General features: G+C 40.1%; 1 protein-coding gene, 1 long non-coding RNA gene and 2 other non-coding genes across 7 annotated transcripts; 1 reads left to right on the forward strand and 3 right to left on the reverse strand.

Moving 5' to 3' along the window:
• Positions 1-52,736: 52,736 nt before the first annotated feature.
• LOC122551607 (nuclear receptor subfamily 4 group A member 2) lies at positions 52,737-70,723 on the reverse strand. Of its 4 annotated transcripts, XM_043693785.2 has the most exons (11): positions 70,556-70,723; positions 69,393-69,444; positions 67,108-67,207; positions 66,563-66,634; positions 57,858-57,980; positions 56,519-57,378; positions 55,687-55,816; positions 55,392-55,555; positions 54,707-54,909; positions 54,420-54,598; positions 52,737-54,283 (listed from the first exon to the last, which is right to left on the reverse strand). In XM_043693785.2, exons 6-11 carry the CDS (start codon positions 57,374-57,376, stop codon positions 54,027-54,029), a joined length of 1,791 nt encoding a protein of 596 aa, XP_043549720.1. In that variant the 5' UTR covers positions 57,377-57,378; positions 57,858-57,980; positions 66,563-66,634; positions 67,108-67,207; positions 69,393-69,444; positions 70,556-70,723; the 3' UTR covers positions 52,737-54,026. The 4 variants fall into 4 exon arrangements, with proteins under 4 accessions (XP_043549720.1, XP_087845194.1, XP_043549719.1 ...); XM_087989068.1 differs by having other exon boundaries at positions 56,519-57,360; positions 66,563-67,207; positions 70,556-70,716; XM_043693784.2 differs by lacking the exons at positions 66,563-66,634; positions 67,108-67,207; positions 69,393-69,444; positions 70,556-70,723 and adding an exon at positions 59,625-59,836.
• Positions 60,006-78,445, forward strand: LOC148149627 (uncharacterized). Its single transcript, XR_015757690.1, has 3 exons — positions 60,006-60,227; positions 74,268-74,483; positions 77,291-78,445. It is a non-coding gene; the product is annotated as an uncharacterized LOC148149627 (long non-coding RNA).
• Positions 78,446-90,265: 11,820 nt separating this feature from the next.
• trnaa-cgc (transfer RNA alanine (anticodon CGC)) lies at positions 90,266-90,337 on the reverse strand. Its single transcript has one exon. It is a non-coding gene; the product is annotated as a tRNA-Ala (tRNA).
• A 324-nt stretch (positions 90,338-90,661) lies between these two features.
• trnag-gcc (transfer RNA glycine (anticodon GCC)) lies at positions 90,662-90,732 on the reverse strand. Its single transcript has one exon. It is a non-coding gene; the product is annotated as a tRNA-Gly (tRNA).
• Positions 90,733-144,179: the final 53,447 nt, after the last annotated feature.

The raw sequence follows: 144,179 nt of genomic DNA on the forward strand, positions 1-144,179 counted from the left end.
GGAGATTCAGTACTTACATTACAAGGGAATTGAATGTTTTTTTTAATGAATCATTTGTAAGAGAATGAGAACAGGAGATTGGAATATTGGATAGCGTTATAAAGGACAAGAACTGGCATGCTGGGTTAAATGGTTTCATCTGTGTTGTCTAATTTTATGATTCCCACTCGCTAACTCCACATTGCTGGTGCCAGGCTCAGGTCAGCTTATACATAAATTAATTTAAACTTCCCTCAGGTTTAAATACAGTCATAGAGTTATATAACATGGAAACAGACTTTTTGATCCAACTCTTCCATGCCAACCAGATGTCCTAAATTAATCTAGTCCCATTTGCCGTCACTTGGCCTAAATCCCTTTAAACCCTGTCTATTCATATAATCAGAGCTGAAAATGTGTTGCTGGAAAAACGCAGCAGGTCAGGCAGCATCCAAGGAGCAGGAGAATCGATGTTTCGGGCATGAGCCCTTCTTCAGGAATCAGGGAAGGGCTCAGGCCCGAAACATCGATTCTCCTGCTCCTTAGATGCTGCCTGACCTGCTGCGCTTTTCCAGCAACACATTTTCAGCTCTGATCTCCAGCATCTGCAGTCCTCACTTTCCCCTCTATTCATATAATCATCCAGGTGCCTTTAAGTGTTGTAATTGTATTAGTCTCTACCACTTCTTCTGGTAGCCCATTCCATACACGCACCACCCTCTGCCTGAAATGTTGCCCCTTAGGTTCCTTTTAAATTTTTCCCCTTCACCCTAAACCTATGTCCCCTAGTTCTGAACTCCCCCACCCCAGGGAAAAGGCCTTATCTATTTCCCTTATCCATGCCCCAAATGATTTTATAAACCTCTATAAGATCACCACCCCCAACCTCCAACACTCCAGGGAAAACAGTCCCAGGCTATTCAGCCTCTACCTTAAGCTCAAACCCTCCAATCCTGGCAACATCCATGGTCCAAATAGTCCAAGCCAAATCGTAGTGAGCCAGCAAGTCTGTCATCAACCCTGTGGTTCCACACTTAGCTGTCTGCCCAAGGTTCTGTTCCAAGGCATGAATGTACATTGCTTAGTGTGTTCTTCAAACTGTGACTGTGTTGAGACATGACTTCCTTTACCACAATGAGTACATTGTTGGTGGAATGTTAGACAGTTATGTCTTCACTGATATGGAGTTTTGAAATGACAGCTGTGACAAGATATGTAGCATTAGATTATTTGGGATTTTACATTGTTCTTTTTACATGTGGCATTTTGTTCAGAAAGAGTTCTGTCTCCTCTGGTCTGTTTTTTTTTTGTGGTTTAAGTAACCAGCACTGTAGAATATTCTGCATTAAATGGAACTTTTATACTAAAATACCTCTTGAACAGGCTTCTAAACTATATCCACTGCTACTTGTACTGTTCATTCTCAAGTTAGATCCTCTTTTTATTGAAGAAGTTCAGTGACTGATTTATCTATGAAACAAAAGAAAATTCAATCACAAATGATCCCTTGTTGTAACTTTCCATAATTGCACAGATCAGATAGTAGATGCAGATTATTAATGAAACTCTCTCGAGACTCTTCTGGAGAATGATATCTGTTTTTGAAGTGTGATCTCACTAGTGTCTTATTTGTTTTTGAAGTGATATATTGATCAAACGTTGTTATGAGCTCTCAAATATTCTTTGATCCTCATCAAACTGTCTTCTGTGTAACACATGATCTGACATTCTTCCCATGTACTTGAGAAGGGTGCTAACTTGTTCTGCATTTGATTTAGTGTCCAATGCTAAAGCTGTTTGAAATCTCCAGAACCATGCTTTCCACATCTACCAGTTTGGAGGATCTGACACCTTCAATTTCTCTGGCGGATAGATTGGTACCATTGAATGTTCTCAAATTTTTCGATTGTTGATAGGCAAATTAATTTGTTGACTATTTTCTTGATCTGGAAGTTGATTGTTCGGATTTTGATGTCTACGTACTTCAGTGGTTTTACTGTCTTGTTACATCCTTTGTTGGATAGGATAAATAGACAAAGTCTCTTCTCTGGGCTGGGGTATTTCAGAACTAGAGGGCATAGGTACAGGGTGAGAGGGGAAAGATATAAAAGAAACCTAAGGGGCAAACTTTTTCATGCAGAGGATGGTACGTGTTTGGAATAAGCTGCCAGAGGAAGTAGTGGAGGCTAGTACAATTGCAACATTTAAAAGGCATCTGGATGGTTACATGAATAGGAAGGGTTTAGAAGGATATGGGCCAGATGCTGGCAGGTGGGACTAGATTGCATTGGGATATTTGGTTGGTATGGACGAGTTGAACCGAAGCATCTGTTCTATGCTGTACATCTCTATGACAATGACTCTATGTTGTTGAATCTATGTTGTTGTAAAGATTGCTATTGTAGTTGTTTCTGCTTCTTTAAATACTGTTTTCAATATAAAGTTCAGTTCTCTTTACCAATACAGCACCTTCGTAGAGATGAATTAAGATATTCTCTTTTGATGATGAAGATTTCCAAAAATCTGTGAGTGGAGCTTTCTTAAAATGGCTTTACTTAATAAGATTTAATTATTTTTGGACTATGACAAAGATGTCTGCAGTGATAATGATTGGCAGATTTTTTTCTGCACATTTGAGGTACTTTCATGCTGGTCTCAATGCCACATGATCAGATTTTCTTAATACAGTAGTGTGACTTTAATGAAGAAAATTGATAAAACTGCTCAGTTGTTGAATTAAACACTGAGCTTGTCATTCAAATTACTGATCCCCAGGGAGGGATGGTGTGGCAGTGTTGTCAGTGGACAAGTAATGCAGAGACCAAAGTAATGCTCTGGAGACCTGAATTCAAATTCAAAAAAATCTAGAATTAAAAGCCTAATGATAAGCATGAAACCATTGTCAACTGTCATGCTACTGCCACTTGCAGACCTCAGGTATGGTAGAGTGAATGAACAGGACAATCATTCACAACTTGATTAACTCCTTTTGGTTAATGACACAAAATGTAAAGAGATTGACATGGAATAATGTGACTGGTAATAAGGAGGTAGGACCTGCAAGTGAAAGAGTTAAAACATTTGTATGAAAGCTATACAGGTCAGTTTGGTATCATACAGATCATTCACAACCGCAAAGAAGGGGCAGGAATGGAACAGGTTGACATATCCGGTGTAGGAGATAAGGTCATGGTAAACTTGGTATGCTGGAGAAGCTAGGATTTGCACCACAATGTATAGATCTTCTGAAATTATTACAATTAGTGAAAAATGCATCGATATAGACACAAAAGTAAATGATTGTTAGAAGCACTGATTGCAATTGAAGCAAGACAATAACTTATATTTTCAAGAATAATTAGTCACATGAGTAATTGAACTTTCCTAACCATGGCAGTGGCATGTGTTAGGAGGATACTTACTGCTTCTTCAGTATCTCCAGAGAAGCTGTCAAGAACTGAATGGTTAATGTACTATTGAACTGCTCACTGCCTGGACCAAGGGCAACTTAATCTCACAAAGCATTACCTGTAATGGTTTCTTTAGTCTTGCTCAAGTGGAAAGAGAAGGCACGGGCAGTGACATTGTTGTGTTAGGTTTTAAGTTTACAAGCCATTCTGTGATATCCATTGGTCCTCCTCAGGAAAAGTGACAACTATAGCATTGATATATAATTGTGTGACACTTGTCTGCATTGCCATCATGTTGATCTCCAATTGGACACAAACATTTCATCATCAACCCTGAAGATGGGCTGCATGCCAAAGTGATAAGGTCAACAACACTAGGAACGTTAGCAGGAGATAAGAGGTTATGACCACAGTGCAATAAACATAATATAATGATAGCAACAACAATGGTATTGATGACCCTCCAAGTGCAGCAAGGGGTAGAGAATTTGTGGCACAAATAATTGACTCATCTTGTCCAACATTAAGCCCCAAACTCGACAATGAACTTGCACTGATGACTAATAATAAAGTCTTGCTTCATAATGTACGCAATACTACGAGTAGTGTTAAACATTTCTGACATCCTCTGCCCCAGTACTACTCAACTCATACTCAAGCACTGTATATGACTTTAATGGATCAGTTAATGATAGAAGCAGCTCAGTTCAACAGAGGAGCATGGCCAGTGGCCTGAGGGAAGAACCAGTAGAAGTAGAACTTGATAAATGATGCTGCGACAATGTTCAGTACAGGAAACTCAGTGGTTAATTCCATTGACCAAGTGACTGGGCACCAAAAGAATTGAAAACTAAGTTTGCAGCTTAAGTAAAGTTAGAAGAGGAGTAAGGGATGCAAGACCCTTCATTAAACACAGCCCAAAACTTGACATGAACTGAGCTTGACCATGTGATGGAGGGCCATGCAAGCACTCTTAACAAATTCATTGGGATTGTTAAAAACATTTTGAACAATGCAAATAGGTTTGATGTTTGCAATCCTGATGGGTCATGGATACATGAACAAACAGGAGAAATTGAGACAAACTCATGAGGGCATGGTTCCTTTATGATAACAAATACACATTTTTAAAAATCTTTATCAACACAATAATGGGGTTCAGAGGTTTAATATGTACGTATAGAACTTATGCCTAATGTATAGTGGATAATATGTTGATGTTGTCTTGTTGATAAACACGACAACACCTAGTGGGGTATTATATCAGGTACAGAATGTAAGAGAATCAGAATGTAAAATATCACAATATACTGCCATTCACAGTAGAGGTAGAGAAAAGCATAGTTAATATTAGACTATTAGACAGCAGGTCAGGCAGCATCTGAGAAGCAAGAGAATCAACGTTTCAGGCATAAGCCCTTCATCAGGAAGGGCTCCTGCTCCTCAGATGCTGCCTGACCTGCTGTGTTTTTCCTGCAACCCACTCTTGAATCTGATCTCCAGCATCTACAGTCCTCGCCTTCTCTTAGTCTTAGTCTTAGACTAGCTGGAGTTTAGAAGCCATCTCAGTAGTATATGCTCATCCAATAGATATAATAGGTAGGATCTGGACTTTACGCTGCAGACAATTGATGTCCACATTGCATATGTGGGAAATGAAAGCTATTGTATTCAAACACACCAGCAGAAATTTCAGTACAGGAACAATTGATCATGCTACATTTACAGCCATTAAGTTTGATTATACCCGGGTATCAGCAAGAAGGGAGAGCTTAGAATGGATTAAAATATATAAAGGAGGCACATTTAATGTTCATGCTGTGGGAAGTATAAAAGTCAACCTGATGCAGTAGCGGAACTCATTGTCCTATGAGATCCCCATAATGCCTGAGTACCTCAGCCTAATTTGGGATAAGGCCCTGCCAGTACAGAATATTTTCTATGCTCCAGCAACCCACCCAACACTTAGATGATGACATTGAGCGCATTATTGAGTGCATCACTCTACTGATGGGAAGAACTGTGGAATTGGGTATTGTAAATATAGATATTCTTGTCGATTTAAATCGTCTCCCATGCCCTGGTTATTGCTCAAATGTTAGAGATTTGGGATTTTTAACATGCCTAATCTATCACACCAGGAGGTCATTCAGGAGATGGTGATGGTGATTTAGGAATTCACAAAACAAGTGTTAGACCAGGGGCCTAGACTGAAAGGCCAACTATTATAGAAGGTCTGACCCAATACTTTTACATCCCGAAGCTGGATACCTTGCCAGTGGTGAAAGATAAAGGAAAACAGCAATATCACCTTGGACTTAGGCCAAAGGAGGGGCTGTAAGAGTTGCCTAGACATTAAATAGGGATATCTATATTCACAGTAAAGCTGAAGAAGCAAAATTCTCTATACGAAGCTTGTACTCTAAAATGGTGAAAATCAAGAGAATCCTCAAGAAAGGCCTTAGGAACCATAAAGGATTAAATTGTTCAGAAAGAGAAGGATCAGATATAGATAAACAGCTAAAGGTTAAACAATGTCAGAGATGAAGCCAGGCTCGAGCAAGTTAAAGAGGCCTTGCTCAAGTAAGTAAAAATAAAATGTGAAACTGGAAACACCTGCTTTTCATGCGATTATGTACAGACAGGATTGGAATTTGAATATTGTACTGTATACGTGACTAGGTGTGTAAAGTATTTGGGCCACATGTATTCAGCAGAGTTCTGATCTAAGTAGTCTGGGACAGACTCTCCCTGCACTTAGTTAAATAAATGATTGTAAATCTGAACTCATGATTTCCATAGTCAATCATCAGAAACAACCACACCATAAGGAATGTGGTTTAAAAACAGCATTTCTCCAGAAGTGGAGAAAATGTTTCTTTCAGAGGGTGGAGAATCTTTCGAACACATTTCCCCAGAGAACGTTTGAGTGTTTTTAAGGCAAATGTAGATGGATTGTTGAATGACAAGTCGTCAAATGTTATCAAGGTGGGCAGGAACATGGAATTGTGGCCATAATAGCTCTGCCATGATTTCACTGAATGGTGGAAAGCCTCAAGGGTCCAAATGACCTCCTTCATCTTATAATTCTATCATACCAATGGATGATAACATCAAAGCACATGAACTTTTAAATTGAACTTTTAAACATAATGTGTTTTTTAACGAAGATCTACAAGCCAAGAATGGCTGATATGTAAATCCTGAGAATGGAATTCACTGACTGCTGAAGGTCTTTTTCAAAACCTATGGTGTGTCACTTTTGTCAGGGAAACTTTAAATAGTAAACCTTCAAAGGGAGAGATGCAATTTACCAAAAACTGGATGTTTTCTCTGGTGACTGCAGCGATAACAAGGAGCTGATGACTGATTTTCTATTTAAAACATCTCCTGTGGATTATATCGCAAACTGCAAGCATGTTTGTGTTTTACCCTTATAGAAATACATGAAAAAGAGAAAATTCCAATTGTAATCCTTGTCTATGCGTTAGTCTGATGTTCTAATTTGGAACAGTGGGCTGTTTGTATATGTATAGATATAATGGCTTACTGCCATTATACATATCTGCACTGCAGATAAAAGAAGATTTTCTCTCTGTAAGCTGGAAGCAGGCAAGCCAGTGACATCATCCTCAAAATGGCTAAATTGCAAAGCCCAGGATCACGAAATGAACTGCTTCACTACCATCCAACTTAACAGCCAAACTGTTCTGCCATCTGATTCAAGTATCTTCCTAACAGTTATTTTCTGACTTATTTCACATCTCTAATCTATGTGACTCTGTGTCGTGTTTTATTTCTTTTCTCACATTTAGTTGCTAATAAACTTACCCTTTCTTTAACTCATGCAAGTCTGGTGAATTGGATTCCATTTACACAAAAATACATTTGGATTTGGAAAGGTATCCTTAAATGAAGACATCTTTTTGTAAGTTATCATTTTTGTAACCAACCTAGTGAGGGGTTAATTAATAAGGGGAGACAATACATCTCTCCTCACACAGAAGCATAACCATTTAAGAGTTTCCCATCCAGCATCAGAATGATGTAGGGTTGCTCTCCAGGGATGATCATAGCAATTTGTATGTGTCAGGACTTAGGTCTGATCCATTGCTTTTGAGAACACCTAGATCTGTCCATTCCTGATGAAGGGCTATTGCCTGAAACATCCGTGCTCTTGCTGCTTGGATGCTGCCTGACCAGTTGTGCTTTTCCAGCACCACACTTTTCAACTCTAGCCCTATCTATTGCATACTGTAGTGATTGTTACAATGTCAGCCAGCTGTACATTATGGTATACGAGTTCCCTGATTAGGGTTGCTAATCTGGTCCAATCAGAAAGCCCTATCTGACAGATAAAAAGAGGAGTGTCCTCACTGTGTCTCACACCTGCACACACACACACCATGGGTGCTGGGGATAAAATAAGCACTACTGCACTTAGGCGGTAGTGTGGGGGTTAAATTTAAAAGAAAAAAAAAGAAGGGTACTGTTATGTTAGGGCCCGGGTGTCCTTGGAGAAGGAGCACACAGTGTCCACCAACTCCCTGAGTTGTTCAGGGAGAGGTGGGCGCTGCAGGGAGTGGAGGGCAAAAAAAAAAGAGGAGTTTCAGAAATTCTGGCACTCCGAGAGCTTAGACTGAAGAGGTAATCCTGATGAAGGGCTTTTGCCCGAAATGTCGAATTTCCTGCTCCCCGGATGCTGCCTGACCTGCTGTGCTTTTCCAGCACCACTTTAACCTTGACTGAAGAGGCAATACGAGAGTGAAGGATTCTTCAAGTTTAAATAAAGTGTGATTTGGTGATGGAATATCAGTCTCTATGGTGTAATTTCAGTTATTAGGGGCTTAACGTTCCCTGAGCACCAGATACTAAACATTACAAGAATTGATCAGCATAGTTAAGAAATATAACAACCGCAAGCCTTCTCTAATTCTGAGATGCTCTCAGCTTTACTCAGCAATTTGAGAACCAGCAGAATGCATATCAAGTTATTTGACGGGGATAAGATGACTGGAAGAAGCATGTGACTTTGGTTTAACCCTTAATGAGATGCTCAAAGACAGTTTGGTATGTGAGGCCAATTATGTAATCATACAAAAATGCCTACAATGTGAATCCCATTTGGACTTCAAATAGGTAGTACAACTGGCTTTATCATTGGAAAGTGCGGCAAGTGGAGCATATGAGCTTCAGGGTACTCCAATGGAAATGGACACCATCACCGGTCCGACTGAGTTGGGGAACACCACTTGCATGCAGGCAATTGTATAGCCTCATTCAGGACATATCCTGATCAGAAGGACCATAGCAAAACCCTAAAATAAAGCCAAGTCTCAGCCAAAAGTTTAAAATTTTATTCAGGCTCCAGGGTGGCAAGCCATTGTAGCTGCTGCTAGTATGTGAACTCGAGACTTAAATTGAGTAAGATAACTTATAGGCCAGTATCCAGGAGAGTTCATACCCTGAAAAATTCACTTACATCTGGTTTGGAACAGTTAAATTGCTTAACAACATCCAAATCAGAACCATTCAAAATAAACATTTGGTTAAATGGTGATCTAATGGTGGTCAACACCGGCACAGCCATTCCAGTGATCACAGAACCAGTTTTAACAAAATTTGCTCTCGACTCCAGCCCTTAAGTTTGCACAAGGCCTCAGCTAGACTGAAAGCCTATACTGGGAACCGTTACAGATGAAGCGTAAAACTTTGGTTCTGGTTTCTTATGAGAAGCAGCTGGTGCAGTTATTGTAGTAAAAAGCTCGAGCCCAAGCTTGATGGGATGAAATTGGTTGCAAGAGATTCATCTAGATTGGCTCAATATCTTTCAATTAGAAAATGGCTGCCTGAGTGAATTCCTAATTAAATACCTGGAAGTCTTCCAGGAAGGTCCAGGCACTCTCAAAAGAGCCAAGGCCACTTTGCATGTTGATTCCACGATTCTGCAAGGCCCGCTCAGTGCCATTTGCCTGATAGGCAAAAGTAGAGGCAGATATCAGAAAGCTGGAAAGCGAAGGAATTATCAAGCCAGGACAGTTTGCAGAATGGTCAGCATCAATCATACCAATTGTGAAGTCCAATGGGTTGGTTCTCTTTTGTGGGGATTTTAAATGCTAAACCACTTTTCTCAGTTGGATAAATACCTAATCCCTCGTATAAAGGATTTATATGCAAAGCTGCAGGGGGGCTGTCCTTCACAAGGCAAGTCATGAGCCTTGCGTACTTGCAATTGCATTTAGATGAGAATTCTTAGAAGTATGCTACAATTAATACCCATAAGGGCTTATATCAATATACAAGGCCGCTATGTGGGGTATTGTCAGCCTGTTTAATTTTTCAGCGGATGATAGAGAACATTTTGCAAAGTTTACTTCAGGTCAACATTTATCTAGATGACCTTCTAATAACAGGGAAAACTAATAAGGAAGACTTAGAGAACTTGAGCATAGTCCTAAGGTGTTTTTCCAAGGTGGACAGATGCCTAAGATGGGAAAAATGTGTGTTCCAGGCCCCCAAACATGACCTACCTGAGCTCCACAGGTGATAAGACACAGGTTACACCCGTTGAAAGATAAAGTGAGGGTGATCAAAGGAGCCCTGGCTCCCACATCTGTCCAGAAGCTTAGGTCATTTCTTGAGTCGGTAAATGATTTAGGAAAGTTCATATATAACCTGGCCTCCGTCCTGGCACCTTCGCATCAATTCCTAAACAAAGGGTCAGTGTTGGAAATGTGGACAAGCCCTAGCTTTCAATGAAGTAAAGAAATAGCTGTCATCCTCTCAGGTTTTGACACACTATGATCCCAAGAAAGAGCTAGTATTGGGATGTGATGCATCCCCGCACAGCACGAGTGTGGTATTAGCTCATAGGTGGCCCAATATAGGAGAATGCCCAACAGTATATGCATCCTAGACTTCGGCTAATGCAAAGCACACATACACCCAGATAGAGAAGAAAGGATTGACGGTCATATTTGGAATCAGGAAGATCCACCAATTTATTGGATCAAACTTTGTGGTAATAGAGGACTACAAACTGTACTTGATCCCATGAAAGAGGACAAGGCAGTGCCATCCTTAGCTTTGAACCATATTAGGGGTGGGCTATAATGCTAAGTGCTTATAATTATGAGTTTGAATACTGTCTGAGAGGCCAAGTAGCAAATGCAGGTGTATTGAGTCACTCAATACACCTGCATTTGCTACTTGGCCTCTCAGACAGTATTCAAACTCATAATTATAAGCACTTAGCATTATAAAACAGATACACCACTGGTGCTATCCTTAATGGAAGAGTCTATATCACTATGAAATTTTCTCCACATACTCCCAGTCACAGCTAATAATATCAGAATTTGGATGCAGAAAGATCCTGCCCTGTCAAAACTGAAACAATTGTGGTGATGGAGGAAACCAAATAGCTGTCACAATGAGAGCTGAAACGTTTTTGGACCCGGAGAGACCATCTCACAGTAGAGGATGGCATATTGTTATGGGGAGCAAGAGTGATTGTCCTGAGCAAAGGTCAGCATCAAATACTGCCTGAACTCCACCAGAGCCATCCAGGGATCTCCAAAGTGAAGATGTTGATGAAAGGATATGTCTGGTGGCCCAAGCTTGGATGCAGATATGGCCACATTGGTGGGGCAGTGCCCAAAGTGCCAACAAGGACAAAAATTACTAGTGGCAGATCCCTCACATCCCTGGGAATGGCCAGGTAATCCTTAGGCTCATTAACACGTCAATTGTGCAGGTCCTTTTATGCGTTCAATGTTCTTAGTCATTGTAGATACTCACTCAAAGTGGTTGGACATATATTTGTCAAACACTGGGACAACGATAGAAAAACTGTACACACCATTTTCAACACACCGTTTCTCAGAAGTGTTGGTCACAGATAATGGGCCATTGTTTACCAGCAAGGAATATGGTTATTCTTAAAGTCGAATGAGGGTTGACTTATAAGGACAGCTTCATATCATCCATCATATGATGGCCTGATGGGAAGAGTAGTCCAAACTTTGAAGGCTGGCTTGAAGAATCAGCCTACAGCATTGCTAGATGCCAGGTTGTCACATTTGTGTTTGATTATAAGACCACCTGTCATGCAACTACAGGGACAACTCCAGCAGAGATGCTAATGGATAGAAGACTCTGTACCAGGTTAGGTGTCATCCTCCCCGACCTGGCGGGGAGGGTGGAATGACATCAGGAATGCCAATACTGAACAAAAGACTCCGCCAAACAGAGAATGAAGTTTGGTGTAAGAATCATAAAACTGGCCTCACGTGGGTAAGAGGCATGGTCAATGCAAGGTCAGGACCCATGACATATGACATTTGGGTAGATGCAATGGTCCTGAAGAAACACAAGGACCGTATGAAAGCCATAGATTCGCAAACAGTGCAGGAGCAAAATGTATCCTGCCCCTTGGAACAAGGCAGTGGATTCACCCTATCTGTCAAACATTGATGAGTCCTCTGAATCAGAGCTGGACAAGACAGATGTAGTTGCCTTTACTGCCAGAAGAGGAGAGTGACATTCTATCACAGCATTCCCAGCGCAAAAGGCAAGCTCCCATATATTACATGCCACCCATATCGGATGCCAAGTCAGAGGAACCTAATTTGGTGCAAAAATGTCCCAGGCAGCTCTCCAAGGAAGAGCACTGGCCTATGTCCTCAGGTTCAGAGGGAGAGTAATATATTGATTGTAGTAAGGTCAGCCAGATGGACCTCAGAGAATGAGTTCCCTGATCAGGGCTGTTCACCTGGTCCAATCAGGGAGCACTGTCTGACAGATAAGAAGAGGAGTAAAGAAAGAAAAAGAAAGAAAAAAGAAGAGGAGTGTCTCTTTCACTGTGTCTCACATCTGCACACACACAACATGGGTGCGGGGGAATAAATAAGCACTACCACAGTTAGGCGGTAGCGTGGGGGTTAAAAAATAGAATTAAAAAGAAAAAAAACAGGAATGTCAGAGGTTCTGAAAGAAAATAAAGAAAAAACAAGAGGTCAAAGTGGCACTCTGAGAACTGACTTTGAAGAGGCAGTAGTAGAGTCAAGAATTTTTCATGGGGATCCCAGTCTCTTTGCTGTAATTTAATGTTCTGGATTAGTGGTGCTGGAAAAGCACAGCAGTTCAGGCAGCATCCAAAGAGCAATAAAATCGATGTTTCGGGCAAAAGCCCTTCATCAGGAATACTGATGTATTCTTAATGAAGGGCTTTTGCCCGAAAAGTCGATTTTACTGCTCCTCGGATGCTGCCTGAACTGCTGTGCTTTTCTAGCACCACTAATCCAGAATCTGGTTTCCAGCATCTGCAGTCATTGTTTTTACCCGGTGTAATTTAATATTCTGCTTACATTGTTTGGCATGCAAGTAGTCTTGTGTTGCAGGTTCACTAGGATGACACTTTACTTTCAGGCATGCCTTGTGCTATTTCTTGCATTCCTCCTGTACTCTTTATTGAATCAAAGTTAATACCCTAGCTTGATAATAAAGTAAAATGGGGAATATACCAGAAAGCTGAATGTCCTCACTCTGTGGGGTAATGGCCTTCTGGTGGGAATTTGGATGTGTGACCTCTTCTCACAAAAACCAGTGTGAGTTCATTAGATTAACAATCCAACTCTCAGGTCTCTGGTAATATAGATATCAGGGAGATTTCAAGATCAGAAGGTTACCTACTAGTTTGAAAATCTAATTAATGAAGTATTGATCTTATTAACAACAGAAAAGACCACTGGTTCACATTGCTTATGCCATTATTCAGGAGGCAGATGTGAAAATGTTCAGAATGTCTTATGTCATCTATAAGGAGGTGTTGCAAAAGCAGATAAAATGGTTGCAAAGGGACAATGGCTGCCTTCAGCAGAAGGGACATCTCCAAGTACCTTGCATTTTATGTAAACATCTGCTTCCTGACAGATGAAGTCCAGAAGCTCATCATCAGCTCCTCAAGCTGTCAGAAGCCAGCTAGACCTCAGTCACCAGCAGTTGGTTGTGTGACTGTGATGTGCTCACACCAATGTTTGGATCCCTTACAGACAAGATGCATATACCTACTGAGATGCGTGTTGCTGTATTAGTGTTAGGTGCTCTGCAAAGATCTGATGATGCAAATTCTGAGGTTCTCCCTTCCTCTTCAGAACTTAATGATTGGCAGAAGCCTCAGAAGTTCCCTTTGTGGAACAACTACACCTCCAAAGTCAAACTCATATCGATCAAATCTTCTCCATGCTACCATCTCAAAATGCAGTCCCCGCCACCACCCACCTCCCACCCCGCAAACCACACAAATCTTCCTTTAAGTACTATGAAGGAAAGAGCTATGTTCTATTTAAATCTTATCACCCCATGACCAGCCACCAACATCACCATGGACAATGGAGCAACTCCATAGTTTTGGCAGATCATGAGTGTTACTTGCATCACTTATGGAACTGCAATCAGATTCTGCCCTGTGCTACTGACCACTTTTCCAGCCTCCACCCAGACCTCTTTGACCGAGCAGGGAATTTTCATCTTCCCTTTAGCAGGCATCAGGATCTTCCACCGATCACACATAACCTGGAGGAGAACTTGCAAAGAATTGTCAATGAACTTTAGGCCCATATTTGGTTTGGGCCTTTCCATGAGCTCTTCCTCCATTAATTCTGGCAGAGTTAAAGCTGGAGATGGTGTTGAATGAGTTTCCTCTTCAGAGTAGCACCAAGCAGAGTTTGAGGTAATTTTTGAGTTTTGTTTGCAATACTTGTTATTAGAAGAAGAACTGTGGGAATTAGTGGGCTTGAAATGGATATTAGCAATTAGCAGAGATGGAGTAGATGAAGGTGAGAACAGAGTGAAAATTAAAAGCAAAGTTGATAATTTTTTCCAGTTCCAGATGAGAAAAAGGAAACACTACCAATGATGTGATCAATGTACCAGAGAAAAAGTTGTGGGGAGGGATCTGAGTAGGATTGGAACAAGGAATGTCCCACATACCCGACAAAGAGACTGGCATAATAGGGGCTCATGTCAATACCGACAATCACACTTCAAACTGACAAAATGAGAAGAGTTAACGGCAAAACTGTTCAACGTGAGGACAAGCTCATCCAGGTGGACGGAGTGGTGTTGAATAGGGATAGTTCAAGCCTTCTTTCCAAGAAGAAGCAGAGAGCCCTGAGACCAACTTATGGGGGATAGATGTGTCCATAGTGAAGAGGAGGCAATTTGTGCCAACAGACAGGAAATTCTGAAACTTAGGTAAAGCATCAGAAGCATCATGGATGTAAATGGGACCGGACAAGGGGAGAGATAATTGATAAATTATAGGAGGACATAATTTTCATAGGGTAGGACCAGGCTGAAACAATGAGTCTGGGTTTGGGAGACAGTGAGGTGGGCAGCTGTTGGGGATTTGTAGTGGTTGGGGTGGAGATCCCCAGATAAGCTGAGGTTAGTGATGGTCACAGAAACAATTGTTTGATGTTCAGTGGTGAGGTTATGGTCCAGATAGAGATAGGAGCAGGTCTCTGAGAGATGGCACTTAACTTCCACAATATATACATCAGGGCGCCAGATAAACCCCTGTTGGCAGCCTTGACTAAAAAAAATCAGGATTGGATCTGAGATCACAGAGTGCAGTCAGTTCAGAGGGAGATAGGTTTGAATGTATGAGGGGAGCAGACAAATTAAGGTTACAGTTTGCAGTGAACAGATTGAGTGCAGGTAAAAGACCAGAGGAAGGGATCCACATGTTGGGAGAATGTTGGAGGTGGGTAAAGAGGTTTGTGGATTGGGAGAGGACTCCTGTCTAAACAAATGAGCGCACAGGCAAAGGCGATGGAAGAAAAGGTCAATGGAATGCTGTGCCCGAAATTCATTGTGGTGGGGCATAAGGGGTTAAGTATATGTCCTTTGCAGACCATTCAGCATCAGAGAGTGGAGGCTCAGAGGGGATAGTAACTACTTGATAAGAGGTGGAGTTTGAGGAAGGGATGGTAAGGGGACTGGAGAAAGCTTCCAGGGTGGCATGGGTGTCTTTGGGTTGTTGCAATTTGTATTCCTTAATAATGAAAAAGAAGGGAAGAAGTCTCTTGTTAAAATATCAGACAAGTCAAAGAAGGAAATAGAACTGGGCGTGAGATAGCATGAGGCGGTGCTGATGGAAAATTAAGCAAGGGGTGTGTGTGCATGACAACGCATAGTGCTGAGTATAGATCTCAGGATACTTCCTTCGCCTTCAATGGTTCTGCAACTTGCACTGAGAAAGTAAATTGAAATTAAAATTACAATAAGTGCAAACTGACTGCAGAAACTAGAAAGGATTGACAAACAGCTTTGTGGAACTCAAGAATCTTCTCAAAATATAGAAAATATATTTCTTAATAATTTACATCTAATATAATTTGATGAATTGTTCTGGATATTTGAAAACCAACTGGAATATAGAAATTAGTAACAGTGATTGGATTAAATCTGTATTTTGATAAATATTAACTTCATGGATGGAACGAGAAAACTGCAATTCACAAATACAACAACCTCATGCCAAGCTGAAAGTAACTTTTGGCTCCAGAATGAACTGTAATTATTGTTTGGCTCCAAGATATCTTCCTCTTGTAGAAAGTTTGCTCTCTTATTATTTTATTGGAATCAACAATATCATTTCTCACGATCCTGTAAACTACTAGCAATGTGAATGCTAATGCATTCAGCACAGCAAATCCTGCTTCCAACAAAGAATTGAGACATGACGCTGGCCTGACTTCGAAATCTGAAAGAGGGATCATCTCCAGGATGTGGATTTGTTGATTTGTGGATAATTTCACAATCCTCTCAACTTCAGGTGCTAATACAAATTTCAAATGGAACCAAAATTGGCTTCACGGCATTGGTTTGACTACCTTTGAGAAGTCACAAATGCTTTCCAAATCTGCATTGAATTATTCATTACCTTTTATGTTTGCTGTAATCGATTTTCAAAGACCATCATATTTCTCGTATTAAAAGTACACAATGTCCAGCAATAATCTAAATGTGTAGTCATATTCAAATAATTTGAATTTGATTGTACTAATGCCATTACCATTTTAAAACATTTGGTGGAATTTTATGCCATCTCTCATGACATATTGGCAATGGAGAGGGCATTTAATCAAGCAGAAGGGTGACACATAAGCACACCACCACTTTCCTGCTATTAGTAAAATTAGGTGCAGAGCAGGAAGGTTTGTCCCTGCTCAAGGAGGATGACAAGCAAAAATATGCAGTCTTCTGATGGTCTCCTGGGAAGGGGCATTCATTGGAGGATCCAGCATCAGAGAGGGGGCAGGCTCACTGAAGACCATTGTCTTACCAATTACCATACCTCCCTCGTCCACAACTCCCACCCTGTCAAACCTCTCCTACTTCACTGCGTTAGATTTCATTTTCTCTTCAATTGTAGATATCAATTAGAAAAGGAAAACTGCTTTCTTTCTAATTATTGATGACCAACAATTTTTAGTGAGGTGAGGAATCAGGGTTAATTGCTTCCTGGCTTACATTGTCAAGATGATTCTGTTCCGCTGTATTTACAGGCAATGGATAGGATGAGACCAAGCTGTGCAAATTACTTAAGTAGGATTGCTGCACCTCTCATGACTTATGTATTACTGAGAGCAGAGTGAGAAGTCTCAAAATATTGCAATGCTTAAAGTCGACAGCTCTAATCTGAAGGCACTTAGGGCAATTGTGCAAACTGTAAGCTTTAAGGTCTGTCAATATGATTCTCAAAGTCCATTCAGTTCAGCTCTAACTTTTTTTAAAGAATCCCTACATGGTGAAAACAAGCCATTCGGCCAAACAAGTCCACACTGACCCTCCAAAGAATAACGCACCAATGTCCCTGCCCTATATTTACCCCGACTAATGCATCTAACCTATACATCCCTGAGCACTATGGGAATTTAGCATGGCCAATTCACCAAACCTCCATATCTTTGGACTGGGGGAAGGAAACCAAAGCACACGGGGAGAATGTGCAAACTCCACACAGACAGCTGCCCGAGGCTGGGATTGAACCCGGATTCCTAGCACTGTGAGGCAGCAATGCTAACCAATGAGTCACCATGTGCACTTAGGTTTCTTATTAACTGATTTTTTTTTTGTCTGCTTCAAACTCAGAGCCCTAACAAACTTGAAGTGCATGCAAATTGATACATTTGAACTTTATTTGTGTTTTTTTGGGTCTTCACAGGGTACGGCTGATAAAGACAAAAGTTTTAGTAGCCCCTGAAGACAAAGATTGACAGCTTAAAGTGAGTGGGGCATAGTGCTGCATGAGATAAGAATTGTTCAATATAGAAGAGCAATGTACCCTAGCTGGCCAGAAGGCAGTATTCTCAAAAGTACCTTTGCAGCTTTGGAAAAAACATAAAGAAAACACAGCTTGCATTTTTATGGCACCTTCCTTGAATCATAGTAGTATATGTTATCATCAGTTAAAATGTAAATGTTATTAAAATCTCAAACATAACCCAACGCATCCTGCAAACTGGCCATTTCTGAATTTAATGGAGGTTAGGAAGGGATGAATGACAGACAAACTCCTCCAAGGAGTTAGGTTCACCACTTAAATATTATAACACTGTGAGCCTCACAGTTAACCAAGCAGCGTGGTGGCTCAGAGATTAGTACTGCTACCTCACAGCGCCAGAGACCTGAGTTCAATTCAGTCTCAGGCAACTGTCTGTGTGGAGTTTGCACATTCTCTCTGTGTCAGGTTTCCTTCCCACAGTCCAAAGATTATGCAGGTTAGGTGAATTGGCTATGCTAAATTGCCCATAGCGTTTGGGAATGTGTAGGTTAGGTGTATGAGTCAGGGGAAATGTAAAGTGGGGAAGGGAATTGGTCTGAATGGGATATTTTTTGGAGTGTTAGCGTGGACTTGCTGGGCCGAATAGACTTTTTCCACACTGTAGGGATTCTATGATCTATGAGCCTGCTTTTCCAGTTTTAAGCAGCCAGCCACTAATTGTCCCTATTAGCAGCTATTCATTCTCCCAGACTGGCCTTTAACCACTCCTTTGTCGGTCCAACTGTTTTTTTCTCTGTTCACCTATTGTTTACTCTCTCTCTTCTCCCCATAACCCCCATCTTCTGTATAAAAATCCACCCTTTTCCGAGCCACCATCAGTTCTGAAGAAAGGTCACTGGATCCAAAACTCTAACTCTGATTGTTATTCACAGAGGCTGCCAGACTTGCTCAGACTTTCCAGTGATTTCAGTTGTTGTTTCAGATTTTCAACATTCACAGTTCTTTCAGTTTTTTTGTCTAGTTTATTCTTTTGTTTGGCTTTTGGTTCAGTGTTTAGTTTTGATGCAATACTGTATCTTAAGAATAACTTTCTGCATTCATTCCAATCTTATGTTCTGTTAGGACTGTCTGTCCATTTCTCCTTAAAATTATTATTGTGAAAGCATTTTAAATTTGTTGACTTTCAATATTGTTTTAAATCTGAAGTTCTATAAATTTTATTTTGTATTTAGGAATAGAGTTTTTTGTTAAATTATTGTAAAACTTGCTGATTTTACTGTTCTTTTCTAGTTCTGTATTACTGTTGAATTGTGTCAAATTCTTTCAATAAAATATTGAATTGTAAAAACTGATTACTCCATCCTGATTTATTGTTTCCAACGCTGGAATTTTTTCTCTTGTAAACTGCTTGTTTTCTTTTTAAAAAGTTTAAAATTTTAAAGTTCTGTTCTATAAAAATATTCTTCTCATAAAGCTTTTAATAGCTTTCAAATGTTTCAAAAGTTATAAATTCAGTTAAATACTTTGTTCTGAAGAATTAGTATAATCGTCCCGGTTTCAAATTTCAAAATATAGGATTCCTACCTTGTTCTTTTTCTTGGGAAGTTTCCTACCATTTTCCCTTCATGTTGAGATAATTCATGTCCCTCAACCCTGACAAATTGGCATATTTCCTTGCTTTCTGAAATCAACATATTATCATTTTTAAGTAAAATTTCTCTTACCTTTGAAATGCCATTTGGTCTAAATGCTTCTCTGTAGTGGTCTGACAGTGTTTAAATTTGTTTCTGATATTTTTGATTTCAAAATCAAGCTATTGCCCTGTTTTGACCTCCAGGTCTGACTGCCTTTCCACCTCAGAAAGCAAATGCTCACTGTTGCAGCTTTTATGAGCCTGTATTGACTGACTCCTCTTGAAACACTCCAGCTACTGACTGACTAACTGCTCCTTTCTTAAATGTGTAGGGACTTAAAATAGTAGCTCGGACTTTTAGGGGATTTTCTAAATTCTTCAAGATTCTATTTCCTGTTTTTTTTCCAAGACACTGCAAAACAATGTCCACTGCTGGTTACCAACTATTTGTGGCAGGAGTAGAGTGCTCCTACCAAACTTTCTTCCTTTACAAGTTTAGGGGCTTTATAGTGATCTGCAGTGAAGGTTAAGTTTCAGCAGAATAACCTCTGGTCTTAGTTGACAAGACACAATTTATTGTTTCTCACTAAATATATCTGTGTTACATTAAGTCTAAGAAATCTTAACTATAATTAACAAAAGGCCAGTCTCCAGGAAGAGACTGGACCAGGCTCCAACTTCTGTCTGCTTTAACCCACCATCAACTGGCCTAACTACTGATGCTCCACCCAATGGCTCCCATCCACATAGCCCAGTTGATACACTCACTGTGCCTTTCGGAAGGGAGTTCAAGGATTTTGATCCAGTGACGTTGAAGGAATGGTGTTGATAGTTGCCAATCGAGAGTGTAGTGCTGGAAAAGCACAGCAAGCCAGGCAGCATCCAAGGAGAAAGGGAAACCAATGTTTCAGGCAAGAGCCTTCATCAGGATGATCATTCCTAATCCGTTTGATATGTGGCTTGAAGGGGTATTTGCAAGTGATGATCTTCTCATGCTTCTACTGCTCTTGGCCTACTAAGTGGTAGAGACTTTGAAGGTGCTGTTGAAGACTGCTTGCACCTTGGCAAGTTCCCTGAAAGAATGGTGGAAATAGATTCAGTTACAACTTAGGAAAGAGAAGTGCATAAATATTTTCAGGGAAAAACTTGACAAGGTCACAGGGAAATTGGGGTGAGACACAAATTGAAGAGTTCCACCAAAGAGCCAGAACAAGCACGATCGACTGAAGGGTCTCCTTCTGTTTTATTTCATTTGATGATTTCAGAGCCCTAATATTGGGGGCTGAGTTTCTTAATTAGGTGGTGGAATTTTGATCGGGAAACCTTTAAGTCCTGATCTCCTTCAATGCCACTGGATCAAAATCCTCAAACTCCCTTCTGAAAGGCACAATGAGTATATCAAGTGGACTACATGGATTGGAGCAAATTAAGAAGGTGACTCACCACTACCTTTTCAAGGGAATTGGAGCTGGACAACTGATCTCAGCGTTCCCAGTGATACTAACATCCCACAAAAGAGTGAAAGTATTTCTGATAACAACAACATGTTGAGCAAACATTTCCTAATGTCACCTTTGGTTCTCATGAGGTGTGCGACTTCTGCTACTGGTGCTTCTGTCACTGGAAACCATTATTCCATGTTTATTTTATCAAAACCACTTATTATTTTGACCGCCTTCATCAAAATTTCCACTGCCAATAAAACTAGTATCAGGAGACATGGCCTCAAAATAGGGGGGACAAATTCAGGACTGAGTTGAGGAGGAATTTCTTCACCCAAAGGGTTAGGAATCTGTCGAAAGCCCTGCCCAATGAAACAGTTGAGGCAACCTCATTAAATGTTTTTAGGGCAAAAGTAGATAGGTGAGTGGGGGGTAGGGTAGGTGGAGCTGAGTCCACAAAAAGATCAACTATGATCCTTTTGAATGGCAGAGTAGGCTCGAAGGGTCTGATGGCCTATTCCTGCTCTTCATTCTTATGTTATTTTATTCTTACCAAATTGATTCCTGTGATGGGAGGACTGAGGTATGAAGAGAGGTTGAGTCAGATAGGATTATATTCACTGGAGTATAGGAAAATGAAGGGGGAATCTCATAGAAACCTACAAAATTCCAACAGGTCTAGACAGGATAGATGCAGGAAGGATGTTTCTGATAATGGGGATGTTTAGAACCAAGGATCATAGATTAAGGATGAAACTTTATTGCTGGAACAGCACAGCAGGTCAGGCAGCATCCAGGGAACAGGAGATTCGACGTTTCGGGCACAGGCCCTTCTTCCTGAAGAAGGGCCTGTGCCCGAAACGTCGAATCTCCTGTTCCCTGGATGCTGCCTGACCTGCTGTGCTGTTCCAGCAATAAAGTTTCAACTTTGATCTCCAGCATCTGCAGACCTCACTTTCTCCTCATAGATTAAGGGTACAAGGAAAATCTTATAGGACTCAGATGAGGAGAAATGTCTTCGCCTGTGGAATTCATTACCATGGAAAGTGGTTGAGGCCAAAACATTGTGTTTTCAAAAAAGGTGGCAGATCTCTTGTGGCTAAAGAGATCAAAGGATAGGAGAGAAAGACAGGATTAAGCTCAATGATCGACCAACCTCATAATGAATGGCAAGCTGGCATGAAGGATCAGATGGCCTACTACTGGTCCTATCTTCAATATTTCTATATTTCTGTGTGTGTTGCTGCAGTTACATGAATGAAAACGGAGGAGATTATGGCTTCCACAATAAGGTAAGCCCGGTTTACTGTGGTAGGGAGAGTGAAATACAAAAGGAGGGGTGATATCTTGGGGGAGGCTGTCCATGATGTGCAGCCTAGAATGAGATGCCCCACCCTGCCATCCTTCCCACCTTTCTTCATGGAGGTCGTGATAAATGGACTGCCCAATCAAACCTAACCTGCCGATGACCATCATATTTTGGTGTGAGCCTCTGTTCAGGAACAGGCTGATTTCAACACCTATGCTCTTGGCAAATTGTCAGATTCAGTTTAGGGATGAGGGGTAAGGTATTGTGCTAGACCCCTATCTATTTTACTATCACATGCCAGAGTGTTATCACATAACAGAGTGTTACAAGAGGACATAAATTTAAGGTGAATGGTGGAAGGTATAGGGGGGATGTCAGGGGTAGGTTCTTTACTCAGACAGTGGTGGGGGCATGGAATGCGCTGCCTATGGGAGTGGCAGAGTCAGAATCATTGGTGACCTTTAAGCGGCAATTGGATAGGTACATGGATGGGTGCTTAAGCTCGGACAAATGTTCGGCACAACATCGTGGGCCGAAGGGCCTGTTCTGTGCTGTATTGTTCTATGTTCTATATTCTATGCCCCAACCCCCACAACCAAAAACACACCCATATTGTACTGTGTCCAGTCTTAAACACCATAATGCAATTGAGTCGAGGCAATGTTTTATAAATATTCCATGTGATTTCCTTCTTTTGATTATTCATACCTCTATTTTGAAGCTACCAGATTCCACATACTGAATTTAGTCACCTTTTCAAAATGTTGTGCCATCTTCAAAGATTTGTTTATATATACTTTGAATCTTAATCCTTGCACCCTCTTTAAACTGGTATCATTTAGTTTATACAAATGTATGAAATACAAACAGAAGTAGACTATTCGATCACTTGAGCCTGCTTTGCCATTCAATAAGATCATGTTGATCTGTTTTTGTTTCAAATTTCACCTTCCTATTTATTGTCAATAGCCCTTAATTCCTTTGCCTAACAAAAATCTATCCAATTCAATCTTAAAATTATTCAATAGTCCCAACTCCAATACCTTCTGAAAGAGTTCCAAAGTCTCACAATCCTCTGTGAGAAAAAAATTCTCCTAACCTCTGCCTTGACAAGGCAACCCTTAATCTGAAAACAGTGCTCCCTAGTTCTGGACTAGCCCACAGGTGGAAACATCCTTTCCACATCCACCTTGTCAAGACCATTCAAGATCTTATACATTTCAATTAAGCCTCACTTCATTCACAGAATCATAGAGTCATAGCGATGTACAGCACGGAAACAGACCCTTTGGTCCAACTCGTCCATGCCAACCAGATATCCTAACCCAATCCAGTCCCACCTGCCAACATCCAGCCCATATCGCTCCAAACCCTTCCTAGCCTCCACCACTTCCTCTGGTAGCATATTCCATACATGTACCACCCTCTACATGAAAAAGTTCCCCTTAGGTTTCTTTTATATCTTTCCCCTCTCACCCTAAACCTATGCAATTAGTTCTGGACTCTGCCACCCCGGGGAAAAGACTTTGTCTATTTATCCTATCCATGCCCTTCATGATTTTATAAACCTCTGTAAGGTCATCCCTCAGCCTCTGACTTTCCAGGGAAAACAGCCCCAGCCTATTCAACCTCTCCCTATAGCTCAAATTGTTCAACCCTGGCAACATCCTTGTAAATCTTTTCTGAACCATTTCAAGTTTCACATCTTTCTGATAGGAAGGAGACCAGAATTGCATGCAATATTTTAAGTGACCTAACCAAGTCCTGTACAGCCGCAACATGACCTCCCAACTCCTGTGCTCAATACTCCCCTAAACTGTCATAGAAACAAACCCTGCATTGTCCAATGTCATAAGATGGTGGTGCCTCCTAATTATTCGAAACAAGTCATTTTCTAAGTCCTCCTGAAGTCTATTAATACCCTTCTCATTATTTACTACATTGTTAAATGTTGTGCCATTTGAGAACATTTTTATTTTTGCCCTGTATAATCAGGTCCAGATCATTAACATGTATCAAAAAGTGCAATAATCCTCATAATCATCCCTTAGGAAAACCACTCCGCATTTCCAGTCTTGAAAAACAATCTTTCACCACTGCTATATAGTTTCTGTTTCTTAGCCAATTTAGTATCCAAACTGTCCTATCAATCCCACAGGATTGGGACAGTGCTGCAAATAAGTCTACTTTGTCAGCCTTACTTTGAAATCTCAACTGCACTACCCTCATCAATCCTTCATTAAGGAACTCAAAGAAGTAAATAGAACACAATTTCCTCTAATGAGTCCAGGTTGACATCTATTTATGAGTCCATATTTTTCCAAATTTCATTTAACTTTATCCAAAACTACAGTTGTTCAAACATCACCTCAACTCAACACTAACCTAATTGGTATTTGCCAAACTTATCCTCCATTTTCTTCAACAAGGCCATTATATTTACAAGTCTCACGACCATCTGACAATCTTACCGAAGAAAGATGGAATAATTTTGAAGAGACCCCAAAATTTAAACCATTACTCCCCTTCCAATCTAAAATGCATTCTACTGGACCTGGTCTACTCTGAGGATTGCTGGTCTTTTACATACTCTTCTTTCTCTGGATTTATCACATCAAATATTGCAACATCTCTTCCTTTCCTGATAGGTTGTCAACATTTTCTTTTCTCATCAAGCAATGCCTTGAGTTTAAAATTCTAATCATCATTTTCAAATTTATACATAACCTCATTCCTTCCTTTCTCTGTAAATTCCTCCAGCTCTGAAGCCCTCTTGGATATCTGAGAGACACTTCATCAAATTCTGACCTTTTGTGTTTCCAAATTTTAATCGCAATGTTAAAAATGTCTTCAGTTTCCTAGGTCCTAAGGTCTGGAATTCCTTCCATTCACCACTCTATTTATTCATGTTTCCCTATTTCAGATATTTCATAGAAGATGCCTATTTGGCCACATTTATTTGGCTACATCTAACCTAAAACATCTTCATGTGGCTCAGTGGCCTGTGAAGAGCCTTGAAATATTATTGCTTCAGAAATACCATGTAAGTAGATATTGTTGGTGATAAACCAAGACTTCATGTCACAAATGGTGGAATCTTATAGAAGCCTGAGCAATTTGGACTATCTAATCTTGTTTTGGGGCCACTGCTGTTTATCATTTTATAAATGACCTGGATGAGGATGTAGAAGGATGGGTTAGTAAATTTGCGGATGGCACCAAAGTCAGTGGAGTTGTGGATAGTGTAGAAGGATGTTGCAGATTACAGAGGGACATAGTTAAGCTGCAGTGCTGGGCTGAGAGGTGGCAAATGGAGCTTAATATGGAAAACTGTGAGGCGATTCACTTTAGAAGGAATAACAGAAACACAGGGTACTGGGCTAACGGTAAGATTCTTGGTAGTGTGGATGAGCAAAGAGATCTCGGTGTTCATGTACATAGATCCTGAAAGTTGCCAACCAGGTTGTTAGGGGTTGTTAAGAAGACGTACTTCTGTGCATTGTACCTCATCAGCCATATAGTAACCCACTGTACTAAGTTGTCTACGTCCTTTTGCAGTTCTACACTGTCATTCGCACAGTTACACTGCTTCCATGTTTCACATCATCTGCAAACTTTGAAACTTACCCCTGCACACCAAGATCTATATCAATGCTACATCAGGAAAAGCATAGATCTCAATATTGACCCCTGGACAACTCCACTACAAACCCTTCTCCAGCCTGAAAAATATAATTTTCTCTTACTCAATTCTTTTATCCACATTGCTATTGTTCCTTTTATTCCATGAGCTTTAGCTGTTCTCATAAATATGTTGTGTGGTACAATATTGAATGCCTTTTGAATGTCCATGTCCACCACATTGACAGCAGTACCCTTGCTGACCCTTTCCATTATCTCTTTAACTTCTCCAACATAATAGTCAAACAGGATTCCCCCTTTAGAAATCCATGTTAGCTGTTCTTAAAAAAGTTATATATTTTTCCATGTGATTACTAATAAGCTCCCAAACACTTGTTTCAAGAAGCTTCCTCAGAATTAAAGTTAAACTGACTGGTCAGCAAGTGCTAGGCTGATCCTTGTAACCTTTTTTGCACAATGTCTGCAATATAATGTCCGCAAGTCTCCAATCCTCTGGCACCTCCTCTGAGTCTAGGCAAAATTGAAAGATAATGGTTAGTACCTCTACAATTTCTATTCTCTCTTCTTTCAAGGTCCTAAGCTGCATTGCATCTAGTCTCAGTGCCTTGTCAATTTTAAGTTTTGAAGGCTTATCAAAAACCTTTTGCTATAACAATGTTAAACCCTAAAACCACAAGGCGTGAGCAGAAATAGACCATTTTGCCCATTGAAATTGCTCCACCATTCAATGAAACCATGGCTGATCTGATAATCCATAACTCTACTTTCCTGCTTTTTCCCTATAGCCCTTAATTTATTTTCTAATTAAGAATCTGTCCATCTCAGACTTGAATATAATTAATGACAGCCTCTACAGGGCATCCGTGCTAAATGGTTCTACAGATTCATTACCCTCGAAGAGATGACAATCCTTCTCAACTTTGTCGTAAGCAATGACCTCTTAATTTTCACTTTCCTTTTAAAGTCAGCATAGTCTGGTTCCAAGCAGCTGAATAGTGTGTCTCTCCTATTCCCAGATAAGTGGTGTAGGCCTCAAGACTCATTCACAATTTAAAGCCTCCTGTTCCGAGCTCCTCCCTTGCAGTTCATGCCTTTCTGCCTCCAGATGTGGGGTGTGGGCTTTGAGACTCTCCCATGATTTGCAACCTTCCCCTTCAAGCTGCTCCCTCATAAGTCCAATACTTCTCTGGTTCCTGGTTATAGGCAGTGGTAAATGTTCTCGACAGGTTTACATCCACTTATACAAGGTATCTTTTCACAAATGTTCAGCCCCAGTTGTGAAATTGTTTACAGTATAACTCTTCTTAATTTCTCAATACAGATGCAGATGTTTGTGCTTTTCTGACAGACTGGTGATTCTATTGAAGTAAATAAGCACCACAAAATCTTCATGGCAATCATATTTAAGTATCAAGACAAGCATCTCAAAATAATACATAATTAGTATGATGTCATTACCATGTAGCAAGCCCAGAAGTTATTGCCAATGGAGGGTGTGACAAAGAAGTCCATCAGTTCACCTCGACTGACTGTGCTGTACCACAGTGAATACAACTGTACATAGCCTGCCCTCATAGCCTAAACTACTCATGGATATAGACATAAGGCAGTGTTTGCCTGATTCAAGTGATATCAGACATGGGAAAGCTGTTAAATCTCTCATAATCTAACCTTTGAAGCTTTGGTAACATGCTGATGAATTTGTGCTGCACTTCTTCCAAGGCCACATATCCCTTTCAAAGTTGCAGTTGTCCAAAGAATTCCAGATGTGATAGAAACATAGAAACGTACAAGATAGGAGCAGGAGTGGGTGATTTGACTCTTTGAGGTTGCTTTGCCATTTGATACGAGCATGGCTCATCATCCAGCTCAACAGCTTAATCCTGCCACCCCCCTTACCTACAAGACTGCATCTACCACCTTCTTGAAAACATAATATGATTTGACCATAACCATTTCTGTGGTCATGAATTCCACTGGCTCACCACTGTCTGGGGAAGAAATATCTTCTCATCTCAATCCTTAATGGTTTACTCCTTATCCTTAAACTATCACCCCTGGCTCAGGGCTCTCCACCATAGGGAATATCTTTCCTGCAACCTGCAGAATTTTATAGGTTCCTATGAGATCTCCCCTCATTCTTCTGAAATCCAGTGAGTATAATGCTATCCAACTCAACCTCTCTTCATGCATCAATCTTGTCATCAAAACAGGGCTTTACATGGTCTGGCAAAACATTCTTCTCTTTATATTCTAGTCCTCAAGATAGAAAGCCTAACAGTCAATTAACCTTTTGATTTCTTTTTGCACTTGAGTATTGCATTTTAATGATCTGTTTACATGGACCTCTAAATCCCTTTGGATGTCCACTGTGACTAACTTTTCCCCATTTAAATAATATTCATGTCTATTCATATTTGGCCTAAAATGGAGGACTTTGCATTTGTTGCTAGCTGCTTAATTGTACGTCTGACATCAAACATATCCTGAACATGAGCACTGACAAGAATAAAATTATGTGGAGGAGCCGGTGTTGGACTGGGGCGGACAAAGTTAAAAATCACAGAACACCAGATTATAATCTAACAGGTTTCTTTGGAAGCACTAGCTTTCGAAGTGTTGCTCCTTCACCATGTCACTCATCTCCATTTGTACCACATCTCCATTGCAACTATGCCTTTGTCATTTTCAGGTTAAACTTTTTGAATACACTTTTGAGCTTGTTTTTCCAACTATTCTTTAAAACTTATCTTACATAAGTCTTTCTTCATCTATCACCCATAATCATCCTGCTTTCCTTGTCACCCACTACTTAATGCATCAATACAATCCTCATCAATCATCCCTTTTCACAACCCTTGTTCTATTAACTCTGTTCTACCATTGGTAATTCCACATCCTGGAACTATTCCCCAATCATCCTGTTCTGCTTTATCCCTTTCAGTTATAAGAACTACTTTAAAACATATTTCTTTTAACGGCATTTTGTTCACCACCTCAAATTTCTTTGTTCTACTCACTCGAAATTGTGAATCTACATTAAAGATGATATATAAATGTAAATTGTTGTAAGAATTAGGAATTACAACTGCTTCGCCGCAAGGATGCTTTTGAAATATTTGTTTTGACCAAATATATATGTCTCCCTATCTACAGACTCTTTAAAAAAATCTTGCAGTGTAAGGCCCCATCAGTTTTAGAAAGCTAACAATGCCTGTGTTAATAGGTCTGTTTGTTATGCACATATGTAGGATTGTAACAGTCGCACTTTATCAAACACTGTGACATCCCAATATGTAACAGCCATTAATAATACACACCTTCATGCTCATTATTGCTTTAGTTGAACAATTCTTGTAATTACCTTAGTGATTTGCTTATGTAACTACTAATTTACTATTAATTTTCAATGAAAGTGAGATGTATCTTTCTGGACACCTCTTTGTCTTGCAAGTAGTGGTTAATTCTGGTTGAACGTTGAAAGGTACAATAATGCAATTACTTGGATACACCAAAGCAAGTAAAACATTTAATATATAAATTTTCCAGAACTGTAGAATAAAATACTTGCAAGGTTAAATGAAACCACAATGATTCTGCTTGAAATATGAAATTGCAACAGTTTTATTTGTATGATCTTGAAGCATTGCAACACCATATGAAAATTCTAGGAGGTGAATATAATTTCATATTTATGAAGAAGACATAAAATGCTGATTTCCAAAACACATTGCTTCCCCACTTGCTTTGCAGATTTCTGCATCTGTTGTTTTTACCAATTTGCTTTCCAGAGTTTTAACAACCATCAATATTCCCTGCAAATAAAGATGCTATAACGCATCTCTTGATTTCTCACAATGGACAAATCTGGCTATTTAAAATGGATTGAAGGCAGAAAGTTTACTACTTGTAGGCAAAGAAACTCTTAAAAATGTGCATTTTTTAAGCTCCCAGTCTTGTCCAAGATTAAAGTAGTGCATCAATGAATTTCATAAAAATAGGGAAAGAAGTCACAAAGAGGCCTGCACTGAGCAATGACAGCATGAAACTGCCTCTGTGTACTTTGGTTCAGTGTAACAAGAATTGAAAAGCTGAGACAACTACCACAAAGTACCCACTGCCAATCTCAGTCACAGAGATGGCGCTGCCATTTCAGTAATGGTTATCTCAACATTCATCTTTACTGTCTCCATCTCCTTGTAGGTTAGAATGGGAGCAATTTGCTAAAGCAGCCAACTTTCCACCCCAGATAAATCAATGGGGTGATGAATTGTTGAGTATGGGTAATATTGCATCTTTTTCCCTTCAGAAAGAAACATAACTACATTCTAGATTCTCAATTTTATCATTCTTCTAGATTCTCAAAATGTAAAGGGTCACTGATGACATGTAATTCCCTCTTATTTCTCCCATTGTATTAATAAATGTTAAAAGTGAAGAAGACTATCAAGAACCAGATGACACTTACTCAGAGCCAGCCTTTGGCTTCATCTTTGTCTCTTCTCCCATCGCATTTTGGACCGCCCTTCCATTTCAAGTATATTTTCCGTTATATGTCTTAAAATTGGAAAGTACCATTGAAATATTACAAGTTTATGAAGTACTGATAGATGCCAATCTTCAGTTTATCTTGTGTCAGTAAATGGCCATTCATCATACAGTTAGGGCATATTGTAATATTTTTTGTAAAGCCCTTTTAAGATTGTAATTTAATAACAATTTCAACCTGTACACTTGGGTTATGGACACACTAAGAGACTTGTAAATTTCCTTGAGGCTTCAGACAGAGAATGAGAAATAAGATTTCTTTTGTACTTACTCTAGAGATAATGCTATTCTTGTTCACACAATTAAATGCATTCTTCTGATGGTGAAAGTCCATGGCACATTTTATTTTTTTAAAAAATCAAAATGAAATCCTTTTACTTCGTGCTTTTAGAATCTATTGACTGCTAAATAGGCATAATGGAGGATATTGAGCAGAATCTTATTAAAAGATTTTGTTAATGTTATAACCAGTTATGCAGATACATAGATAATTTCAAACAACCCTGAAACCACAAGATTTTAGATTGAACTCATTCTAGGGTGTTTAATTTTGCTTATAATGTGTATGTTGCATCAACAATATGCAGTACATGAAAACTATTACAGTTTTCTTTAAAATAAAAGACAAAGATAGAATATGGATCATTTCCAAATGGGGATCAAGAGGCATTTGTAATTTTTGTACAGACAAAGAACTAGCTCATGACTCTGGTTAGGCGTAAAATATAATGTCCATGGGTAGAATACATTCTCCATGAAAACGTGTTCTAGTTGCAAACCCACTTGTGAATATACAACTCCTTTTGTCGGGGTATTTACACAAACTCAAATTCAGTGGTCTCCCCCTTCTCCCCAGATTCAGTGCTTGAAACCTAACAAGAGAGGTGGAGAGAAAGTGTTTATCAAAAGCAGGCGTGAACACCTGCCATTCATTCTCACTTTGAGGAATGACTTCTAATATTGTGTCATCTATGTGGGTGATCACAGTTTGATGGAAGCATTGATCGAGTCACATGATCGAAACAGTCACATATCACATGATTGAAACTCAATTGAGATAGTACATCCTATTGTTCTGAGGAGTAGCCAAAATGAAATCAATCTGGAGACCAATAGGATTTCTAACAAGAAGACAGAACAATCCTTAACAACCAAGTAATTAAGGTAGTTAGAGATGAGTTAACATATTCTCACCTTCAAAAAGGTATTATCGCTGTTCTACAGGAGCTAAAGAACAACTTTGTCTGAAAATCCAGAGATTTCCAACTTCCAGTCACCTTCAAAGAATGATAAGAGAAGACCCATTCAGGCCTGCAAAGATTTCCTTTTAAAAGACAAATTTGAACAGGTGATTTGTTTCTTGTCATTTCATTAAATATTTAAGTTACTTCTATAAACACATTTTATCTGATATGGTATGCATCTGTGGGTTGAGGGAATGAAAGTAACACACTCACACACATAAATGCATGCCCATGCACACCCGCTCCCTTCACTTGTCTGAGGACTGCTGACAATCATGAGCCATTGCTCTCCACAGTGCAGCATTGAAGTGCAGAGGTGTACTGTAATTGGACCAGAGATGTACTGTAAGGGTTCTTACAGCTGGCAATGTCAATTGCCAATATCCATGGGGTGCAGGTATCTGATGTGCATGGAGGATGGACTGAGATGTTAGTACCTGGTGTCCAAAATTCGATTTGATTTGATTTACTACTATCTCATGAACTGAGGTAGAGTACAAAGTGTTGTTTTATGTGCTTTACATTCAGATATTACTATATAGGCGCATAAGCATAACACAACAGATGCAGGATACAGCATTACAACCGCTGAGAAGGTGCAGAGAGAGATCGACATTAACATTTAAGAGGTCCATTCAACAGTCTGATAACAGCTGGGAAGAAGCTGATATTTAATCTGGTTGTACATGTTTTCAAACTTCCTCATTTCTGCCTGATGGAAGAGGGTGAAAGAGAGTATATCCAGGGTGGGAGGGGGCTTTGATACTGTTGATTGCTTTCCTGAGGTGGCGGGAAGTATAGATGAATTCAGTAGACGGGAGGCTATTTTGTGTGATGGACTGGGTTGTATTCACAACTCTGTAATTTCTTTTGATCTTGGGAAAAGTGGTTGCCACACCAGATATGATGTTTTCTATGGGGCATCTATAAAAACTTGCAAGAATCCTTATGGACATGCCAACCTTCCTTAGCCTCCTGAGAAAGTAGAGGCATAGTTGTATTTTCCTGACTGCTGTGTCAATGCAAGTGGACCGAGACAGATTGTTGGTGATCAAAACTCCCAGGAACTTTACGCAGCTGACCATTTCCACCTCAGCACATTGATGCAGACAGGGGCATGCCCTCCACTCTGCTTCCTGAAGTCAATGACCAGTTCCTTCATTTTCCTGACATTGAGGGTGAGTTTGGTGCCTTTATACCATGCCACTAAGCAGTCTATCTCCTTCATATACTCCATCTCATCATTGTTTGAGATCCAACCCACTACAGTGGTGTCATTAGCAAATTTGTAAATGGAGTTGGTGCAGAATTTGGTCAAACAGTCATGTGTATATAATAAAGGACTGAGTACACAGCCTTGTGGGGCACTAGTGTTGAGGATTATCGCAGAGAAGATATTGTTGCCTGTTCTTACTGACTGTGCTCTGTTGGTCAGGAAGTCCAGAATCCAGTTACAAAAGGAGCAACAGAGACGTGGGTCCCAGAGTTTGGAGATGGGGATTATTTGGAATTGTGGTATTGAAGGCAGAGCTGTAGTGAATAAGTAGGAGTCTGACATAGGTATCCTTGTTATCCAGATGTTCAGGATGAGTGTAAGGTCAGGAAGATGGCAACTGCCATGGACTTGTTGTGATGGTAGGCGAATTGCAAGGGATCAAGGCAATCTGGGAAACTGGAATTATTGTGGGCCATGATCAACCTCTTGAAATATTTCATATTTATGAATATCATGGAGGTCCTTTAAAGCAAGCAGTGAGCTAAATATGCCAGGTACCTGATTATTGTCGGCTTCTATTATCATGCAAATGAAAACAAAGAAAATGGTGTGACATTCCTTGAATGGGCAAGGTAAGTGCCTCAATCTGTAGAGGTGGGACCTGCAATACCCATTGTGAAGCTCTCCAGCATGCAAAAATATTACATACAAACCCATTTTGTACAGGACACAGAAATGTGGGTTCCCTCATCTCTCGCCATCCTAATGCATTAGTTTCCTGTTTGCCAAATACTTCTCTGTCCAAGACATCACTGATCACTTCATTCAACACAACACTTTTGGACAAAAAAGACCAGGGGAAGAATAGGGATGTTTGACCAAGAAGGGTAATGATACCCACAGAACCCTTTGCCCTACTTACGCTTTGTTCAGCTTGCTCCCACATGCAGCAGCAGGCTGTCAGTGTAGACATTGATTAATGGTAAATTGTGCATGGACATGGAGTTGTACTTCATGGTGCCACAGCTATATTCAAAGCTAGATGGAAACTCAAAGAAGTAGATGTCTGGCAAAGCCATTAACCTTCACGTCAACATAGTACTCTGTCAGCTGTGCCAACAAAGTGTTGGGTTCTTATTTCCTTTCCCTTCCATGGCAACTCTTTATTGTCTCCAGCAAGGTTTAATATAGCCTGCTCTGCACTGCAGCCTGTTGGACTTGGAGGCTTGATCAGGTGACATGTTGAGGATCTTCTTCCAGAGACAAGTGGGTCCTCCTTGGCTTGACCTTCTGAGGGTTGGAGGGGATCAAACAGATGGAGATGGAGGGTCCGACCATCTCCAGAATGTCCTGAGAGGAGACTTCTGAGGAGCCTCTATCTGGTTACTCCTCCAGCTGGGTTGCTCCTGGCACTCCCTTAGTCTCCTTGTGAGGAAGGAGTAGCTGGAGTGTATGCCAAGTTGCCTGTGGCCATGCCTTTGGTCATGAGGCAGGGGCAATGGAGTGCAAGTTTTTGTATGTATCCAGCAGTCCCTTAGGGTGGACATACAAATGCATGCTTAAGACAGCTGAATTCTTATTGTGTTGCTGCGAGGTCATTGCCTCCCTCCAAAGTGACAGTGTCTGAACAAATGGAAAGTGCAGGAGGTGGCCTTGCTGATGCTTCCTTGGGGCCTTTAAACTTTCCTTCTCAGAGGATGAGGAGATCTAGTGGAGCAGGTCATATCTCACAAGAGCCATGGCCATCCGGCTGGAACCTACAAAACATAAGAGATAAGAAGCATCTCTAGAGGTAGTGTGCAATGAATGTCATTGAGATTAATGTAAGAGTTGCAGTGGAATGGTACTGACTCCATTGATGGTATATGGATATCTCGACATCCCCACAAGAAGCGGTCCCTGTCTTCTGCAAAGGACAGGATTCAGTGTTCGTAAGGGGTGAAGAACCTGTAATCAGGCATTCCTCCATAAGTCCTGGCTCTTTCCACTCTGTTATGAGCTGTTTACTCCTGGAATATGAGAAAGGGAGGAATTGAGGGGATTGGAGGTGGGTTGCACAACTATTTGTACTAGTGCAGGTGGTCAAAAGGTGGTGAGAAACCCCTGGCAAGTGAATAGACAGTACTGAGTGTGGGAGCCTGGTGATGAAGAACAAGAGCGAGAGAGGAAAAACATTGCAGGTAACAGTGAGAGTGAGAGTATGAGCTTTGGTAGGTGGTAGGTGCAGTAGTACAGATAGATTGAATGTGAGGTAGCAGAAAGAAGAGTGTGGCATTTATCCTGGCAGTGCAGAAAAAGCCACTGACTTACTTACAGAACATTGGATTGTGGAGACTGCATTGACTTAGGCCAGGTTGACAGAGTCTGGTTGCATGGTTTTCTCTGCTGCTCATGCAGGGTCTAGGAAAAGTCAGTCTCTCTTTTGGATTACCTCACTCATTGGGAACTCCAAGTCTCCAATGAAGATATGTAGCACTATTTTGTTCTTCTCAGACATCTTTGAAAAGGTTACCCTTTGACAAGGAGAGCAGCTTCAAAATGTCAGTGCTTCTTTGGTTGTAAAGCGATCTTTTAGAGATGCCAGGTGCTTGGGACGATGTTCTTTTAGTGGATATAGAGTCATAGAGATGTACAGCATGGAAACAGACCCTTTGGTCCAACCTGTGGATATCCACTGAGCTGTTCAGGGAACCGCAAGTGGAAGGATGGGGCTCGAATCGAGAAGGAGGGCTATCACTGGAGCAGGATATGTATTCAATAGAGTGAGTTTGGTAAGATACAGCGCAAAATCTCACTCAGCCATATGGAAAGAAATCCTTTGTGAAACTCAACTAAAATTAAAATAACCTAATCTTCATACCAGTGTGTGGAATCTTATAAATGCCCTGCAGGAATTATCTTGAAATTATGAACATCTCGTTGTATCTTTTATGCACCACCAAGTAGCAACATGAGTTTCTTGCTAGGCAACAGCAAGTTGCTAACCAAAGTGGCTTATAGTTTGTTAAACACCTTATTAATGTCGCAAATCACTTCATAGATATTCAGCTTCCTACTTTATTATGACACGAGTTAGCTAGCTGTTGAGGATTCTCAACACGGAAGACATAGCATGTACTTGCTGACTTCAACTCACCACTTACTCCAAAGGACATCCACTTTAGACACCAAATAGCAACTTCTCAGGGCATACTCCATGGTGGAGGGGCACTGACCACATGCACCCCACATCCATGGACATTGGCATCCAACATTTGCCAGACTCAAAGAGGGAAGTAATAGCCCAGTGGTATTATTGCTAGACTGTTAATCCAGAGACCCAGGAAATGTTCCAGTGACCTGGCTTTGAATCCAGCCACAGCAGATGGTGTAATGTGAACTCTGTAAAACCTGGATGGGTGTAATGATGACTATGAATCAATTGTTGGGAAAATGCATCTGGTTCATTAATGCCCTTTAGGGAAGGAATCTGCCAGTCTGGCCTACATGGGACTTCAGACCCACAGCAATGTTATTGATGCTTAACTGCCCTCTGGGCAATTAGGGATGAGCAATAAATGCTGGCTTGGCCAGCAATGCCCTCATCCTGTGAATGAATTTTTAAAAATCATCAATCCACTTAGGGGACATTTATCCACTTTTGAATTACACCTCAGACAGCACTGGCAGCTACCACTGTAATGTTACTGCAAGAATGCCCTGTGCTCAGGGACTTGCACTCAGCTCATAGGCTAGACAAAACCGCTTCTCCAGTCGGCTTGCTTGCTCTCTTATTGTTCATCTACTCTGAACCTACCTGGATGCTTCCTTCATCACTGCCTTGTATTACCTAGCCTTTTTCATTTTGCCCCCTCAATTAGAAATACCAGGCTCACAATCCTGCAGTATTCCTTATTTGTTTAGCATGATCTCAAAGCCAGGGATCTTGTCTGGCCATAATATTGCAGGTTTGTAATGCTTCTGAATAATCCAAACAATGCTGTGTTCCAATGCATTGCATGTTGAAGTAATAGGACACAATTTTCACATGTTCGCGTTGCATTCCATTCTTCAGTGTGACATCAAGCACTGTCATCAATTAGACTTCAGGCACTTTCAACAAAGAAAGAGAAGGAGCTGGAAGAAAAGTCTCTCTCAATCTGAATTCCAAATGATTGATTTCAAGGTAACATGAAGTAATGTTTGGGGCCAAATCATTTGCCAGCTCTGCTAGTCAAGGTATTATACATAACATTGAGTTCTCCGAAGATAGAGCCATAGAGTCATAGATAGGTCTTTCAATCCAACTTATCAACGCCAAACAAGTTTCCCAAACTAAACTAGTCCCACTTGCCTGTATTTGGCCCACACCCCTCTAAATCTTTCCTATTCATGTACCTATCTAAATGTTTTTTTTTAATGCTGTAACTATACTTGCACCTACCATTCCTTATTTCACATATTTATTTCACATATGAACCACCCTTTGTATGAAAAGTTGTCCCTCAGGTCCTTTTTAAATCTTTTTCCGCTCACCACAAAAATATGGCCCCTAGTTTTGAACTCTCCCACCCTAATGAGATGACCTTTTCTATTCACCTTATCTATGCCCCTCATGATTTTATAAATCTCTGTAAGGTTACTCTTCAAGTTGCATAAAATTGTAGCTTATTGGCATCTAGACCTACTGTCGGGAGTGTAGCGCTGGAAAAGCACAACAGGTCAGGCAGCATTTGAGAAGTAGGAGAATCAATGTTTCAGGCATAAGCCCTTCATCAGGACCCTGACCTGCTGTGCTTTTCCAGCACCACACCTCTGATCTCCAGCATCTGCAGTTGTCACTTTCTCCTCGTCTAGATCTACTATCAGGTAATTTCCTTAACATACCTTTCCATCATTAAACATTCAAATATATTGTAGCAGAGATTAGATTTAACAAAAAATCTCAAATTTTAAACTAATATTATAATTACTTTAAAAAGTTCATCACATGTGAGAAGGCAGCTTTGAAAAGGCGTACTTAAACATTAAACAACATGTTAAGCATAACTCTAGAAAATGGAGTGCTAAATATTAATGCTACTATTTAAATAAATTGAACATGCATAACAAAGCTCTTGTACATTTTATATAAAGTCTGCATCCTCTGAGTGAAAATATTTAAAAATTGCAGTAAATGTGCTAGGGCACTATCATTAACAATTCTCTAATATAATCTATTGTTTGTACTTACTCACATATGCTTTAAGTTCTTTTTTTTAATATCCTGCTTTAGCTGGCAATTTTTAAAATCTTAGTTTTCTTTGAAAGAGAAATGAACATGTAACATCATTTTTCACATTTACCTAAAAACAATAACTAAGACACAAAATTAAATTATGAGTTGGCTCACACTGTAACAATTTAGGTAGTACATGCTGTTACAGTGCAATTGTTCCTGCATGTCTGCTCAAAGCACTATCTGAAAACTAATGATTGGGATAGAGACCCCACCTTTGTCAAAAAAATGTTTGGCAAATGAAGAAAACAGATTTGGCAGACACTTGGTGTGGTGATGTGATGCCTGTCAAAATGTCTCATTGTGTTGAGAAAACAATGAAAACAACGAGCAGTCATTTTGTCGCTTCTCTCTCCCCAGTGACAAGTACAGTGCGTCTTTAATAATGTGCTGTATAACTTTGATCCTGTACTATGGGACAGTATGATTAAATATTGACTGCAGTTTAGGACCAAAGCTGAAAACTATTGACCCAAAGATTACAGAAGTGATGACATTGTGTTATGATGCCTGAAGCCAAAGATTTTGAAGGCATTATTCACACTTAAGGTCACTTCTGCAACCAGAGGGGCAATAGTTTACCAATTACAGCCCAAAAACTGCCATCAATATTTGCTTTATTATACTCTTGAGATCAATTTATTTTAAAAGCAACAAACATCTCCACCTCTTGTTCTTTGTGATGTCAGTAGCCAACATTCCTTGTTCTACTGCCCATTGACACCACTCATTGGAGACTATTACTATATGATGTCAGTTAACAGACAGCAATGAAAGTTACATTCTCATTTATGACAAATCTTCAGTACACATTTAGCACCTCTTTCCATAGGGACAATCATTTCCAGTGCTTTATATTCAGTGATGATACAAGTGACTGGCACTTCACTGAAAGTAACTTAGATTGGCATATCATAATTGTTTTCTACTAGTCATGTGATGAACAATATTGGATGCAGTCACAAAAGAGCTACCTACGATTGAGGCAGTATTTAACTTGATTTTTCCAACAAATTCATCAAACTTGGACACAAGTAAATAAAATGACATTCATTTGCTTCCTTGGGCAACATTTTACAGGAGAACTTTTTTTTGATGAGCTATCAACATGTACTGTCATCATCCCTCTAAAACTGACCATAACATTGACCACAATATTAGGCAGACACAGATGAACATGGAAATCCTGAAAACTGCAGTTTGTTACTCCAGGTTCTGACCAGGTTGCACTGCAAACTTCTCGCCCAGAGCTGGCAATCACAAGAACCTGCATTAATGTCAATTTGCCCGATCCTTGAGTCACTGATGGAAGTACCACCACTGACCGATGATATACTATTTTGTTCTGTTCAGTTTTATTTGCCATTTTTCGCCATTTCCCACTTCTTATGCAGGAATTGATTATAGCCTAACAAAAACAATTTCAGAAGTTATTGCTTGATCCAAAAAAACTCTTCATTCACACACTTCAGGGGTAGGTTGCTTTCAGTGATCCAAAGCTGAAAGATTAGGGCACAGATCAAGTTATGTGATTTCACTGGAACACAGATATTGTGATGTTAATGTTAATCAATCCGAGGAATGTTTTTTAAAAAATCATAAATTTAAGCTGTAGGAGCAAACCTTCAAATCTATGATAGATAGGGATATCAGAACGTCTTCAATTTGTGAGGTTAGTTTGTGAAATTTAGCAGTTTTTGTCAAAGCTTTTGGATCTTACAAATAGCAACAATGTGAGGGAACTTACTACTGACGATGAATTAAGTCTAACTGGAGCATCTACCAACTCCATCTGGTGAGAATTTCATCTATAGCATTGTCAATAAGTTATAATATTTTCAAGGGTTACAAATAGCAATGTGGGATTGCAGCAGGGAAAGGCAGAGGACAGGCAGGTAGCCTGGCTGCTTTCAATGTATGGGCTGCTGTCAAGCAAAAGAAAGGGGTAACTGTCTTTGGGGGAAGGGGGTATGTCCATGAACACCAACTAGCCATGAAACGACATGACCAGCTATCCTTAGTAGCCACACACGCAGATGACAAGCAATATGAGTTCGACTGGGACAACACTACTATTATAGGACAAGCCAAACAGAGAACAGCAAGGGAATTCCTAGAGGCATGGCACTCATCCACAGATTCAATCAATAAGCACATCGACCTGGACTCAATATACCGACCACTGCAACGGACAGCTGGAACTGACAACCGGAAGCGGCAGAGACAAACCACTATAAATGCTGGAGGAAATATCACAGAAACGCTTCACAGGAGGCTCCCAAGCACTGAGGATGTCACCTAGACAGGGGACAAAACGTCTGCAACACAAATTCCCAGCTCGGCGAACAGAACCAGACCAATAGTCTGCGCTTAACAATTTCTGCTTCTACCAAGCAATTTTTATTTTTTAAAATAAATAAAATGATCTTATTTCTTTTAACAATATTATTCCATATTTTACAAATTCTTTTCAATATACTTCTTATTGAAAAAAACTTCAAACTTTTGCCTATTAGAGCCACTACCGATAATATTGCTTTAAACTTCATTTTATTCACTCTCATTAAATCCAACAGTAAGCAGAACACGAAAACTAAAGGATAATGCATATATTTAATTTAAACAGCTTATTCAACTAAGTAAACAGGAGAAATGTTAGGCATCAGAGATATTAAATTGTTTGAACTTTTTAAACTTGCTATCTAGGTGAATGGTACAGATTGGCTGACTATCAATTTCATTAATTTCATGGAAATAAAAATGGACTGAGTTTAATCCATTAGCCAATTTGCAACTCCTGTTATGCTCGGGCAGTTGTTGCAAATTGACTGTTCTCTAAAATTGTGTTTAGATGCTGCGTTTTTAATTTAACGTTAAATAGGCAATGAAAGAGTTATATAACCCATCCTGAACTATGCTGACAACAAGCCTGAGTCTTTTAGGTTAATGATTAACAGCACAACCCAGATTGTTTTATTGAGAAGGTGCAGCGTACTGAATGCTGTAAATGGTGGCCAAACATTTGTATTGATTCTGAATCGACTACTTGTAGCAAGATCTCCAGGAGGGTGTTAGAAAAGTCAGGTTTTTACACTGTCTATTTAGTTAAAAGGTAGAATGAATTTTGGGGTTTAAAAGATCACTGATGAGCAAGTCTGACAGAATACTAGGCTATCTGATTCACTTTGCCATAGACACCGGGTTTGAGAGGAGGAGTGTCCATAGGAAGCTATTGTATGATTGGCTTATAGAATTTTAATTTAAATATCAGTGAACCTCAGAAACAGTGTAAATCTACCAAGATCTGAGTAAAAGAGAAAGTGAGTTAGACAGAGAGTGGAAAAATAGAGAACAGCAAGTCTCCATGGTTCACCATTTAAAAATATTGGTAGAAACTCAAACTCAGATTGAAAAGAATCGAGTTCATACAAATTTAAATGAGACTGAAAGATTTACCCCATTTTGATTATAGAGAGGAATCTTAACCCTGGCAGTACAAGCAAGTTCAGGGATTATAATTATTAAAAACAGTAGGTGCTGGAAAAATTAAGCAGGTCTGGCAGCATCTGTGGAGAGAAAAACAGAGTTACGGTTTCAAATTGAACATGTCTCTTGTGTCCTGATGAAGAGTCAAACTGGACTTGAAATGTTAACTCTGTTTTTCTCTCCACAAATGCTGTCAGACTGGCTGAGTTTCTGCCATGCTTCTGTTTAAATTTCAAATCTCCAGCATCCACAGGTTGTTGCTTTTATTCCACAGCTTATTGGATATCTGGCTGGTAAAGGAAAAGAAGGTAAACATATTCTCAGAAGCTGAAAGTATTCTGGATTTCAGGAGAATCAAATATATGCCTAAGGCATAGAGTAAAATATAGCTTTAATTAATGGCTCAGTGGTTAGCACTGCTGCTTCAACTGCTTCATCAATGACCTTCCCTCCATCATAAGGTGAAGTGTGGGGACGTTCACCAATGATTGCTCAATGTTCAGCATCATTCACTACTCCTCAGATATTGAAGCAGTCCTTTTTCAAATGCAGCAAGATCTGGACAATATCCAGGCTTGGGTTGACAAGTGGCAAGTAATATTCACACCACACAAATAACAAATAATGACTGTCTCGAATAGGAGGCAATTTCAATGACCGCCCATTGACATTCGGTGGTATCATCATTGAATCCCCCATTATCAACATCCTGGGTATTACCATTGACCAGAAATTCAACTGGACTCACCACATAAACACAGTAACTACAAGAGCAGGTCAGAGCTAAGAATGCTGCAGCAAGTACTGCACCTTCTGACTCCCAAAGCCTGTCCACCATCTGAAAGACACAAATAAAGAGTGCGATGAAATAATCCTCACTTGCTTGGATGGGTGCAACTCCAACAACACTCAAGAAGCTTGTCACTATCCAGGACAAAGCAGCCCACGTGATTGGCACTGCATCCACAAGCATCCACTACCTCCACCACTGCTGCTCAGTAACAGCAGTGCGTACTATCTACAAGAGACACTGCAGAAATTCACCAAAGATCCTCAGACAGCAGCTTCAAAACTGATGGCCACTTCTCTGTAAAAGGACAAGGACAGCAGATACATGGGAACACCACTACCTGCAAGTTCACCTCATGTGGGCGGCACGGTGGCACGTGGGCGGCACGGTGGCACAGTGGTTAGCACTGCTGCCTCGCAGCGCCAGAGACCCGGGTTCAATTCCCGCCTCAGGCGACTGACTGTGTGGAGTTTGCACCTTCTCCCCGTGTCTGCGTGGGTTTCCTCCGGGGGCTCCGGTTTCCTCCCACAGTCCAAAGATGTGCAAGTCAGGTGAATTGGCCATGCTAAATTGCCCGTAGTGTTAGGTAAAGGGGTAAATGTAGGGGTATGGGTGGGTTACGCTTCAGCGGGTCGGTGTGGACTTGTTGGGCCGAAGGGCCTGTTTCCACACTGTAAGTAATCTAATCTAATCTAATCTAATGCCACTCACAAAACTGACTTGGAAATATATTTCCATTCCTTCCCTGTTGCAGTGACAAAATCTTGTAATTCACTCCCTAAGGTCGTTGTGTCAACCTATAGCATGTGAACTGAAGCAGTTCAAGAAGGCAGCCCACCACCAGCTCCTCAAGAAAATCTAGGAATGGGCAATAAATGCTGGCCAGCCAGCGACACCCATGAGCTACAAGTGAATTTAAAGGAAAAGAGCTAGGAGTCAAATCAATTTGATTCTGGGAGAATTGAATGTGTATGTAAGCATTAGTGTAAAGTATATCTATTTCTGAACTTGTCTAAAGATAAAATCGAAAGGGAGCTCCATTCTTTGCTTTAAATTATAGGTTTCCTACATGGATAATGTTTAGTTAAGTGTTTTTAGTCACTTGTTAAAGTAAACATCTTAACTGGGAAATCCTTATGTTTCATTTTTGAAGATAGAACTTGTATCTAGTTCAATTTGCTTTGTCAGTCCTCTATGGAAATTATAAATTAGTTGTGACAGAATAACATGGCATTTAAGAAAACAAGTGTGAGTCATACAGGTGTGAACATGTAAATACTTTCAAGTACATTATTAGAGATTATCGTAATTTGTAATTTTGAGCAGCACGTAGATATAATAAATTACACATTATAACTTGAATGCATGACTGAAATAGAGCTAAAATCAGAATCCTTCTGCATTTTGTACTTCTGATGCTACCAGAATGCACAAGATCCTCAGTAGGTTTGGAAGTCATCCACCCACAGCAAGAATTCTTAGCAAATGATCTTCAGAGTGAAGAATTAGGATTAGCAGGATCTGGCTAATTTCCTGCCCCTGCCTGCCACTTTGCATCTCATTTAAATTTACATTCTGCCCCAGGTCCCAAGGAACTTTGGGACCATTCTGTTCTGTTGTATAATTTAGCTACTAATCATTAATGATTGGGTAATGAAATTGTTTGTGTTTACTGTGTTATTTAATTCTAGGTATTGGAAAATGTAATCAGCTCCCGTTTGGTTGCATGCTGTCTGATCACCAATACAGCAGATAAATTTGCAGCATCTGAAGGCTTGTGAAACTCCTCTGCAAAGGTACAAGTTTGAATTATATATATAAATGTGTTTTTTTACACCCATACAATTCTTGAAAAAGATTAATAGATTCTTCATACATGTAACAACAAAACAAAACTTTACAATAACTGTGACAAGATGAATTGAACATAGATTAAAAATGCTTTGTGTTCCCTTTATTCTTACAAAAGCAATATCAAGACATGTAGGAATTAGCACACAGTGTCCCATTTATCATACATTAAAATGGGAGGAATTGCTGACAATTGAAATGGGTAAAGCCTGCATTCAAAGTGCATGTGCTAATCCAGCTGAAAACTTTGTGAAGATTAATTTTGGCATCCTTGGACTGTTAATTATTGCTTCGCAAAATAATTTTCTAATAAATTCTTCTTTGATTTTCACACAGCCATCCACTGAAATTTGGGATTTTGTTTTTTTTATAGAACTTCTGATGGACCCTGAAGGAGTGGGAGATTTCACCCAACACTGATGACACTGAAATCACCAACTCCCAGCCCATACTATAGCCTATAACAACCTCCCCTCCTTGGACAAACTTGAGCACTATTACTGCAAGTGGTATTAGTGGCTCTAAATTGACTTTGGCAAACCGCTTGTGCTGGTTATTCTTCCACAGACAGTTTGCCAAGCTGGAGTTACTGGCAGTTTTAGATAATCCTTGGGCCTTTTGCTTGGGAGTACATCAATCATACAATACCAGGCTTGGATTGAAGAAAACACCAGGATCATTTTTACCCCATTGTCTCACAATCATGCTGCAATGAACATATCTTTAAAAGTGAGAGGTAAGTTTCTTATTTGCCTACCATGAATTTAGAGTATCATGTGAACCTTCAAAACAATTCTGAAGCCAAACTGCAAACCTTTAGCCATAGGAATCCATTCATGCACAAAAAGGGAAAAAATACATTTTCATATCCACAATATTTGTGGAATTAGTTGTTCTTTATTAGTCTTCCATTCCTCATGGACTGTGGAGATTGTATCTATTGCTTGATCTCTAATACAATAATAATGTGTCTTTAAAACTCATTTTAAATCTCACCTGCTTGCTCAACCCAGAGATCCCCTCCTTTCATTTGCCTTCCATTTATGTTTAATTACAACTCATAGCACATATATCCACATCCAGTAATTATTGTTCTTATTGAAGACAGTTGTCTGTCATCCGATAGATGAAATTCTTAAGTTTAGGACAAAGGTAGTCAAAGACATTAGCTAGAAATCAGGCATGGGAGCACTTTCAAAACATAAACCTTGGAGACTCGAAAGGTTAGGTTAAGAAGGGTTAACCAGCTGCTGACATAGCTTCACACCTTCAACAAAGCACTATTTGGTGAGGTACCATGTGTGTGTCCATGCTGGAAGGGTAATGGCAAAAACTATTCACCTGGATATATTAGTGATACTCTTCATTCTACACAGAAATCTATTGGATTTAAGTAAGTGAGCTATGTCCATATGCAGACTGAGTATATATTTCATATCAGGCAAACAAAATCTTTTTTAATGTACGTGGATTCATAATAGTTGGAGACTCCAAAAGCATAGTGATGGGTTTTCACATGTCAGGCACTCAGCTGACCAAAGAAAAATTACTGCAACGCTGTGACATTTTCCTTTTTCTACAATGATAATCCTTGAGATTTCAATGAGCATGTTGTGCTAAGTATTCCGACATAATGGGTAGGTTTGTTCTGTGAACTCACCCCTATTATGAACTCATTTCAGCCAGCAAAGCGAGGTTGTCTTTCCTCAGTCACAGCTGACATCAAACACAGAAGGCAGTGTCTACCACCTGTCACCAGGATTCAAGCTTAGGCAACTTTGTTGCCAAGGAATGATACTAGAGTTGGGACGGGAAACAAAGAATATCTTCCCTTTTTTTCGCATGTGTGCTAACATCTTGACCTTCATTCTGTACGATCTGTTTCCTTTGTGTTCCAGATTTCTATTCTTTTTTGTTTTGCCTGATTTGTTACTGGAGGCTGGTCTTTATTCCTATGTTATTGTCTCTACATTCTAAGCTGTCTTTTTTTTCTCAGCCATTTCCATTGTCATAAAAGCTGGTTAGTACCCTTCCAGGTTAGAGGCTATATGATTTGTATCTGAATTTATATCTCTATTTTTGGAAGGTTTCCTGTATTAACTGTATTTTGACATGTTCTGTCTATGTTATTGGCTGGTACCTGTCTTAAGTTATATGTACTTAGCTGTATTTCCTGATTTCTGAGCACAGTCTTATGCATTCTGTGCATTGCTATTGTGGTCCATGCTATATTCTTTCTATTCCAGGATGTTACCACTGTGATGTACACAGTTTTGTGTGTCCACTGCAAACAGCAGTGTATTCTAGATGACCCATCCAGCCTGTGCTCATTGTTACCTTCATTCTCTTTTTTATATGATAAAATTCAAAATTCACTTACATTGTATTTATTTACATTGTATTGTAGACCTAACACTGGCTGTTTGTTTTTTATTACTTAGATATGGTTAATATTGTGTGAAGGCATTTTCCACTGACATGGCAAAACTTAAGGCTAACAATTGCACCAGCACTCAAGCTGAAGTTAGTTATTCCACCCAGACCATAAAATAAATCTCAGGCTTTCCTGGTCAGAATGGTTCAATAAAACAGCAGGTGAAGTCTGGTTCCTGTTCAACCAAAATTGTGACGCCATCCATATGATAGGAATATGATAGTACTGATCATTACTGCACTCTCTTTACTGACTGCAATTCTTATGTGTGTATGTATTGCAGACAGTTAATAATACATTGATTTCCCTTATTTATACATTTTGATTTATTGTCCTTTGTCCCAGTAACTGATGAGAGTTTTGAAATGTTTCTTTTGTCTATGACTGCACGTTGAAAGTTATGTTAATGTTCCAAAGCAAAGATTTTTTTTTGTTTTAAAATTCCAACTGTGAAGCTTGAAATGCACTTGAAACTCTGCTGGTTAGGTATCAGTGGTGGTTCAGTTCGTAGAAGTCCAGGGTTTCAACTCAAAAATAAAGACTATCACACCAGCGCTGCACTGTTAGAGGTGACATCTTTTGGAAGAGATGTTAAACTAGCACCTTGTCTGTATTCTCAGGTGGGGGTAAAATAGTCCTGCTATTATATCAAAGAAGAATAGTGGAGTTATCCTGCTGTCCTGGGAAATATTTATCACTCAATCAACATCACAAAGAAGAAATATATTGGTTGTTATCTTTGTTGGAGCTCGTTATGTACAAATTGACTGCTACAATTCCTACAGCTGTTACTGTACTTCAAATGGACTTCTTTGGTTGCAAAGTGTTTTGCTGTATCTTGTGATTTTGATATATGCTATAAAATGTGTGCTTTCCTTTTTTAGACTTCAAGGTTTCCAGAAAGTTCATCTGTATAATTCCCAATGTAAAACCTTCCATGAGCCAGCTAGCCTTTCCCCTCCACTGCTCCTCGGATGCTGCCTGACCTGCTGTGCTTTTCCAGTACCACATTCTCAACCCATACCCTCCCCCTCCCCCCCCAACTCTCACCTCTTAAACGGTATTACTTGATACATTTAGGAGCCTATTTCAGATTTACTATTACAGTTGTAAACGGGTTACGAGCAAAAAAAAATGCATCTTTAACAATGATGTCCAATCTTGCACTGGTGTCTAACCAGGTCTTAAATAATTGAACATCATTTAACTGAAACTGTGCTGAACCACTGAATGTTGTTTTATTGCTATATGCTACATGATAGCTTTTCTGGGGGGTAAACTTTTCTAAGTATGCCTAGTCGTGCCATGCACCGAGGAAAAGGAGAGCAATTTGAGGAGCCTTCCAAAACCAACGGATTTGGTGGATTCCCATGATTTTGGCCAGGGGCGTGGCAGGTTTTGCGGGTGAGATCCATACAGATTGCATTGCTATAATGGGGACAATCAAAATATGTATCCGCACCACGTTTCTTTTCAATGATGAAACCACTAATGTTAACCTTCCTCCATTCTCTCCCCCATCAGTGCTGGAGGCAGAGAAGATACGTTACAGTGTGGTTGCATGGTTCCCAGCCAATCACCTTATTATGTAAGCCTAAGTAATGAACGTCATCAGGCATGATGCGAAGGTGACACTACGAAAGGCCCCCACTATGGAAACTGTTTTGGATATGATCAAATGCAGGGCTCCTTGGAAGTCAAACATACTGAAGTCTCTTACATTACTCCAATCATTACCCTGTGTGACAACGGCTAACCCAGCGCAGACTAGGCATTTGAAACTAACACCTTCTTGGTGCTTGACTTTACTGTGAATAGTGTTTAAACCTGGTTATGTATCAGTGCCATGAGAAGGGCACTATTCTCAATTTTAAGACGTTTTCTGTTTTTTTATAGCTCTCCAAATTATGCACTATCCTCGCCGAAAAGGAAATGGACAATAAGCCTGTCAGCTTTCCAAACTGAAGTAGGAAGTCATTACTGAAATATTCTTTCCCTGCCTTTTACTGGTGAAAACCACCTGCCTTTGTTCTAGATCTGCTCACAGCAACAAGGCTGAAGTCGGAAAGACAGCGTGTGGGGAGCACATTTCCCGTCGCTTTATGGTTCTATTGCACTACAACTTAGAGAGTTAACGAGAAGACTCAGTTTACACTACTTTTGGGACTAGAATGTCTCCCGAATTTAGTTGGAATCTGGCGCAAAATTAAAGATTCACTTACTAAAAATGTAATACTGCAAGTATGAAATAACGCTGAAAATGAGCTATCAATGTGACTAAAATGTTATTATCAATAATCACGTATTCGGTCTGACCTAATACCTGGGAAACAGGTGAATCACACGAGCACAAAGCCTTGCATATAACCACTATTTTTGTAGATGTTGTCTAATTTGCTGTGATTAGACTGGCAATGTCAGTGCAAGACTGGCATGTGTACAGAATATGTGATTATGCTGCCTGTTTACTCTTGTACAGAGCCTACGTGTGTTCAAACGTTTGCATTTATGATTTAGCAGCGTCCAATACTGCTGGCAAAATTTCTCCTGATTGAATACAGCTGATGAGATAGTAATCTCTTTTCGGTTAAAATAAATAGAAAGAAAGCCTTCTGTGCGGACAATACCTTGTTTAAAAATCAAAGGCAGGCTTCTCACCAATCATGACAAAAACCAATGTGAAAAGATCTCATGGAGGTCTTCTTGCTTACATCGGAACTTCTGAGATCAGACAGGCACTGGCTGTACTACGCTATACTTTTGGCACCAGCATAATGAAAACGTTGGCATTGTACCAGCACCAAAAATGCAGCGTAATGACAGCATAAATCAGACGGTTTCCACCAGCTTTCAAGTGGCTTGATATTAATAGCGGTGTCCCTGAGCCATACCATCATCGCTGATGAGGATCGAAGTTACACTGCCGCGTATTTACTTGACAAAGGACCACAGGCCAAGGAAACGGTGGATGTAACCACCCAAGTCGCTGTAAATACTTAGAAACAATGTAAATTAGGAATAGAATAATGAATACCTCTGGGGGAATGCAGGGTATTAATCTGATTAATGGGCTCAGATGGTATCATAAACTGCAAATGCAAGGCTGTAATGGATTAAAACCATCATCTCCACCCAGAATTATTGCTTTGGAGTTACTCCATATGATGTGGAAAATGGATACATTTCGGGTGGATGGTTGAGGGCTGTTTCTGCCGACACTAGCTGTTGCACGTGGTGACAACTTTCGGTTTGACAGCTGTGATGTCATTAGCAAATGATTGAAAAATAATTTAGAATCTATTCGAAATGCCTCCGTTTACTTTACAGAACACCTGAAGAACCTGACAGCACAACTTTCCCAACACCTGCGAACATCAGTAATGAGAGCGATCCACATTCTCAGTTGCAAACTACGACTTGGCGCTTTGCTCCCCCCAGGTTTTTAGAGCCCTTTGGCTGCACATTTCACGTTGTCACTTTGAGATTTGCTGGGGTTGGGGTGGGGAGTAGGGTTTATTGATTCGGAAATAACACTTACACATAAAGCTGCACCACATTTGCACAGACATGCTCCGCAGCTTCAACCTTCAATTTGCTCGCCTTTGTCACCAGTTTTAAAATATGTCGAGTGCATACATGTGTATGGCATTGTGTTCTCCGGGAGACACAACCGAGGCGCACCAAAAAAATGTATTACCAAAGACATGTCCCCAAACCTGACCGGGCCGTGTTGTCTCTGGTCCAGGTTGTGTTCCCAGCTTTCTGTGATCCCTTTGTCCTGGGTACCATTTGTACACCAGTGCTCAGGACTGAACTCCCCCCGCCCCCCCCCAACCTCCAGCCAGCTGCTTTGTGGCGCGGCTGGCTCTCTGCTTTCTCCCACTTGGCGGGCGGAACTATCTACGATTGATTCTCCGTTCCAAGTGTGGAAACTCTGGTTCCAGCTCTGTAGCGGCCCCAGCTGCCGATCACTCTTTGTGGAACCAAAGAAAAGCGCGGTCCATAACAGACACACAGGCTGCCTCCAAATACTACCAAATGATGTACATTGGCACACTCCGATCTTAATGCTGTCAGCAAACAGATCTACCTATCTAATAAGACAAATGCATATATTTTGACTTGACAATTCATTTCTTGGAGAAATGTTTAGCTACTTATCCCAAACTCGTGAAGTAAGGTTCTTCTTTCCAGTCTTTCTGATTATTCACAATCGAAATGCTCCGTGATGTGATATAAACCCTGTGGTGAAGTTATTGTACACAGTTTGCAACTTCATTACCGTTCAGCCTTGTTAAAAATGCCTAATGACCGTACAGCGAGATAAGCAATTTTGTCTCATTTCAATGATTTTTTTCCCAAAATAACTGAAGTGCTTCGTTATTTTGCGGTCAAATCTGAATGCTATTTAAAGAATGAAAAGATAATGTATAACTGAGGCAAAACCGTGCTGTTCCTAAGAAAGTAAATTACTGTCGATACTTTGTCATTTACGTCTACGGAGCTGAAACACTCACTACACGGCTTTGATAAGCTAAAGTATAAGCGATATTGAAATAATCGAATAAATGTTCTTTTTTCACATCTATCCAAAATACAGACCGAACAATATTTTGTATTCAGGCGTGTGTTGTGGGTAACTTAGTAAATGAAGACACTGTCTACAGTGGAGGCGATTCACATGTTTGTTAACCACAGAATGAATACAAGAATTGTTGATAAATATTGTGCTGTGAAAGAAATGCAGCACTGTTCAGAATTGGTGAGAGGTGGAAGAATCCCATAGAACATCGACAAAGGCGCACCAAAAGGACCCTCGCTTCTCAAACCATTTAAGAGCCGCAATCTCTAAACATTCTTCCCGAAAATTTGGAAACATTCTTTGAATGTGAAACTGGGTGATTGACATCAATAAGTAAAACACCCTCTGGAAAATTATAGTGCAAATTAGATTATTTTTATTTCTTCTGCCCCAAGTTTTGAAGATAAAAGTGACTCTACCATAAGTAATTCAGGCTAAAAAAAACTTTCCGAAAAGTCACTCTATTCAGGTGCAGAAATTTGAGACGAGCAGAAACCTGCATAAACCAGGCGCTGTATGCTTTAAAACAACTCGGGATTAGCGTTAAGAAAAGCCCTTGGCAAGTTCTAATCAATAGACTGCCAATTATGTCAAAAATTAGGAATTGGGGCTCCTAACTCTAAATATTAAAGAGAATTCGCTAAATGTGAGTAACGCGCTGTTTCAGTAGTGACATTCCAGCTGCCTACACCTGACTGCGATTTTTTTCGAGGAATGCTGGGCTATCAGTCCCTGACAGTTTCTGTGTTGTTGTGAGAAACTTTCTTCATTCCGAATATCAATTCGTACCGGATTTCAACCACTAACAACAACGGAAATATTCATAATCGCTAACTGTGGGTTGTTTAATTGATAGCTTTGGGGAATTGAATAGTCGATTAGCGGAAACAGCGGGTTCCAACTGCGCACACCTTCGAATAACATAACTGCGTCAAGGTAATCATTAAAAAAAAAGCGCTTTGTGCATGCAGGGCCACCGAAGCAGTCAGTGCGCGAAGAACAACTCATATCGTTTCTCTGCGCGACCAATCTGAATTGCTTATCTGGAGACAGAGAAGCTAATCTTGTGACATTCATGAAATCGAGAAATTCTCTTGGTAGCTATTTCCTTTAATTTATTTGAATCCCAAGACAGAATACATGAATAACCGATAACCAAATGCTATCCAGATAGGATGTTGGAAACGTTAATTGCATTTCTCATTAGGAAATGTGCTTAAACTGATGGGACATTTCTGATGAAATAAGAAAAAAAATGCAAATCAGCCATAGAGCAGGGCATATACCTATCGCGGATATTAGATAAATACTTTTAAATCAGTAGAGTTTCTGTTTTTTAAAAAAATCGCGCCGTTTAGTGAAAAACACATCTGCATGCCATAATAAAGATTTGTCTAAAGTTAGTCAAAAGAAACTACTAGGGAAATGATCAATCTCATACAAACGCCATTTACTATTTTGCTCTTCCGAAGCGTCACAGTAAATAGAATGACTATGACGGATAGGTGTTTGCATAAAATGAATTGTTATGGATGATTAGAATGGAAATGGTACATGACTTTATATGCAAATGTAATGGAAATTTGGATTGAATACAGATGAATCTAAGAAACAACGATCTGAAGACATCTTTTTTTATTTGTGTAAACATTAAATGTTTCTTTCTCAAAGAAAGAATTCTCAGAAAACATACTTTTAAGCATTTCTAAATGTAAGATACACAATAGAAAAGGCAGTGATTGTAGGTCAAAATGTATACGCACCGCATACATATATATATTTTAATATACAAAGTAAAACCTACATGTATGTAAATACTTTCTTTTAAAAATCCCACTGAAACATGAAATGACAACTGTCACCTTTTTGCAGACATTTGGAAAGTAAGACAAAGTGCTCAGTAAGTTGCAGGAGGTTATCTCTAAAAGCACTCTGAAAACCGTCGAAAGCAGTAGCATGCAAATTCATGTTAGACGACAAAAATAATAAAGATATAAATTTTTATCAACATCGACAATACATACAACACTTACAAACAATGAATGCTGAACGGTATTTACAAACACAATGTATCCTTGTAAGATGCCAGTCGGTTTATACTTGTAGCCAAATGCTAGAATTGTACATCTGCTAACAAGATATCAAATACTACATCCGTCTTTAAAAAAAAAACTAACAGACTACATAGTGTCTGGAATACTATTTCTTAGGTTTTCATACTGTAGACATAATCCATCGAGAAGATACCAAGTGCCTATAATATTTCCAACATACAAATATGAAGATTAGTCCCGCAACAGCATTCACATGCTTGGCCTTTATAATGCACTAACCACTAGAAGATCTCCATTTTTTTCTCCACTCGTACATTTCAAATCAACCAGAAAAATAACCAGAGCAAAACTTAATTTGTTAATTTACAAGTATTTGCAGCTTTCACTGGTGTTATGAACGCATCACATCATCTTATCATTGCTGTATATATATAAGCCAATTCTTTGTTATATATAATACGGCATTAGGTCTGCTTAGAGCACAAGCTTTGCCGAGTACGGAGTTTAGGTTCCACTGTATACACTTCCAATATGAGTTCTATCAAAAGTTGAACACAGCTTGACAGGAATGCACGTATCCCCATTTGGGGAAGCTTCAACTCGTCAATAAAAAAAAACAAAATAGAGAATTAAAAACTGTATATACCACGTTTTGCAGTTTATTTGCTGTGAATCCTGGTCAGTAAACGACTGTTAATACAAAGTTCTAACAAGCGCAAAAAGTTCTCAGGCTTTTTGCAAATGTGTTTGGCACTGAAGTTCCGTTTCACTGCAGAACTGTCTGCTCGATTTCTGTAGCAATTTTAACATCCTTTATTATTAGGTTTCTTTTCAGTTCAAGTGCTTAGGGTTGCTTTCAAAAGGGTAGTGTGTCTAGGAAGAGCTTATCAATTATTGTTGGGGGTGGGACCAGGTCTTCCAGTTTTAGGTAGAAGATGCGCTGAAGACCTTGTGTGCAGAGGGTGCGAAGCTCAGGCAATTTCCCCAAAAGTTTGGATAAGTAGTTTGGACGATTTAAGTTTCCGCCGTTGAAAGTCACGTGGTCTTTGAGACAGTTTACAATTTTACTTTGAAGTTCTTCCACTTTCTTGGGTTCCTTCAGCCCGTGTCGCTCTGCAGCAAAATAAATGAGAAACACAAATGCGAATGTTACCAGGTTGGAGTTGGGCAATGCGACGGAGAGCTAAAGGGGGGGGGGGGGGGGGGATTCGACGATTTAAGGAGAATTAGTTAAAATTATCGCGCTGACCTGTTATCATGGCTAGTGCAGCAATGCAGGAGAAGGCTGAAATCTCAATGTTCATACTGTGGAGATTGGAGGAGAATTCAATGATTGAATCTATCCACTCGCCAAAGCCACGGACGCACTGCAGCCTGTGCAGCACCACCCCATTGCAAAATATTAGCTTGCCGTCCACTGGGTTAGACCTGGAATTAACAATAATAACACCATTAATTGCATCTCAATAATAAACAGGACTTAATTAGAGAAGAACAATAAAGCTGGGCGCACTGAAAAAAAAACATGTAATGTACCGGTAGGCCAGCCTCAGGACGAACAGCTCCAGAAAAGCCGATTCAAAGAGCAGCTCCTGGTCCTCTTTTGGAAGATCAGCATAGCCCGGGATCTTTTCTGCCCAGCCGCGGATGATTTCCATAGATCCTGTCAGAAGGTCATAAAACTGCTGGATGTGTTCTGTATCTCCGCCGCTCAGCTGGTACTCGGGATTGGACTGGAACTAGATTTTCATGAAGAAAGAAAATCAATAAAGTCCTGTTAGGCTACATAACGAGTGAAATGACACCCCCTTTTGTACAAGAGCAGGCCTGGTAATTATGGTCACAATCCTACCTTGTGTTGGCCAATTAAGACACGATAATCCCTGGTGTTTACTTTTTAAGGCTTCTTTTAAAATCTCGCAAACTACCCTAACCAGTTACAACAAATTTAATGAAAAGCGGCTCTCAATTCCACATGGTTAAACTACAATAACTTCAGGAAAAAAAACCCATTACGCTGGCATAATGTTCGCTGTTTAGCCGCAGTTCAGAAATCAGGTGTTTGCTTTAGTCTGTCTGTCCTACAGCTTTAAATGTAGGCAAATTTGTCTAACTTAATGATAAACCTGGCAGTGGTGAAATGGAGACCCAGGAATTGTTGAGACAGGTAACTCTTGGTCAGGAGTCTGAAATCTGGTGGAAAAGCGATTGTGGCACTCACCCTGGAATAATCAAGGTTGGACATGGCAGGGTTGGAGTCGACATGCGCTCTGACCAAGGCTGTGATGAGGCTGACTGGCGGGGAAGGGGGAGACGGCTCCTGGGGGCTCTTGGGCTTGGATGGGAGACGTCCCCTGCGACCCTTCAGGCTATCTGTACGAACAACTGGAAAATAAATGATTGTTAAACTTGAAAGTTGTGTTTCCTGGGTTATTAATTTTTTTTAAAGGGTATCTACAATTGTTTTATTTTTGAGTACGAGTTAGTGCAAAGGCACAAATCGCATCAAAACTTACCTTCCTTCACCATGCCAACAACAAGGCACTTCTGAAAGCGACAATACTGGCACCTGTTCCGGCGGCGTTTATCAACTGGACAGTTCTTGTTCGCCAAGCAGACGTACTTAGCGTTTTTCTGCACCGTACGCTGGAAAAAGCACAATGCGAAAACGTTGGTCAGTAAAATTACCAAAAATATTTACTTCTTGTCTGAGACATAAACACGTACAGATTTTAAAATAAGCCAGCGATTTTTAAGCTGAAGCTTTTTGCATCACATGAAATAGATGGCTATTTGCAGGATTCAGGGGAACTCTAACCGTATGCCTCTTTCCCAGCTTCTCGCTGTTATTTGATATGCGAGCAACAGAAGAAGCAGACACTGGGTAAATATAAATTCGTGGGCATTCATATTATTTACATCCCTCCGAGACCCCTCGATTTAAAATGATAAGATTATTCAATCACGGTGGTGAAATAAAGAGATCACTTTAATTTTACCATAGGGAATTCTGTTCCACTTGGTTAACTTAGACACGGCTTAATGTTGTTACCAATTTAAATCTCAAGGAGTCGTCTGACTTTGTGACATCCGCTAGCTAGGTTCTCTCTCCTATCTACATTTCAGGCAAACATACGCTTCCAGTTGCTGTAGCCAGAAATTGCATTACTTCTCATTGCAAAATCTCTGCTTTAACCCGAAGTACGAGTTAAGTGGATGTCTTTGTAATAACTGATACTGTGTACCGCACCTTTTTTTAACCTGGCTGATAAAATGAAATCCTTCAGAGCATTGTTAATGATTAAAGACGCTGGAAACTTAACTCAAATTTTAAAATTAAACAATCACCTTGAAAAATCCTTTGCAGCCCTCGCATGTGCGGACCCCATAGTGCTGGCAGGCAGCGTTATCCCCGCAAACTGCACAAAGGCCTTCGTTTGATGGAGAGTTTCGAGATGGAGGTGATGGTACCTGGTTGTCCATCAGTTGAGACCCATGACCAATCTGGAGACCAGGGAATCCGACGGATGCCTGTTTTCTGATAGGATTTGGAACAGCGAAGTTCTGACTGTCCACTACGTGATGACCACCTCCCGTCTCAGGATTCATGGAGATATGTAGAGGATTATCAAATCTCATTTGACAGCTGGATACTGGGGTACTGGGGGGCGACTGCTTGAAGGAGAAAAGGGATAGTCTTGAGACAGGGGTTTTTCGCTGATCTATCATATGAGTGGTGGCTACATAGTTTTGGGAAAAGCTGTGAAGAGAACTGGGGTCATCCCACAATGGGCTGTGCTGGACTTGAAAACCTGGAGTTGTTGGGGTAGGGGGTGGAGATGGCTTGTAATACATGGAACCAGAATGCATCATCTCCTCTGGTGGATGCTGCAGGTGATTCTGTTGATGATAGCCGTGCATCTGGATGTCTTCAACCTTGATGGCGGAATGCTGGTTGGACAATGGCATCTGGTACAAGCAAGGGGGTTTCACGTCGTAATTGGAGCTGTAATTCTCCATGAAGGTGCTGAAGCTTGGAAGGGATGTAGTTGCTGTGATTTCAGTGTTGGTGAGATCCATGCTGAATTTGACGAACTCTGGCGTTAAGAAGTCAGAGCTGTATTCCCCACTGTGGTAGCTGTAGCTCTGAGAGGCAGGACTGGCTCCTTGTGGCGATGACCCATACTGAGCTTGAACACAGGGCATGGCTGTAAATGAAAGTTCTGAACATGTACTCATACCATTTAAATGCATACGACCACTACTATATCATTTTGCTTCACACATACCAACAGCACTGTAGGAATCTGAACTAAATGCCTCAAAATCACTTCGTTTAACCTCTTTTATTTACTTTTCAGGGCATGCGTCAAAGATATGAGCTAAAGACGATTTAACACATTCACACATTATGATTCTTCTTTGTAACATTGTTATTTGTCACTTTAAAATGATTCATTCCAATATTCAGCCCAAATTTCCTTTTGTTATCTAAGTATTCGAAAAGAACACAATATTTGTAATGTACAGATTCCCATCAAATTTGAAACTATGCTTTTAAAACAAAAGATTTATGAAACACGTGAGAAATAATCTTCCGAATTGACTGAAGAAAAATAGCAATACAATTGAATTAGAATAATTTAATAAAATAACGTCCAATAACAGCGTATTCAACCTAACGTACCTTCAACAAAGTGGTTGTGAAAGAATTGGAAAGTAGACACTGTTGTGATTTGAATTCCCGAAGAGTAGAATTCGGGATCTTTTTCTTAAACGCAATTCTGATAACAGTACAATGAAAGCTTTTCTGAAAACAGATAGAAACAAATAATCATTGACTCTCACGACAACTCTTAGTTGTAATGGAATATCAATAATTGTATTCCAGCGACTTTCATGGGACACATAGCGTATCATTTTACCTGTTTCAAGTAACATTTTCTTTGCGACTCTTCATTTCAAAAGTTTATTTAATTACTCATTGATGTACCCTTTAATACAGTAGGTTTCTGCGACCTCAACTTCTAGCCCTGATTTTTTGCTTTGTGTCACTTATCATCCTCTGGACCTTTGCTTAAATACATTTGTGAATTGTCTATGTAGTTTAATTATAATTGGATAACATTAATAACATTCTCGCCGTCTGTGTACACTGGATCACATTTCCTGGACAAACCAATATACCAGCCCAGAAGGACTGTGACAAACGCGCAAGACAGAAAATGCACTTCTAAAAGAAGTTTGCTTCGAAATAATATTTTAGAAAGTGTGCGGCATTAGCATTACGAAGTGCTCAAACTGTTAACTTACAGCTTTGGAATAGAATGTGTGGAATATTCTGTCTATTATTATACGCCAAATAGCCGTATTGAGAATACTCACGAACAAAGCAGATAGATGAATAAATAGACAAAACAGCCAGATAGACACAGAAAGGGGGAGATGTCCAGTATTAATGCAAATTAAATTAATGTCCTGCACGTATAGGAGGAATACAGTCACAGACGAGGTAGATACGTAATCTTTGAAATATGCTGATAGGTGAACGTTCCCGAAAGAAAATTCATTTAAAGCTCCTTCGCTAAATCATTTTGGTAGTTTTATGTTATGATTCCCAAGAAGAGACTGAGCCAAATAGTAAAAGTAATAACCATTGGCTTAACAATAACTTTTTAGCAACATGAAATATATGTTAGATATGTATTGCGCAAACAACTATCCAGTGTTAAAAAGTAAAAAAAAACTTTTTGAAATGACAATCATAATTGTGTTGACATGAACTTAACATATCCGCGCAGTTCGACTTGATAATTTGCGAGCTGTCATAATTACAAAAGATCAAGCAGATCTTAGACTAATTATCAACAATACCCGCTAAGGTAAAGCGAATATGTTCTTCATAACTAACTGCACGCTTCTAATTTTCTGTAAACTGTCTCCTATCGGCCTGTAAATCTTCTGGACTGCAAACCGATGTGTACACATTGCAATGTGGGCTTCGCCTAGGTGGACGAGGTAGCTTTTTTTTGAGTATATCATGTTGCTGGTCGCAAGAATTGCACGTGTGAATGAGATTCCGCTATCGCTGATCCCGTCCAAACAACTATGGTAGAGCACCAGGTGGAACGTACAGGTAAAAACAAACCCACGCGGATCAACATGCACATTGTCTACAACTTCCAACAGGAAGAGCAGACACTCAATCATTATTTTAAATTATTATCAGGATGTGTCTTTCACATTCTTAATGACAGCACTGGGAAGGGTCGGAACAGTAAAAGCTCGAAGTCGATAGCTGTTGCCATAGTTCTAGAATTAGCTACTTCTCCAGCTAGTTCACAATATCCTCGATAAACTAAGCGATGACAACCGGAACAACAGCGGTGAACAATATCGGGACATATTCACATAAACACGCATCGTGAGACTACTCGAATAATTCAATACCTACTTGTTAAATGTTTACTTCCACTTCTCATTTAAATACTGCAGATCACAGGGTGAGTAGAAACTCACTTCAAAATAGAATGAACTTTGAAGTGTTAGCAGTGTTTGGTTTAAGTAGCGGCAGCAGAGGTACAGGTTGCTGTTCTCCGCACTCTGAGCAGGCGATCAGACTCGGACTGGCCCTACTCTCCAATGTGCCTTTGTTTATGTGAGCTCCTCTCTTCCACCGGCAGCGTGTAACCAAGTCTCCGAGCGTCAGCGAGCGTCAGCGTAGCCAAACCCAATGAGCGCCCGAGGGCTGGGCCCGCACCACACGGTTGGCTAAGTCTCACTTTGGTAAATTTCCGAGGTGACGTTAACACTCCGGATTTTTAAGGTAGTTGGGGCATGACTTGAAGCAACCTCTTCACCTCCTCTTTCAGCATTTCCAAAACAACACGTAGTTGGAATATTCGCCGTTTAAAGCTTATCGATCTTATTGATCACTTATTTTGGATGTATTTTATCACGGTAAACTGCGTTTTTTTTATTTCCACTATATTCATTCCATTATTAAAGACTTGTTCTGTCAATTCTAGTAATTCGGTTGAGCCCGCAAAGGAAATTGGTGAGTGTAATAGCTAGCATTGAAATAAAATTCCCGCGTTTTCTTTAATCAATTGACATTTAATCGTTTAAAACACACGTATTTTAAGGATCACTTTATTTTGGAGACAGGGGAAGTGTCCTGTTAATGGAATTTTAAAAATCAGGAGGTATAATAATCTCGGATTCCTGGATGCACGGGACAAGTTTCAGTTTTATACGTAAAATGCACATTTTTTAAAAAATCTGCACTGAAAATTGCGAAATTGGATACTAAAATCGCCAGTCTGCTGCAGAACTAAATATAAAAGTCCAAAAATTGCATGTATGTTATATATACTCCGGTGGAAATACTGTGGAGAGGACGGGCTGCTCTGGGAAAAGTCTAGTGACTACCTTTAATGATGTAAGGCGAGGAGAGGACAGAGGGAGCTCATTAATCCGGCCTGTTGCAGAGCAGCGTCAGTGAATCGTGGGCGAAACAATTTAATGAACGAAAGGAAAATGTGAGCGGCTGTGCGCCGAGCCCGGCAGAGTGCCGCGTGACGCAGGAACGCTGCCATTGACGCAGAGAGGCGGCTCGGCCAAAAATAGCAGGTCTGGCAAAGCGCTGTCAGTCTGCAAGTGATGCACACAGGGGCAGGGCTCATTCCGGCTATTTTAAACCCCGTCGGAAACTCGAGAACACCAAATTAAGACATCGTGGATATTTTTAGAGCTAGTACTTCGGCGGAGGGATTTTTAAATAGGGTCAAGTTTGTTTTGTGTCTATATATATATATATATGCAGGGATATGCTATTTGTGTAGTTTATGCTGTCTTTTTCTTGTGTGCTTACAATACTCCACTTTTGTCAAACTCTCAATCAAGCAAGTCGTTCTGTATCCCGACCGATTCGCCTTTAATCACTATCCTGTCCGTATTTACTAGTCCATTCTTCACCTTCTGTATTTGAGGTAACAATTGTTAAGGGACAGCAAGATTGATTCCTCTCCCGCATGGAGTGTTTTTATGTTCTAATAGAGTTCCACCCCAAGCCCCAGTTCAAAGTAAGAAAAGGAAAACAATTTCAGCAAAAACGCCCATTTCGTTCCTAAATGGAAATGTACTTGGCAGGTGGTATATTTCCAGTGGTTGACAGCTTTGCAGGTTCTTCATTTGGCTGGAAACAGTTTTCAAATAACCGGAACTGTTGCAGTTACATGTTTCAACCAGAAAGAGGCAGTCGCCCTCAATTATATTCCATCAAAACAATACATACTTTTCTCAAATAAGTTTACATATAAAACCAAATAGCACAGCAGCAGATTTAGCTTATGCTCACCATTAGAGTAGCTGGCTAAAGTATAAGCTGCCAATGTATTGAGATTTGTTATCAGCTAGATAGATGGCAGTAGAATTGATTTAAAACTATTCTGTAATCATTCCAGAAAATATATCTTGAGTAGAAACATTAATTACCTACTACCCTATTGCTCCAAATCAGGCCCATTAGAAAAGACCAAAACTGAAAGATATTTTACAATTTCTATTCTTGTTTCTTTTGAATTGGAATTTTTTTTGCATGTAAAGGGCTTGTTAGGGGTGAGGTAAAGAGAAAGTAGAGACACATGACACAGTAAAAATGAACAAGACATTTATTGTTAAATGAATAGTACAGCTGAATTGCAAAATTACTCTAAGAGTCAATCAAAAGCAACTTGCTTGGAACCTTGTCACTCCAGTCTTCATTTGCTTCTCGCAAAAGTTATTTTCATTTATTTTTCTTTGGTATTTAATTACTCAAAAGGATATTTGATTTCCTAATTCCATGATACAAAACAAATCCTTCTTAGCAGCAGCAGCATAGATAATAATCAAATTTCTGATGCTGGTAATAAAAATAAACTAACTATTGAAAGAATCACATGCACATGACTATTTTAGATTGTTTATGGTTTGTGATAAACGTTTTCTATGGTAGTGTTGAAAATTTTAACATGGGATAAACAAATTAAATGGTACTAAGAGTGCCTATATAATGTCCGTATAAACTGACCCCAATAGATAGTACTATACATGAGCTTGTCTGCAAATGGTTCTTAGTAATTTCCAACTGATGTAAAAATCATTCCCAAAACTATTAATAGAAAATTAAAATAAAGTACATTCAAGCATTCTTATTTGGCAAACTACTCACACATTGTCAACAAAAGCTGGACAGTATTCAAGGAAAATAAAAAGGGCAACAATTCTTGTGCCTTGAAATTAATTACAAAATGTGAACATCCAATTTGTCAGCTGACACTAATACTTCAGTTAGTTGAGGGTCCTTCTGTGAACCCTCGAATGCAGTAGTCATGTCCCTGCCCTGAACCAGAGGTGTCTGGGTTCAAGTCCCACCTGCTCATCAGAAAACATAGGTAATCACCCTGTTCAGCAAAAAAAAGTAACTGAATTGGCACAGGCACTGCATGAATAAAGACACTTTGAAAATATAAAAAGGCCTACATTCAGTGCACAATCCAAAAGCATTCTCCTTATCCCTAAATCCTTTCCAAAATCAACCAAGTCTAGTTAAAACATAGACTCTCAAATCAAGTCACAAAAATCAAAAATGGTGAACCATGAAATCTAAACAGAAAGTGAAGGAAATATGTTAAAAGGTCATTTACACACAGTCTCATCCCTCCATACCAAAATGTTCGCTCAGTGCAGTGGTTGAATGACTTCCTCATTACATCCATGTGAGTCAGCAGCTAACTAAAAACCTTGTTTCTTTGTCGAATAGAGTGAAACAGTATACTCATGCCTTTAGCAATTTTAACTCTACAATGATCCACTTGTATCTTAGAAGGTTGTATCCATAATATTCTTTCAGCTTTATCAAAATTGGTGGTTTCGCAATCATGAGTTTGTGGAACTGTCACTTCAATGTTGTTAGATTGGCTACATTTAGATTAATTTTTCATGTCAGATATTATTTTCTACCCTCATCCCACTCCTGCACGACTCTTAAGCCAAATCTGATCAAAGTTTGAATATTTGTTACATATCCAAGACAGACATTGCGATCTCTTTTCTAGCATTGAGCAGAACTATTAAATATTGATTAGATTCAGACATCAAAATACACGATTCCTCTACTTGCCAACTACCTCTATTGTATCTGAACCCACGAGGAATACCCAAGCCTTCAATAATACCACCGACTTCCACCTAATCCCATCTCACTTCAGCACATTGAGAAGCTGAAATTTTTTGGCCTTGCCTGAGTTACCTCGGCTGGACTCCTGACCAGCTTCCCATGTTCAGTCCTCTTATGAGCTGGTAATCATTTAAACTCTCCTACCTTTATCTCAAATTGCACCATGTATTTTTAACCTTTTATCCATATGCTGAAAACAAAACATGCCAGAAATCATAGTGGGTCAGGCTGATTACATGGAGAGCTTGCTGATCAATGCTGGATTTCATTTAAGGAGTGCCTGAATTTTAAAAGTTCTAATCTTTGTTTCCATGATTGTCCCTCGTGGTGTCTGGAATCTCATCCAGACTTAAAACCATACAAAACATCTGTGATCTTCAAAGTCTGGCCTTAAATATCTCTGATTTTATGTTGTTCCACCAATAGTGGTCATCCCTTAAGTTGTCTCAGCTTCAACTCCAGAATTCCCTCCCTAAATATGTCCACATTTTGCTTTTGAGATGGTTCTTAAAGACACCCCTGACCAAATGTTTGGTAATTTGCCCTATCATTTCCATATACAGCCTTTAATGTATAAAAGATACTTCATAGGAGCGTTACAAAACAAATGAAGATACCAGGGCATCTTCATATTTATTTGTTCACAGGATATGGCTGTCACTGGCTATGTCAGCATCTCTTACTCAACTCAAAAGAATGGCTAATAAATGCCGGTCCACACAGTGATGATCAAATCGAGTGAATACTTTTTTTTAAAGTGTGCTTCATATTTTTTATTTATAATGCTTCTGTGAAATGTGCTGGGACATTTAAAGTGTATAAATATAGTGCCATTGATCAATTTCATACATTTGGCCTTCAACTGATTTGTTTCACAAGTCTGTTTTTTCCTTATTAGTGATCAATATAACTTTCCTCTCCTGCTCTGTCTACATCACCATACATGAAAAAATCTGCACTTCCCAATTTATTTGGTCTTCTTTCAAATCTTGGGTTTGTTCAATACTATTCACATTAGTTTTTCATTTTTTGAATAAAAAGGAAATTAGTAAAACACCTGAAAGTAAAAAAAAGCCTAGTCAACATTTTAAGATGGGGCCTTAATTCAGTGCAAATTTTCACCTGCAACATTAACTTCTGCTTCTCGGTCAGGTGCTAACTGATCTGTTGTTAAGTATTTTTTTTACTAGTCAGTTCAACGCTGCTGTAAAACTGTCCAATCATAACACACACACACACACACAATGATCTATATAATTACAAAATCCCTGAAAACAGTTTAAAATTAAAGTAAATATGGTTATATAAAGATTTCACATATTTCCTTCAGACTTATTTTTAAAAAGAAAATCAACTTGTATTTGATGTTGAATAAAAGCAAAATATTGCAGATGCTGGAAATCCAAAATAAAAGAAAACACTACAGAAACTCTAGGTTTGGGGAGTATCTGTGGAGAAAGAAACAAGGGTTAATGTTTCAAGTCTAAAGAGTCTTTTTCTGAATAGTATGTGTTCTCCACAGATGCTAACAGACCTGCTGAATTTCTCCAATATTTCCCAGTTTTAATTTTGTTGGATATCTATTTGGGCTGTTCAATTTAATTTAAAACCAAAGTTTAAAGATTTTTATTAAAAGATTTTACAACTTGTTTTTAGATCCCCTATAAAATAGAACATTCTGTTGCCTAAATTAGTAAAAACTTAAAAATTATATAACCGATAAGTCAAATTTAAATGAGGAAACACAGGGCTATGGACAGACAGAAAGGCAATTAGTATTGAAATACCCTTTAACAGCAAAGCATGAACTAATAGAACAAATGACTTAATAATAGAAGCAGAGATGTTTACAGCTGTGATCTTATAGGAGGAAAAGCATTAATTAATATTACTCAACTTCATATCAGCATTAATGCTGATCTTGGGAACGTTTTAGAATTCTAGAAATTATGTGCCAGGCTAAATTTTTTTTTTTAAATCTAGGGTTTCAGTATTATACACTCAATGCATCAAAATACAAGAAGAAACAGCCAGTGATTAAATGTTCAGGATTGAGAATTAAACAAACAGCTGCATGTGCATCAGTAAGATTACTGAAATAAGTCTCTACTAATCTAGTTTTATAATTACAAGCACTGCAACGTAACCCAAATGTATTGTGAAAAGTTCTTAAAACATCTGAAATTTAATCAGTTATGACAAATTTTTTAACTTCAGATATAGCTGCAGAAACTAAATTTGGACTGGATTTGAAATGTATTTATACATTAACATTTCAGTGTGGTCCAAGGATAGAATTGCCAAATCAGCAAAAATGTGATTGCTGGTGAAGACAGGAAATAAAAGATTATATTGCCCCTTGTTTTGAAGTCATTTGCAATATGTTGAATGTAATCCGTCCTTTTCAGTAATACTAGATATCTCAAAATGTTTACTGTTTCAGATTACAACTTTGTAAGAGGTGGTGGATTGCAATAGAATTCATGTTTAACAGGTTTTCTTGCACAATTTTATTAAAGAACATGTTATCATGTTAATAAAAGAAAGGCTTGTATAATTAGATAAAAGTCCTCTAGGATAATGCATGCTTTTGAAGTACAGACTACAATCTTCCTTCACAATATGGAAGCTGTGTTGCACCTCTCAATGTAGGGTTTTTAGGATGGAAGTTTACTCCAAAAAAAAAGATAATTTTTGCCTGTGTCATGAAGCAAGAGTATAATGACAAGCATCAGAGGCCAAGGACTTGCTGACAAAGAAGAAACCCAAACAAATTTTAAAGATCAATTTGCTTAGACCACATGGTGATCCCATCAATGTAATCTACCCTTGCTTAGCTGAAACATGATATATCAATGTGAAGAAAACTCAGCACAAAACAAATATGCATAATTGGATACAAGATAGATTTTTTTTTATTTGCAGAATTGATCATGAATTAGTACTTTCTCACTGATCAAACAGGACTGTTGTTTGCTAAACGAAATGCTCATCCATTTCTTACATAACACTTCAGAAATATTTCACTAGCAGCAAAGCACTTTGAGAAATCCAGTGATAAGTCTCTCTTTTTTGGTACATCTTAAATACACCTTGTGCTAAAAAGGAATTATCACAATTCACAGTGGCTCAGTAGTTAGCACTGCTGCCTCACTGCACCAGGGACTCACATTGATTCCACCCTTGGAGCGACTGTCTGTGTGGAGTTTGCACATTCTCCTTGTGTCTGCGTGGGTTTCTTCCTAGAATCCAAAAATGTGCAGATTAGGTGGATTAGCCATCTAAATTGCCCAGTGTCTAAGAGTCTACATGCTGGGTGGGTTAGCCGTGGGAAATGCAGGGTTACAGGGACTGGGTAAGGGGTTTGGGTCAGGGTGGGCTGTTCTTCAGAGGATCAGAGTGACTTGGTGAGCCAAATGGTCTGCTTCCACGCTGGAGAGGTTCTATGAATTAAGGAAGAATTTCTGAATTTTGCCTGTGAAACAATATAGTTTTAATGGTAATCATACAATATTTTGATGCAGTGTTAATGCAGATTTTACGAGTTTAGTATTGACTTTTGTAATCTTAACATACTGCTCCCTTACTCTGTATATCTCCATTTAGAAATTTGCAAAGAAAATTCAAAATTCAACAGGCCTGTTTAATCTAAAGGTTTTTTTAAAAATGAAATCAAGTATCTAATATTAGATATACAAATGAAGTCTAGCATCACTTTCTACTTATCTGTAATGGATCACGTATGTATTGTGCTATTAAAAGCTCCACTGCATTAAGCACAGCAATCTTCAGGGTTAATGAAAGAGGCATCTTCACTGTAAGAAAAAAAAGTGTTAATGTTACGGCTAGGTTTTAAAAATATTCATTATAAGCTTAACATTGGAGTTAAAATAAGAGACAATAACCCTGAAACTTTGAGTAGTAACATATTTTTATATATCATATTGCTGGAAAAATACATTTGTTGAAGCTTCTTATTTTGCACTCAGTCACTAGCAGTCAAATTAACTGATTTATTTCTCAGGACAATGCCTTCACAAGAGTCAATCTACTGAATTGAAAATTTAAATAAAGCTGGCAGTTAACTACCACTCAGCTAACTGGTGCATTCTCCATGGCAACACTTTTACTAATCAGAACACATATGACAACCAAACAGCACTTTCTTCTGTCACAGCACAAATATTTGTTTTCCATTTCATTGGTATTTATCAGGAAATTGTCCTGATGAGTGCAAAATGAAAAACTCGGACAAAATGAATTTCCTTTATGTAGCAATACTGGAATTCTCTGCTCTCATACAATTATTCATATGCCATGTTACAGAGCTACAAAACTCATTTGTGCAGATTCAGTTAATAAGTTCTGGCTTTTAAATTATTACCCCGAGCTAGTGGTTGGAAATTGCACATGAATAAGCTTTGGGTGGGAAAAAAAACATGCTTGAATATGATACCATCTATAATTAAGACAACTGCACTACCCAGTTTACGTATGGAGTTTGAAATAAAAAATGCCTACAACGTGCATGTTAGGTTAAGAAATCAAGAACAGGATCAGAAAAATAGTATCAACCACCAATCGACTTCAATGCTAAAAATCATAATATTATAAATCTTTAAAAGTTACCTCTAAAAGGTATTGCCTCATATGGCCTGGTATTAAACTTTGTCTGGTAATGCTCCTGTGAAATAACTTGGTGTTTTCTTCAAAAACCTCAACATGAATGCAAGCTATTGTATCAGAACTGCAAATTACTAGAGTTTCTGGAACTGTTTTAGATTTTACTCCAAGAGATAATTAAAACCAGCAAATGAAATTCTATGCATAACATAGCTTTTTTTAAAACAAAGCATCAAAAAGACATGAAATATCTACTGCAAACAAATCATGTACAGTTAATCTGATCATGTCCAAAATTAAATTGTAATTGAACTATAACTTTACACACTAAACATTGAACAGAATGTTAAATCTGAAGGCAAATTTAAATGTTCAGGTAAAGGACATTGATACTGGTGTCGAGACATTACATGTGGTTACTTGGCTTATGCATCAGCCATTTTCTGATTAGGTACAGCACAGCCCACATGATGTTTACTCTGCTCCGAACATCACATCTTCTTTTAAACCTTCAAAAACATTAAGTCAGTAGGAATTCAATTTTTTCTTAATATTCTTGGAAATAGAATAAATTTAATGACAAATTAAATATTGTCTACAAAAAAACGTGCTCAAGATGACTCAGCTAACATCTAATAATAGTACCATGCACCTGTGTAATAGTTCCAGCTCAACAAAAACCTACACACATTATAACAACTGGCCTGAGACACAGTATTAAACACTGTACAAAACAGAGTCACAGAGAAAACGATAACAAAGAAAGGATAAAGCTGAAAGAAAGCATACATGCATATAGTCAGTAGAACCAATCACTACTGAAAAAGATCTTAAAAAAAAGAACAATTTATTTTCTAACAATGTCACAAATGACAAAAATACCAAGCATGAAAGATTGTTAGCGCAAGATTTAATGGGAAGTCATACATCACTATTCTTTAAATTTCAAAATCATACCACACGGAAGGCCATTTGGTCTTTCACATCTTTGCTGGATCTATTGCAAAATTCTTATGAGTCTCGCTTTCCTGCTTTTACCAAATGCTGCTCTCATCAAACTACTAGCTTGCAATAAGTTTACCGTGCTGAAGATTATCTAGGTCATATTATTTATCTAACTAGTTTCAACACAAAATAAGCAATTTCAATATGTTAACACTTTTGAGAAAAGTCACTTTCATCCAATTTATTGATGCATCTAGCTTGGCAAGTGACATAGATGTCATTAAAAAACAATACACACCAGAGATGCAACAGCAGCAGGAAAATAAAACATATGGTTTACACAAACACAGTACTCATTAACAGTGTAGATTTACAGCAGCAAATGAATCATGCCTACCTAAAACACCAACAGTTCACATTTATAGCACTTACTTAATTTAAACCAAACTTCTATCGTCAATACATGAGTCAGTATTGGCTGGATCTGTAGAAAATAAAAGTACATATTGCATTTAAATGTTATTATGCTTATACTTTGCTCCAATTCCTAAATTTCACAGTAGAATACCAAAACTTCCCCCTTTCCCTATTTAATGCAGCAGTTTATATATTTATTATCTCTAAATATGACAAAGTTGCCCCCATCAAAGATTTTGTCCATTTGTTGGATTTCATTTAAACATTTATTGCAATTTTTCATTCTGTATTCTAAAGCCTAATATAACCTAATTTGCCTTCACCACATTACAATAGATTAAAACCATTCTGCTCATTCTAAACAACACATATTGAAAGCATTTAGCTATACAATACTGTAACTTATTGCAGTACAAAAACCCAAAATATGAAGCAAACATAATTCTCTTGCTAGTACCACATATTCTACAGCATAAAATTAATCTTTGCCATTGAGATACTACTGTCATTTCACACATTGTATATGATTGATTCTACTGAAGGTTAGAGGCTAAATGGACCATATGGCAACATGTTGCTTTCCATATGTTTACATGCCTATCCATGCTTAACCATTTATTAAGCAACATCTGTATCCCATGTGCATCCTGTTATGCCTAATCGAAATCTGCTATTACTCAGTTAACTATTACATAATTTACATAACTAATTATTACAATAATATATAATTAATGTTTTTGAGGCATGCACTTAATTATGCAATGGGCGTTATTTTTGAGAAAACTCTCGATTGAAATTCAGCATTAGAAACAGCAGATAGGAACGGTGCATGTGATGATGCTACATTATATTCCAAACTTATCTTACTGCAGAATACACATTAAAAATATTTCTTTTTCCAAAAAGCATTGAAAATACACTAAGCGATAAGCATACTCCCACTGAAGAACCAAGTAGCATTCGACCGGGTGAAATTTAAATATATTCTCCATTCCGTGGAAATATTAACACTGAAAATACACAATTTCAGTAAAGTTCGCATCTTTTTTCGCATCTTGCCAAACCAGACTCCTTTCTTTAAAAAAAATCTAATAAAGAACATTCAGCAAAAATCACCGCTCTTGGGTTTCAACCACACCACTCACAATAAAACAATAAATCGCGGCAGCTCTACTCACCCAGAGCGGGGAATTAGAAGCAATTGAGGAGCTGCGGTAGGGTCTGTGGAGTGGCTCGGGCCCGGGACTGAACTAACGGCTGACTCCACCGACCGCGTGCCTATTCCGACTGGAACTCTCCGGGATAAAGGCTCCATTGTGAGCAGCCGCTCCTCCACTCGCGCTCCTAACAAACTGCACAACCGCGTCACACTGGCGTCAATGGAGACATGCTCCGTGACGCGGCCACCGCGCGCTCACTGCCTGCGTCATTCTATAAATAGATACATTTGTTTCAATTACAGCCCAGCGCCTGACTGATGGCTTTTTCCATTGACGGCATGCAGCGGATTAAAAAAAAACTCCATACACACGGAAAGGGGATCCTCGCAAGTCACAGTACAATGGAAACACAAGCTCTACTGCGTGTGTGATGATGCATTAGGATAATAGCGAATATTATCAGACAAGCATTGTCCCAAATTAGAAGTAGATGAACAGATTAAATAATTCGGGCAGCTGCAAAGTTTCAAACAGAACATGTAAAATTTTCATTTCAGAGATATTATGTGTTGTGCCGCAGTTCCTGCCCTGCAAGTTCTTTGCAGGAGTTCCAGCCAAACAACAAACTTGAAGTGGACCCACTTGTGCCATACCTTCTATTGTTGAATTTTTATGGGCCGTGTCACTTTCGCAGAATAACTATGTATTTATATTTCATTTACAGTAGATAGATTGTAAGTAACAATTTGAATCTTTTATACGCATGAGGACAAATTCATTGTTCCCTCCTCTCTTTCCAAAACTACCAAATGCCCAGAGTCGACAGAAATTTGGCATTTAGAACATTTCTTCCAAATGCTAACTCCATTCTAATGCTGGATTAGTGGTGCTGGAAGAGCACAGCAGTTCAGGCAGCATCCAAGGAGCTTTGAAATCGACGTTTCGGGCAAAAGCTCCTTGGATGCTGCCTGAACTGCTGTGCTCTTCCAGCACCACTAATCCAGAATCTGGTTTCCAGCATCTGCAGTCATTGTTTTTACCTCCATTCTAATGCGCACGAATTCACATTTATCTTCAGGGGAGTTGGAGGAAAATATTCAAATATTCCAGTTAAATTTATGGTTGTTTTGAACCTCTCTAGATTCGACAATTTGACTTTAACTGGCATTTTTCCAAAGACAATCATCTGAACAGCCATTCTATCTCCCTTCATAGAGTTCAATTAAAATAAAAACGTAGGTGAGACAGATAAATCTAGTACATCTATACTTAAATGCTTAGGACAAACTTTGTTTGAGAACGAGTTAACGGATGTAATTGAAGGAGAAAGAAGTTTTGTAACAAAGACTACTTCCGTGATCACTGTCCCAGCACAACATGCATTTTTTTTGTAGATGTCTCTGTGGTATAATAGGCCTTTATAACCATAACAGGTCATTGAGAAACTCTTTAGCAGTTACACAAAGTCAGGAAAGAGGACCGGGGTAGACCATAAAGCTCGTTAAGCCTGCTCTACCATTCCGTACAATCATGCTGAACATGAACTTCAACTCCACCTTTTTGCCCACTTCCTAAATCCTTCGATTTCCTGGGAGGCCAAAAGTCTGTAGCCCAGTATTAAATTTATTAAAGGATCCCAAAGATTCACAACTGTTTGAATGAAGAAATTTCTCCTCAAACTGTGCACCCTTGTTTTAGCTTTCCCAGCCATTGGAAGGAACCAACTAGCATCGACTGTATTAATCCCCTCAGAATCTTGTGTATGTGTTAATGTGATCACAATACATTCTTCTAAACTCCAGATAATTTAGACCCAATTAACTAAGCCTCTCGTATCCAACAACACTCTCTCATCTGAGAGACCAATTTACTTAACTTTCACTGTCCTGCCTCCAATACAAGTGTGTCTTTCCTTAATAAGGAGAGCAAACCCAGAAAAACTACTCCTAATACAGTCTCACCAAAGTCTTGCCCAATGGTAGCATGACATGCCATTGTTATACTTCTAATAAAGACCACCATGAAAAATATTCTGTTTTTCTCTTCTTATTAACAAAGTGAATGAATTCACACATCTCCAACTGCTACATTGTTGCCCACTCACTTAACCTGTCCACACCTCTTTGCAGGAGAAAGTGAGGTCTGCAGATGCTGGAGATCAAAGTTGAAACTTTATTGCTGGAACAGCACAGCAGGTCAGCACACCTCTTTGCAGTCTGTTGGTACTCTATTCAAACTTTGCATTTCTACCTATGTATCACCAGCAATCTTAGATACATGACCAGATCATTCAGCTAAATCATTAATATTAAGTCATCTTAGCCTCCATACATGAGCACACAATTCCTATTTGTCAACTGCCATCTCCATGTTTGCAAACAGATTGTCATGAAAGTTGGGCACAATGAGAAGAGGCAGTTGCAAACATGAAAGGATGGAACAGGTTGTACTGTCTTAACGGATTTCACAAAAAATTGATGCATAAATAAGGAAATCACAAGCCTTCTGATATCAACATATTGATTCCTCACTTGCAGCCAGGTACTAAGTTAGACAAATGCTCTGGTTCAAAGTCAGATACCTCCTTCCATAAAATTGCCACTTGTATTTTGGTAAGTATGGCTACATTAGTGCTTCCAGAATAGATCAGACAAAATTTCAGCCTGTATTTCCAGCTTTAGTTAAGGCCTCAGAGCAATGAAAAGGGTAATTACTCATGACAAAGACAATTTGTTGACAACCTGGCTGATGACACTGGTGCACAGCCCTTACACAGACATACAGTATGCATGCTTTGCCTTATTTGAAATCATCAGCAAAGTCCTTTGCAGTTCAGATTGTGTATGATCATGCCCTCCAGTGAATTGACAATGATGCTATCTTAGCTCCCTTCTTTATGGCTATAACGGATTCTGATCTCACCTCTATTTTATTCTGTAAAATATATGCAACATCAGTATCTGAGGTGACTATGGGAATGAAGTTAAGTTACAGAGTTGCCTTCTTGCTGTTGTTCTACCGCCTTTCCACAGTGCACCTTCTGCATACCAGGATGGAAAAAATTACAAAGGTAAGGTTGCGTTTTGAGTAGGGCGCGATTAAAAAGTATATTTTTATATCATGTGTAGTTTGCAAATCCGAAGGGAGTGTGTGGTGAATGAAAGTGTAATGTGAGGAGGAAGAGTGGATATAAGAATGCCTTCACTTTCGATGATTATAACTCAGGCTCATGCTCTATCACTAACACTAATGGTTACAACATAAGACCATAAAAAATAGGTACAGAGGTCGGCCTGTTGAACTCCTCAAGCCTGCTCTACTATTCAATAGCTAATCTGACCTTCTTCATGTCCATTTTTCAACAGTTTCCCCATAACCCTTGATTCTCCTACTAACCCAGAGCCTATCTATTATCTTCCCTCACTCACTGTCACACATCCAACTGGCAACACCAATAACCTTGCTGCCTACTCACTCACTCATGACACCTCCCCACCCGTACTAGACATAACAGCTATGCCATCCACTTCTCTCTTTTTTAATACCTAAGGTGATGCACTCAGCATTGAATCTTCCATTAAGGTACTTATTAGCATCTGGAGGCTAATGCCCTTTTAACAGAATATTCTCACACAGTAATGGTGTGATACAGTCATACAGAATCATATCTATCAAGCAACAATTCCAGATTTATTGTTCACTACCCTGATTCTATTTTTTCCCATGACAGAATAGACAAATTTGGTGCTGGAATCGGGGAGATTGAGATTGCATGGGAGTGGCACCGAGAACGTTGACTCTTGACTCTGGAAAATAATATGAAATAAATCATATAAATCATCTTGGTATGACTATTACCACTCACTCGCTAAAGAACTGGTACCCCTTCACATTGAACATTGCACAAAGGGAGCATTGAGGAACCACAGCAGAAAATGTGCTCTATGTGAGTAGTTACACAAAACCAACAAAAAGCTGTGAACAATGCTTTTATCTGTTGTACATTATCCAAATTCACCACCTTGTATGTCTCTGACTCAATCTCGGTTAAAATTCCACCAATGGCAGATGGTGGAATTTGAATTAATCTTTTTAAAATCTGAGATTAAGAATCTATTGGTAACCATGAAAAAAATCAAACATCTATATGCAATTTATTAATAATATTAGTATGCATACCCCATGAAACTTGAAGAATGAATGGAGGCCATGCAGAACATGACAAACTGCTGGATGTGGAGGAGGGGAGAATGGCTTTTAGTAATGGGTTCAATCAATCTAGAGTGTCACCCCCAAACCTCCAGTGAGGTGTCCTGATTCTTCACTCTCCATTGTCTATTGATGATATGTCTGGTTGGCTTCGTTCTCCTCTGCAGATTCAAGATGTGTCACCCTTTTGCCATCTTTTCTTCCAAAAAAGCAAGTGCAACATTCAAAAGCCTTTTCTCCTCTTTGCTATGACACAGTCTTTCTCAGGTAAGATTCCCTTCAGTCACAACTCCCAGGATCTACTCCAGTCACATTGTATCTCCTCTTTAAGAGGTGCATAATATTGGCCCCCTACTCAGGAATTCAATCAATCAACAAAAGTTCAGCACTGGATGACACAGAATTCATGACAACAAAGAATAAAAGGTGTGTGCTTATTGCAATAATGATCCTTGAATCTGTTTTTGGTATCAAATTTTATCTCCAGTGTTCCAATTCCACTATCTTCTGATGAATCTATAATGGATGGCTCCTTTCATAGCCAAGTCCATGACCACTACTGTTGGGAACAAGGATAACATATAGTTTGGAACACCTACAGGTTCAAATACCTTTTGTAGACACTCACCATCCTCACTGTCACTGGGGAAAAATCCTGGAACTCCCTCCCTAATTATATTGTTACATCAACGTCTACATCAAATGAATTGTGGCAATTCAAGAAGCAACTCCATCTTCTCAAGGACAACAAATATTGGCCAGTGGCACCCACATTCATTGAATGAATAAAAGAAAATGCTCTTTGAGCGTGTAATGGGCTTAATATTTCAGCATCAAAAGAGTGAAATGGAGGTTGATGAGGCCCAAAAATACCAGTGAAGAATAGCGTGTCAGTTCCCTGAGACTATACTCAACACCAGCAGGGAGGGTGCTTGGGGCTCAGCAGGTCTACTTACCCCAAGAAGGTGATATTACTATATCAAAATGAAGCTTAATAACAATAACAATTGTGACAAACTTGAATTATCCAGTGGACTTATATTTTCCTGAAACTGTTTGCAGATTTCACCATGGAGGTAGATTGGAAGACCAGCCTTAATGGCACTCCAACAGGGTGTAGATGCAATGACAGGCACCATGTTGCTGAATTTCATTGCCAGTCTTTCTCATCCCACACCACAAACACTAAGTCATGACCTAGCTGATCTATTTATACCTTAATTTAAGTTTTACAAAGCTGATGGGAAAGCATTTCCATCTTGAAGTCTCCTCTCAGTTACTCACTAACTTGATTGAGTTTTTGAAGAGGTGACATAGACGATTGATGAAGGCAGAATGCGAGACATTGTCTGTATTGACTTTAGCAAGACGTTCAACAAGGTTCAGCATGGTAGACTGATAAGCAAGGTTAGATCACATGGAATCGAGGCAGAGCCAGCCAATTGAATATAAAATCAGTTTGACAGTACGAGATGGAGGGTAGTGGTAAATGGTTATTTTTCAGACTGGAGGCCTATGACGAGCAGTGTGTCACAAGAATCAGTGACGGGTCACTGTAGTTCGCCATTTATATAAATGATTTAGGTGTGAATAAAAACGGTATGTTAATAAATTTGCAGATGACACCAAAATTGGTGATGCAGTGGACAGTGAAGACATTTATCTCAGAGTACAATGGGACTTTGATCAGATGGGCCAATGAGCCATGGAGGGGCAGATGGAGTTTAATTTGGATAAATGTGAGGTTTTGCATTTTAGAAAGGCAAACTAAGGCAGGACTTATATTGTAAACGATAGAGCCCTGGGGAATGTTGTCAAACAAAGAGACCGAGGGATGCAGGTGCATAGTTCTTTAGAAGTGGAGTTGCAGGTAGACAGGTCATTTGGCATGAGTGCCTTTATTGCTCAGTGCAATGAGTATAGGAGTTGGGGTGTCATGTTGTGGTGGTACAGGACATTGGTTAGGCATCTTTTGGAATACTGTATGGAATTCCAGTCTCCTTACAATTGCCTACAGGAAAGATGTTGTTAAACTTGAAAGGTTTCAGAAAAGATTTGCATGGATGTTGCTGGGGTTGGAGGATTTGAGTTATAGGAAGAAGCTGAATAGGCTGGGGCTATTTTCCCTGTAGTTTCAGTGGTTGAGGGGTGACATTATAGAGGTTTATAAAATCATGAGGGACATGGATAGGGTCAATAGCCAAGGTCTTTTTGACAAGGTACAGGAGTCCAAACCTAAAGGTTTAGGGTGAGAGGGAAAAAATTTAAAAGGAGCTGGAGAGGTAACATTTTCATGCAGAGGTTGGTACTCATATGGAATGAGCTGCCAGAGGAAGTGTGGAGGTTGGTGCAATAACAACATTTAAAAGACATCTGAATGGATACATGAATAGGATGGGTTTAGAGGGATATAGGCCAAATGATGGTAAATGGGACGAGATCAGTTTAAGATATCTGATCGGCATGGATGAGTTGGACCGTAGGGTCTATTTCTGTGCTGTATAACTCTATGACTATGACTCTATGACTTACCATCCCTTGCAGGTTACTGATCCTTTCAAACTTGATGGCTTCGAGGGCCCAGTTCCACCTCACTTGGAGAGTGAACATATCTCCAAGACAGTGCGAAAGTGAGGACTGCAGATGCTGGAGATCTGACCGAAACGTCGATTTTCCTGCTCCTCTGATGCTGCATGACCTGCTGTGCTTTTCCAGCACCAATCTAATCTTGACTCATATCTCCAGAACAATTAAGATCTGGGCATTTAGTAATTCATAACTGAATATGTCTATTTATAAAAATTAATAGCAGTTGTTTACACATAGAAAATATGTTTTGCAGAAGTCTGAACTGCTTCACATTTTAAAATTATGTTGTTATGTAATATTATCCCTTTCACTGAACGATCTTTTTACAAAACTCTCCCCACCTCCTCGAAGAGGCACTATTACCCTTTTTCATGGAAACACTCTTCTTCCACTACTTTATTGAAGCAGGCTTACTCTTTCTCTTCAGTTAATCTTGTCCTCATCCCTCAGTGACCACTCTTTAGTCCTGACACTTTACATTGCTGCCCCAACTCTTGATTTTACTTGCATGTTATTTTGTTCTGGAACGAACACTCCACCAACAGCATACACTGCAAGAACTGACTTGTCACACCAAACAGAAAAATTGCTTACGTAAGTGTTTGTGTTCCTGAGACTCAAAAAATTGACACCAGCTATGAATGCATCACTGTAGGGAATTTAACTTAGCCTCATATTAGCATAAAACCCCAAATAGCATCACAAGTGTATCAACTAAATTCCAAAGTGCTGCTACTACAAGAGATGGCACTGAAAATGATTGTTTACCATGGTGTACTTTAGGTATGTCAGCCTACATCAGTAAAAAGGGACTGATGAAGAAATGTAATTGGAACTATGTCATACGAACTGTGAAGCAAGTATTATTGTAAATTATATGTAAATGTTACTTATAGATGTAACTCTCTCTATGACTGTACATGTAAAATAATTAATGTGGATGGGTTTTAAAATGGTCTTTTGTTCTCAACCTGGTTTTATCTTGGAAGGGTATTTCTTTGTCCAGTAAGGAACAGTCATTTTTTGGATACTAGCAACCCTAAAAACAGGATTAATTAATAAATTAATCAGATTATTTCAACTAAACATGGCCTGAAATAAAATACTGTGTACCATATCTGTAAAATTGCAATATAATTTACGTGCATTTTTTCACAAGAATTGGCAGATCTTCAAATTTCAAATATCGCTGGCAACTGCTTCATCTCAGTATGAGAGCATTAGTGACACGCACCAATTAATTTTGGGAAATACATCTTTAGAACTTCTCTATTTAAGATTAGAAAATGCTGAAAACACGCAGATCTGTCAAAATCTGAAAACTTCTCATGTGTAAACCTTCGACAGTAGTTTTCTTTTCTCTTTTCTGAAGTTCACCCAATAAGGGACATTTGCAATATGGCAATAAATTAAGTGTTATGAAAAAGATGGACACAACTTTGTTTACAGATTAGCTTGCTTAGCAGAGGAGATACTTTTGACATTGATCTCGATAATCCTCTTCGTCTGCAGGGCAGCTCTTACCTGTCTTGAAACATATGTTGGTCTTACAAAGGAATAATCATAAAATTGGAGTGATTGATGAACTAAGACACTGAACTATAATACAAGATAGACAGAGGTGAGCATGAAGCCTAAGCTTGGATTCTTAAGATCATGGAGCAGAACAGATTAGATGGAAGTTGATGTGTCTATTTATATTTTTTGACTTTGGCTGAAGTGAAAACCAAATAGAAACTGGTACTTGCCAGTCATTCAGTAAGCAGTTCCTTTTCAAAATACTATAAAAAGAACCGTGAGGTGAAAGTAGAGAATGCAAAGCATTTCTGCACAGTCAACAGCTAGTGTGAGTATAGTTTATGACATAGCACCCTATAATGTCAAGAAAGACATGACAGGATAAAGGACCTTTTACTATGCTGTAAAAACGACTCTATGACTGTCAGGTTTTGTAGGGGGACAATAATATTAGGTTATCAGAGTATTAAACAAATAATTGTGTGATGTCAGATAGCCAATGACTTCTGAAATAATGAGACTATGTTATGGGGAGAAGGGACTGGAGTGCTATAAATATATGCTCAAATGTTGCATATTAATTGAGACTCTCAGCACCTCAAATAATTTTTTGTATGTAACTGGAGTGAGGGCAGATAGAGTAGAGGTAAGTTAGAGATAGATAAACACCAACAATTGAAGTTAGGTCCTTGTACACTTCTGGGTGTTCATACAATGATCAATTTTAGGGATCAAAATCTTGAGTGAGATAAGGGCACTTATGGATTTCTGAAGGAAACAAGTCATTTGGCCAGCTAAAGAGGAGAACCATTAAATTTAATTAGGTTACATGCTTATACTTATAACTTGAGTCCTGATAGGGGCAACAAAATCTATCATCCAAGCCTGATCAAAAGGTGCAGCAGAAAGTCTGACATGTGCCAAATTGTTTTCTCATTCATTGCATGGAATGCAGATGTTCTGGCTGGGCCAGCATTTATTGCTCATTTCTGGTTGCCCTTGAGAAGGTAATGGTGAGCAGCCTTTTTGAGCCACTGCAATCCATTTTGTTTAGGGAGACCCATAACACTTTTGGGAATTGGAGTCCCCAATTCTTGAATTCACCAGGGTGTGGACTCGACATAAGGACAGTTGCAGGAAGGTAAAGATAGAATCAATGGTGATTCCTGGCAGGAATACCAGGCCCACTGATACCCTGTCATACTAGGAGAAAAGGCAGCAGTTGAGGAAATATTTTAAAAGATTGTGGAAATGTACTGCGAAGAACAACTTCCACAACCACTTCATCATGTCATCAGTATTGAAATTGGATGATAATGGAATGATAGTTGATTACACAGCTCTGAAGAAAATAACCCTGCAATTATATCCTATTTTGAGAATTCTGATACAATTTTTAATGGACCAGGCCTACATTATGGAATATTCACATTTTTGTACATCACCAACAGCTTCTGGGTTATTCCTTTGGCTCCAGATTCACAGAAGAAATTTGCTTTCATTGTGGGGGAGAGGCAATGCATTCCACAATAGCCCATGTACAGTTCACTTTACAATGATCTGGGTCCTGGCAACTATGAAAGTAGTGTCTCACAGTATGCAAATGATCTTCTGCTAACATAGAACATAGAACAATACAGCACAGAACAGGCCCTTCGGCCCACGATGTTGTGCCGAACATTTGTCCTGGCTTAAGCACCCATCCATGTACCTATCCAATTGCCGCTTAAATGTCACCAAAGATTCTGACTCTACCACTCCCACAGGCAGCGCATTCCATGCCCCCACCACTCTCTGGGTAAAGAACCCACCCCTGACATCTCCCCTATACCTTCCACCCTTCACCTTAAATTTATGTCCCCTTGTAACAGTCTGTTGTACCCGGGGAAAAAGTTTCTGACTGTCTACTCTATCTATTCCTCTGATCATCTTATAAACCTCTATCAAGTCACCCCTCATCCTTCGCCGTTCCAACGAGAAAAGGCCTAGCACTCTCAACCTATCCTCGTACGACCTATTCTCCATTCCAGGCAACATCCTGGTAAATCTTCTCTGCACCCTCTCCTAAGCTTCTACATCTTTCCTAAAGTGAGGCGACCAGAACTGCACACAGTACTCCAAATGTGGCCTAACCAAAGTCCTGTACAGTTGCAACATCACTTCACGACTCTTGAATTCAATCCCTCTGCTAAGATTGAAGCATTATGGCATTGTGTTCTACATGTTAGTGGTGCTTCAAGGGCCTAGAATTAAATTTAACCCTAAGAAGATACATTTTGGAAATTGGTGGTCAATATCTGGGACATACTGTTCGCCAAGAGTGTTGGTCAACATCAAGCAATTGACATGGCACCATATCTGCACATCCCAACCTGTGAACATGAGGCGGGGTCAGGAATATTTTAGGACTCTTCAATTTTTGCTAGAATTTTAGCCTTTACTGGTGGAGTCCATAAAACTTTGGTGAAAGCAAGACTTGCCTGCCCCTTTAGAACTTATAGAATCTGAGAAAGATCATGAAGGAGAATACACAAAGATTAAATAGGCTCTGGTCAGCACATCAGCCTTGGGATTGCCAGACATAGACAGATCATTCTGTCTGTGATGTAGTAATAATGGAAATTATTGCAGTACAGTTATGATGCCGTAGCACAGCAGTCAAAGATATCCAGAGGCCTTCTACTTTGTCAAGGTTTCCCCTGGAAGGTGGCAACCTTGAATTATGCTGCTTGAGCAGTGCAAATTTGTGAACACTAGTGGTGATCAGGCAAGTCATCCGACATACCCGCTGTACTTTGCTGGAATAGTTAAACACAGACAAGCTAAGATCAGTATAAGACAGCAGGAGAGCCAATTGGAAGGCTGTCTTAATTCCCAAAGACAGGTCTGTCCGGTAGTGCAGGATGTAGAGATTAATGCCACAGATCAGATCTTGTCAGAAATGTTGCCCATCACTCTGAAATATTGGTTGAAGTTGAAGAATATTGTGGAGATAGAGACATATTTTTAGAAGGGGAAATGGAGAAATTTTGGCTGAAGATTGTTGCAAAATCTTATCTTTTGTTTTGATGTACCGGCCTCCTCTATCATTGAAGATGGGGATATTTGTGAAGCACCTCCTCCAGTGATTTGTTTAACTGGATGTGGTGGACAGTTAAAGGAATTGAGATTTAAGATAAGAGAACAGCAAGCAATAGTGAACCAGGAAAGGAATGAGGGTCGCAAAAGCTTATGGGATGTGGCTGAGATAGAAGGGAAGGTTAGTGTAAAGACATCCTCTGACAGTTCTAGTTTGTCCCAAGATGTCAGAGTCTTATGAGATGATGATGATAAATGCCATCTTAATGTATCTGGATAAGGTAGGGAAAGGAAGGTGAATGCATTTAGTTGCAGGTGAAACTTTATAACTCACAATCTGTATCTGTCAACAGGAATGCAATCAATTATTCTCTTCACTATTTTGTTTCAGATAAATCTCCAGGGTAATGCCAGCCTTCAAGGTCATCAAAGCAACTGCCATCCAATGGCAGACATTCACAGTTTGGGAGTTGGTCCACATCAAAACAAACGCATGTGACTGAGGAAACAGACCACCAATACGGCATGTCATCCGAGAATACGAATTACTGGTGCAATTCCATACTCAAGCTGTCCTATCAGTGACATTGAGAAAGCCAGCTTTTCAACTGGTTATAAACCAAGTACCTGGACCTATAACAACATCATTCAAAGCACTCAGAAGAAGGTCCTCATTGATGGATCTAATCACTGTGTACATCTACAGTTAAAACCTCAACAGGTACTCATAAAGCTATGATAATTACTGAAATATAGAACAATAAAACAGGAGAAGAATGAATTTCTTTCTTTTATGGGATGACAGAGTAACAACAGTTGCCTATTCTGAATTGTCCTCAAACTGACTGGCTTACTATGCCATTTCAGAGGCCAATTAAGAGTCAACAACATTGCTGTGGATCTGGAGTCTTATATTGGTATCATGGTCTGCATTAGCTTTTTTTTAACAATAGTTATTTGATGATTACAATGACTGAGACTAGCTTTTAATTCCAAATTTATTGGTTGAATTTAAATTCCATTGGATGCTATGATGGGATTGTGAACCCATGATTTCATAACATTTTCCTGGGCTTCAGAATTACTTGCCTAGTAATCACACTGCTATGTTACTGCCACCCCACATAAAGGAAGAGAGTCCTTTGCCAGTTAGTCATTAGTATTCTAAGTGTTACCAGGACTAATTTGCCACCACATGTGTGGCAGTCAGGATTAGAGGGATAATATTGTTAAGAATAATATCTTTATGTTGTTAATTGGATGTAATAATATGCAATACATTAATTTATCCACCTGCTGGTATCAGATACCCACTAAATGTCTATCTACTGTGTCACCCATTGAGTACAGAATAATTAGATTGGAAAACACTCCTAGGTGGTCCAAGGATGACTGAAATTCCTAGTCCAGGAAACAGAACATACAATTACAAGCAGAAAGAGTTCCAAGGATAAGTTATAGAGGAAGTTTTAAAGTTACTCTCCCAGATCATTACTGAAACTGCTGACTCCAAACACAAAGGAGGATTATGTGACATATTGGCTTGGAACCATATAGATGTCGATTTGAGTATTTGGGAATGGACAAAAATTGGTCAGAATCCTAGGTTTTCAGTTGGAGGACAGCCGATTCTAATTTAAGGCAGATTCTGGACAAAGTGGACTGGGAGTAGTTACTTGTAGGAAAATTTGCATTGGAGCAGTGAGAGTCTTTCAAAAGATTTGAGAAATGCTCATTCGATAGCCATGTGAGAGTATTGCGCAAAATTGCTGCATTACGCCATCTGCTTTTGTAATATCCTGATACCATTGGTAGCTATTCTGCCATTGCAAAGTCAATTAGTTATTTCAGGAAAAAAAATCAACAAGGCATTTCAAAGTTCCCCTACCCAATAGCACTTTCTGACAGAAAAAGTTTCCTATGGAAGATTGAAATGTGGTAACAACCACACCCTCTGCTTACAGGGCACTGACTCCATTATCTTGCAATATTTCCATCTCACAGGCAGGGCCCTTGTCAGTTATTCTGAGTAGCCCAGGAAAAGTTCCTTCCTGTCTACATTATTTATGCACCTCATAATCTTGTGCACCTCCATCAGGTTCTCAGGCTCCTTTCCTCTGAGAAAAACAATCCAACACAATCTAATTTCCCTTCATAATTGAAACACTTCATTAAGTGGGTTCAAATCCTGTACTTGCTTCTGACTTCTCAACCTCTCCCTTTGTCTCAGGTGTGGTGACCTCAGGTTAAACTGCCACCAGTTGTCCCTCTCTAATGAGGGAGTGGGGCTATGGTGACTTTACTTTTCTACGCTCCTCAGTATCCAGGGTTATGAGAAACTTTTCATCTCACTCTTCACCTTTACAGGAACATGTTGACCCTGTGAATTCACTATTTCCTTTTTGAAAGACTCTCACTGCTCCAATGCAAATTTTCCTACAAGTAACTGCTCCAGGTCCACTTTGTCCAGAATCTGTTTTAAATTAAAATCGGCTGTCCTCCAACTGAAAACCATTATTTTTGGTCCATCTTTGAAACTTTCTACCTAAAAAGGCAACATGAGCAGAATTTAAAATATTTTTGCTGGTGAATAGATTCTTGGCAAGCAATAGAGTGAAAGGTTATCAGGGGTAGGTAGGAATACAGATTTGAAATTGCAATCAGAACAGTTAAGTCCTTGTTAAATAGTGGAGAAGGCTCAAGGGGCCAAATGGCCTACTCCTGTTCATATGTTCCTATTTATAAAGATTGGGTAATTTACTTTTTGAGATGGTGGAGTTCTCTACAATGATTGTCTTCATCCACCCTCATAAGACTGTAGACAAAGTGCATCATGTACACCTCAGGATGAATCTGGAAGCCAGGGGAGTAAATGTATATACTTTAATATATACTCCAGATCCAGGACTCAGGTCAATACAGATGGAAAACACATTGAATCTACTTCTCTTAAAGGTGGTGGCTTTGGAGACAGCATTGCTCATCATAGCGTCATAGAGATGTACAGCACGGAAACAGACCCTTCGGTCCAACTCATCCATGCTGACCAGATATCCCAAGCCAATCTAGTCCCACCTGCCAGCACCTGGCCCATATCCCTCCAAACCTTTCCTATTCATATATTCACCCAGATCGGCTGTCCTCCAACTGAAAACCATTATTTCTGGTCCATCTTTGAAACTTTCTACCTAAAAAGGCAACATGAGCAGAATTTAAAATATTTTTGCTGGTGAATAGATTCTTGGCAAGCAATATAGTGAAAAGTTAATATTGTACTGGTCTCCACCACTTCCTCTGGCAGCTCATTCTGTACACGTACCACTCTCTGTGTGAAAAAGTTGCCCCTTAGGTCTCTTTAATACCTTGCCCCTCTCACCCTAAACCTAAGCCCTCTAGTTTTAGAATCCCACACCCCAGGGAAGAGACTTTGTCTATTTATCTTTTCCATGACCCTCATGATTTTACAAATCTCTATAAGGTCATCCCTCAGCCTCAGACATTTCAGGGAAAACAGCCCTAGCCTATTCAATCTCTCCCTATAGCTCAAATCCTCTAACCCTGGCAACATCCTTATTAACCTTTTCTGAACCCTTTCAACTTTCAGAACATCCTTCTGATAGCAAGAAGACCAGAACTGCACGCAATATTCCAACAGTGGCCTAACCAATGTCCTGTACAGCTGAAACATGACCTCCCAACTCCTGTACTCAATACTCTGATCCATAAAGGAAAGCATACCAAGCTCCTTCTTCACTATTCTATCTACCTGCGACTGGAGCTATGTACCTGCACTCCAAGATGACTTTGTTCAGCAACATTCCCGAGGGCCTTACTTGTAAGTGAATAAGTCCTGCTAAGATTTGCTTTCCCAAAATGCAGCACCTCACACTTATCTACGTTTGTGTGAAGATTTGTAGCTCGGGTGCTCGTTGTTGTGGTTCTGTTCGCTGAGCTGGAAGTTTTTGTTGCAAACGTTTCGTCCCCCGGCTAGGCGACATCATCAGTGCTTGGGAGCCTCCTGCGAAGCGCTTCTTTGATGTTTCCTCCGGTGTTTATAGTGGTCTATCCCTGCCGCTTCCAGTTGTCAGTTTCAGCTGTCCGCTGTAGTGGTTGGTATATTGGGTCCAGGTCGATGTGTTTGTTGATGGAGTTTGTGGATGAATGCCATGCCTCTAGGAATTCCCTGGCTGTTCTCTGACTGGCTTGCCCTATGATAGTAGTGTTGTCCCAGTCAAATTCATGTTGCTTGTTGTCTGTGTGTGGGGCTACTAAGGATAGCCGGTCGTGTCGTTTCGTCGCTAGTTGATGTTCATGTATGCGGATTGTTAGCTGTCTTCCTGTTTGTCCTATATAGTGATTAGTGCAGTCCTTGCATGGTATTTTGTACACTACATTTGTCTTGCTCATGTTGGGTATCGGTTCCTTCGTTCTGGTGAGTTGTTGTCTGAGCGTGGCTGTTGGTTTGTGTGCCGTTATGAGTCCTAGGGGTCGCAGTAGTCTGGCTGTCAGTTCCGAGATGCTCCTGATGTATGGTAATGTGGCTAATTCTTTTTGTTGTGGTATGTCCTCGTTCCGTGGTCTCTCTCTTAGGCATCTGTTGATGAAGTTGCGCGGCTATCCGTTTTTGGCGAATACCTTGTATAGGTGTTCCTCTTCTTCTTTTTGCAGTTCTGGTGTACTGCAGTGTGTTGTGGCCCTTTTGAATAGTGTCCTGATGCAGCTTCGTTTGTGTGTGTTGGGGTGGTTACTTTCATAGTTTAGGACTTGGTCTGTGTGTGTGGCTTTCCTGTAAACCCTTGTGGTGAATTCTCCAATTCAACCAAAAGGACTAGCCACACTACCATACATCAGGAGCATCTCGGAACTGACAGCCAGACTACTGCAACCCCTAGGACTCATAACGGCACACAAACCAACAGCCACGCTCAGACAACAACTCACCAGAACGAAGGACCCGATACCCAACATGAGCAAGACGAATGTAGTGTACAAAATACCATGCAAGGACTGCACTAATCACTATATAGGACAAACAGGAAGACAGCTAACAATCCGCATACATGAACATCAACTAGCCACGAAACGACACGACCAGCTATCCTTAGTAGCCACACACACAGACAACAAGCAACATGAATTCGACTGGGACAACACTACTATCATAGGGCAAGCCAGACAGAGAACAGCCAGGGAATTCCTAGAGGCATGGCATTCATCCACAAACTCCATCAACAAACACATCGACCTGGACCCAATATTCCAACCACTACAGCGGACAGCTGAAACTGACAACCGGAAGCGACAGGGACAGACCACTATAAACACCGGAGGAAACATCAAAGAAGCGCTTCGCAGGAGGCTCCCAAGCACTGATGATGTCGCCTAGCCAGGGGACGAAACGTTTGCAACAAAAACTTCCAGCTCGACGAACAGAACCACAACAACATTTATCTAAATTAAACTCCATCTGCCAGTTCTCAGCCCATTGACCCATCTGATCAAGAACCCGTTGTAATCTGAGGTAACCTTCTTCGCTGTCCACTATACCTCCAATTTTGGTGTCATCTGCAAACTTACTAACTGTACCTCTTATGCTCACATCCAAATCATTTATATAAATGACAAAACATAGTGGACCCAGCACCAATCCATGTAGCACACCACTGGTTTTAGGTCTCCAGTCTGAAAAACAACCCTCCACCATCTTCTACCTTTGAGCTAGTTCTATATCCAAGTGGCTAGTTGGGTGGTGGTGGAGGGTTGTTTTTCAGACTGGAGGCCTGTGACCAGTGGAGTGCCACAAGGATCGGTGCTGGGTCCTCCAGTTTTTGTCATTTACATAAATGATTTGGATGCGAGCATAAGAGGTACAGTTAGTAAGTTTGCAGATGACACCAAAATTGGAGGTGTAGTGGACAGTGAAGAGGGTTACCTCGGATTACAACAGGATCTGGACCAGATGGGCCAATGGGCTGAGAATTGGCAGATAGAGTTTAATTCGGATAAATGCGAGGTGCTGCATTTTGGGAAAGCAAATCTTAGCAAGACTTATACACTTAATGGTAAGGTCCAAGGGAGTGTTGCTGAACAAAGAGGCCTTGGAGTGCAGGTTTATAGCTCCTTGAAAGTGGAGTCTCAGGTAGATAGCATAGTGAAGAAGGTATTTGGTATGCTTTCCTTTATTGGTCAGAGTATTGAGTACAGGAGTTGGGAGGTCATGTTGCGGCTGTACAGAACATTGGTTAGGCCACTGTTGGAATATTGCGTGTAATTCTGGTCTCCTTCCTATCGGAAAGATGTTGTGAAACTTGAAAGGGTTCAGAAAAGACTTACAAGGATGTTGCCAGGGTTGGAGGATTTGAGCTATAGGGAAAGGCTGAACAGCTGGGGCTGGTTTCCCCAGAGCATCGGAGGCTGAGGGGTGACCTTATACAGGTTTACAAAATTATGTGAGGCATGGATAGGATAAATAGACAAAGTCTTTTCCCTGGGGTTGGGGAGTCCAGAACTAGAGGGCATAGGTTTAGGGTGAGAGGAGCAAGGTATAAAAGAGACCTAAGAGGCAACTTTTTCACACAGAGGGTGGTACGGGTATGGAATGAGCTGCCAGAGGATGTGGTGGAGGTTGGTACAATTGCAACATTAAAGAGGCATTTGTTTGGGTATATGAATAGGAAGGGTTTGAAAGAATATGGGCCGGGTGCTGGGAGGTGGGACTAGATTGGGTTAGGATATCTGGTCGGCATGGACAGGTTGGACCAAAGGGTCTGTTTCTATGCTGTACATCTTTATGACTCTTTGACTCTATGTATTGTATGAGATCAAACCTTACTAACCAATCTCCCATGGGAACCTTGTGGAATACCTTAGTGAAGGCCATATAGATCACTTCCACCACTTTGCCCCCATCAATCCTCTTTGTTACTTCTTCAAAAAACTCAATCAAGTTTGTGAGACATGATTTTTTCACACACAACGCCATGTTGACTAACTCTAATCAGTCCTTGCCTTTCCAAGTACATGTACATCGTATCCTTCAGGATTCTCTCCAACAACTTGCCCACTACTGACGTCAGGCTCACTGGTCTATAGTTCCCTGGTTTATTCTTACCACCCTTCTTAAACAGTGGCATCACGTTAGCCAACCTCCAGTCATCTGGCACCTCACCTGTGACTACCGATGATACAAATACCTCAGCAAGAGGCCCAGCAATCACTTGCCTAGCTTCCCACAGAGTTCTAGGGTACACCCGATCCGGTCCTGGGGATTTATCCACTTTTATGTGTTTCAAGTCATCCAGCATTTCCTCCTCTGTAATGTGGACATTTTTCAAGAGGTCACCATCCAATTCCCTACATTCTATATCTTCCATGTCCTTTTCCACAGTAAACACTGATGCAAAATACTCGTTTAGTATCTCCCCCATCTCCTGCAGCTCCACACAAAGGCTGCCTTGCTGATCTTAGAGGGGCCCTATTCTCTCCCTCGTTGCCCTCCTGACTTTCCTCTTCAGTGTACTCCTACTGCCTTTATACTCTTTAAAGGATACATTCAATCTATCTTGTCTATACCTGACAAATGCTTCATTTTGATATCTTTGAGAGTAATATACTGGATGATATTGGTGTTAAATCTGTAAAATGTTAACAGCATCTTTTTTGATGGAACAGAAGTGTGGTGTATAGAAATTTAGCAAGCTAGTTTCGATAGGATCAAAATCAGGAATGGGATGATTAGAATATAAGCCTGACGATGGAGGTGCCAATCTCATCATGGATACTAATGTCGCAACAGTACCCCAAAACTCTGAAAAATGACACAAATAAAAATTAGGTTCTAAAAATGCCCTTTACTGTGGAGTCTTTACTTCGAGTGGAGACAGTTCAAAGTGGCATCCCAAGTCTTCGGGGAACAAGATATCGAATTGTTTAATACTGATTGTCATCCTAGGCTAGGCTGTGTTTGATCATCTTTGTATTAGTTTTGAAACTGGTTGTGAATTGTCTTGTTCCCTGGGGTGGAGGGAATTGTCTGAGTTTAAATACACATTATGGTGCAGCGATAGCTGCGGTTTTCTTTATAAATGTATGAAAATTCAACCTGTTAAAAACAATCCCAAAAGCCCTTTCCATAAACCAAAGTGCTCAAAATTGACTTATGACAAGATTTTCAACGATTTTACGTTGGTTTTCAAGCAATCGCGAAACCGAAAGTAATTCCTAGTGCACAATTGTTCGTCCTCTCACTTTAAGGTTTCTCATCTCTAATTATACATTCGCTTCTGTTACATATAATTGAGGTTTCGCTCAGTAAATGAATAAAATGGAGCTTATTGGAGATGCCGGGGATTGAACCCGGGACCTCACACATGCGAAGCGCGCGCTCTACCACTGAGCTACATCCCCGAGCCCGAAAAATGCCGCTAAATAATGGCTGAAGTCGATTTAAGTGTCATGTTGACTGAAACAGTTGGAGAAGCTTTGCTGCGAGATTGATTCCTCAAGCTGGAGATTTCTGCCTGTTTGCGTTGATTGGCACAATACCAGCGAAACGCCATCCGCTCACACACGCGTCAGTCAGATTTACTCGTTCAATTTGCTTCCTCGCTCACGACATCCCGGCTGAAATCATGTCAAAACGTAAACGTTTCTCAGAGACTTCTCACGTCTCTCTGAGACAGTTACGAAAAGAAACAACCAACGCCGTTAAAGAAAATGTAAAACGCACGTTGCATCGGCCGGGAATCGAACCCGGGCCTCCCGCGTGGCAGGCGAGAATTCTACCACTGAACCACCGATGCACAAACGCTAGCTCGTGCAGACCCTTTAAAAGCCCAACCATCAACTGCCGATGATTATGTTTCGTTCGGTTGTGCAGTACTCGAATTCAGATTTCCGCTGATTGACTTCATCGGCATTTTGCTCGTCAGTCCACTCTGTAAAACATTCTTTGCAGCTCATGACTAGAATGGTCAGGTTGGTTCTGGTGACACATAAACAAAACAGGGGAAAATAAAACTCACCACGCTCACGATACCCAGTGGAAAGAAACCTGCAGCTAACGTAGAGACATTTTGCGGGGGGGAGAGGCCAAAGTAAGGATGCGATGGGCTGAAAGCCGAACTGGACTTGGTGCAAGTTGTGATACAGGTTTGGGATGAGTTCAAGGTTATCATGTGTGCAGAAGGCTACCAGCAGCAGGTGTGCTCAAACAGGAGCAAAAATGGTCAATGTTAAACACATGGAATTAGGTTGTCTGGTTGATGGTGTCATTATAGAGTCAGCAGCTCATCTGAGGGCCAAATAGGATATCATGTAAACAATCTGCTCCAAACAGTGCTTAGGGAGTGATGGGGTCAGTGTCCAGGAAACAGAGTGATGGGGACCAAGGACAATTGCTTTTTATCATTCCATTCGTCATTTGGAGGAAATTTCTGCTCATCCAATACTGAATGTCAGACAAGCAGTTTTACAAACCAGAGGTGGTGGAACAACGTAAAATTACATAAATGAGCAACATTAAAATATAACTGAGAATGAAGCTGAGCAACCTGGAGTTTTATTAGACTTCACACTTGAACTACTTGACACAGTAGAGCAGCAATTAACAAAGTAAATATATAGCTGATTTTAAAAACATGTAAATCCTGGAGATTTATATTTGTAGAATGAATGCATGCAGGCAAAAATCAGTTGTAGCCCTTTACATAGCAAAAAAAATACTAAATTACATAACCAAATTAGTTGAGCATAATTTGAAATTTATAGGGAAAAAATGAAAATATTTTAGATGGCAGTATATAAAGTATAGACAACAAAGAGAAAAACAGGGCAATATTATATTCTGTAAGATGGGTCTTACATGACATTCATCAGTATTTAGAGTCATGCAGTTGTACAGCTTGGAAACAGACCCTTCGGTCCAACTTGTCATGCCTATCCTCAAGTAATCTAGTCCCATTTGTCAGCTTTTGGCCCATATCCCTCCAAACTCTTCCTATTCTTGTACCCATCCAGATGCCTTTTAAATGTTGTAATTGTACCAGCCTCCACCACCTCCTCAGGCAGCTCATTCCAAACATGCACCACCCTCTACATGAAAAAGTTGCCCCTTGAGTCCCTTTTAAATCTTTCTTGTCTCACCTTAAACTTATGCCCTCTGGTTTTGGACTCCCCTACCCTCAGAAAAGAACCTGGCTATTCGCTTTATCCATGCTCCTCTTGATTTTATAAACTTTTATATCATACCATCCATCAGCCTCTGACACTACAGGGAAAATAGCCCCAGCCTATTCTGCCTCTTCCTATCCCTCAAACCTTCCAACTCTGGCAACATCCTTGTACATCTTTTCTGAACACTTTCAAATTTAGCAACATCTTTCCTATAGAAGAGACACCAGAATTGCATGCAGTATTCCAAAAGTGGCCTAACAAATATCCTGTACAGGTGCAATGTAACCTCCTAGCTCCTTTACTCAATGCACTGAGCAATAAAAGCAAGGGTGCCAAATTCTCTCTTCATTACCCTGACTACCTGAGACTTCACTTTCAAGGAACCATGAACCTGCAACCAAAGTTCATCTGTTCGGCCACACTCCCTAGGATCCTTCCATTAAGTGTTTAAGGTCTGCCCTGATTACAAATCATAATCAATGACTTAAGAATTTAGTCAAAATTTGATCCATGGTCCGAAATCCAAATTCGACCTGACTGTTTTATTTATTTTGGCAAAAATTATTACAAAATCGGGAATTTCTATCTGCATCGTGTGTCTGTGTCCAAGTGGGGAGCAAAACGTAAGATTGAGAACTGCTGCTGAACCATTACCATGTAATTGAGAGTCTCTGAATGACTGTTGTCTTTCTTCACCCTGTGAAACTTCTCTTTTGTCGCGCAACGCTTTGTGACATAGCAAGCCACAGTTATCTCAGAGGCCGAAGCTGAATTATTCAAGCAATAGGATAACTGCTTGAAGATCCCTTTGGTGTATGCACTTCTACCATTTTGTATCCCTTCACCATGGGTGGCACAGTGGTTAGCACTGCTACCTCACAGTGCCAGAGACCTGGGTTCATTTCTTGCCTCAGGCAACTGTTTGCACATTCTCCCCATGTCTGTGTGGGTTTCCTCCCACAGTCCAAAAATGTGCAGATTAGGTGAATTGGCCATGTTAAATTGCCTGTAGTGTTAGGTGAAGGGGAATGGGTCTGGGTGGGTTGCTCTTTGGAGGTTCGGTGTGGACTTGCTGGGCCGAAGGGCCTGTTTCCACACTGTATGTAAGTAATTAATCTTGTATTTCGGTGATGGTCTTGTCAATAGCTATGCTTCAATGTATATCTTTCTCCACTTCACCTTTAAGTCTTTTTGATCCTTCAAATAATACTGTACTTCCATTGTCAATGAATAAATCATGGGATAGCAAGAGTATTAGGCAATGGTGTATAATTAATTCCAATTGCTGAATTAATAGAATATTAATTCCAATATTCCAATTCCAACTGGGTCATCACCAGTTTGTTTTGTTCATGAATGGGCAATGTAATGAAATGAATGTATTGGGAACAGAGTCACATATGGATTTAGGAGTTTTGTATTTACTATTGTGCTCTCAGGAATCTCGCCACACATTATGAGTTGTAGGCTTTTTCCTGTTGATGGCTACCTTCCAAAAGAAAATTAATTCAGTTGCTGATTTTGGCAAGCAAAGTGTTGGTGACTTCCATTATGCAAGTGTACACAAAGATTTCAATATCACAGTGATTGTCTGTGCATGTTTAGAATCAGTCAATGATTTGTAACCTTCAAAGAAACAAACAGCTTTCCTTTTTCTGGAGCCAGTGCATATATTTATTGTGGGAATGTGCATTATTCACTTGTGGTCTTCTTTAAGAATTCTTGCCTGTGCAGGCATCTTTGAAAATTCTAATTTCGGAAGTCTGGTGTTGTACACAAGTAGTACAATGAAGGTAGATCTTAAAACAATGTGTCACATGTGAGTACAGCTAGCCTCTTATACTTGTTCAACATGGTCTGAGGAGGGCTTCCAGAATTTCACATTCTCCCATGCTTAGTTTCCTATCACTCTCCCACATGGATCCTTTCCAGTAGGTTTGGGGTAACTAGGAAAGGTTTAGTGACTGTATCTTCTCCGAATTCTGCTAGGAATGGGCTGGTCCACTCTGGGAGCTGGGTGACTGCCCATAGTTTCCTTGCAGCAGCATTTCAGTGACAGACGCTGGTGCACTCTAAAATGCAGCAATGAAGTAAAGATGTATACTGTAAGTTGATCAGAAATATGCTATGATGATGCAGAGACCATGGTACCAATTAGAAACCAACAGCCAAAGACATGGGGTGAACGTAGCCATTCCCCTGGACTGTGCCCTAAGATGTTATTGCTGGGTGTTCATGTTGAAGGTTCGGAGGAGCAAATGGTGAGTTATCAGGTACCCACTACATTGGGCATTCCAACCTCTGGTTTTCTACCAGCAGGCAGGAGAATGAGAGAATGCATATTAATAGGTGAATTTGGGTGGCAATGAGCCATAATCCATGTTAATAGGCCTCTTGCTGCTCACTAGCAAGAATCTTGTTGCAACATGCAAGACTTGGTTAGAAAATGTGATTTTTTTTATCTGAACTTTGAGATGGGCTATGCTTGATATCTAAGCTCTTAATATCTTTCTCAAAATTTTCACACTGGTCCATGGAAGACTTTTCCATTATTTTGGTAGGCAGATAGAAATTTCTTTGTCCTATTCCTTTTCAAATGGGTGGTTTTGCTGGAACTGTATAAATCAATAGTTGGGCCACAATTTGAGTAGTATGCACAGTTTTGCTCACATCATTATAGAAAAGAGGAGGTTTACAGTCATGTTGCCTGGACTGGAAAAATACAGCTCTGATGAATGATTGGATAGGCTAGCATGGTTCTGTTTTCACAGCAATCCTGGGAGGGAGATTTGATTAAGATGCACAAAATTGGGGCAGGCCTGAACTGAATAGATGGGAAGAGTCTATTTACCTTAGCAGAGAGGTTAAAGATTAGGGGATATAGGTTTAAAGTGATCAATAGAAAGATTAGGAATTTTGTTTTCATCTAGGAATAGTAGGGGTATGGAACTCACTGCTTGTGAATTGTTTGTGAGAGGCAGAAACTCTCATTTACAAGGTGCCTGCATATGCGTTTGCATTCTGAAAACTTGCAGGGCCACTGACCAAGTACTGGAAAGTGGGATTAGTCTGGGTGGGTTGCTTTTTGATGGGCATAAACATGTTGGGCAAATGGCCTCTTTTTGTGCCACAAGATTTCTGTGATTCAATACTGTGTTAGTTGAGAAGTCTGCCAAAGTGTTCTTTACTACTATTGACCATAAACTTACATTCAGTAGTCAACATACATGTTGTGATTGTGACAGTTCCAAATGCTATGAGATCAAATATTTGAGTAACAAGAAAAGCTAGCCATCTAAAGTTGCTCCTTTGCAGTAAACATACAAGTAGTATTTTCTAAAATCAAACTACTACCATCAAACCAAAAAAAATTGCAACAAAATTTAGTCATGTGGTATATTAGTTTTAGTGCTAGTATGATATAAGGTGTGTATACCATATTGGCAAATCTTATCAAAAAACACTTGCTTTGACTGTCTACAGTGGGCAATGTGCTGACTGTGCTCAACCAGTCTATGCTTGCAAAACAAGTGTCCAACTTCAGATGTGATTCTGCTTGGATACTATTTACTAAACAATCCTGACTGTGCTAAGAATTAAATAGGAAATCAATTTAAAATTCTTATATGGGCTTGCAGTGTGATTAATTTGTCTATGCTGGAAGTTATCTATTCACATACAGGACCCTGTTGTCTGTAAACAAAAGGAATTTCTCTATATATTGCACCTTTTTCAATTCAGAAATGTTTATGAAAGCTGCCAATCCTTGCTTCATTCCCCATGGTAACACTCGGAGCCTAGTCTGAATTTAATGAGTGAAGTAAGATTTCAGTTCACAGTATCTCCATGCAAACTGTAGTCCACCCAAACAGCACCTTATTCTTATGCTGTACAAATGAATGTTCCCTTTCTGTTTGGTTTCTAGCATGTTAGTCCTCTCTATTATGCGGTAATTCTTCAAAATAAACCAACTACTCATGGTTCATTTTCAAGAGGCAACAACTCAAAGAACAAAACATATAACTGGCAACTGCTAAGGCTTTAAACCAGGGACAGATTAGCTTCTAATCCCGATTAGTTGGAATAATGTATTTACAATGTATTTACAACTCATTGTAAACCTCTCACCTCCAATCCTTGAGTAAAAGCACGATGATACTGCTTGAAATACTTTATTCCAGCTAATGTAATTTGAGCTATTGAACCCACATAAACAAATAGAGCCTAATTAGCCTTGTGACTCTGATCTATGTTATTCCTTTAACCCTTATGCTGAACTCCCCTTATCCATATTTATGTATTACAACAAGACTGTCTCCAACCATGTTTTATTAATGCACCCATAATAGTCAGCATTTTTACAGAGAGAACAGATCAGGTTACCAAGTCACTGGGATATCTAGGTGAACACATTATCATAAGTACCTCAATCCTGGATCTTGGCCAAACTCTTGCCATGGTTTGGCCAAATGATTCAAATCTACTCCATCCATGCAATGTCCTGTAAATAGCCATAAATTTAAGGTAGGCCTATGTCTAATGATGGCCCTGTTTGTAGTTTTGCTTTACAATACCTGACTCTTGTCATAGTCTCTATCGCAATACTATAAATAATAAAGTAAGGTCTAATGCAAATGGCAAAATATGCTTATCCTTGTAATTAGGTGACCTTTTAGCTTGTAAAGCTTCTTTTTCTTTCTTCTTTGTCATATAGGTTGACAGGAGAGCATTACTGAATCATGCATTTGGTTGTTTGTAATGATTTATCCCCTGTACCACAATAATTTGAAAGAATTTGAAGAACTTATTCAACCAAGCTGCAATACTTTTGAGTTTGAAGTTCAAGAAATTAAGTACTTTACAATTAATATAATTAAAATAATGTTTAATGCCATAAATATGAATCTCAACAGTCATGGTATTTGTAGAGTAGTTGCTATATACTCCTTAGTCAACCAAAGGTTTGTTTAAATTGGTAATGAACAATACAGGGGAATGAATTAAACATTACTTCTGCTCTGTATTTTCCTAATTTTTATATAATTCTTCTTTATTTGTTATGGTATGTACTGCACTGACAAGTGAGCAGCAGGAAACATGAATGAACATGAATAAAGGACTATTTTGCTATTCCGATTCTAAAGATGTTTATAGTTTGCAGCACTCTAGAAATATAGCAGCAGTAATACTTAAAACTGTTGATTATTCTAATCTATTTCTCACATGATCCTCACATTAGAAATCTTGACTTCAAAGTACATGCTGGTCTGGATTGGCTGTACTTTTATTGCTTTAACAACCTTTGTTGCTTTGTTGAATCATACCTGAACTCAACCCTTACTCAAGGGATGAAAGAATGCAGTCCTTTTTTCCACAATGTTATTTGTTGTCCGAGTTGCAATTCCTGTAAAACTACTGAGATTTTGACAGAGAAAAGATCAGTGAAAATTATTACTTTACTGGATGTAGCAGGGCTTTGGATAATTTTTTCACAGATATTTTAAAAAACTAAATGTAAACTTTTTGTGTTAAAATGGAATGTCTTCATTCAAATTAAATAAACAATTACTCTACCTATTAACAATATTGTCTATCGCAGCCTTCCATCTTGATGGTTTGCGTCACACTAATCAGTTGTACATTAAGCATTGTCTAGTGCCCCTGAGGAGCTCCACTCTGACTTACCAATCTGATATCTTTGCTACAGAGAATGACATTGGCCTTTGTTTTCTATGCATCCTCTTCTCAGCCAGCTGACTTTTTGATTCTGCTTGCCTCTTCCAATAGCTTTCCAAATAGTCAGCATCCAGAGATTATAGTTGTCAGTGACAATCACTTAATTGTCAGTGTCACAATATCCACCACATTCATACCTTGCTTACAGGTGTCCATGTAAGGGAAATATTAAGATGCTATGACCTAGCGACCAGTTCACTATACAAAAGGTCTTTGTAAATATGATCTTCATCTGTCCAGTGAACATGACTGACCCAGGATAACATTTTTGGCTTAGTCATGAGTACTGATAGAATTAGCATGCTCTGGGCGCTCTGAGTTGGAGACTTGGTCCTGAGATGGCAAGGATATGTATGAGACTGTGAAGGTGCAAACTGTTCAGCATTTCTCCTGCTTAGAATATGTTACCTCAGTCTTAATACTGATGAGTCCAATGAGGATGTAGACTCATTTAGGTATACTCAGTCAGACTGCCATTGCTTCATACCCACTTACTCAGCCTGTGGTCACAGTTGTAGTTTTTATGATTCAAGTGTTAATTACAGCATAAAGTGACAGATTGCTGGTGACACCAAGATATGTAAAACAATCAACAATACCCACTGTCACATTGTCAATGCTGATAGATGGCAGTATAGCAACATCCAGGACCGTTACTTGTGTCTTTCTTATGCTGAAGCTCAAACCAAATGCTTTGCAGGTGAGAGAAAGTCTATCCATCTCCTGCTGCCGATGTTCCCTAATTATAGAATGTTCGGGCAGCATTGTCAGTATTGAGCAGTTCTCTGATAAGGACTTAGCATAACTTTGTCTTAGATCTTAGGTGAGCAGGTTGATCAACTTTCTGTCAGTTCTGGTTTGTAGGTAGACACATTGTGTAGATTACCTGAAGGCCTATTTCAGCAACAAAAAGAAGAATATGTTAAAGTGTGTATCAATATCAGAATATAACCCTGTACGATTCCACAGTGGATCTTAAGGTTTTCAGACTGCCCCTGCCTTAGTTGACATTACCCAGCATGTTGTCATGGAAAATTATTAGAGTGTGCAGTTTGGCACAGGCAGACAATTTTTACCAGTGGCCTCTGCTCATGTAGTCATTCCTTGAATTCCTTGGACATATGAATGAGGCAGTTCATAATGACCTCTTTTGTTGGAGAGTAATCTGTAGGGGAGGTGGTGAGTAGTGGCAATTGCATTGGATAGGGTAATCCAAGGTCCTACCTACCATTCTAGGGACATGGGCCCAAATCCAAACATGGCTGATGGGAAATTTGAATTCAATAACATCTGGAATTAAAATTAGCCAAATGGTGACCAAATAACCATTGCCAATCATTACAAAAACCCATCTGGTTCACTAATTCCCTTTGTGGAAGGATATCTGCAATCCTTCTTGGTTTGGTCTTCAAATGGCTGCAGACGCAGGTTGACTCCTAACTGCTCTCTGAAATGGCTGCTTCATCAAAGACCATCCCTCCATCAGAAATGTGGACTTTTCTGATGATTTCACAATGTTCAGCACCAATCACGAATTCTGATGTGGAGCTCTACATATGCAGCAAGGATATAACATCCAGTCTTGGGCTGATAAATGGCAAGTGACAATTATGCAACACAAATGCGAGGCAATAACCATCTCCATAAGACAGAAATCTTACCATTCTTTCTTGACATTCAACAGCTGCACCATCACTGAATCTTCCACTATCAACATCTTGGGGGTTACCATTGACCAGATACTAAACTTGGCCAACCATGTAAATACTGAGTTACAAAAGCAGGTTAGAAGATAGAAATTCTGCAGCAAATAACTTACTTCCTGTGTCCCTAGTAGGTGTCCATCATCTGTAAGATACAGGTCAGGAGTGTGGTGGAATACACATGGATGAGTGCATCTCCAACCACACTGAAGAAGCTGGTCACCATCCTGCAAAGCAGCACACCTTATTGGCACTGTCTCCACCATCTTCAATATCCATTCCTTTCAGAACAAAGTAGAGTGGTAGCAGACTGTACCATCTACAAGACGCACTGCAGTAATTCACCAAGGCTGCTTCAACAGCACCTTTCAAGCCTACAATCTGTATAACCTAGCAGAAACAAGGATGACAACTGCATGGGAACACAATCACCTGCAAATTTCTGGATTAGTGGTGCTGGAAGAGCACAGCAGTTCAGGCAGCATCCAAGGAGCTTCGAAATCGACGTTTTGGGTAAAAGCCCTTCATTAGGAATAAAGGCAGTGAACCTGGAGCGTGGAGAGATAAGCTAGAGAAGGGTGGGGGTGGGGAGAAAGTAGCATTGAGTACAATGGGTGAATGGGGGAGGGGATGAAGGTGATAGGTCAGGGAGGAGAGGGGGGAGTGGATAGGTGGAAAAGGAGATAGGCAGGTAGGACAAGTCCGGACAAGTAATGGGGACAGTGCTGAGCTGCAAGTTTAGAACTAGGGTGAAGTGGGGGAAGGGGAAATGAGGAAACTGTTGAAGTCCACATTGATGCCCTGGGGTTGAAGTGTTCCGAGGCGGAAGATGAGGCGTTCTTCCTCCAGGCGTCTGGTGGTGAGGGAGTGGCGGTGAAGGAGGCCCAGGATCTCCATGTCCTCGGCTGAGTGGGAGGGGGAGTTGAAATGTTGGACCACGGGGTGGTGTGGTTGATTGGTGCGGGTGTCTCGGAGATGTTCCCTAAAGCGCTCTGCGAGGCGCCCAGTCTCCCCAATATAGAGGAGATTGCATCGGGAGCAACGGATACAATAAATGATATTGGTGGATGTGCAGGTAAAACTTTGATGGATGTGGAAGGCTCCTTTAGGGCCTTGGATAGAGGTGTGGGCGCAGGTTTTACAGTTCCTGCGGTGGCAGGGGAAAGTGCCAGGATGGGAGGGTGGGTTGTAGGGGGGCGTGGACCTGACCAGGTAGTCACGGAGGGAACGGTCTTTGCGGAAGGCGGAAAGGGGTGGGGAGGGAAATATATCCCAGGTGGTGGGGTCTGTTTGGAGGTGGCGGAAATGTCAGCGGATGATTTGGTTTATGCGAAGGTTTGTAGGGTGGAAGGTGAGCACCAGGGGCGTTCTGTCCTTGTTACGGTTGGAGGGGTGGGGTCTGAGGGCGGAGATGCGGGATGTAGACGAGATGCATTGGAGGGCATCTTTAACCATGTGGGAAGGGAAATTGCGGTCTCTAAAGAAGGAGGCCATCTGGTGTGTTCTGTGGTGGAACTGGTCCTCCTAGGAGCAGATCTGGGGAGGCAGAGGAATTGGGAATATGGGATGGCATTTTTGCAAGAGGTAAGGTGGGAAGAGGTGTAATCCAGGTAGCTGTGGGAGTCGGTGGGTTTGTAAAAAATGTCAGTGTCAAGTCGGTCGTCATTAATGGAGATGGAGAGGTCCAGGAAGGGGAGGGAGGTGTCAGAGATGGTCCAGGTAAATTTAAGGTCAGGGTGGAATGTGTTGGTAAAGTTGATGAATTGCTCAACCTCCTCGAGGGAGCACGAGGTGGCGCCAATGCAGTCATCAATGTAGCGGAGGAAGAGGTGGGGAGTGGTGCCGGTGTAATTACGGAAGATCGACTGTTCTACATAGCCAACAAAGAGACAGGCATAGCTGGGGCCCATACGTATGCCATGGTCTGGAGGAAGTGGGAGGATTCAAAGGAGAAATTGTTAAGGATGAGGACCAGTTCAGTCAAACGAATGAGAGTGTCGGTGGAAGGGTACTGTTGGGGACGTCTGGAGAGGAAAAAACAGAGGGCTTGGAGGCCCTGGTCATGGTGGATGGATGTGTAGAGGGATTGGATATCCATGGTGAAGATGAGGCGTTGGGGGCCGGGGAAACGGAAGTCTTGGAGGAAGTGGAGGGCATGGGTGGTGTCTCGAATGTATGTGGGGAGTTCCTGGACTAGGGGGGATAGGACAGTGTCGAGGTAGGTAGAGATGAGTTCAGTGGGGCAGGAGCATGCTGACACAATGGGTCAGCCAGGATGGTCAGGCTTGTGGATCTTGGGAAGGAGATAGAACCGGGCAGTGTGGGGTTCCCGGACTATGAGGTTGGAAGCTGTGGGTGGGAGATCTCCTGAGGTGATGAGGTTCTGTATGGTCTGGGAGATGATGGTTTGGTGATGGGGGGTGGGGTCATGGTCGAGGGGGCAGTAGGAAGAGGTGTCCTCGAGTTGACGTTTGGCTTCAGCGGTGTAGAGGTCAGTGCGCCAGACTACCACTGCGCCCCCGTTATCCGCTGGCTTGATGGTGAGGTTGCGATTGGAGCAGAGGGATTGGAGGGCTGCGCATTGTGAGGGTGAGAGTTTGGAGTGGGGGAGGGGGGTAGACAGGTTGAGCCGGTTAATGTCCCGGCGGCAGTTGGAAATGAAGAGGTCAAGGGCAGGTAATAGGCCACTGCGGGGTGTCCAGGTGGATGCAGTGCGTTGGAGGTGGGCGAAGGGGTCCTCGGAAGGTGGGCGGGAGTCCTGATTGTGAAAGTAAGCTCGGAGGCAGAGGCGACGGAAGAATTGTTCGACGTCACGGCGTGTATTAAATTCATTGATGCGTGGACGGAGGGGGATGAAGGTGAGTCCTTTGCTGAGGACTGATCGTTCATCCTCAGTGAGGGGAAGGTCTGGAGGGATTGGTGAAAACTCGGCAGGACTGGGAGCTGGGAATGGGGGCGGAACCTGTAACTGGAGTGGGTGTGATGGTGGGGGTTATGGGGGTGGAGTCATGAGCAGGGGTAGTGTTCCCCTCAGGGTTCTGGGGGGTGGTGATAGTGACAGTGGGGTCTGTGGGGGGCATGTCAGCAGAATGCAGGCGAGTGGCATTGGTGGGGGCGGAAGTGGTGGTGACAACGGCAGTAGGGGTGGCAGAAGTCACTGAGCATGTGGCATCAGCGATGATGTAAGGGGTGGAAGTGATGTCACATGTGATGCATGAGGAATTGTGAGGGGTGGAAGTGGTTGTGGGAGTGGCCATGATGGGGGCGGAAGTGACATCATCAATCAGCGTGGGGGTGGCAGCTGTATTAGCCGCATGGCTAATGGCGGAATTAGTTCCGAGGCCAGGGGAATCTTCTGGAATGTTTGAGGAGCGCTGGTTATGGAGGTGGGTGGATAAAAGTTTGTTGTACTTCCAGTTTTTGATGTTTGAGATGGAATTGAAATGCTGTTTGTTGAGAATATGAATTCTCCTGAGGATGTAGTACAAAGTGGGTCCTTTGCAATCCTGAGAGAGTGTGGCCCTCAGCTGAGGCAGGGCTGACTGTAGAGAAGTTAGGTGCCGGCGCATTGCTGCAAGTGTGGAGCGGAGGATCTTGAAGGAGAACTGTTGCTGGTGTTTTTGAATCTGTAATCTGTACTGTTTGTCCTGTTCGGGTCCGAACTCTGCTGGTTAAAAGGTGGTCCGGAGTCCATGTGGGATGAGTTGGTTACGAAAGCAGGCACTGAGGAAGCAAATGTGGCTAAATTTCCTCCAGGCCACACATCATCCTAACTTGGAACTCTTTCACTCTTCCTTAACTGTCACTGTGTCAACGTCCCGAATCTCCTTTCTTTAAAGAACTATGGATGCACCTGCAACCTGAGGACTGCAGCTGTTTAGGCTGTTAATCTCTACCTTCTCCAGAGCAATTGGGGATAAATAATAAATGCTGGTCTAGCCAGTGACATGGACATACCCCACGAACAAAGAAAATACGCATGTCAATTGTCAATGCCCCTGTGGATCAGGAAAGCAGACACAATATATCAACAGAAGGAAAGTTACCGTCTTGGTGATTCTGAAGAGTTTGATAAATGCCAGCCTGTTCACCAGCCTGCTTCTTAGCTGAAACCACAAAAACTGTAGAAGTGCTCTGAGATTTCACACTACAGCATGAAATGTAGAAACAATGTTTGACTATATTGACAGTATGGCAGATTCATTTGAAAGCAGCACACTAACCAGAAAAATTGTTACTAAGTTCTTCCAGAGTTAACTGATGTTGTAGTGGCATGGTGGCTCAGTGGTTAGCATTGCTACCTTACAGTGCCAGAAACTTGGGTTTGTGTCCACCCTCGGGCAACTGTCTGTGTGGAGTTTGCACCTTCTCCGGGTTTCCTCCCACAGTCCAAAAGGTAAGGAGGGTAGATGGATTGGGAATGCTAAATTGTCCATGATTATGCGGGCTACCATAGATTAGCGATGGAAAATGCTGAGCGATAGAGTAACAGGGTGGGTCTGGGTGGGGTGCTGTTCAGAGGGTTGGAATGGACTTAATGGGCTGAATGGCCTGTGTCCACACTGCAGGGATTCTATGATTCTAACTACCAACATTTCTCACTCAATGCCTGTTTCTGTATGAGGTCAGGCCACTATAACATGTAATTTGTTATGATCCCAGAATGAAATCTGTCTTGATAGATATGTTTCTGTTGTTGTTTTACTTAATGTGATCATTCTTTACTGAAACATAAGCACACAAGGCTACAAATTTGGTTTTAACAGTAAAATAGTTTATTAAAATAAACTAAACCGAGCTGTTTAAAGATAATAGTTTGAAAGATTTCAAAGCACATAGCAAAAACAAATCACCATCCAGGTGTTCAAAACCCAGAGTCATTTCCCTTCCCTATCAAAAATGTTGACTTGACTTAAATGCTTCTTCTCAGTTCTAGTTCCATGAGATATGAGGCCTTTACTCTTGATCACTTACACAACTAAGAGTTTCAACTTCCTCAGCCTTTTAGTAATTTGCAGAGTTCTCACCAAATACTCCAAGTTTGGAAGTTTCACTAAGTACACCCTTTCATTTAGAGTCATAAAATCATAGTCATACAGCACAGAAACATATTTTCTTAATTGATCAGAACAAAGTCCTTTTTCTAGGAATGACTATACGTGCATCTGAATTTAGTCAGGTTTCCATTGAGCTTCCCAATAGCTTTCCAATCTACAGTTTTTTGAAGCTAAAATCAATCCTTGAATATTCTAAACCCAAAAGCAAACTAATGTCTTTCAATGTTTTCTCTCTCCTGCTGTAAATCCCAGAATATAAATGGATTTCCATGAATACTCCAAAGCACAAATTGATTTAAAATTATTGTTCTAAAAAGACTGACCATGTTCATTTTTCAACCCCTTCACAAAAGTAGACCAACACTCATATACCGCCAGTGTGAAATCCAACCTCAAAACAAAGGTGTATGATAGGAATAAATCACACACTTTTTATCACAAATTGAAAATTAAAGACATTTTTCACATATTTCCTGTATTTTAGTTTTTTTTGACACCAAGACAATTGAGACAAATGGGTTCTGTGGAGTTTACTTACTTAACTCGAAGCTCCACTTAACATGAATTTGTGGGTGGGTTCCCTGCAATTCAACTTATCCCAATTTTTCTGAATATCCATCTCTTGTTTCTGCTTACTTGGCATTTACACAATTTAAAACATCTGAAGAATATTCGTTAGATTGATAAATTCATTTGAATTAAAAGAATTTTGCGTGTTAAATCAAACATATCTTCTATCAATAAAGTTTGGATTTTTCTCTTCTTCATTGACCATGATAAGCTTCTATATTTCAGTATGTTATCTGCACAAGTTTTGACTTGGCAATACTGCAGTTGAGGAGATTCTGGAATCATCTGTTTGAAGGAGTCCTCTTATGTGCCGTGGGCTCAACCTTCACTAACTTATCAGTCTATCATATGACACAAATTGCACCATTTCAAATATCTATTGTTTGTCAAAAGCACATTGCAGATGGATGTTCTTTCCACATAAATTCGATGCAATAATAATATTGCAATAGCTTTTACTATAAAATTGGACATCCAGCAATGTATACCCAGAGGCATTGTTTCCTTTGAAATAATTTTAATGGAAAATGCAACTCTGCAGTGTACCTCCTTCCAAATGTCATGTTACATTTGAGAGAGAAACTATTTTTCTCCTTTGCTGACGATGGTGTGCATTATTCAACATTTAATTATTTCATATGAATTTTTTCTGCATAAATAGTAAGTCAGATAATTGATCCAAAGGCCAGGAAGCTTAGGTGCATGCTCATATATCCTTGAAAGTGTCAGGAAAGGTTAATAGGGTCATTAAGGAGGCATTCAGGACAGTTGACTTTATCAGTCGTGGTATAGATGATAATGTCAGGGAAGTTATGTTGGAGCTGGACATTATTTTGGTTGGGCTACAGTTGGAGTATTGTGTGCAGATCTGGTCACTGCACTTTAGGAAGAACGTGATTGCACTGGAGGGGTGCAGAGAAGATTCACCAGGATCTTGCCCAGGATAGAGCATTTCAGCTTTGAGGAGAGGTGAGAAAAACTTGTGTTATTTTCTTTAGAGCATAGATGGCTGAGAATGGTCTGGTGTCATAGCCTCCTCTTGTGGTCCTGGAGGAAAGGGTGTCCCATCCTTGCACCATCCCATATAGTAGGACATCCTGTCCACAAAGCAGTTAACCAAACTTCCCCTGTCTGCCGTGTCTGGGACAAATGTTAGGACAAATGCAGGACATCTGCAGACTGACACTGCTTGTCCAGGTGCACCCGTGGCCTTATAAACATAGCATTGGCACAAAGGATGTCAGTCAATTCCAGGACATCCTGGCAGTGATGAGTTGTTTTGAGAACAGATAGGGTAAGGTGGGGCTAGAATCAGTCAAGAGAGGCATACCTTTGAGGAGAGATAGTTAGTTAATCAAACAAATTTGGATAAGATATGGTGAGAGATCTTGGTAGACCTCATAGTGAAAAACCCTCTGTTAAATTCAATAAAACTGACATGCTCATTAACTCTGTTTATCTCTCACCAGATTCTGCCAGACGTGCTGACTTTCTCCAGCATTTTCTGTTTTTATTATCTTCAATCCATGATAGATTGGAGAAACCGAGGCTGTTATTCTAGGCAACAAGAAGATTAAAATAATATTTGATAGAAATGTTCAAAATGATGAGGCTGAGTAGGTGGGAAGAATCTCTTAATGGTGGCAGAAGGATCAAGAATCAATTTTAGGTAATTAATAAAGTAAACAACGTGATAAAAAGAGAAACTTCTATGCAGTGATATTTTAGGATCTCAAAATCTCTGCATTTTGCGCTCTTAAGGAAAAAATAAAAAGCAAGGTTTATGATCAGGAAAGATTAAATGACAAAATATTAAGTGGTGAAAAGGAAAAGAAAGATTATATTTGATCTCCCAAAGCCTACAAACTCAGAGTATTGTTTAATTATGATAGTTACTGACCCTTCACTCTCATGTGAGTTATTTCAGTAAAATAAATAAAACAGTTAAGTCAGAAGTAAATGCATTTGCAGTAAGTTGAGGCAAAATTTCACACTGAAACCAATTTATTGTCCACCCCGAACTTGTCGTGGGGATTAAAATTTAATAAGTAAATTTCAGGAACATGCATGCCCTGGTTTATTATTTATTTCTTAACATTAAATTACTCTCCATCATAAGCCATTCTTGGACTGAAAACCTAGGCATTAGGTAAGCAATGTCTTAGGCTTGCCACCATTGCTATTACTTCTTTCATTGGGAGAAGAATTGTAATGATTTACTAAGATTTAATTACCTCTCCATTTACCTACCATTCCAGGGTGAAGTATTTAGTAGTTGCTTGGGACCATTCCCAAAGATGAGCCTGAGATCCAAACTCCTCACACCGAAATATAATGTGTTAACCAGAATCCTGTAGCCATCTGTGAAACCTTTTGTTTTAAATTGCACTTTAATGTGTAACTGTTTCCATCAGTGCTATTATAGTGTTATTATGTCTTGTTCAACTCACTTGGACAATATTGGCTGAATTTTGCTCAGGGTTCTTGTGATTGCACAGCTGATAAACTGCATAGGCCAGCTTGGATACTCTGCTTACATTGTATTTACATTTAACAGTTTATTACTAGTGAGCAAGCAAGAAACTGTAGCAAGATCCAATTTCACAGTAATGCTTCAGCTCTTTTAAAGTGTTATTGTCAGTCATATCAATTCAAGCAATAACAAAGTGATTTTCTATATCTTTTACTGCCTACTTCATCAGTTTGAAACCACATCTTCCCTTTTACCAATCATGGTTACTGCTGCTGGACACGAGTAAGAGTGAACTGAATGTGTTAATAGCATGGTTGCCAAACCTAATTTAACTGACAGAACATTAACCTTTATAACATTTAAGTCTACATTACTTTGGATTTAAAACTATTAATGTTCTTCCCCATTGTGCCTTTTATGTGTCCTCTTCATGCTTCTTTCTGCTTGCTTATTTTAAATCTTCTGAGTTTTCATTTCTGAAGTTAAAAAAAATATGATTTAACTCCCATACAAGGTGAATTGCAACTTCCTGTCAGTGTCAAGTACGTGCAGGGGCCAGAAAACAAGTTGCTGAACTTGCTTCCTTGCCATGTCACATTTAAAATGCCTATACTGGTTTCCTGCTGAACACTCCCATACAAACAATACCTTTACTAGCAGTGCTAATCTGCAACTGAATATCACAAATTTAAATAGGAAGTCTACAAATTTCCTGATCTTGTTTGCACAGATGTAAAATGCAAATCGTGTTCTCTTCAAGAAAGCATTAAAAGCAGTTATGTTTTTGGGAACTGAGCTTTAACAGCAGAATTTGCGTTTTTCTCAACTGTCTCAATCTTGTAAATGAAAGGAATTTCAATTAACTCTAAATTTATTTGGTCAAATATCCAGAAATTGAATAGGAACAAAGAAGCAATAAACATCAAAGAACTATGGATGCTTGAAATCAACATCAAAAATAGAAATTGCTGGGAAACTCAGCAGGTCTGGCAGCATCTGTGACGAGAAAACAGAGTTAATGTTTCAGGTCCAGTGAACTTTCTTCAAAATGGAGCAATGGCAGGAACAGATGGCACCAGATAAGGCTACACACTATTTCTGTAGACTCAGCATTGATTATCGAATTATAAAACCTACAAAGCAGGAGTAGACTATTTGGCCCATGGAACCTGTTCCACCATTCAGTGTAATCATTATTGATCTCCTGTCTCAGCTTCACTTTCTTACTCGCCTCTCTTATCCAATGATTCTCTGAGAGTGCAAAAATCTGTCCATCTCAGCCTTAAAAAAAATCAATGAAGCACTCACAACTTTCTAGAGTAGATATTGCAGATACATAACATTTTGAGTGAAGAAATTTCACTTTGACTTGATCTTAAATGATCAGCCCATAATCCTGTGACTGTGCTCTCATGTTTTAACTTCTCAGACATTGGAAATAACTTCCCAGTCTGTCAGATCCCGGTGACTCTTGTATATTTCCAGGAGATGATCTCTCATTTGTTTTAAATAAAAGATCAAATTTGCTCAGCCACATTCTGTCTACTTTGTATTCTATATGCCTTCTCATTCAGGGAGCTCTGAGTTTGTTTTCCTTACTTTTCCTTTGTGAGGGAACAGACTTTGGCAGTGCCTGGACCATTTCTTCTTTGAAGGTAGCCCATTGTTCAGCTGCATTTCCCCTCTTTATGAGACAATGATCAAAGGGCCCAAACTGTTTCCCTACTGACACTTGATCTACTTGGCCTAACTCTTCACCAGCATACGATCTAACAGTGCTTTCCTTTCTTGTTGAACTGGTCTCATACAACTGTAGAAAATTCTCTAGAACATAAACCAGGAATTCTTACCCCACTATTTTTTAGTCTACCACTATACCAGTCTATATTCAGATAATTAAAGTCCCTTACTGTATAAAAACTTTATAATATCTGCAATTGCCTGTTATTTCCTTGCAAATTTTACTTTTACATCCCTTCCTCTGGTTAGTAGACCATAGATTATACTGAGCTGAAAATGTGTTGCTGGAAAAGCGCAGCAGGTCAGGCAGCATCCAGGGAACAGGAGAATCGACGTTTCAGGCATAAGCCCTTCTTCAGGATTCAGCTCTGATCTCCAGCATCTGCAGACCTCACTTTCTCCTCATAGATTATACTGAGCAATATAACTGTGCTTTTTTATTATGTAGCTCTATACTAATTAATTCTGTATTTGTTCCTCTGGGACATTGTTTCTCTCCAGCAGCACAATGTTATCTTATGACTCCTTTTCATTGTTTCTTACCTTTCCTCAATATCCAGGAATATTATATACTCAGCCCAGGCTTTCGTAGGGTGCCAGATGGGTAAGGGGGTATGGTGCCAAGAGGGTGAGGGGATAAGATGCCAGGATGGTAAAGAGGGCACGTAGGTGAAGAGTAGGATAGCAGGAAAGTGAATGCTGAGATAGAGTGACTGATTGGTAAGAAAACAAGGTCACAAATATGTGAAGAACTAGATTAGCAGATGAATGGGAGGGTACGGTGGAAGGTGAGTAGATGAAGAGATAGATTGTTAGGTGGGTAGTGTGGTGAGTGGATGTGTGAAGGGGTAGTGTGGCAGCTATGTAAAGGGTAACATGGCTATTGGATAGGGTGCCAAGTGTAAAAGGGAAGAATGAGTTGACCCCTTGACCTATAATCCTTTCTTGATGCTCAACCGTGCAGCAAATGCCCATTATGCTTGCTCCACCTCTTCTGTACTTCTTAAAACAAAATTAAAAGAAGACGTAGATTTCACTGACTAGATCAGCATTGAATGCCAATCCCTAATTTTCCTTCGGTAGGTGGTGGTGGGCTGCCTTGTTGAACCATTAGAACCCTAGTGGTGTAGGGACACATTATCCGAGCTTGCAAATGCACACACAAAATCTGCATGGTGCTCTCATCCACTAAGTGGATTTGCATGTTCACACCCATTCCAGACCATCTCCTTGGTGATTTTACTTTTTTTCTCCAGCAAGCAATCAATAACGATAAATGTATTGCCATTGAAACCAGCATCCACGCATGAATCTCAACAATTCAGAAGTCTCCCAGTTAGTATTCAGATGCCACCCCATTAATGTTTGGTCATACGAGAGTATCATGTACATTCAGTCATCCTCAATTAAGAGGAAGTGTGCGTCAATTGTGTCCATCTGATGTCTCAATCAGTTGCCAAAGAGAAATGAATGTTGCTGTCAAATAACACAGCTTACCTGAGCACAACTGGTCATGGAACCACTTGTGGTACCGCACCCCCAATCTTCCAGAGTCACCTGACGAGCTCACCATTGCTATTATTTCTTGCAGTGCTATCTTCATTAAAGCCAGAAGGTTCCTTCTCCCTGCTGGATGTCAGGTCTCCAGCCTTCAGTCTCCCAAATAAAGATCTCCGGCCCCTGGCTGGTATGACACCATATGACTTACTTACCTGGTTCCTCTGAGATATTGTCCTATGAGAATGAATACAGCACAGATATGTAGTTTTGTTCTGTGGTATTTGGGTGTCCACAATCGAAATTGTGACAGACGTTGGGATATGTGGTGGGACATTAAGGATATGTATTTTGGATTCTAAGACCAGTCCCCGAGGCACAACATATTTCACTCACTGTTCATGTCAAAACCTGCAGATCAAGATGCGGATATCTACATGATTGGGTGTGTTGGATCTTTTCCAACGGTGAACATTCCTTACATGTTTGCAAAAGACAAATTTCACAATCTATTATTTCTTGTGGAAACAGCTGGTGGACCATCTCTTCTGGCATTAATAGCCAATTGTTCACCATTTATAACTTTTACCCACATGACAGCGTCCTGAACTTTCCTGCTGTGCATACAGCCTTTTGAATTCTTCACATATTCCTTTATCTTCTGGGACAGTCCTTTACATAGTGCCTGAGACGTGAAAAGCTGAGGTCTTCATTTGGGCCTGCTTCAGTCTCCAACTTATTACTAGGATTAGCTGGCTCAACCGCAACCCATACCTGCTTCTTTCAATAAACATTGTGCATTTTGAGGCACTTTCTCCAGTGGCAGGTACATGAAGCCTTTCCTGACTCCTGCCACCTGCATCAAGGATGAAAATCAGCTTAATTATTTTTCAACGTATTTACCATTTCCTCATTCCTACTGTCAGCTTCCCCTGTCTATACCTCCAAGAGACCAATGTTTACTTTAACTATTCTCCTTTATATAAACATGAAAAAACTTTTTTAAAAAACTATTATTGATAATTTACTCATGGTCATTTTTTAACTTTTGATCAAATTCTTTGTGTCTCGTAATTGATTCCTAAGACACTTATTCTTTGTATACTCTTTCATGAAATCTGCTTCTCAGAATATAACACATTTCATTGTTGTGGTTCTGTTCGCCGAGCTGGAAGTTTTTGTTGCAAACGTTTCGTCCCCTGTCTAGGTGACATCCGCAGTGCTTGGGAGCCTCCTGTGAAGCGCTTCTGTGGTGTTTCCTCCGGCATTTATAGTGGCCTGTCCCTGCCGCTTCCGGTTGTCAGTTTCAGCTGTCCGCTGTAGTGGCCGGTATATTGGGTCCAGGTCTATGTGTTTATTGATGGAGTGTGTGGATGAGTGCCAAGCTTCTAGGAATTCCCTGGCTGTTCTTTGTTTGGCTTGCCCTATAATGGTAGTGTTGTCCCAGTCAAATTCATGTTGCTTGTCGTCTGCGTGTGTGGCTACTAGGGATAGCTGGTCGTGTCGTTTCGTGGCTAGTTGATGTTCGTGGATGCGGATCGTTAGCTGTCTTCCTGTTTGTTCTATAGAGTGTTTTGTGCAGTCCTTGCACTAGTGTACAAAATCCCATGCAAGGACTGCACAAAACACTATATAGGACAAACAGGAAGACAGCTAATGATCCACAGCCACGAACATCAACTAGCCACGAAATGACACAACCAGCTATCCCTAGTAGCCACACACGCAGACGACAAGCAACATGAATTTGACTGGGACAACACCACCATTATAGGGCAAGCGAAACAAAGAACAGCCAGGGAATTCCTAGAAGCTTGGCACTCATCCACACACTCCATCAACAAACACATAGACCTGGACCCAATATACCGGCCACTACAGGGACAGCTGAAACTGACAACCGGAAGCGGCAGGGACAGGCCACTATAAATGCCGGAGGAAACACCACAGAAGCGCTTCACAGGAGGCTCCCAAGCACTGAGGATGTCACCTAGACAGGGGACGAAACGTTTGCAACAAAAACTTCCAGCTTGGCGAACAGAACCACAGCAACAAGCATCCGAGCTACAAATCTTCTCACAAACTTTGAACATTTCATTGTATTTGAGATGGTGGTGGTGAGCACCTGCTTGAACACCTGCGGTTCATGTGGTACAGACTCTGTCAGTGTGCTGTTAGGACAGTAATTCCAGGTTTTTGATCTATTAACAGTGTAGAAACAGTGATATTCCAAGACTGGATTATGTGCAATTTGGAAGAGAACTCGCACCAGATGATGGTCCCATACATTTTCTGCCTTTTTTGTTCTAGGTGGTAGTGTCAATGGGTTTCTAAGGTACTACTGAAGGAGTTTTGGGAGAAGCAGCAGTAAATCTTGCAGAGAGTGTACAATGCAATGGTAATTGACTGGTTTGAGCTTTTGCATCTTTTTGTGGACAGGATTTATCTGGACATTTTCCACATTGCTGTGTTGATGCCAATGTTGTAGCTATAATGGAATAGCCTGGTTCGGGTTACAGTTGTTCTGGAATACAAGTCTTCAGTACTATTGCCGGGATGTTGCCATAGCTTAAAACCTGTGTAGCATCAAATTGTCTTCAGTCTTTTTTTGATATCATGTGGAGTGAAGGAGGAAGTCAAAATGGATTATCCAATAGGTACTCCTTGCTGAAGATGGATGCAACTGCATCAGCCCTGTGATGGGCTTCTCCATCATTGAGTATGGGTGCATGGTTGAAAGGTCTTTACTTTCCAGCATTGAAGCTATTCCAGCTTTTGTCCCTTTAGTATGAGCACAGTGGACCATCTTAAATTTTGTCAATGTGTCCTTATGTTTATCGTTCCTCTATTTTGTTCCTGCTCTTTCCCCGGAGCTATTAATATTCATTTTTTCCTAACTATCTAAATTACTATTTAAAAAGTACTGCACTTTGCTTCAGCAATACTGAGAATTTCATTTATCCACCCTCCATAATTCCATGTTTTATTTTGTCATAAAAGTATTTTCCATTACACTCTTTAACAGATCGTTTTTAAAAAATCATCTAAACCTGATAATTCACTGCATTTCCTTTCTGTGTTATTTCTGCAAAAAATTGAACTTCATTGATCAATGAGCCAATTGCAATTTATGCTAACTAGCTTTAATTAGCTTTTGTATTCCTGCCTCCTTTTCAAAGAGGAATCACATTGCACTCTTACATCCATTACCATGAATTTACTTTTCACAGAAGTTTGAAAAAAAAATGTAAAGACCTTGCCTTTTTAATTTCCTGCATTTTTGATTGTGGTCTGAACTGGGAAAAGAATTGTTCTAAAAACCAAGGATTGTTGATGGATTACTGCAGTTTTTTGACATTTGTTGTAATCAGCATTCCTTCAAATTTTCTTTCCAGGCCTCCAAGGTCTATGTGCAGAACCAGAAGTCAGTGCCACAATCAATATAACAAGACCAATTGCTGTGCACATACACAGCCACTCAACTTAAAGGGAACATTGATTGTAAGTGCTGTTTACAAAGTTGCTGATTCAATCTGCATACTTCTTAAAATCTTTAACTTTTGTGATGATTCTGGGAAGAACAGGGATTGATTTTCCAGTGTGCTACTCCAGTGAGGCATGAATATAGGGACATTTATTTCTTCCCTCAGTTGTTAAAAATTGTGTTACTTTTGCAAATTATGGGTGTGCTGCACTAGGAATTCCAATGGTTAAATGTTTTCCTCAAGATAAAATAACTGTGAGCTCAAGTTATGCAGTAGTGTCCACCACTACGGCTTCTATATTTGACACTTCACAAAATTGGTTACTCTGTGCCTCTCCAAGTCTGGATTAGCTCATATTCAGGTTTATTTGGACATTTGGTAGGATGATCTCTGATAATGATTTTGCAAAATTTAAAAAATTTTTAAAAATTAACAAACAGTGAAATTCACAACTGATCTTAGAGGATGGAATGAGCTGCCAGAGGAAGTGATGGAGGCTGGTACAATTGCAACATTTAACAGGCATTTAGATGGGTATATGAATAGGAAGGGTTTGGCGGGATATGAGCCGGGTGCTGGCAGGTGAGACTAGATTTGGGTTGAGCTATTTGGTCGGCATGGACAGGTTGGACGGAAGGGTCTGTTTCCATGCTATACATCTCTATGACTCTAAATGGTTTCAATATATTCACAATTAATTGAAGTGCTGATGCAAAAGAGGAAACTTTGAAAGGATGGAAGCTATCTTTGCAAAATGTGAAAATCATTTTAAACAATCCCAAATCCATGTCCAGTTGGAGATGGGCAAGACCAAACCTAGCAAAATTAGTAGTGGCCAGCCAACATCTCATGGTATACACTAACCCCAAATATTTGGCTGGTCTTCATTTGTGGCGGCTATTGTCTATCTGTTGCTGGGTTTCCCAGTCCTTTCTGTTTGATCATGATTAATCTCAGCTTTCACTTGTTCAGTCAAGCATACTGGATTTTCCAGAAAATAAACTATTCCCAAATCATCTGTTTTATACACTTCAGTGACAGCAAGACAAATAGGGAATGGAAGTGGTGTAACATTTTGAGATTATTCAGAGACTTCCATTCTTCATGTTTTTTTAAACTTAGTCAGTAAAAATATTGATGATCACCTGTTACAGCAATGTAACTTTGCAGCTAGAATGCTTTTATTGGTACAGTTAGAGTTTATGAAAGGATCAGAGAAAATCATCATTGGCAATTAGAGCTGACTAAGTTTAGTTTTAGAAGGTCAGCTGATTTTCATGCCCTCATATGACAAGGAGCTGGGAAAAAAACTGTGAAATTTGGACAGCAGTAATGATGAATCACTGTGGGAACCCACAGTGGTGAATCTTCTGATAGGAACACTGAACAGTTTTCACTGGATAAAAATTGTAAAATGCAGTTTAACTTGCTTCTGAGAAACTATTCAAGACATTTGGTACACAAAAACACAAAAGGCAAAGATCATGTATTATGAGTATCCTTTGAAATACACTGTCTCTGTCAGGCAAGAGTCAACTCCTTCAGGTGATGAAGGAGCGTCGCTCTAAAGCTAGTGTGCTTCCAATTAAACCTGTTGGACTATAACCTGGTGTGTGTGATATTTAACTTTGTACACCCCAGTCCAACACTGGCATCTCCAAATCATGACTACTGTTGTTAATAGGCACCAATGTACCGTAAACCTTAAATGCCTACTGGTGAATGCTGTCTTGAGCAGTTTGCAAAATAGCAATGGCTGGGTGATTTGTTGGTGGTATGTAATAGGTGAAAGTGCCACAGGTGATTTTGTAGTAGGATGAAAAACTTCAGTTGTGTATAAGAACACTTCGACAAAACAAAATGATAGTAATGGAAGGCCTCCATGGTGCAATTACAGTGTGCCTACCTCTGAGGCAGGAGGCCTAGGTTCAAATTCCACCTGCTCCAGAAGTGTGCAGTAATACCTCTGAACAGATTGGTTAAGAAAATATCTAAAAATAATATAGTAACAAACCAATCTAGTGGGGAAAGGAGGCCAGCAGGATGGGGTTTCACAAGTTTTTCTTTTACTTACTTTGTGGAAGAGTATTCCTGTTTGTTGTTTTACAGGAACTTTCACCACAATTACAATTGATGAGGGAAGTCCTCCACAGATTTTTCTTTTAGTCAATTTATCATTTGTTGGTAGGGGAGGTTGAGTTGGAAGATACTGATGTATAGATTCTTTTAATCTGGGGTGGTTGTTCTACACCAACCACCAGATGGTCACAACAGACCAAGATCTTGACCCAATAGCAGGAAAACTCTGAGATGCCTGGAATCCAGGCACTGTTGAGAATAAAACAAAATGCAAAAATAAAAAAGTATAGGATGAAATGTACTTAAAACAGTTATCAAAGCATAGTTAGAGCATTGTATATGGTTTTGGATTGCTTCTTGTAGAAAGGACATGAGAAGCACACAAAGTTATAGATTCACCAGGATGAGGAACAGCAGCCATGTGAAGCAACTGAGATATTAGAATTGTTTCTACTGAAACAGAAAAGGCTGAAAGAGATTTCATAAATTTTAGCTTTGAAGGAGTGAATAAATACAGTATTTAAAAGATGTTTGGATCAGTACGTTTGGAGGGATATGGGTCAAGAGCAGGCAGCTGGGACTAGTTTAGCTTGAGATAATTTTCAGCATGGGCTGGTTGGACTAAAGGGTCTGTTTCCATGCTGTATGACTCCAAGTGCATAAAGCAAATATTTCCACTGGTTGGAGAGTCTCTGAGGAGAGATCATTAATTTCGAATTGTCATCTAAATCGTGAAGAGGTTAGTAGGTGAAATTTCGTTGCATACAGAAATATTTGATGCAGAGGAAAGTACAGTACTAGTGAAGAGTCTGGAGTAAGGTAATTACTTAGATTATTTTGGAAAAGAGTCTGTAAACATTGACTGAAGTGACTGCCCTCTTTCTATAAGATAAATTCATGTCCAGCCAGAGAGGCAGGAAGAGTATAGATGACATTTCATGATATATGCTTGACCAAGGAGGTACTTTTAAAACTGTGTTGCATCCAGGCAGACGTTCAAACCTGGTACATGTTGTGATCTTTGAATAGGATTTGAGATTTAATTATAGCCAATTATTTTGTTTTGGAGTAATGTGGATAAACTTACAACCTTTTAAAAAGAGCCATAGGTCACAGGTACAAAAAATTGTATGTTGAAGCCAGATGAGCCAGAAGAACTGAGGTAACTGGCACTGGCTGAGGATTTTCAGGTAATAGTGACTTCCAGAAAACTGTAATGAATGCTAATTATGGTCACGTGCACCATGAACACTGAGCAAATTAAAGTCCTTTCTGTTCATAATGGAGCCTAACTTCTATAACAAGCTTTCATGGCCTCACGAATACAATTGATCTCCCACAGCACCGAAGGAAACTGAACCATGGCTCCACAACCGTTATCTCTCTCAGCTGATTTCCAGCATCTGCAGTCTTTTAGGTTTTTTTTGTGTAGTATTTGACTCTCTGCCACATCTGTTTCAGATATGCTCACTGACAAATTCTGCTCCTCTGTCCACCAGGATTTCCATTCTAATCTCTTTCTGGTTCACCATCATTATTTTTGTCGCTCCTGGTGTTTGACAAGGTATTTGTCAAAACTTGTTTTCCCAACCACAGTGCATTTCTCAATAACTGCCTCTAGCTCAGATTCATCCCATGTGAATTTCACCTGAAGTTTTATCCTTTTGTGTTTTGAATCCATTGTTCCTGATCTCGATCCCTTGATATGACCTGCTGACAGGAAGTTGAATCAGCTCTTTGAATCAATCTTAACAGTAGGAGACACTAATAGGATTCCAAAGTTACTAAAAAAAACAAGGGGCAAAAGGAGCCCATTTTGTTGGTGGCATGTTAACACAGACAGAGGATTGGCTAAATAATAGAAATCAGAGAATTTGAAAAAGTAACAAAGAGGATTGATGAGGGCAGATGTGATCTATATGGACTTCAGTAAGGCGTTCGACAAGGTTCCCCATGGGAGATTGATTAGCAAGGTTAGACCTTACGGAATAAGGGGAGAACTCGCCATTTGAATACAGAACTGGCTCAAAAGTAGAAGACAGAGAGTGGTGGTGGATGGTTGTTTTTCAGACTGGAGGCCTGTGACCAGTGGAGTGCCACAAGGATTGGTGCTGGGTCCTCTACTTCTTGTCATTTACATAACTGATTTGGATGGAAGCATAAGAGGTACAGTTAGTAAGTTTGCAGATGACACCAAAATTGGAGGTGTAGTGGACAACGAAGAAGATTACCTCAGATTACAACAGGATCGGGACCAGATGAGCCAATGGGCTGAGAAATGGCAGATGGAGTTTAATTCAGATAAATGCGAGGTGCTGTATTTTGGGAAAGCAAATCTTAGCAGGACTTATACACTTAATGGTAAGGTCCTAGGGAGTGTTGCTGAACAAAGAGACCTTGGAGTGCAGGTTCATAGCTCCTTGAAAGTGAAGTCTCAGGTAGATAGCATAGTGAAGAAGGTATTTGGTATGCTTTCCTTTATTGGTCAGAGTATTGAGTACAGGAGTTGGGAGGTCATGTTGTGGCTGTACAGGACCTTGGTTAGGCCACTGTTAGAATATTGCATGCAATTCTGATCTCCTTCCTATCAGAAAGATGTGAAACTTGAAAGGGTTCAGAAAAGATTTACAAGGATTTCGCCAGAGTTGGAGGATTTGAGCTATAGGGAGAGGCTGTACAGGCTGGGGCTGTTTTCCCTGGAGTGTTGGAGACTGAGGGGTGACATTATAGAGGTTTACAAAATTATGAGGGGCCTGAATAGAGTAAATAGACAAAGTCTTCTCTCTGGGGTTGGGGAGTCCAGAACTAGAGGGCATAGGTTTAGGTGAGAGGAGAAAGATATAAAAGAGTCCCAAAGAGCAACTTTTTCACACAGAGGGTGGTTCGGGTATGGAATGGGCTGCCAGAGGAAGTGGTGGAGGCTGGTACAATTGCAATATTTAAGAGGCATTTGGATGGGTACATGAATAAGAAGTGTTTGGAGAGATATGGGCTAGGTGCTGACTGGTGGGACTAGATTGGGTTGGGATATCTGGTCGGCATGGACGGGTTGGACTGAAGGGTTTGTTTCCACGCTGGATATCTCTATGACTCTAATTGGGATACAGAGAGCATTTTTAGATTGCAAACAGTAACTAATGGAAAGAAGTGGGGTCACAATTATTATTTTTATGATTTGGACAAAGAAAGTAAATGTCCTTCAATCATGTCTACAGTGGGCACAAAACTAGGTAAGAAGAAGGTAAGTAGTGAGGATGACACAGGGCCCACAGAGGGCTAGAGACTGGTTAAATGAGTAGGCACATCTTCGAGTGGATAAAATATAATGTGAGGTCATGGCATCTTTGGTCAGAAGAATAGGAAAACTGAATATTATTTAAATGGAGAAAGACTGCAGAAATCTACAGCACAGACAGATATAGGAGTCCTTGTGCATAAACCTCAAAAGGCCAGTGTCCAAATTCAGCGGATAACATGGAAGGCAAATTGAATGTTGGTCTTTAATTTCAAAAGGAATGGAATATAGAAAAGGGAGGCCTTGTTAAAATTATGCAAGGCACTAGTCAGAGCACAGCCGAAATACTGTGAACAGGTTTGGGCACCTTAACCAAGAAAAAAATATACTGGTATTGGAAGCAGACTAGAAAATATTCACTAGGCTGGACCTGGTTATGATGGGACTGTCTTGTAAAGAGAGGTTGAGTAGGATGGGCCTGTACTCATTGCAAATGAGCAGAATGAGAGTGACCTTATTGAACCATACAATAAGAGACTTGTTAGGAAAAAATGCAGAGAGGTTATTTCCCCCTCTTGGAGAGTCTGTGCCTAGAAGTTATTTAAGACAGAAATAAGAAGTTTCCAGAATAAGTACTGGAAGACGATGCTTTACAATTGTTAGATTTGTACACTGTGTAACAATATGGTCTGTGATGTGGAATATCACTGATTCAGTACTCTCATGATAAGTAGGTGTAAATATAGAATGATGTGTACAGGCCAGGCACTAGCATGTTCCTTGCACATAGTGTTCACATTAAAGTTCAATGCCTTGGTTGCACTCTTCAGAATGATAGTTTAGTTTCTGCATAAGAGTAGTACCGGCCTTGAAATGCTAACTCTGTTTTTTTCTCCACAGATGCAGCCAGAAATGTTGAGTTTCTCCAGCCATTTCTGTTTTTATTTCAAGGCTCTTCTCCGGATCATTACTAATCAATATTTCACACGAAATAGCCTGAGAAGGCATTATGGCAGGTGACCAAATCCTTGGGCAAAAATGTAAGATTTTAAGAAATGTCTTAAAGGAAGAGTGAGAGGTAAAGAAGTGGAGCATTCGAGGACTGAATTGCAGAGTACATCCAAGAAATATGAAGATACCACCAACAATGGAAGTGGAAAGAAATTGAGATTTTGTAGAAGGTCAGAATTGGGAGACTGCGGAATTCCTCAGAGATTAAAGGGTTGGAGAAGTTGGAGATATGGCTGTACAGAAATTTCAACAGTAAGAACTTTTGGACCAGGATCCAATGTAGGTTGATCAGTAACGAAGGGTATCACTGAAGAGTGCCTACTCATTTAACCAGTCTCTAGCCCTTTGTGGGCCCTGTGTCATCCTCACCACTTGCCTTCTTAACTAGTTTTGTGCCCACTGCAGACCTGATTGAAGTACTTTTATTTGCTTTGTCCAAATCATTAAAAAAATTGTGGTCCCAACATTGATTTCCATTCATTATTGGCTGCATTCTAAAAATGCTTTCTTTATCCCAATCATTTTGTGTGATTTAAGATATGAGCTTCAATGTTTTAGATTACCTTAAATTTTCTGACTTTGGACAGTATAGAGTCTACCAAGGAAACATTTGAAATAGTTGACTATTGAGGTAATAAAAGCATATTTGAGGGTTTTAGCAGTCAATATTTTGATGAATAGTCAGAGACTAAAAGTGAAAATAATGCCTAGAAGTAATGACAACCATATAGCAGGAAAGATTGACTTATCTTCTAAATTTCTGGTGAACTGACAGGTTTAAATTTCTAATGTCAACTTTAAAAAAAAACCTGATAATTGACATGGATAAGGCAATGAAGAGGGTGAGAGGAGTATTGAGAATAAGGGCAGTTGAGACATTTCATATTTTGTTCTTCTAAAGCCAAACTTGAACACAGTACTGGAGACCTGAGGCAGACCTTCCAACCAGCTATCCGATATCCATAGCATCCTCCTCACTACTTAGAGTAGCTCACCATAATTTGTAAGATACCCTGCACATCCCCTGCCTCCTCCAAACCCCACCTTCCCCCTTCCTCCAAACCTGATCAAAAATCCAATGTCTAGGCAGTTGCTTTTTAAAGACAGATTGCAGAGCCAGTAATTTCTCAACACTGTGCACATGATCCATGGATGAAAATGCATGCCATTCGTGAATCACTGTTGAAAATTGAAAATACTATTTGAAATATGATTTGTACCCCCTAAATTGATAGCTAACTTTTTTGTTTCTCATCTACAATACCCTATGGATGAGAAGTGTGAAACCAGATGACAACATTAAAGGAATACTGCAGTGGGTAAAACATTGGAAGAGATAGATAGCACTGAGAGTAGTACATTTATAGGTAAGATCAGAATAAGGGACAAAGTAATAAAGTATAAATCAGTGATACTCTGCATGTATGGAATGTGGTAAACCAAATTGAATAGTTGCAAGCACAGATTAATGGGTAACTTACGCTATCTTAAAATAGACTGGGAGAGTAACAGTAATAAGGTGGAAGGGGACAAGTGTTCCTAAATTGTGTTCAGGAGAATTTACTGCAGCAGAATCTTTGCTGTCCAATGAAAAAGAAAGCATTGCTAGATATGCTTCTTAGGAAGAATATGGGCCAATTAGGTCAAGGACCAATGGGAGAATATTTTAGTGATTATGATCACTAGGGCGGTATGGTGGCTCAGTGGTTACCACTGCTAGGGACTCAGGTTCTATTCCAGCCTTGGGCGACTGTGTCTGTGTGGAGTTTGCACATTCCCCCTGTGTCTGTGTGGGTTTCCTCTGGGTGCTCTGATTTCCTCCCACAATCCAAAGATGTGCAGGTTAGGTAAATTGGTCATGCTAAATTGCCCATAGTGATCAGGGATGTGTAGGTTAGGTACATTAGTTAGGAGTAAGTGTACAGTAATAGGGTAGGGGAATGGGTCTGGGTGAGTTACCCTTCGAAGGGTCAGTGCGAACTTGTTGGGCCAAATGACTGTTTCCACACTGTAGGGACTCTATGATAAAGTTTAGGGTGACTATGGAATCAGATAATGAGCAATCCAGGGTAAGAATAATTAATTTGGGAAAGCTGACATCAGTCGAGTAAGAATGGATCTGAATAAAATAAAGTGGAATCAAACATTGGCAGGAGAAACGCTAGCTGAACAATGGGCCTTCTTTTTTAAAAAAAAAACGAGTTTGGGCACGTTCAGAGTTCCCAGCATTACAGAAGAGAAATTATGATGAAAAGAAAAACTGGCAGGTCTCAGATCAAAAATAAGTTGAGATCAGGGCTGAGTGCAGAAGGTTCAGAAAGATGGTGATAAAGCAGAGAAGCAACGGGGAAGTATGTAAAGCTACTGGATGAGATGCAACCACAGATTCTGAGCAAAGTGAAAATTAAAATTAAAGAGGCACTGGCAATAATTTTTTCAATCCTTCTTCAACTTAGGGGTGGTTCTAGAGGAATGAAGAACTGCAAAAAAGTTTTTGATAAGTCAAGCAACTATAGACCAGACAGTTTAACATTGGTGATTGGTAAACTTATAGCAACATTAATTAGAACAAAATAATTAGTCATATTGACAAATATGGGTTGATTAAGGAGAATCAGTATGGCTTTCCTGGGGAAAACCATGTTTAACTAACTTGCTGAAGATTTCTGTAGAGGTAACAGAAGGTATTGATCGGGGCAAGCTGTGGATACAGTGGGCATGGACTTTCAGAAAGTATTTGAATCAGTGCCACACAACACGCTTGTAAACAAAGTTAGAGCTGAGGAATAAAAAGGACAGTAGCAACATAGATGCAAAGTTGATTGAGTGACAGGAATAAAGAATAATGACAAATGGATATTTGTCAGCCTGGGGAAATGCTTTTAGTGGAGTTCTCCAAGGGTCAGTGTTGGAACTCTTGCTTTTCCTTCTTTATATTAACAATCTTAACCTTGCAATGATTCAAAACTTCAAATTGTTATAAACTTTGTACTTTAGAAGGGGAAAGACAAGTTGTTGGAGTGGGCAGCTAGATGGCAGGTGAAGTTCAATACAGGGAAGTATCGGTTGATGGGTTTTGTAGGCAGAATCTAGCAAAACAGTACAATATACTATAAAGGGTCCAACTCTAAATGGGATGTAGGAGCAGAAAAATTGTAATATGTATATGCACACATACATAAAATATATATCTATAAATCATTAAAGGTGGCTGTATTTGCTGACAAATCAGTACAAATGGGCACAGAGTACAAGATCAAGGAGGTTATGTTGAACTTATAATTGATTGGCCCCAGCTAGAGTATTGCATCCTGTTCTGGTTGCAACACTTTCCTCAGGATATGAAGGCATTGAAGAGAATGCAGAATAAGTTTACAAGAATGGTTCAAGTGATGAAAAATTTCAGTGATGAAGATAGATTGAGGAAGTAGGGACTGCTTTTTTTTGGAGAAGATAAGGCTGAGAGGAAATCCGATTTAAGTATTCAAATAATGAGAGATCTGTACACAGTAAACAGTAAATGTACTCACTCTTGAAAGAATCAAGAATGAGAGAGTACAGATTTAACACAACTAGTAAAAGAAGCAAAATTAATAGAAGGGAAAGCTTTTTCATGCAGTGACTATTTAGAGTCTAGAATGCACTGTCTGAGAGTGAAGGCAGGTATAATCAAGGTATTCAAAAGGGAATTAGATAGTGATTTGATAAGGAATAATGTGCAGGGTTATGGGGAGAAAAGAGGAAAAGGCCACAAAGTGAAATGACCATTTGGAGAGCCAATGTACACACAGTTGATTGAATAGCTTCCACCCATATAACAATACTATACAAACAATGAGTTTCATAAATTGTCAAATGTCTTAGAGTTGATAATGCTCAAAAAGTAAAATTCCTCAATGAAACTCATCAGGAAATTAAGGATTTAAGTGTTGCCTCTAGCTGGTTCATTAAGTAACCTCTTACACTTATTCCCTTTGTGCTACATATAGTCACTTGATCTGTTTTATCTTGTACTTTCCATCTATCCCTATATTTAACCCAGCTTTCTAGTTTAGGAGCTTCTTCAGGGATTCCAGGTACATAGTGTTTTAATATAAAATCCCTTTTCCTTTTCCTTTATATTCGTTTATTTGCAGCTGTCCAAAATACCGCTTTTATTTAATTACTTCCGGAGAACCTTACACCATTGCGGAGTTTATTTAATTATTACCTCATTGCCAATTTCCTTAATCTCTTCTGTGTGGCTGGCTTTTATCTATTGCCTACTTGAGTGCCCCTGTTTATTTAATTTATTCCACCTGATTTTCTCTAATACCTCTCTTAATTCATGATGCCTATATTTATGTAATTAATTTATTGTTGGAATTGACTTACAGCAAAAGGCAACAAACCTAATTTTGTTTAATTAATTTATCATTCATATTCATTTAAAAGAATGCTGCAGGCCAAAAGGCAGAATTTAATTAATTTCACACAAAGTTCAGTAGCTTCTGCTTATGAAAAAAAAGGAAAAGCTTGAGTTTTACTAATTTCAGCCCAAGTGCGGTGATTTCCACTACCTACAAGCATTTAACAAACCTGAGTATATTTAACCAGTTTCACCCATTTTATTTTCACTAAGGTTTGTTACTTGCTATAGACGGAGATCTTTTAATTTATTTCATATTATCAGGTGGTTCATCAGGTGATGAAGGAGTGGCGCTCCGAAAGCTAGTGTGCTTCCAATTAAACCTGAAAGACAAGAGTATTTGGATCATTGAGATCACTTTTGAGAAAAGGAAAGCTGTTCAAAAGAGATGGGCTTCACTTGAGCAAAAATGGAATTTATCTTCTGGCTGAGAGAGTAAATTGTATAGTGGGGGTGGATTTAAACTTGTAAGGTGCAATGTGGGTTGACTAAACGATCTAGTTTTGGAAGTACAGCAAACCTTTTATTAAGCAGCCCCTAAGGGACCAGGAGTGTGCCAGTTGATAAAATATTCCATTTGATGAAGAGGTCTACATAATCAATGTAAAAACACACACTAAGTAATAGAAGTGTAATGCACAGGGTATACACATCACTGTTATACAATATTTACAGCATAAAGCACTGAAATAATAATGCAACTTTGCCTTAAATAAGAGAGCCTTCTCATTCGCATCTTCAACTGACTTCTCGGACATCACAGAGATCACAATAATACAGTAAACTTCTGGTATTTGATGTTTATAACTTACTGGTTTATCAAGAGTGCCAGCTCCTAAGGGGCTGGTTAAAACAGGTTTGCTGTACCAGAGGGGGAAAAGAGAGAAGGTGGCGAATGCAAAAAAGGAAGTGAGGGGAGGTTGAGTGTTAACAATGAGCAACAAAATGGTCGCTTTCTAACTGGCAAGAAAGAGATAAGGGCAGGGTATGTATGTAAAAGCAAGGAGTAAAGTGGACAAAATTGTGGGACTGGAAGCTGAAATTGCTCTAGGGTGATTTGACATAGTGGACTTGACAGATATGTGGCTCAAGGCAAAACTGGATTGGATACTTAATATCCTGCATTCTGAGGCTTTTAGCAGCAACAGGATGGATAAAAATAGGAAAGTGTAGCAGTTTTGGTCAAAGATAGTATCATTGCCCTTGAACAAGTGCAGTTTCTAAGTTAGAGTCTGTTGTTGGAGGTAAGAAACAGGAAAGGAGTGGTAATCTTGTTGCATATTTGTAATACAGCTCCAAATAATGGGGAGGAAATAGAAGAGAGCATTTGTCAGCAGATTATGGAACTTTGCAGGAGAAATGGGGTTGTGATAATCGGTGACTTCCAATACCGAAGGGTATACTGGGAAAAATGTAGGGTGTAGGGCACAGAAGGGGAGAAGTTCCTACAATGTGTGTAGGAGAACTTTCTGGAACAGTCCTATGAGGGAGGAAGCTGTGCTAGATCTGGTCCTAGGAAATGTGGAGAAATTCAGAGTAGGGGACTATTTAAGAAATAGTGATCATAATATAATAAAGTTCAATATTTATTTGGATAAAGATAAAAATCAGTGAATGATTAAGAATCCAGATTGGGGGGAAAAGGGCAGATTCCATGTATCTCAAAGTTGACTTGGAGCAGGTTTACTGGAAATGCATTTTGATTGATAAACCAGTGAATGAAAAATAGGAGAATTTCAAAAGAGTGATGAATAGGGTGCAAGTTAAGTACATATCTATGAAAAATAAATAGAGAACCTTGAATGACTCATGATATTGTTGAGAAACTAAGGAAGAAAAGGAAAGCAGGATATTAATAGCAATATAAGTCTGGAAGAGGGTTTCAAATATATGAAAAAGGCTGAGGCTAGAATAAGGAAGGCTAAGAGGATGCATGAGGAAAAGATGACAGGCTGCGCTAAAACAAATAATAATATGTTCTTCAAATATATTAATGGAAAAAGATAAGTAATGAATAGAATGAGGCCCATAAGGAATAGGCAGAGTAAGCTACTCACTAAAGCATAAGGTTTGGCAGAGGTAATAAATGAGTACTTTGTTTCTGTCTTTACCAAGTTAGAAAATGATAACAATGGCCCAGTTGAAATGTGGGTGTTGAGTAACTGAGCAGTGTAGTAATAGCTAAAAAGGCTGGCAGCACTCCAGGTAGAGAAGTTGCTAGTCCCAGATGGGATGTAGGATAAGGTAAAACTATACTTAGAGGAAAATAAATTAATAGTTGGCAGTCAGCAAGGCTCTGTCAAGAGCAAGTCACATCTGACAAATTTATTTGAGTTCTTTGACAAGATAACACAAGCAGTGGATGATCGTAATACTGTGGATGTTATATATTTGGACTTTCAGCAAGCATTTGATATGGTGCCACATGGCATATAAGTCAGTAAATTTGAAATGTTTGGGATAGATGGGTCCTTGACTATATGAATTAGATGTTGGCTAAAATATAGGAAACAGAGGATTGGTGTAGATGGGCGTATCTTAGATTGAAGACAAGTTGCAAGTGTTGTTCTCCAGGAGTCTGTGTTGGGATCTTTGCTTTTTCCGAATTCAATCAATGTTTTGGAATTGGGTGTTGAGGGTAAAATCTCTAAATTTGCAGATGATACTAAGTTAGAGAAAATAATGAATTGTGAGGATGATGTTGAGCAATTTCAGAGGGACATTGACAAGTTAGCCAAATGGGCAGACACTGGCAGGTGAATTTCAATGCAAAGAAATGTGACATAATGCATTTCTGTAGAAGGAACAGAGCGATGATACAAGGTCAATGATACAACTTTGAGGGGAGTGCATAATTCTCTGAAGCTGGCCAGGCAAGTTGAAACATTTGTTGGCAAGGCTTACACGATCTTTACATTTATAAATAATGGCATAGAGTATAAAAGCAAGGAAGTGGTGCTACACTTCTATAAATCATTGATCAGACCACATTGGAACATTATGTTCAATTTTGGGCACCTTATTTAAGGAAGGATATGAAAGCTTGGGAGACATAACAATGGAGATTTACCAGAATGGTGCCAGGAGTGAGAGATTTTCGAAGAAAGGAACAATTATAGAATTGGGCTGATTTTCCTTGGAGCAGAGAAGATTAAGAGGTGACCTTATTGAGCTTTCAAAATTATGAACAATTTTACAGAATAAAAAAGGATATTCTATTTCAACTGTTGGTATGTCAGTAACTAGGGATCACGATTTCAGCAAGATATCTTGGAGTGAGATGAGGAGAAATGTCTTTACTCAGAGAGTCATTAGGATTTTGAATGCACTGCTTGGGAGAGAGATGGACGCAGATTCCATAGGAGATTTAAAAAGAGAGCTGGATACACATTTGAATGTGATGAATTTTAGACTAGCTGAGTAACTCTTTTAAGACTCTCCTACTGTACTGTAAATTCCATCATTCAATGTTTTTCATAAATGTTAATAGTCAAGTTCTTTGTTATAATATTGACATAACACGGCCCAAAAATTATAACACAGAAAATTTGAAACCTGTAGGGAAAAGGCACATGTGAAACTTTAAAAATTATGCAAATGTAATATTGTTGATTGTAAAAAAATACATTTGTTTACCTTCTACCTGGAAGAGTTAACATGATATTATGAGAGGGAAATCATGTTTGACCAATGAAGAATATACATGTACTGTAGATAAAGTGGAACCAAAGAACATGTACTTGTTTTTAGAAGACATTAGATGAGATACCATATCAAAGATTAGCGTGTAAAATAAAAGTTCATGGTGAAGTGACTACCTATTGCATCAATAGAAGATTGCTGACTCAGCAGGAAAAATAGAGTAGGTATAATTGTGTCTTTTTATAGTTGGAAAATGTAAGAAGTGGTGTGCCAGAGGGATTAATATAGGGCCCTCAAAATTTGTTGTTCATTACAAAGGGAATTGAATAGAAAATTAAGACTATTATATTCTAGTTATATAGGACATTGGTGAGATCACATATAGAGTATCGCATACACTATTTGTTTCCTTATTTGAGAGGATTTCAATATTTTGGAAGCCGTTCAAAGAAAGTTTACTGGATTAATGACAGGAATGGGTGGGTTATCCTGTGAAGAAAGGTTGGACGGGCTTGGCTTATATCTGCTGGAATGTAGAAACAAGAGGCATTTTGATTGAAAAGCATGAAATCTGAGGTTCTTAACAGGGTGCATGTGGAAAGGATGTTTCCACTTGTGTAACGATCTAGAATTTGGGGTCACTGATCCAAAATAAAGAATCACCTGTTAAGACAGAATAATCTCTCTCTCTCTCTCTCTCTCTCTCTCTCTCTCTCTCTCAACAGATTCTTAGTTAAAAATCACACAACACCAGGTTATAGTCCAACAGGTTTAATTGGAAGCACACTAGCTTTCGGAGCGTAATGTTCTTCGTGACCTGCAACACATTATCAATGAGGATGAGCACCTCACCAAACCTTCCCCATACCTCCACTACTTGTCTTTAAACAACCGCCGAACCTCAAACAAATCATTGTTCATAGCAAACTGTCCGGCTCTCAGGACAACTCCATACAACCCTGTCACGGTGGACGCTGCAAGACGTGTCAGATTGTGGACATAGTAACCACTATTACGCGTGGGAACACCTCCCACCTTGTACATGGCAAGTACTCATGTGACTCAGCCAACGTTGTCTATCTTACACGTTGCAGGCAAGGATGCCCGGAGGCATGGTACATTGGGGAAACCGAGCAAAGGCTACGACAACGGATGAATGGGCACCGAACAACAATCAACAGACAGGAGGGTTCCCTTTCAGTTGGGGAACACTTCAGTGGTCCAGGACATTCAGCCTCAGACCTTCGGGTGACCATCCTCCAAGGTGGACTTCGGGACAGGCAGCAGAGGAAAGTGGCCGAGAAGAGGCTGATAGCTAAGTTCGGTACCCATAGGGAGGGCCTCAACCGGGACCTTGGGTTCATGTCACATTACAGGTGATCACCATTGCATTACACACACACACACACATTCCTACACACACACAATTTCACATACACACGGACACAGGTACACACAGACGCGCACACACACCCACACACACCCTTATAGACACACACACTCCCACACTCACACATGCACCCCCTCACAGACTTAAGACACTCTGCACTCACTACACATACACACATTTTCTCACACTCACAACCCTCATCCCAGACAGACACACACACACAGACAAAGACCCACATGCACACACATATTTTGTGAGGTGAATTTGTACTTGCAGAGTTACATTGCACTTTGCTCAAAAACTGCATACATTCAATAGACAATAGGTGCAGGAGTAGGCCATTCTGCCCTTCGAGCCTGCACCGCCATTCAATATGATCATGGCTGATCATTCCTAATCAGTATCCTCTTCCTGCCTTATCTCCATAACCCTTGATTCCATTATCTTTGAGAGCTCTATCCAACTCTTTCTTAAATGAATCCAGAGACTGGGCCTCCACTGCCCTCTGGGGCAGAGCATTCCACACAGCCACCACTCTCTGGGTGAAGAAGTTTCTCCTCATCTCTGTCCTAAATGGTCTACCCCGTATTTTTAAGCTGTGTCCTCTGGTTCGGCACTCACCCATCAGCGGAAACATGTTTCCTGCTGCCAGAGTGTCCAATCTTTCATAATCTTATATGTCTCAATCAGATCCCCTCTCAGTCTTCTAAACTCAAGGGTATACAAGCCCAGTCGCTTCAGTCTTTCAGTGTAAGAACTCTGAGCTCAAAAACTGTAAATTTATGTAAAACTCTGTTATCTCACTTTTTAGATTAGAATCGATCTAAACATCAGGTCATAGACAGAGAACACAGGGGGCTAACACCTTCAACATATTGTCTAGCTATCACCATTGTTAACAGCTAATCCAAGAATGCAACTTTTAAAACAAAAAGTTTTGTGATTTACACATGAAAGAAGTGAAACTATCACTGTATTCTAACAGATGAAAGGCTTAACAGACAATCAATTTTTCAATGTATAATTTCAGGTACGTCACACTGCAAACTTTTGCTATAAATTCTGTGTTACGATCAAGCCCTCCACTATCACCTGATGAAGGAGCGTCGCTCCGAAAGCTAGTGTGCTTCCAATTAAACCTGTTGGACTATAACCTGGTGTTGTGTGACTTTTAACTTTGTACATCCCAGTCCAACACCGGCAAGGAGACAAAAGGTTATAGTGATAGGCAAGAATGTTGAATAGTCAGATCTTAATGAAGGAGCAGGTTTGAATGGCTATATGGTCTACTTCTCTTCCTGAATGCTGTAATAATCTGTTTAACAATCAACCTGGGGAAATTATGTTTAATGTATGCAATGTAAATTATAGTTGATGAAGAAAGTGGGCGGCACGATGGCACAGTGGTTAGCACTGCTGCCTCACAGCGCTAGAGACCCAGGTTCAGTTCCCGCCTCAGGTGACTGACTGTTTGGAGTTTGCACATTCTCCCTGTGTCTGCGTGGGTTTCCTCCGGTTTCCTCCCACAATCCAAAGATGTGCAGGTTAGGTGAATTGGCCATGCTAAATTGCCCGTAGCGTTAGGTGAAAGGGTAAATATAAGGGAATGGGTCTGGGTGGGTTGCGCGTCGGTGTGGACTTGTTGGGCCGAAGGGCCTGTTTCCACACTGTAAGTAATCTAATCTAAAAAAAAATTAATTATTCATTTTGGAGGTGTGGGTGCACACGATCCTAATGATACTTTCAGTGGATCTATGGTCTGGATTTCTACTTATGAATTGGATGGGCAGATAATTCTTGGCTTCAGTAACCTAACATTTCAAGACGGCAGCCTGTATTTTTGTCTGGGGGATAGGCTACATTAGTAGTTGAGGTGGATGACTCAGGATGTTGTGAGGAGGATGTCAGGTGTGGAGGCAGGCTGGCTGGAATGCCAACCTAGGGGCTCTAGCTCTGTCCACATATTTTTTAAAAAAAATGAAATATGAAGCATCCTTCCAGATCTCACTTCTCCCATTCACTTACCGTGACGCCATGCCCATGGTATGTTCATGCCAATCCCTGCACTTCAAGATACTGCCTATGTTTATCAATGTCCCATCACCCATTATACCCTTCATGCCATGAACCTATAACCAACTCTTATGGACCAGGCCAGACCCCCTCAAAACATTTCAAGAAAGTAGTCTGGATCCTAACTTTGCCAGTTGTTTCAAGTGGGTGGAAAGTGGATATTCCAGGAATGATGCAGCTGGCCCAACCACTTAGTTTTAAACAAAACCGATCCTCTGTGTTCTCCAGTTTCCTCCCACAGTCCAAAAAATGTGCAAGTTAGGTAGACTGGCTATGCTACATTACATTGTAGTGTCCAAGACTGCGTATGTTAGGAACCTGAGCCATGGGAAATGTAGGGTTACAGGGATGAGGTAGGGCATTGGAGATGGGTCTGGGTGGGATGCTATTCAAAGGGTTGGTGTGGACTCGTTGGTCCGAATGGCCTATTTACATACTGTAGGGATTCTGTGATATATCCTGTTATAATTTATTTGCAAGATTACCGAATGAAATGAGAACAGAATAATGTAACTGATCCGAAAACCCAAATGATTATCCCAACTTAATGATGCTGTCCAAATTCCTACAACAACCCCATAAACACCTCTTTGCAAAAAAAAGTAAAAATTCAACACAGGTTCTTACAGGAAAGGTGTCAGAAAGAGGGAGGATCAGCATGGACTTTCTTCTTTGGGTCCAGCACTGCCTCTTAAAACCTGAGAAATGCTGAGCTGGGAGAATTGGGTCTCCTCTTTCAAAGAGTCATAGAGATGTACAGCATGGAAACAGACCCTTCAGTCCAACCCGTCCATGCCGACCAGATATCCAACCCAATCTAGTCCCACCTGCCAGCACCCGGCCCATATCCCTCCAAACCCTTCCTATTCATGTACCCATCCAAATGCCTATTAAATGCTGCAATTGTACCAGCCTCCACCACTTCCTCTGGCAGCTCATTCCATACATGTTCCACTCTCTGTGTGAAAATGTTGCCCTTAGGTCTCTTTTATATCTTTCCCCCCTCACCCTAAACCTATGCCCTCTAGTTCTGGACTCCCCAACCCCAGGGAAAAAAACTTTGTCTATTTATCCTATCCATGCCCCTCATAATTTTGTAAACCTCTATAGGATCATCCCTCAGCCTCCAACGCTCCAGGAAAAAACAGCCCAAGCCTGCTCAGCCTCTCCCTATAGTTGAAATCCTCCAACTCTGGCAACATCCTTGTAAGTCTTTTCTGAACCCTTTCAAGTTTCACAACATCTTTCCAATAGGAAGGAGACCAGAATTGCACACAGTATTCCAACAGTGGTGTAACCAATATCCTGTACATCTGCAACATGACCTCCCAATTCAATACTCTGACCAATAAAAGAAAGCATCCCAAACGCTTTCTTCACTATCCTATCTACCTGCGACTCCACTTTCAAGGAGCTATGAACCTGCACTCCAAGGTCTCTTTGTTCAGCAACACTCCCTAGTACCTTACCATGAAGTGTAGACGTCCTGCTAAGATTTGCTTTCCCAAAATGCAGCACCTCACATTTATCTGAATTAAACTCCATCTGCCACTTCTCAGCCCGTCAGCCCATCTGATCAAGATCCTGTTCTAATCCGAGGTAATCTTCTTCGCTGTCCACTACACCTCCAAGTTTGGTGTCATCTACAAACTTACTAACTGTACGTCTTATGCTCCCATCCAAATCGTTTGTGTAAATGACAAAATGTGGAGGACCCAGCAGCGATCCTTGTGGCACTCCACTGGTCACAGGCCTCCAGTCTGAAAAACAACCCTCCACCACCACCCTCTGTCTTCTACCTTTGAGCCAGCTTTGTATCCAAATGACTAGTTATCCCTGTATTCCATGAAATCCAACCTTGCTAATCAGTCTCCCATGGGGAACCTTGTTGAACGCCTTACTGAAGTCCACATAGATCACGTCCACCACTTTACCCTCATCAATCCTCTTTGTTACTTCTTCAAAAAGTTTGTGAGACATGATTTCTCACACACAAAGCCATGTTGACTATCCCTAATCAGTCCTTGCCTTTCCAAATACATGTACATCCTATTCAGGATTCCCTCCAACAACTTGCCCAATACCAACGTCAGGCTCACCGGTCTATAGTTCCCTGGCTTGTTCTTAACACACTTCTTAAACAGTAGCATCACGTTAGCCAACCTCCAGTCTTCTGGCACCTCACCTGTGACTATTGATGATACAAATATCTCAGTAAGAGGCCCAGCAATCACTTCTCTAGCTTCCCACAGAGTTCTAGGGTACACCTGATCAGGTCCTGGGGATTTATCCACCTTTTATGTGTTTCAACACATCTAGCACTTCCTTCTCTGTAATACGGACATTTTGCAAGGTGTCACCATCTATTTCCCTACATTATATATCTTCCATATCCTTTACCACAGTAAATACTGATGCAAAATACTTGTTTACATTTACATTACATTACATTACAGTGTGGAAACAGGCCCTTCGGCCCAACAAGTCCACACCGACCCGCCGAAGCGCAACCCACCCATACCCCTACATTTACCCTTTACCTAATACTACGGGCAATTTAGCATGGCCAATTCACCTGACCTGCAGATCTTTGGACTGTGGGAGGAAACCAGAGCACCCGGAGGAAACCCAGACACGGGGAGAACGTGCAAACTCCACACAGTCAGTCGCCTGGGGGAGGCCTCCTTGTTTATCTATGAGAGGTCCTATTGTCTCCCTTGTTACCCTTTTGTCCCTAATGTATTTGTAAAAACCCTTTGGATTCTGTTTAATTCTATTTGCCAACATTATCTCATGTCCCCTTTTTTGCCCTCCTGATTTCCCTCTTTAGTATACTCCTACTGCCTTTATACTCTTCTATGGATTCACTTGATCTATCCTGTCTCTACCTTACATATGCTTCCTTCTTTTTCTTAACCAAACCCTCAATTTCTTTAGTCATCCAGCATTCCCTATACCTACCAGCATTTCCTTTCACCCTAACATGAATATACTTTCTCTGGATTCTCGTTATTTCACTGCTGAAGGCTTCCCATTTTCCAGCCATCCCTTTACCTGCGAACATCTGCTCTCAATCAGCTTTTGAAAGTTCTTGCCTAATTCCGTCAAAATTGGCCTTTCTCCAATTTAGAACTTCAGCTTTTAGATCTGGTCTATCCTTTTCCATCACTATTTTAAATCTAATAGAATTATGGTTACTGGCCCCAAAACTCTCCCCCACTGACACCTCAGTCACCTGCCCTGCCTTATTTCCTAAGAGTAGGTCAAGTTTTGCACCTTCTCTAGTATGTACATCCACATCCTGAATCAGAAAATTTTCTTGTACACACTTAACAAATATGTTTGGAAAGTTGAAATCCCCTCCCATAACCACCGTATTATTTTTACAGATAGCTGAGATTTCCTTACAAGTTTGTTTCTCAATTTCCCTCTGACTATTAGGGGGTCTATAATACAATCCCAATAAGGTGATCATCCCTTTCTTATTTCTCAGTTCCACCCAAATAACTTCCCTGGATGTATTTCCAGGAATATCCTCCCTCAGCACAGCTGTAATGCTATCCCTTATCAAAACACCACTCCCCCTCCTCTCTTGCCTCCCTTTCTATCCTTCCTGTAGCATTTGTATCCTGGAACATTAAGCTGCCAGTCCTGCCCATCCCTGAGCCATGTTGCTGTAATTGCTATGATATCCCAGTGCCATGTTCCTAACCATGCCCTGAGTTCATCTGCTTTCCCTGGTAGGCCCCTTGTATTGAAATAAATGCAGTTTAATTTATTAGTCCTACCTTGTCCCTACCTGCCCTGACTGTTTGATATGCTTCTGTTCTCAACTGTGCCAGTCTCTGATTGATCTCTTTCCTCACTATCTCCCTGGGTCCCACCCCCGCCCACCTCACTAGTTTAAATCCTCCCGAGCAGCTCGAGCAAATTTCCCTGCCAGTATATTAGTCCCCTTTCAATTTAGGTGCAATCCGTCCTCCTTGTCCAGGTCACTTCTACCCCAAAATAGATTCCAGTGATCCAAAAATGTGAATCCTTCTCCCATACACCAGCATCTCATCCATGCATTTGTCTGCTCTCTCCTCCTATTCTTGCCCTCACTAGCTCGTAGCAGATATTGCTACTCTCAAAGAGCTCCTTTTTAAATTCCTGCCTAACTCTCTGTAACCTCCCTTCAGAATCTCAACCTTTTCCCTTCCTACATCATTGTTTACAATGTGTACAATGACCTCCTGCTGGCCCCTCTCCCCTGTGAGAACATTCTGCACCCTCTCTGAGACATCCTTGATCCTGGCACCAGGGAAACAACACACCATTCTGCTTTTTCTCTGCTGGCCACAGAAACATCTGTCTGTACCTCAGACTACAGAGTCCCCTAACACAATTGATCTCTTGGAATTCGATGTCCCTCGTTGCATTAGAGCCAGTCTCAATACCAGAAACTTGGCTATTCGTGCTATGTTCTCCTGAGAATCCATCACCCACTATAGTTTCCATATCAGCATACTGGTTTGAAATGGGTATAGCCACAGAAGACTCCTGCACAAGCTGCCTACCTCTCTTACCTTTCCTGGAATTAACCCATCTATGTGACTGTATCTGAGACTTCCCTCCCCTCCCCTCCCCCAATAACTGCCATCCTTCACATACTGTTGCTGTCGCAAATTCCTCATTGATTCCGTCTCTCCAACCGATCCATTCGATTTGATAAGATACGCAAGCAACAGCATTTATTGCAGATACAATCCGCAGTAACCCTTAAACTCTCTTTAAACTCCCACATCTGACAAGAAGCACATATCACTCTACTAAAGGCCATTTTTGCTCCTTCACAATTTATACACCCAGAAAATAACACCTTATGCCCCTACAAAACACTGCCCCAAGATAAATTAATAGTTATGGCTTATATTTTAAGTTTAATCAAGAGACATATCACAAAAAAACTATAATCAAGAAAGAACCACTCTACTCACTACTGCAGACTTTCTGTAGGCCACACTTAAACAATACACTTATCTGATTCTGTGCTGTGAACTTCACCCAAACAGGTTCCTCCAAGATCAGTTGTGAATTTCACTGTTTGCTAATTTTCCCAGACGCACTCTTGATGTCCAGCGGTACATGACATTGTACAAGTGGTTCTTTAAACTTGAAAGCCTTTTGCCTGAGGCAGTGTCTGTTAGCTATAATCAAACTGGTCCTAAAGCCTTTCAAGCCTAGACCTCACGGAGCCTCTGCATTTATGAACCCTCTGGTGGAAGGAAAAAAACCAAGCGAAACATAACGTTGTTAAAGAAGCAGCGTCATCACACAACCCTGTGGCTTTTCATCAACTCTGTGCTAACCTATGTTCCTGTGTGTCATCCTATGTTCCTGTACCAAGCCTGAGTGACCCTTATTCCTGCCTTGTCAATCCATACAGCTTTATCTTTCTGAATGGCTACTCATGATCGTCATGTCAACCGTGACTTCTCATATTCTTCAGCCCAAACAATTCCCTCTACCTTTTACCCACACCTATGACCCATTATAGTACCTATTCAAACTCTTGGCAACCAATGTTTCAGCACTGCTACTTTGCTCTTACATCAACGATGCCAACTCGTGTAGAATCCAAGATGAGCATATTTCACAACCCATTCAGAATTTAAATAAAATATTAGTCCCATTTCAATTTAGGTGCAATCCGTCCTTCTTGTCCAGGTCACTTCTACCCCAAAATAGATTCCAGTGATCCAAAAATAAAGTCCCACAGAATACATTTCAAGTTTTTATTGTGAGCTGACAATTGGTCAACATTTATAGCTTTGCCACTTAACCGATAATCCAAAGATATCTTCTCCTACGCTCAGGAATCATACAGTTTGAGGACCAACTGTGTGATATCACTTTAGGAGCAAATACATAACCAGGTCATTGAATATGCAATTTGTAGCTACTGCAGAGTCTAGATTACAGTGTGAGATTTGAAATAATGCAGTGGTGCTTCCTTCTAACAGGAGACTTGCCACCAGGATAAATTAGCATCAACTGGCCACCAAAAGACATGACCCACTGTCACTAGTTTCTATACATACAGACAAAGAGGGACACCACTTTGACTGGGACAACACATACATCCTAAGACAAGTGAAACAAAGACACGCACGAGAATTCTTAGAGGCATGGCATTCTAAGCAGGACTCCATCAATAAGCACATCAATTTACCTTCCCTTGAGAAAAAGAACTGGAAATGACATCACCCATCTTAAGAAACCAAGACCTCTAAATAGAGAGGTGGGACATACCACCAGCAGCACTTCACTGGAGACTTTCACTGATGATGTTATCTAGTGTGGTGACAAAACATCTGAAAACAAATCTTCAAGCTCAATGAGTTAACTTACATACTACTTCTAATAATGTTGCTGAATCTTTTAACACAACTGTCTGCTGAGCAGTCCTGGATCAGGTCTTCAAAAACAGAATCAATATCCAGTTTACCCATGTATGTGAGATTGCTAAGTTTGTTCAAGCAAACCAACTTCTCAAACAACCCTTTCAAAAGGAAACGTTTTTGTGTCACCCAACATATCCGGCCTGCCACTGACGTTACACTATTCTCAGTGTCAGCTGACTTGACATTGAATCTGCCCTAAAAATTGCAAGTGCAGACAGGCATTTTTAAAAGTCAGGATTGTGGAGCCAAGAATTCTCCTGACTTCATAGATTCAACCCAGGTGCAAACATCTGACCCATAGAGTCTTATATGGCAAAGGAGGACAATTATTTGGCCTTTGGAGTCTTTACTGGTTTTCTATGGAGTGATTCAGTTCAGTCCATTGTCCAGCTTGATCCCAGCTCTAAAGACTTATTTCACTCAAATGTCCATCCAATTTTGTTTCAAAAGCATTTCTGGTGTCCACTGAGTGCATATACTTTTAAAAAAAGAGAGTAATGCTTGCGGGTAGGGATTGATAGGGTGCAGAGTGCTTGAGAGGGAAGAAAGAAAATTAGCATGACTAAGTGACAGAAAGGGCAAGAAAGAGAGACAAGAAACCAAAAAGAGCAAATGAAAATTGAGAAATATGGAAATAATGAATATAGGTCGAGACAGATGCCAAACTTTACACTTGAATGGACACAGAGGAAATTAGTGGTACCTATGCATGTCAAAGATGAGATAAGATGGATCTTATAAGATGAAATGGAAATAGACTGCATGAAAGCGATTAGATGAAAGTCGCAAGTTAGAGTCTGAGCCTCTGTTATTGAATTCAATTGAATTTATTGTCACATGTACCAAGGCACAGTGAAAAGCTTTGTCTTGCGAGCAATACATGAAGATCCCATAGTTAAGTAGCATAGATAGTAAATAATAGGTGAACAACAGCAAAAACAAAGCACAGGTACAGGCGAATGGTAAGAGTTGTCCATTCTGTATTCTAACAACAGTAGGGTAGAAACTATTCCATGTGTTCAGGCTTCTGGACCTTCTCTCCAATGGAAGCGGTTGTAGAAAAACATTACCAGATAGGATGGATCTTTAAGGATGCTGGCAGCCTTTCTTTGACAGTGTGCCTGATAGATAGATTCTCTAGATGGGAGGTTGGCCTTTGTGATTGTCCAGGCTGAGTTCACCACTCTCTTTAACCGTCTCTGATCTTGAATGGTGCAGCTGCCATACCAAGTAGTGATACATCCAGACAGAATGCTTTCGATGGTGCACCTATAAATGTTGGCAAGGGTATTCGCTATCATGCTAAATTTCTTCAGCGACCTGAGGAAGAAGAGATGTTGTTGGGCCTTTGTAACCAGTGCGTCTACATGAAGAGTCCAAGAAAGCTTGTTGTGGATGACCAGTCCCAGGAGCTTGACACTCTCCATTCGTTCCACCTCTGTGCTGTTAATGCGTAGGGGGGCATGAGCAACATCCCACTGAAAGTCAAGAATGAATTCCTTGGTTTTGCTGGCATTGAGAGCTGGATTGTTCTCAGTGCACCATTTATCCAGGTCTTCCACCTCCTGTCTGTAGTCTATTTCGTTGCCATCTGAGATTCGATAGACTATGGTGGTGTCATCAGCGAACTTGTAAATGGCATTAGTCTGGTATTTGGCGATGCAGTCATGGATTTACAGTGATTACAGTGGGGGGGCGCTGAGTATATACCTCTGCGGGGGCTCCAGTGTTGAGTGTTAGTGAGGATGAACTATTGTCCCCAATCTTCACTGATTGTGGCCTGTGGTCAGGAAACTAAGAATCCAATTGCAGAGACTGGGGCTTAGGCCGAGATCACTAAGTTTAATAATCAGTCTCAAGGGGATAATAGTGTTGACTACAGTTCAGCCTTCAATTCAGTAGGATTCTTACGTATGTGATGTGATGATAGTGAGATTTTTAGCTATATTGTGCTAATTAGTGCTTGTGAACTGTATTGTTTAAATTTTCCATTTGTACAGTTTGCTAACTGTAATATTTTCAACACTGCTTCTGCTTTGTCTATTTAATTCAAGTTTATTGATTGTAGATCTTGTGAATAGTATTCTCATTCCTAAATTTTTTATACATCTTATTATATCTTCTGATATATTTTTGAACTGTATATTTCTGTATTATAGAAAACAAAAATTATTCAGCATAACTGACCAGTTTAATACAGGTTTTGTTACACTACATACAAAATGTTTTTACTTCTCACAGGAATAATAATAATAAATGACTATAATATCAACAGCAGAACAATAGATTGGCCCCATAAATTTTCAGCCATTCTACTGTTAAAGCAGAAATCCAATTCAACAACCAAGAACTTGACTGGAACCTGAAGATAGTTTGGTTCTTGATTAGTAAGGGGATCAAGGGCTACTGGGAGCAGGCAGGAGAATGACATTGAGAAACATACTAGCCATGATCGAATGATAGAGCAGACCTAATGGGCTGAATAGCCTATTTCTGGTCCAGTATGGTCTTATGAATACACCAGGTCCAGACTATCGGCCCTAACTTAAGGGTGACTTTGTGGGTGATGCTCACATGGAATACATGGAAGTGGTAGGTGAAAATTCCCCTGAAAGTCCCCAAAATACCTGGGAAAATTCAATCATAACAGCAACAAATAGGAGAGAAATACCTGTCAGGATCTCTGAGAAGTTGCACCTCTACTTACCCGTTGTTTCTCTCCTGCACTTTTTTTGCTGCTAAGTTCACTGGTGAGCTTATCAGCAGAAAGCATAAGGCAGAAACAGCCTGTGATTATAGGACCAGCAAGAAGGTGACAGCAGTGAGGGGTAGCTGCTGGGGTCAGAGAATCCCAAATTACTATGCCAGGGTGTGCAGGCAGGATGATTATTAAGAATATTGATGAATTCTTCTGATTTTGCTTCTCTTGATTCCAATGCCCCACATGTCAACATAAATACAGAAGGTAATATTATGACTTGACTTATCACCCAATAAAGGCTTTGGTGATAATGAAATTAGTGATTGAAAACAAAAAAAATGCTGTGGTCCTTGAGAAAATCTCAAGGAGAGCTCTCAAATGAAAAACAATTGACTGCCTGCTTGTGGGGTTCGAACTGTGTGTATCCCCTATTTAGGTGAATAGTGTAATGGCTTGAAGGTAGGGGACGGAGGGTGATGGTAAACAGTTGTTTTTTGGATTGGAGACCTGTGACTAACAGCGTACCACAAGATTCTGTGCTAGGTCCACTGCTTTTTGTCATTCATATAAATAATATGATGTGAATATAGGAGGAATGATTAGTAAGTTTGCAGATAACACCAAAATTGGTGGTATGGTGGACAGTGAAGAAGCTTACCTCAGAGTACAAAAGGACCTTGATCAGATGGGCTGATGGGCAAAGGAGTGGCAGCTGGAGTTTAAGTTAGATACATGTGTGGTGTTTCATTTTGGTAAGGCAAATCAGGGCAGGATTTGCACCATTCAATCAATGGTAGGGTCCTGCGGAGTATTGCCAGAGACCTAGGCGTGCAGGGAGGAAGACATTTAGAACAATTGCCAATGGTCAGTGCATTGAGTACAGGAGTTGGGAAGTCATCCTGTGCCGCTGTAATATATTAGTTAGGCCACTTTTGGAAAACTGCATGCAGTTCTGGTCTCCCTGCTAAAGGAAGGATATTGTGAAGCTTGAAAGGGTTCAGAAAAGATTTACAAGGATGTTGCCAGTGTTGGAGGGTTTGAGCTATAGAGAAAAGCTGAATAGGCTGGGGCTGTTTTCCCGGGAGCACCGGAGGCTGAAGGGTGACCTTTTATAGAAGTTTATTAAATCATGAGGGGCATGAATTGGATGAATAGCGAAGGTCTTTTTCCCAGGGGATAGGAGAGTCCAAAACCAGAGTGGATAGGTTTAATGTGAGAGGAAAAGTTATAAAAGGGACCTGAGGGTCAACTTTTTCATGCAGAGGGTGGTGTGTGTGTGTAATACTGCCAGAGGAAATGGTGGAGGCTGGGTCTTTCTGCATAATTGGTATTGACTTCACAGTCTGCTAAATAAAATGAACTCATGGCATATCTGAATATAGCATTTGTAAATAACTCTCTGGTGATGGGCTACTGGCTGCATTGTCTCGGAGGTTTCTAGGTGATGCCTGGAAGGTTACTGAGGCAAAAAAATCAGGACCTCAGGATCTTCATGGCTGTAGACATCTGGGGCCCAGCAGTATAATTGACAACAATCACTCAACTGTCAGTCACAGTCATGTGGCTGGCTCTGGAGTGACTCAGTCATCTTTGGCACTTTGGTATTTGGTGAATTGTCATCCCTGGCTGATGAATTGCGTTGGCATGATAGTGCCTAGCTTTGCTTATCTGCTGCGGTTTTCTCCTTTGGAGGCCTTTGCACAGTAGCAAGTTGGACAATTTCCTGGACCACAGCTTCCACTGGGCCTGTTAGGATACTGGTCTCTGGGCCGAAAGTTGTGGTGCAGGAAAAACAATTACAATTGGTGGGCGGCACGGTGGCACAGTGGTTAGCACTGCTGCCTCACAGTGCCAGAGACCTGGGTTCAATTCCCGCCTCAGGCGACTGACTGTGTGGAGTTTGCACATTCTCCCCGTGTCTGCGTGGGTTTCCTCCGGGTGCTCCGGTTTCCTCCCACAGTTCCAAAAGATGTGCAGGTCAGGTGAATTGGCCATGCTAAATTGTCCGTAGTGTTAGGTAAGGGGTAAATGTAGGGGTATGGGTGGTTTGCGCTTCGGCGGGTCGGTGTGGACTTGTTGGGCCGAAGGGCCTGTTTCCACACTGTAAAGTAATCTAATCTAATCTAATCTAATTGGACTAACATCAACATGATTAGCTGCACTGGAATTGGTAGCAGTACATGACTGACACAACAGTACTTTACAGATTTTCTGGGGCAAGTATATTTTAATATTGTTGCTGGAATAATCTAAATTCCAGTAAAAAACATGACAGCATTATTGTGTTATTTCTCATCACAAATATACCAGTCAGCATATTTGTATACTGTCTTGGAGACACAATATGTCAGTACCATTAAGAAACATACTCATAATATCATCATTGTATCATAGCATGTTACTTAAAGGCATAAAACCTCAGCCACCTTCTTAACTGGAATCATTTGAAGTATGACACATTGCTAAAAGCTTGTTTTTCTGCTATATTTAGATAGCCTCCTACTAGTTCTGACACATGTGTGTGAATGTAATAATTGTATATAATAGCCAACTGTGATAAACATCTTTGTATTTTTTTATCCATACCTAGTTCCATATTATATGAGGGATAGCATCTGCAGTGCTGCATCCAGTAAAGATATCCACATCAAATATTTGGAAATTTGAATCAAAACCTAAATCAAATAAATATCAAGAGCAAAGCTAGTAACAGATTTGTGACATCACAGATGGATATAAAACAGCTATGCAAAACAAAATGACACAGTAACTGTCAAAACATTCTTTTCACATGATGATTGTGACATCAAAGTGTTCTCCTAGGATAAC

This window comes from Chiloscyllium plagiosum, unplaced genomic scaffold, assembly GCF_037043375.1.
Source record: "Chiloscyllium plagiosum isolate Xiang-an unplaced genomic scaffold, Cpla_swu_hap1 HiC_scaffold_7, whole genome shotgun sequence".
Classification (NCBI taxonomy): Eukaryota; Metazoa; Chordata; class Chondrichthyes; order Orectolobiformes; family Hemiscylliidae; genus Chiloscyllium; species Chiloscyllium plagiosum.

Bases quoted from the DNA above. Each gene is read 5' to 3' on its own strand.
- LOC122551607 (XM_043693785.2), bottom strand. From the start codon at position 57,376: ATGCCCTGTGTTCAAGCTCAGTATGGGTCATCGCCACAAGGAGCCAGT. The intron at 55,817-56,518 runs GTGATTGTTTAA...TGCTTTTTCCAG, and splicing joins GCTGCAAAGGATTTTTCAAG to CGTACGGTGCAGAAAAACGC. The intron at 54,284-54,419 runs GTCAGCGCGATA...ATTTTGCTGCAG, and splicing joins TGCACTAGCCATGATAACAG to AGCGACACGGGCTGAAGGAA.